General features: G+C 66.3%; 8 protein-coding genes across 16 annotated transcripts in view; 5 read left to right on the top strand and 3 right to left on the bottom strand.

The window, feature by feature from the left end:
* The first annotated feature begins 1,896 nt into the window (after positions 1–1,896).
* HIPK4 (homeodomain interacting protein kinase 4) lies at positions 1,897–4,812 on the top strand. The gene is made up of 2 exons (XM_075915567.1): positions 1,897–3,549; positions 4,409–4,812. The coding sequence occupies exons 1-2, from the start codon at positions 1,993–1,995 to the stop codon at positions 4,568–4,570; spliced, it is 1,719 nt and encodes a 572-aa protein (XP_075771682.1). The 5' UTR covers positions 1,897–1,992; the 3' UTR covers positions 4,571–4,812.
* A 6,833-nt stretch (positions 4,813–11,645) lies between these two features.
* Positions 11,646–24,576, bottom strand: PLD3 (phospholipase D family member 3). The gene is made up of 12 exons (XM_075915552.1): positions 24,462–24,576; positions 21,512–21,590; positions 20,267–20,332; positions 18,702–18,841; positions 18,311–18,494; positions 17,644–17,764; positions 16,685–16,812; positions 15,542–15,742; positions 15,219–15,358; positions 14,161–14,326; positions 13,662–13,761; positions 11,646–13,046 (listed from the first exon to the last, which is right to left on the bottom strand). Exons 2-12 carry the CDS (start codon positions 21,536–21,538, stop codon positions 12,832–12,834), a joined length of 1,488 nt encoding a protein of 495 aa, XP_075771667.1. The 5' UTR covers positions 21,539–21,590; positions 24,462–24,576; the 3' UTR covers positions 11,646–12,831.
* Positions 24,577–27,531: 2,955 nt separating this feature from the next.
* On the top strand, positions 27,532–40,565 carry CUNH19orf47 (chromosome unknown C19orf47 homolog). 4 transcript variants are annotated; one of them, XM_075915004.1, is made up of 10 exons: positions 27,532–27,670; positions 29,482–29,556; positions 30,910–30,997; positions 32,512–32,626; positions 33,575–33,656; positions 34,175–34,309; positions 35,063–35,209; positions 36,428–36,498; positions 37,197–37,583; positions 38,138–40,565. In XM_075915004.1, the coding sequence occupies exons 2-10, from the start codon at positions 29,538–29,540 to the stop codon at positions 38,153–38,155; spliced, it is 1,062 nt and encodes a 353-aa protein (XP_075771119.1). In that variant the 5' UTR covers positions 27,532–27,670; positions 29,482–29,537; the 3' UTR covers positions 38,156–40,565. The 4 variants fall into 4 exon arrangements, with proteins under 4 accessions (XP_075771119.1, XP_075771118.1, XP_075771116.1 ...); XM_075915003.1 differs by lacking the exon at positions 38,138–40,565 and having other exon boundaries at positions 27,533–27,670; positions 35,063–35,161; positions 37,197–37,937; XM_075915001.1 differs by lacking the exon at positions 38,138–40,565 and having other exon boundaries at positions 27,533–27,670; positions 37,197–37,937.
* Positions 40,566–45,006: 4,441 nt separating this feature from the next.
* AKT2 (AKT serine/threonine kinase 2) lies at positions 45,007–77,829 on the top strand. Of its 3 annotated transcripts, none has more exons than XM_075915531.1 (14): positions 45,007–45,184; positions 61,665–61,805; positions 64,678–64,806; positions 65,244–65,355; positions 65,883–66,036; positions 66,496–66,627; positions 67,480–67,545; positions 67,911–67,979; positions 68,769–68,891; positions 69,472–69,600; positions 71,366–71,580; positions 72,739–72,826; positions 73,158–73,260; positions 75,114–77,829. In XM_075915531.1, exons 2-14 carry the CDS (start codon positions 61,760–61,762, stop codon positions 75,191–75,193), a joined length of 1,446 nt encoding a protein of 481 aa, XP_075771646.1. In that variant the 5' UTR covers positions 45,007–45,184; positions 61,665–61,759; the 3' UTR covers positions 75,194–77,829. The 3 variants fall into 3 exon arrangements, with proteins under 3 accessions (XP_075771646.1, XP_075771648.1, XP_075771647.1); XM_075915533.1 differs by lacking the exon at positions 45,007–45,184 and adding an exon at positions 57,072–58,063; XM_075915532.1 differs by lacking the exon at positions 45,007–45,184 and adding an exon at positions 60,818–61,075.
* A 4,483-nt stretch (positions 77,830–82,312) lies between these two features.
* CCNP (cyclin P) lies at positions 82,313–86,457 on the top strand. Of its 4 annotated transcripts, XM_075915263.1 has the most exons (9): positions 82,313–82,464; positions 82,783–82,857; positions 83,418–83,511; positions 83,697–83,830; positions 84,135–84,233; positions 84,493–84,648; positions 85,054–85,174; positions 85,593–85,771; positions 85,855–86,430. In XM_075915263.1, exons 1-9 carry the CDS (start codon positions 82,405–82,407, stop codon positions 86,296–86,298), a joined length of 1,362 nt encoding a protein of 453 aa, XP_075771378.1. In that variant the 5' UTR covers positions 82,313–82,404; the 3' UTR covers positions 86,299–86,430. The 4 variants fall into 4 exon arrangements, with proteins under 4 accessions (XP_075771378.1, XP_075771376.1, XP_075771375.1 ...); XM_075915261.1 differs by having other exon boundaries at positions 82,325–82,857; positions 84,138–84,233; positions 85,855–86,457; XM_075915260.1 differs by having other exon boundaries at positions 82,330–82,857; positions 85,855–86,445.
* A 1,013-nt stretch (positions 86,458–87,470) lies between these two features.
* Positions 87,471–92,932, top strand: TTC9B (tetratricopeptide repeat domain 9B). The gene is made up of 3 exons (XM_075915364.1): positions 87,471–87,822; positions 88,891–89,073; positions 91,938–92,932. Exons 1-3 carry the CDS (start codon positions 87,513–87,515, stop codon positions 92,024–92,026), a joined length of 582 nt encoding a protein of 193 aa, XP_075771479.1. The 5' UTR covers positions 87,471–87,512; the 3' UTR covers positions 92,027–92,932.
* A 730-nt stretch (positions 92,933–93,662) lies between these two features.
* MAP3K10 (mitogen-activated protein kinase kinase kinase 10) lies at positions 93,663–103,482 on the bottom strand. The gene is given in 15 exon segments (XM_075915254.1): positions 93,663–95,120; positions 95,409–95,960; positions 96,280–96,392; positions 97,103–97,238; positions 97,740–97,862; positions 98,552–98,792; positions 98,952–99,127; positions 99,194–99,235; positions 99,238–99,341; positions 100,617–100,797; positions 101,832–102,047; positions 102,050–102,386; positions 102,388–102,482; positions 102,485–102,730; positions 103,358–103,482. Coding segments are annotated over 14 exon segments (2,724 nt in total). The 5' UTR covers positions 102,537–102,730; positions 103,358–103,482; the 3' UTR covers positions 93,663–94,764.
* Positions 103,483–105,996: 2,514 nt separating this feature from the next.
* The window catches only part of WDR87 (WD repeat domain 87), a 9,522-nt gene continuing 4,264 nt past the window's right edge, over positions 105,997–111,254 (bottom strand). Inside the window, exons 3-6 of the mRNA XM_075915092.1 lie at positions 110,427–111,254; positions 108,607–108,899; positions 107,659–108,425; positions 105,997–107,106 (exon numbers count right to left, since the gene is read on the bottom strand). The exon at positions 110,427–111,254 is cut by the window's right edge and continues 2,072 nt beyond it. Of these exons, the coding sequence (XP_075771207.1) occupies positions 105,997–107,106; positions 107,659–108,425; positions 108,607–108,899; positions 110,427–111,254 (2,998 nt within the window). The remainder of the gene's footprint in view (positions 107,107–107,658; positions 108,426–108,606; positions 108,900–110,426) is intronic.

Genomic DNA, 111,254 nt, shown 5'->3' with positions numbered 1-111,254 from the left:
TGGTCGCAGGGGTCTCCCCTCTGCATCCCCTTGTCTGTCTCCGGCGGGTACCGGCTGTGTCCTCCGAGCCGGGGGCACCGGAGCACTTACCGGCCGGGCTCCGGTTCTGAGCTGTTCTCTGCAAGGACAAACTCCCCACCTATGTCACATTAACCAGTAACTTTTGGGCACTGAGCGCCCCCTCTGCAGGCAGCCCCCCATTGGACCCCCAAAACTCCCCACTTCCTCACCCCCCTCCAACATCTTCCAGGGGTTCCTTCTCCTCTCTCCGCCCCAGGACCCGCAGCTCTGCTGAGACCCGCCGGGGGCCCGATTCCCTGCTGCCCGGGCTTACGGGGATGCCGAACCCTGCTGGGGGAAGCCAGCGGCCATTCCCGACCCCCCGGGCAAGGGGAACAGGGCCCCTTGGCATCCTTAACGCCACGGCAGAATTTGAGCCGGTCTCTTCAAACGAGCGCAGGGCAGCGGGCGGCCAGGTAGGGCTCCGACCCTGGGAGTTTGTGTCTGCTCTCGCTCCGCCTGAGCAAAACGAACCTGGGAACAGAGCGAGTCCTGGGGGGGGGGGCTCTTTCTTCGGCGGGGGCCAGCCCTCAGGCCGCTGGACGCCCCAGGGAGCTGTCTGGGTGGAATTGCCCACAGCCCTCCCGTCTCCGTGTGTCGGCTGCCACGTGCTGCGGGGCTGCTCGCCAGCCGCGTGTGCCCCTCCGGAGCCCTGCCCGCCCACCTCTTGCACTAGACACAGGCGGGGAATCGGGCAGGGGGCACTTCTGAAAACCTCCGCCCCCGAGGCCTGCTCCTGGCCCCGCAGGGAATAGACCCAGCTCCCCCGAGGCCCAAGGGAGCCCATCCCCGCATCCAAAATTCTCCCAGCCTCCCAGCGCGAGGAGGGCCCATCGCTGCCCGAGAGGCTGCCCCCGAGGGAGCAGGCCCTCCCGCCCCGGTGCTGCCCCTGCCCAGAGCTGCAGCACAGAGGGCTGGGCTGAGCCGCTGCCCGGCCTGCCCCTTCGGGAAGACACCGGTGCTGAAATGCTGCCCGCCGTGATGCTGACGGGGAGGAGGGGCAGCCCGACCCCAGGGGGGCCGCACACCAGCGGCTGGATGCCCCGTGGGCCTTGCGGCTCCCCGGCAAGCCAGAAAGCAGGTGCTGGGCTGAGGGGAGGCGGGGGCAGCAGGCGGACCCGTGGAGAGGTGGGGGTCCATAGGCCTGATTTAGTACCGCAGGGGCGGACCAGCGGTTCTGAGCTGCCCCATGGCAAACCCGCTGCTCCTGAAACCGTAGGTCCATCCAACCCAGTGTCCTGTCGGCCAACAGCGGCCAAAGCCGGGTGCCTTCCCGTCGCCCGTTCCCAGCCCGACAAACAGAGATAGGACACCCTCCCTGCCCCCCGGCTAACAGCTCCTGATGGACCCAAGCTCCAGGAAGGTAGCTAGCCCTTTTTTGGCCTGGGCTGATCTGTCCATCTCCATGTTGCTTGCAGCCTGGACCCAGGACACAGCTCCTGGAGAAATTGGGCTGAGAATAGCCCGATGCAGGGAGAAACGCCGCCCTCCCGATGGTCACCGCCATGGGATTTACCCGCCCCCCTGCCAGCATGGCACAAGCACAAGGGCTTTGGGGGGTTGCTGGGACGCTGGGGGCCGATTTTCCAGGGGAGTGGGGGTGACGCTGGTGTAAAACGGGAGTCATGCCCCCCCGCTCCCCACAACAGAAGCGTCTCAGCCTGGCAACTTCGGAATGCCGGGCACTGTTGCATCGCCGCCGGTTCTGCTGACGGATGGCCGGGATTCTCTCTGCTCTGAGAGCTGGCGCGTCCTTTTGCAAGGAGCCGCTCGCCCCTGCGTTTTGGCGCGCAGCCGGAAGGAGAGGGGGGCAGCGAGGCACAGAACATGGTAACGATCGAGTCGGGAGGGGAATGTTTTGATGTCATAGAGGTTTTGGGGAAGGGCACCTTTGGGGAAGTGGTGAGGAGCTGGTGGAGGAACACGGGGGAGATGGTGGCCATCAAAATCCTGAAGAACGACGCCTACCGGCGCCGGATCATTAAAAACGAGCTGAAGCTGCTGCAGACCATGCGGGACGTGGACTCGGAAGAGTCGCACATTATCCAGTTCCACCGGTTCTTCCACGACGAGGTCAAGTTCTACTTGGTCTTCGAGCTGTTGGAGCAGAACCTCTTTGACTTCCAGAAGGAGAACAACTTCTCCCCGCTGCCGGCCAAGCACATCCGGACGGTCACCACCCAGGTGCTCAAAGCCCTGGCCAAGCTGAAGGAACTGTCCATCATCCACACAGATCTCAAGCCCGAGAACATCATGCTGGTGGACCAGATGAGGTTCCCTTTCCGAGTCAAAGTGATCGACTTCGGGTCAGCCAGCATCTTCAGCGAGGTGCGCTACGTCAAGGAGCCGTACATCCAATCCCGCTTCTACCGGGCCCCGGAGATCCTGCTGGGGCTGCCGTTCTGCGAGAAGGTGGACGTGTGGTCTTTGGGCTGCATCATGGCCGAACTGCACCTCGGCTGGCCCCTTTACCCTGGCAACAACGAGTACGACCAGATCCGGTACATCTGCGAGACCCAAGGGATGCCCAAGCCCAGCCTGCTCAACGTCGCCAGGAAAGCTCACCACTTCTTCAAGAGGAGCCAGCACGACGAGCTGGTCCCCCAGTGGCAGCTGAAATCCTCCTGCGAGTACTTGGCAGAGACCCAGGTGAAGTCGGTGGAGAGGAGGAAGTACGTCCTCAAGTCCCTGGAGCAGATGGAGTCGGTGAATGTCCACAAGATGATCTACCCCGACAACGAAGCCCTGGCTGAGCATTTCGACCTGCGGAGCATGGTGGAGCTGATCAAACGGATGCTGACCTGGGATTCGCACGAGAGGATCACGCCCAGCGCCGCCCTGAAGCACCCTTTCATCTCCATGCAGATGCTGAAGCTGAGTTACGAGCTCACCCAGTACTACCGGCTCGCCCTGCGCAGCTTCCAGAAATCCGCCAAGGAGAGCACGGACAAGGAGGAGGCGGCGCATTGCAGCGCCATGGAAGAGGACCCCTTCTACCCGGGCCAGGAGTACTTCAAGGAGGAGCAGCGTCTGCCCGGCCACTCCAGCGTCCAACGGACCATCGACCAGATGGACGATCTGAGCCTCGCCGAGCCAGGCAGGGAGGCTGCCATGGACTTGACAGGAGAAGGCGTCAGGATGGGGGGGTATGACTCCTCCCCTCCCGCTGAAGCGGCCGGCCTGACACTGGGCCACATGGGTGCGCCCAAAGCCGCGTACCAGCACCCCCGGCTAAACCACCAGCAGCACTCGGAGCCGATCCGGCCCTATTACGGGAGCCGGCACAGCAGCACCAAGCAACACAAGCACCCTCACCACAGCAAGTCCGACCCCACTTTTGGGAACTTGATCCTACTGGGACAGCCCTCTCCTGGGGACCCCCTCAACTGGGGAACCGAGAGCAACGCCGACATCTCCCCTGTCGTCTCCTCCCTCCCACAGCCCGGCAGCCCGGACGATCCGAGACATCCACTTCCTCCCACCACTAAGGTACTAGGACAATTCCACTTGGGCTGGGATTTTCTTGGGGTCAGCTGAGCTAGGGTTTGCGCCAAGAGATCAAGATACTTATGGGCAAGGCAGCAGTGCCGGCAGGTCTCCGCCGGGGTCTGGACTAGAGCTGTTAAATATCGGTTAATTGAATAGTCGAGTAACCTCATGAATTCTTATTGGTTAGTCGACTATTCTAGAGTCCCCGGGGGCGGAGCCGGCAGCCAGTGCGCTCCCGCCTCACTTCTGAGAAGCCCCCTGCCAGGTGGGAGCTGGTCCACAAGGGGAGCCAGTTTAAAAACCAGCTCCCCTCGCAGACTGGCTGCCTGTCGCCCATGCTGCTGCCTCTGATACAGAGGCAGCAGCGCGAGGTGGCAGCCGCCCCTGTCCCGGGCGGGTGAACTCCTGGACCTAGCATGAGCCAGAACTAAATGCAGAGCTGCAGTGGGTAGGTCCTGGACCCGGCATGAGCCAGGACTGAGTTGGGCCGATGACCAGCCTGCTAAAAAATTGACTGACCCGTCTCCCATGCTGTGGCTACCTCTTCCCTAGCGCAGTGCTCACAGCTGCAGCATTTTAACTAGAGCAACAAGGAGGCGGAGCCCCACGGAGCCCCTTGTGTCAGTTCACTCTAAGGCAGGGGTGGGGAACCTCAAATCCGGCCCCCTGCTTGCTGGGATCCGGCCCCCAAAGCTCAGCCGCGCCCCCCCATCGGAGGAGCTAGTGCAGCGACGCCAGGGAGGGGATGCCCCAGCCAGACCAGCCCGAGCCCCGAGGGAAATCGCGCGGACGTGTCTCCGGAGGGAGGTCCGTGTGGCTCCTGCGGCCCCTGCTTACTGTGCCCTTCTGTCGCCCGCAGCTGCCCGACCCCGAGCCGCAGCTGCCCAGCACCAGCACGTGGCTGCGGGGGGATGACTGGCTGATAGAGCGGAGTGTGGAGAGAGGCCCCCTCAAGAGCACGCTCCACCACGCCCCCGCCAGACACCAGCACTACCTGCAGCACATCGCCAGCCACCATTGAGCCGGGGGCAGCCCGCGGGAGGGGCAGGCAAAGCGGAGCCCCCCCCTTTGCGGAGTCATTTGTAGCCATTGCATGATCCACCCTCCTTCCCTCGCTATCGCTGACCCGCGTCCAACCCGGACTGCCCCACGGCCGGGCCGCGGCGCCAGCCCAGGCCAGAGTCCCACCTGCCTCGGGGCGGCAGCCAGCCCGGGGCAGAGGGGCGCCGGCTCGTCGCTAGCTCAATAAAAGATTTATCGGTGGCAGACGGCTGAGCGTCTCGTGCGACGGGACGGGAACCAGGGGCCGGGCCCCCTTGTCTCACTTCTCCCCACGCCCTGCCCCAGGCGAGGCCGATGCATGAGTGAGCCCCCCCCATCCACCCCAGCCCACCCCCACGTGTGTCCTGCCCCCAGGCCAGCTTCCGCCCCGCCCCATCTCCAGGTCAGGCCAGTGTCCATCCTGCCCCACCTCCAGGCCAGCCCCACATGTGCCCTACCCCCCAGGCCAGGCTGGCCCAGGAGCTGCCCAGCCCCATTCACAGGCCAGCCCCACGTGTGCCCCATCCCCAGGCCAGGCCAGTGTCCAACCAACCCAGCCCCTAGGCCAGGCTGGGGCCAGCCCAACCTCCCCCCGCCCTGCCCCACCCCTAGGCCAGGCCAGCCCCACATGTGTCCCACCTCCAGGCCAGGCTGGCCCAGGGGCTGTCCTCCCTCCTCCCCCAAGTTGCCCCATCCTCAGGCCAGGCCAGCGTCCACGCCACCCTGCCCCCAGGCCAGGTGCCCCAGCCCTGCTGCCCTCCCCCACCAGCACCCTCCCCCAATTGCCACTCAGGCCAGGATATACCATCCTCAGCCTGGATGGGGGGGGACCTACAGGCTTTATTACTGGCCCTGACTGGAAAAGTAACGGACGTGGACGTGCCGGGGAGATATGTGATTTGTTTGGTCTCTGAGGAATAACATGGAGATTTTATTATCTCCCCTCCCCCCCCCCCCCCCCCGCAAAGAGAGAAATGGTTCCTTCCTAGGCAGAGGACGAGACATGGCGCCAAAGGGACAAACTACTGGAACGAGCCATTGCATTGGCGGGAGGGGGGGATAGGCGGAGTTGGCCGGGCCTGCTCAGCGAGTTGCCGTGATTAGTGGTTGCTGTTGTCGTATTATTTGCCCCAGCTGCTCACTCGGTCTGCACTGGGCGCTTAGGGTGATTTTTACATAAACCTGGAGGATTTCTGGGGGGCGGGGGTGGGCACCTTTCTCCCCCCATTCCCAGGGGAATGATACCTTCCCAGTGCTATTTAACTCTGTTGCTCACAGGGGGCTCCCTCAGGGCTGGGGCTCAGGGCCCTGGGGTGGTGGGGCGGTCGCTGCCTCTGGGGAAGGGACCATGTCAGGCGGGGGCCTGGGGCATCCGTGCTGTCCAGTGACATAACCACAGTGATGTCATCACAGCAGCGACGTCGTCACGGTGACACATCATGGGGGCATGCTGATGTCATCGGGCCGTGATGTAATCCCCGTGATGCATCATGGTGTGACGGCGCGTCGGTGACCCAGCACCCCCGTCTGCAGCCAGATGGGGCTCTGCCCGCCAGTAGAATGGGGGGTTTATTGCTTCTCGGAGATACCGCACGGCCCGGGTTCGAGGTCCACATCGGAGTCAGGGGCAGGCAGCCTCAGACCCCTTGGGGCAGGGGTACCCAGGCCCCCGAACCTCCCGCACTCGGCTTAGTCTGTTCTCTTCATGTTTGCCCAGCCAACCTGCCCCCTCTCTCAGCCCCCGGCCACTCCCCCCCCCCCCGTTGCTACGCCCCTTCCTTTGTTTAAACTCCTTCTCCTGGCCAGGTGACAAGTTGCTAAGCCATTGTCTAGTGCTTGTCCGCAGAGAGCACCCCCGGCTGGGCAGTGCTTACAGACACCGGCCAGTAGGGGTCACCCCCAGCCCAACATGGCCACCAGTGTCTGCAAACCAGAGTGGGCCCCGGGCCACAAGCGTGTACAGCCCCCCACTCCGTCACATCTCTACAGCACACCCCACTCCATCACACATGGCATCATGCGGATGTCACTGGGCAGTGATATCCTTACTGGGACGCATCATGGGGTCATGCTGATGTCATCAGGCAGTGATGTCATATTAGAGACATGGCACCACGCTGATGTCATCAGGCAGTGATGTCATCACTGGGAGCCCAAATAGCTCCCAGGGCTCTCGGAGGCCTTCACTTCGCTTTTAGAAGGGCGGGCCCAGAGGCCGCCGTGTTCCTGGAGCGCTGGCCCACCCTAACTGTGGTTTCTCAAATTCACGAGGCTCATTTGGGGCTCGAACTCAACAGCGTGTTGCCCCCAGCCCTCCTGCCACAAGCTCCGGCTTTCTCTCGCGGCTGCCCCGCCTGGGCGGTCGGGGACATCTCGGGCTCAGGGTGGCGAGCACGGGCCACGTTTCCTGCGTGGGCAGAGCCCTCCCTGGCATCAACAGCCACGTAACGAGCAAGGCACAGCATGGCCTGTGCCCACCAGTCTCAGTGGCAGAACCTCACGGAGACCAAGCGCCGGCTCCCTCTGCGGAGCACCTGGGTAAGTCCTTGACCTTCCAGCCTCTGCACAGTGAGGGCTGCCTCGGCGGGGAGCAAATGGCGAGGGGCCAGGTGGGTTGGACACTAGCCTGGCCTGGGAATGGGGCGGGGCAGCTGGGGGGCAGCTCCTGGGCCGGCCTGGCCTGGAAGTGGGGCAGGATGGACACTGGCCTGACCCGGGGATGGGGCTGGGCGGGGGGTGGGAGGGCTCTTTGGGGTGGTGGGCCAGCCTGGCCTGGGGGGTAGGTACATGTGGGGCCAGCCTGGCCTGGAGGTGGGGCAGGATGGACACTGGCCTGATCTGGAGATGGGCTGGGGCGGAAGCTGACCTGGGGGCAGGACACACGTGGGGTGGGCTGGGGGGGGCTCACTCATGCGTCGGCCTTGCCTGGGGCAGAGCGTGGGGAGAAGTGAGACAAGGGGGCCTGAGAGGGGTTTGCATCTGCTCACTCAGATGCACCCGACATCACCAGCTGCAGGGCAAGGAGAGAACCGGGTCTGGTGAACCTGCCAGCAAAACGACGGCAGCCAGATTTGCTGTAGGGCCCAAGTATTTCACTCCCATTTTCCAGTGCCCCCTCTGCACTGGTGCAACGTGAGTACAGACTGGTGCGAGGCAGGCGGATGCTCATTGTAACGATGGTGCGTAACAGCCGCACACTTAGGATTACGGCACTTGATCGTTTGTGCACCCAGAGTGCATGACGCTGATTTTCTAAGACACAAAAGGGTTTTTCGGGGGGGCGAGAAGGGATTCCCAACCACTGCGACTAAAGCTGGGATGCAGGTACCGACGTGTCCAAGAGCAGCGACTGTTCGCCAGTAAACTGCCCGTCAGCACGTCACAGGCAGGGCTGCGGCCGCTGCATTGGTCCAGGATATTAGGCAAAGTGGGGTGAGGTAATAGCTTTTATTGTATCAACTTCTTGGCACTGCTCCCGTCCCCCCCACTACCCCTCAGTCTCCAAGAGATACAAGGCAGGCGTGGAACGGGGAAGGTTAACCCGTAAGCCCAGGCTGATGGGGGAACCGTGTACACGGTTCCACTTCACATCCCTGATGGGAAGCGTGAAACGGGGCTGCTCTGTTGCGCAGCTCACTAGGGACAGCGCAAGGAGCGACAGGGGCCACCTTGAGAACCGGGTGTGGCTCGGTTTGAACGTGTGAATTACCGAAGGGCTTTCCGTGGAAATTCTCAGGCGCGTCGCTCCGCTCTGAGGGAATACCGTGTGTCTGAGGAGGGGATGCTGCCTTTTGAAGCCCGGCTTTGCGTGCAAAATGGAACCACCCTTTTACCTCAGTGCTCCACAGCTGGGGACTCTAGCCCCCCCGATTTGCTGCTCTCCCCCCTGCTCCCGTTTTCAGCTGTTGTGCTTAATGCTTCGCTTGTGCTGTGCGAGAGGCCTCGCTCCAGATCCCGGCCTCCCGGTGAATTGTATCCTGTCAGGGAGAGTGAATTCTCCATTGGTGAAATTCAGCCCCGGGCTGAACAAGACCTAGGCATCTTTCCAGACCCGACTTCAAACAGGGCTGCAGTGAAGTTTGGGGCTGATCCCAAACTGGGAGGGGTTGCAAGTGCTTTGAAGAGCAGGGTCAGAGTTCAAACTGATCTGGGCAAGCTGGAGAAATGGGCTGAGGCAAACAGGGTGAAGTTGAATAAGGACAAATGCAAAGTGCTCCACTTAGGGAGGAACAATCTGTTGCACACACAGAATGGGAAGTGACTATCTAGGACAGAAAGGGATCTAGGGGTTATAGTGGACCACAAGCTAAATATGAGCCAACAGCGTGACGCAGTTGCAAAAAAAGCCAACATGATTCTAGGCAGCATGAACAGGAGTGTGGTGAGCAAGACACGAGAAATCGTTCTTCCGCTCTGCTCTGTGTTGATTTAGGCCTCGGTTGGAGTCTTGTGTCCAGTTCTGGGCACCACGTTTCGGGAAAGCTGGGGAGAAATTGGAGAAGGTCCAGAGAAGAGCAACAAGAAAGATGAAAGGTCTAGAGAACGTGAACTAGAAGGGAAGACTGAAAGGATTGGGCTTGTTTAGTTTAGAATAGAGCAGACTGAGGGGGACATGATAGACATTTTCAGGTATCTAAAAGGGTGTCACAGGGAGGAGGGAGAAAAATTGTTCTTCTTGGCCTCCGAGGATAGGACAAGCAACGGGCTTAAATTGCAGCAAGGGAGGTTTAGGTTGGACACGAGGAAAAACTTCCTGTCAAGATGGTTAAACACTGGAATAAATTGCCTAGGGAGGTTGTGGAGTCTTCAGCACTGGAAACACTTAAGAGCAGGTTGGACAGACGCCTGTCAGGGATAATCTAGCTCAGTGTTTCTTAACCTTTTTAAAATGGAGGAAAACAATTTTTATGAGGAATACCTGCCCCTTTAAGGGTGGCCATTTTGAACTCTGTTGTTCTCTGTGGCACACCGGTGTACCCTGTGTGACGTAGTGGGGGTACCTGGCTGGTTTCTATGCTGCTGGCTCTGGGGGAACCCCCACTGGCTGCCGTGGGTACCACGACCCAGCAAAACAGGATGAGTCACTATGCAAACCAGTATGGCCAGACACCCCCCATGGAGAGGAACAAAGGGAGGTGGATGCTGCCCTGGCTGGGGGCAGGGCTGGAAGAGGGTTAGTGAGTTCCTGGCTGGAAGGCAGGGAAGAAGGAGCTGGGGAGGGGGGCTGGGACTCCCCTATCTCAAGGGGGCACTGAGGCCTCTTAGCCCCAGTTCCTGTAACCAGATTACATCTGTGCTGCGCTGTGCTGGAGGAACAATAAACAACCTCCATTCTACTGGCTGGTGAAGTCTGTTCATGCCATTTCGGGGTGCAGGAGATGGGAAAACCCCGACGCGTCGTCACACCCTGCAACACAGTTCAAGAAACACTGATCTAGATGGAACTGGCTCCTGCTGTGGGGGACGGGACTTGATGACTTCTCCAGGCCCCTTCCAGTTCTAGGATTCTACGGTGAAGAATCCGCCCCTACGTGCACGCTCGCTTTGTACAGCTCTCCCTGCATCGCCTACTGCACCCTGCTCCCAAAGGGGGGAAGGCGCAGAGACTGCGCGGGTACCTGCCCTCTCACAGCGACTGTGTGGAAGGGGATCCAGACAACGACACACAGGAACCTCTGGCAGCTTGTTCCACGGGTGCAAGTGAAAATGCCTGCACTGTTTAGAACAGAGGGAGAGCGTCCGGAGAAGGCCGTGTCTGGTAGCCATATTGGAAGGCCCGTGGTCTAAGGCCCTTCTATAGCCAGAGGGAAGGAGCAGCAGCCATTAGCTGAAAAGCAGGAAGTTGCATCCATCTAAAAGTGTCACACCAGGCTGCTCAGAAGCCCTCTGTCCCCAGATAAAGAGCTTGCTCTGAAGGTGTGTCTAGACTACAGGGTTTTGCCGACAAAATGATCCCTGCGTCTACACTGCCGCTGAGTTCTGTCGACACAACGGCGACAGAACTCGGCAGTTTTGTCGACGGCAGTAAACCTCATTCTATGAGGAATAACGTCTCTTGCCGACAGCGTTCTGCCGACAGAAGGCGTTATCACAGCTACACTGTCCTTTGCGTCTATGCTCTCACGTCGACAAGGCGGCTTGCTGTGTCGACAGAACTAGCTGTCGTCTAGATGCTCTTTGTCGACAGAAGCTTTGTCGATAGAAAACTTCTGTCGACAAAAGCCTGTCGTCTAGACATACTGATGGTGAAAGAAAACTTAGTTTGACAGCCAGGGGAGGCCTGTCTGTATAGGCCAACTAGGAGGTTGCCTAGGGCACCAAGTTAAATGGGGCGCCAAATATCATTGAAGGGTTTGGGGGGGGTGCTGATTGCATGGAGGGCACCAGGTGCTTGCAGCTAATCTAGGGCTGCCCCTGTTATGACAGCATCTCCCCTGGCAAGAAACTCCTTCTCGGTAGCTGGAGTTGGGAAATCCTCGTTGCTTTGTGATGGGCCTCTGTGACGTAGTGGGGGTACCTGGCTGGTTTCTACACTGCTGGCTCTGGGGTAACCCCCACTGGCTGCCGTGGGTACCACGACCCAGCAAAACAGGATGAGTCACTATGCAAACCAGTATGGCCAGACACCCCCCATGGAGAGGAACAAAGGAAGGTGGAATGCTGCCCTGGCTGGGGGGCAGGGCTGGAAGGGGGTTAGTTAGTGGCTGGCTGGCTGGGAGCATGGAGGAGACAGCCTAGGGAAAGGGGCTGGAGTTTAGGGGCCCGGTCTCCCCCATCTCAAGGGGGCCTGAGGCATCCTAGCCCAGCTCTGTGACCAGATTACATCTGTGCTGTACTGTATCCTGGAGAGGCAATAAACTTCCTCTATTCCATCGGCTGGTGCAGTCTGATTGTGCCATTTCAGGGTGCAGGAGACGGGGGACCCCCAACGCGCCGTCACAGCCTCACTTTCCTATGGCTGGCCTGAACACTGTCTGTTTTTTGATGGTTTCTATCGACTGTATAATTAACTTTGCTTGGTGTAAATCAATTGACAGGGTGAAGTATCACGGGTTAGGGAATTACGCAGCGTGTTAGGGTTGGTGAGTAAAATAATCGGTCGTGGTAGAGCTAAGCAGGACTCAAGTTTCACTCTATAAACTGGGGTCCACAAAGGAGACCAGCAAGACAGGAGGAGGAGGAAGAGACAGCAGAGGGAGGGAAGACCCGGCAGAAGAACCAGCCCCCAAGACGCAGCATACGACTCCTCTGCACGACCGGGATGGGCAGCGACTGGACGAGACCGACCTGGCCTGGCCGCCTGTGAGGTAGTGTGGGCCACCTCTGCTGTCTGTAGCACGACCCAGCAGGGCAGGGGGTGAGTCATTATGCAAAGGGGGCTCCAAACCTGTCTGACCAGCTACCCCCCAGGGGGAGAAACAAAGGAACGTGGAATGCCGTCCCTGGCTGGGGGCAGGGCTGGAGGTGAGGGGGTTAGTCTCTGTCTGGTATCATGGAGGAAGCAGCCTAAGCAACAGGCTGGGGTTTAGGAGCTAAGACCCCCCCCCCATCTCAAGGGGGGCTGAGGCATCCTAGGCCTGCCCTGGAACCAGATGACATCTGTGCTGTGCTGTATCCTGGAGAAGCAATAAACTCCCCTGTTCTACTGGCTGGTGGAGTCTGTTCGTGCCACTTTGGGGGTGCAGGAGACGGGGAAAACCCCTACGCATCGTCACACCACCAGGGGAAGTTCTTCTGCCTGGCTCAGGCTGGGGCTTTGGGTGCTTGGCACGTGCGGTCTGCTGGCCTGGGAATTGCTAACCCACAGAGAGTGAGGCCATTACTGTGGGAGGCTAGTTCAGTGGTGAAAGCTGCTGAGAGTTACGCCCTGAACCCTCGGAATTGGCTGAGGGGGATTTCCATGAACAGGGTTGCACCTTGAGCCCTAGGGACGGGGAAAAGGGGGGGCGTACGGCATGGGAGTGACAGGGATTTTGGGGCGGGTACTGCAGAGAGAAGGAAGCCGCGTCCCTGGGCTGGCTGGGCTGTTAGTGTTGGCGGACGGGGCGTCCTTGCGTGCCAGAGAGCCACCAGAACTCAAAACAAGGCTAACGCCATTGCAGATCCAACCAACCGCCAGGCGACACCGCAAGGGGCGTGCCAGGCCTGCCGCGCTTGCCGTGTCGGGGAGGCCGGGCTGCCCTGACGTGCGTCCTGGACACGCGGTGGCTCTGTGAGGCCAGCCTCTCCTCCCATCCGTCCTCAGCGGGCAGCCGCCTCGTGAGGGCGGCAGAGGGTTTCCCACTGGCCCACGGTGCGGATGTCCCTGCTGTATTTGGAGCTCCAGTCCCGTTGGAACACAGCCTGGAGCTGCGCCTGCACCGTGGCCTCGCCCTGCGGCTTGGCGTCGCTCTGGTTCACCACCAGCGCCGATCCCGCCGTTCTGACAAAATAGTCACCGGACCAGTTGGAGGTGCCTTCAGGGAGGAGAAGAAAGCTCATGGCACCTGCCGGCCCTATGGCCATTAGCAGAGACATCCCTTGGGGGGTGGGGCCCGAGACACCCCCCTTTGACTCAGGCCCCTCCTTTTCCTGCCCCTGCCTTGCCTCCCCCGCCAGCCCTTCCCCCAACCCCTTCCCCCAAGTGACACGAGCCAGGGGATTAGTAGGGGGCCTGGGACCGGCAGCGGGGGTCGCCCCCCATTCCCTCCCGGCCCCACACTCATCCAGGTGGCGGGAAGCAGAGCAGGCTGGGGCCTGGTTGCTCCATCTCCCGTCTCCGTGGTGACTGCAGGCGCCCGACACCAGCCTGCTCCCCAGCGTTTCCTCGACTTGCCGTTAGCCCACCATCTGCAGCCAGGGCGTCCTCTCCTCGGGGCCTCACGCGGCGTGGCCCCTGCCCTCCCAGCCGCCAGCATCACAGCGCCCGCCTGCTCGGGCCGGGACCGCCCCTCTGGGGTACAGACCGCCAGCGGTCCCATACAGCCGCGCACAACGGGCGGGGAGAGGGCCTGTCAGTCTTATGAGGAAGGACGGACACAGGAGGGAGGAGGGTGGCTCGGCGGCAGGCTGATCCTCCGGGCTCCACTCACCGATATAGGCCGCCTTGTCGGTGACCATGTACTTGTTGTGGTTGACTCGGGCGTAGGGGATCTTGGCTTGTGCTTCCGTGACTGGGACCGTGAAGAGTCTCTGCCGAGGGGAGGGGGGAAAACAAAGACCCCCGAGGATGAATGGCAGATGGCGTCCGTGCAAGGCAAACTTCTGCTGCCCAAGAGCCGGGCAGGGTGAGCCAGCTCAGGCCCGGGAGCCGGATCGGGCCCGCCCAGCTGATTGGCAGCGTGTGCCGACTTACAGCCGCGCTGGGGGTCCAGCTGCCCCCGCACCTTGCTCCGTCCTGCAGCCCAGCTGCTCCCAAGATTCTCCCGCCAGCTGTGCGGGGGGAGGGGATGCTGAAGTCAGGGTGCGCCCCTGCCGCTGCACCCCATAGAGGGAAACACCCAGGCAGCCGAGCGGCGCCAATCTGACGCCTGTGACTCGGATCCCTGGACTCCGGGATTCCCGACCCCCTCAGCGCGGGGTGCCACTCACCACTTCCACGGCGTAGTGCGTCTCGTTGTCGCTCATGGCCGCCAGAGACCGCAGGAAGGGAAACATGGCCGCCTTGGAGTGCGGCCAGCAGCCGACCAGCAGCCGAACGCGGACGTGCCGCTCGTAGGCAGCTTTCCGCAGATGATCGTCAACGGTTGGCCAGTACCTGGGGAAACAAACAGCGCCGGCCCCCTGCCTCGCTGAGCTCCGAGCGACCCCTCCGGTCCTTTCAAAATCACCTTTTTAATGTGCTGGCCTGAGCTTTCGGAAGGAACGTGTGGTTTTGGGGGGCCCTTTAGGGCGGCTCGGTTTGGGCCCCTGTGACGTAGTGGGGGGGCTGCCTGCTCTGTAAGCTGGGGTTCCCCTGCGCTGTGAGATGTGATTCCCACCGACTCACCCGCATGTGGATTGGCCCAGACACCTACTCCCGGCCTGAGCAGATAACAAGGGTCTTCCCAGGGGAGAGACAAAGGAAGGGAGGAGGAGACGGACACCTGGCTGGGGGCAGAGCCTGGGAGCTGGGCAGTTCCTGGCTGGGAAACATGAAGGGAACAGACTAAGCTGGGTGCTGAGGGTTGAGGGGGCGATGGACCCCCTAGCCCGAGGGGTCTGAGGCATCCGGGCCCTGACTCCTGTAACCATCATGTCTATGCTGTGCTGTATCCTGGAGAAACAATACATCCTCCCTGTTCTACTGGCTGGCGGAGTCTGTTCTGGCTGCTACGGGGGTGCAGGATCGGGGGAACCCCGACGCGCTGTCACAGCTCCCCAAAGCACAAGTCCTGCGGCCGACGGGGCCATGGGGTTTACCCAGGCTGTTCCCAGCAGCGGGCGCGGCGCGGAAGAGGCCAAGAGCTGATCAGATGCAGACGCAGGAGCCCAAGAGGAGACCAAAGTTGGGAGGAGCCTGAGGAGTGCAGGATCCCAGCCCTGCCCTGGTTACTGAATTCTGCTCCCACCCCAAGCCCGCTGCTGCCCGTGGCTTCCGTGCCCACCATGGCACACCCGGCGCGGGCTCGTCCGGAGAGCTACAGCCCAAAGCGCTGCCGGGGCTTTACCTCCGGGGGTGCGAGAACTCCATGGTGGGCAGGTAGCTCATGACGGCGATGTGCACGAACTCGCTGGCGGCGTCGATGACGCTGAGCAGAGCCTGGAGGTCCTCCGTCCGTCCCGCGGCACACAGGGCTGGCGGGGCGCTCTGGGCATGGCAGAGAGGGGAAAGCTGACGGCTGCAGGAATGTCTCTCTCCACGTGCAGCGCTGCCTGGCTGGGCAGGAGCATTGCGGGAGGCAAGGCAAAGAACCGGACCAATGAACCGTTCGGCGGGGGCCAAGCCGACTCGAAACCCAGGGGGAGGAGCGGTGGAGGGTTCCCCACTTACGGAAAGGTACACCCTGGCGTCCGTCCCGTTCAGCTGCACCTCCAGCGGCGTCTCCTTGTTGTACGGGGTGGAGTAATTGGCCGGCCAGGGCGACGGGATGGAGGCGTCCGGCACCCCGAGAACCCAATAGGCTTCAAACATCTTCCCCAAGTCCTTGGCCAAGCAGCTGCAGTTGTAGACAGCCGCACCCAGCTCCTTCACCTGCGGGCAAGCAGCAGAGAACGCAGTGCAGCTGGCCGGCCCACGAAATTCACAGCCGCGAGTTTCTTTGGCGGGAGGGTTCCAGTCTGTTAGGGGTTCCTTCTGCCCCTTCTCCCCAGCTAATCTCGCTACATAACATAAGAACTAATTTGCCTGATACTAGCGTTAGATTTCCCCATCTGTAATTGCCAGGATCACCTCGGGAGCCCTTTGTAAAGACTGGCATCACGTTAGCTATTTTCCAGTCATCGGTGCAGAAGCTGGTTTAAAGGATGGGTCACAAACCACGATTAATGGTTCTGCAATTTCACACGTGAGCTCTTTCAGAACTCTCGGGTGAATGCCGTCTGGTCCCGGGGACGTGTTACTGTCCGGTTAATCCATTTGTTCCCAAACCTCCTCTAATACCACCGCAATCTGGGACAATTCCTCAGATCTGTCACCTACAAAGAACGGCTCCGGTCCGGGAATCTCCCTCACAGCCTCAGCCGTGAAGACCGAAGCAAAGAATTCATTTAGGGTGTGCCGAGGTTCTCACGTGGGCACCACAACACCTGGGCGCCCCAAAGGGTCCGAGTCAAACCTGGCCGGGGGGGGGGGGGGGGATACACTGAAGGCCTTGCCAGGGGCCCCATGCTCTTTGCTCTGCCGATGCTTTGACTTTCCTGGGCAGCCCCCGGCATTCCCGTGCCCCCCAGGCGTGGCCATGAACAATCCTGGATGTCAGAGACCAACACCCTGGGTCTGCAGCGAGGCCCGTGCAGCTGGACTCCTGCCGTTGACTTCTGGGCTGTGGGCCGTAGCAGAACTGGGGCGTCCCGGCCGTAAGGGACACCCGCTCTGCTTTCCCTACCACCAACGCCTAACTGCACCCCCTCCCCTCCAGCCGGAAGAGCAAGCGTGCGGCGCCCGTGAGGCGAAAGCCCCCGGGAAGGGCCTTACCTGGGTGAGGGAGCGCCAGTCCATGTTGGCGCTGCCCAGATAGACGTGGGTCTCGTCCACAATCCAGAACTTGGTGTGCAGCACCCCGCGCGTCAGCCGGCGCATGTCGACCTGGCGGACAGAGGCCCCTGGGGTACGGCAAAGACGGGGGCTCGTTTACGGCCGGGATCCCGGGATCCGGCCTCCCCTCCGCGCCGAGCGGAACAGCCCCTCGGACAGCTGCACAGGCACCGAGGGGGCAGACCCGTGCGTGGTTTGTGTGCGTGTCAGTGGGGGCATTCGGGGGCTTCTGCCTGATCCCCGCCAGGGCATGGGAGGAGGGTAGGCGGGGCTGGGCAGGCAGTGAGGAACCCACAGCGCAGTCCCCCCCCCCAGCACACCTCCCCCCCACACACTGTAAGTCTGAGGGGCAGCCCTGGCCCAGGGAATAAGAGCCAGAGCCCGGAGCAGCTGATGGTATCACAGTGCCAGCAGGAGGCGTGGCCAGGGAGCCCCATGCGAGGAGGGGCAGCAGGAAGTACCGCCCACGAGACCCTCAGTGATTGGCCACGCGTCCTGATTGGCCACCTGCCCCTACTTAAAGCCAGGACACAGCCCAGGAACTTGTGTGGACAACCACATGGGCCTCGGTCTGCTCCAATGCCAGACTTTGTCTGGTCCCTTGATCTCCGGTCCCTGACTCCCGGTGCTGTGTCTGTCTGACCTGGCTCGGCCCCAGCCTTGTGATTCCTCCACGTCCTGCCCGGCAGACCTCGGCCAGCTGCAACCACTAGACCCCCGGGTCCTTACGCTGATGGAGCCACTGCGGGGTGCAGGGCAGCCAAGACTGTCTAGTGAATGCTGGGTCCCCAACCCGTCCCACCTCGTGGGGGCCTGAGACTTAGAGGGCAGATGCTCTGCTCTTGCTGAAAGTCGGGCCCCGTCCGGGGGCCCCAGGTCGGGAGGCCCTCGGGTCTCACCGCTCTCCTCCAGCGCTTGCAGGTCGTCCCAGGGCTGCTCCGCGGAAGGGCTGCTGACGGCGACTCTCACGGAGACGCCTCGCTGGGGCAGCTGCCTCAGTTCTGCCAGGATTTCTTCCCCCTGGTTTTCAAAACCAGGAAGAGGTTGAAAATGCCAATCAAGCCAGAGGACGGCCCTGCCGACTCCCCTCCTCCCCTGGTCCAGGGGGGCCCGGCTCCGGGGTACCTGTGTGTGTTCCCTGGCCCAAACGCCGTCTGTCCACACAGCCCCGGGGAGCTCAGGGACCAGGGGAAGGTTCCCGACTTGGGCTGGGGCTGCTCTGGCTAATTCTGCCTTTGCAGCTCTGGGCCCCCCCTCTGTGGGAGGGGCGAGCAGCATCTCGTTCCAGTTTGGCCCTGGTCCCGTCCCCCGGACCCTAGCCAGCAAGCCTGATCCCGCCCCAAGCGAAACCAGGAAAGAGGCTTTTGCAGACGGGCCCTCGAGCGCCGGCAAATCAATGTTCCGCCCGGCAGCGCTCCCTAACCAGCGGAACCCTCTCCCCGCCTGGCAATTAGGCGCCAATTCGGGGCTGATTTCACTGTGGTTTTCTGCCTCCGCGTTGCAATCGCATTTCCGCGGCGGCTGCAGCCGGCGGAGCCGAGCCTCCACCGGGCATTTGCGATTTACTTGGGCCGCCGTGGCTTCCTGGGTGCGGGTGTCGTTGTTCGTCAGCGTCCAGTAGAAAGACGCCATGTCCACGCGGCTCTTAGCTGCTCCGATCAGGCTCCTCCAGGCCTCAAAGGTGGACGGGTTCACCGTGCCGTTGTCTTCGTACACCATTCCCTCGGGGATGCTTTCCACTAGCACGATTCTAGCCGGGAAGACAACAGCGTCACAGCCCTGCGCCTCTCGCTGTCCATGGCAGCCGTGCAACGTGGCCGTGATGCCCATGAGCGTGAGGAGGCGTGCTGGTGCGTTGCACAAGTGTGCACGTGGGTGTGCACGCCTCTGCCTGGGGAGAAGCTGAGCAGGAGGCCTGAGAATGGTGGGGGAAGATGCCCCGCCAGCCCGGGCTCACCTGCAAGGGTCACTGCATGTATGGTCGGCGTGCTGCATGACGGGCGCCCTTTCCCAAAGGGAGCGGAGCGGACACACCATGAACAGCCCGGCCACGAGAAGGAGCATGAGGCTCGCAGCCAGCAGGGTCCGGCGGGAGCGCTGGGGCGGGGGAGACAAGGAAACAGAGAACACAGGGTTGAGACATTCTGCTAAAAACCGAAGGCACGGACTGGGCCTGATCCACCATTCCCCTTTACCTGTGCAGCCCTTTGCACTAGTGCATACTGGGTGTGAAATGCTAGTGAATCAGGGTGCATTTTGCACTGGCTTTGCACGGGTGTAAAAGCCTGCACAAGGAGGCCAGGGTTAGACCTGCAGGGCCAGATTAACTCTTCTGGAGGCCTGGGGCTATTAGATTTTGTAGGGTCCCCGAGGCTCTGGGGTGGGACCAAAAAGGAGGGGTTCTGTGTGCGGGAGGGGGCTGTGGGTTGGAGCAGGAGGGTGAGGGCTCCAGGCTGGGGCCAAGGAGCTTGTAGTGTGGGAGGGGGCTCAGGGCAGGAGGAGGAGATAGGGGTGCTGAGTCTGGGCAGGAGTTAAGGAGCAGAATGGTGCTCAGGGCTGGGGGTGGGAGTTAGGGTGTTGGGGGGCTCAGGGCTGGGGTGGGAGTTAGGGTGTTGGGGGGCTCAGGGCTGGGGTGGGAGTTAGGGTGTTGGGGGGCTCAGGGCTGGGGGTGGGAGTTAGGGTGTTGGGGGGCTCAGGGCTGGGGTGGGAGTTAGGGTGTTGGGGGGCTCAGGGCTGGGGGTGGGAGTTAGGGTGTTGGGGGGCTCAGGGCTGGGGTGGGAGTTAGGGTGTTGGGGGGCTCAGGGCTGAGGGTGGGAGTTAGGGTGTTGGGGGGCTCAGGGCTGGGGGTGGGAGTTAGGGTGTTGGGGGGCTCAGGGCTGAGGGTGGGAGTTAGGGTGTTGGGGGGCTCAGGGCTGGGGGTGGGAGTTAGGGTGTTGGGGGGCTCAGGGCTGGGGTGGGAGTTAGGGTGTTGGGGGGCTCAGGGCTGAGGGTGGGAGTTAGGGTGTTGGGATGTTCGGGGCTGGGGCGGGAGGATGAGGGCTGGGTGGGAGCTGGCTACGGGGCTGGGGCAGGGGGTCGAGGTGCGGGTGCAGGCTCTCTGACCCCAGCCCCTTGCTTCTCTGGGTGGGGCCGCGTCCGACCCAAGACCCCTGCCCACCGGCTCGCAGAGGGGCGGTGGAATCCAGGGAACGGGGGGCCTGGCCCTGGGCCCACTTACCCCGGTGTCAATCAGGAGCATGTCCCGGAAGCCACGGGGGCCCCGACTGTCAGCTGGGGGGGGGGGGGGGCTGCTCCACACCAGCTCTGGGGCCGGCCAGGAGAGCTGCTCGAGGCCACGCCGCTGGGACTGGTGGATGTGGACGTGGTGCCGGTTCAGGGACTGAGCTGCCCCCCCCCCCCCAAGAGCAGCACATCCCTCTGGGGAGCGCCCTGGGAGCCGGCAGAACCGGCCCGGCCTGACGGGGCAGGCGGGACGCAGGCGGCGGCTGACTCGGGTTTCTGGCTGCGCCGGAGACACCTTACCTGCAGGGAAAGCTGGGAGGGCTGCCCCGGCTGGGAGGGCCCCTCCTGCATGGCTGGAGCGTTGTGCTGTGAGGAGGGGACAAAGCAAGACAGTTGGGTGCTGCATCTGAGCCGGGCCAGGGCGCCCGGACCCCGCCGAGTGCCGGGGGCCAGGCCGGGTGCAGTCCCTGGGCGTGGGCGGGCCCAGACTCCAGCGTGCCTGGCTCACAGCTCCTCCCGAGCATTGCTGGACCTGGTCCTGCAGTCCTTGGGTACCAGGAGTTGTCAGAGGCTTGTATGGTGGCTGGTCCGCCCGGGGACAACAGCCGCCTGTCACAGCAGCAGCAAGAGAGCTCGCGCAGACGGCCGCTGGCGGCTGACGGCTCCCGGGTGCAAATCCGCGTCGGCTCTGCCGGAAGCAGGCCTTTCCCTCGGCTCCGGCGCCTTCCACCCGGAGCAGCCCCCGGGGTGCCAGGTGCGGAGGAACCCGCACGTTTCTGCTTCCTCGTGAGTCCCGAGAGCCGCGGTGACCACTCCAAAGGCCCCCAGACAACGCACAAACGCTCCCGTATTCCCGGCACTAATTGCAAGCCCAAGCGTGGCCCGGCCCGGCTGAAGAGAAGCGAGCGCGTTCAGGCGCTGCCTCGTAACCCTGGTGGTTTCCCCGCCACTGGGGTTTCGTGGCGCTGGGGACAGGCAGGCGGGGAGTCCCTCCCCTCGGGGCTTGGGGACGCTTCAGCTGACAGACCAGGGAGCAGTTTACCTCGCAGCCAAACACAGAGGGGCTCTGGCAAGATCTCAGCCCAGCTCCCAGCGCGGCTGTTTGGCTGGGAATTTGGGCCCTGGTCCCTGTGGGGAGGACCCAGAGGGTCGAGACCCCTGAGGCCCTGGGTAACCGGTGCCTCCCCGCAGCCTCCAGGAGCTCCGCAAGGCGCCGTGGGGAGTTGTGGCCAAAGAGCAAGAGCTCCCTCCAGCTCCCGCCCCACAAGCCATGTAAACCCGAGCTGCAAAGCGGACCCTGGCTCGCTGCTGCCGCCTCCCCTTCCCGCCTGCCTTGCTCCTAACTCTTCCCTTCATCCCTGGCCCAGGTCCCGCGCTGGCCTGGCCAGGCCACCTGGCTGGAGAATGCACCATGCACTTCCGCAAGGCCCTGGCTTACACAGGGCTGAGAGCCACCTGAATTCAGCCCACACGGCGGCTCCGACACCAGGACCCCCACTGGAGCCGGGACGATGGCACGCTCGGGTGCCGGGTTCGAGGGCGTACCTTCCTGGCGGGTCCGGAGAGCTTCATCTTCCCAGAGCCTCGTCGCCCGGCGGCCCCGGACGCAGAACGCGCCGCACACCTGGAAAGGGCCAGACAGGAGCAGGACAGGGTGTCGCTGGGGTGACACCTCGTTTCATCCGGTGGTGGTGAGATCCGACTCACTTCCTGCTAACGGGGGGGGGGGGTCTCCCTCGCCCTGTGGCTGCCACGGCGATGCTCGCTGCGCCTCCGTGGCAAACGTGAGCCGCTCACCAGTCGGGGGGGGGGAGGAGTGCACCGAGAGTGGGTGCTGCCTGGGAGCCAAAACCGCAGCGGGTTTCTTCCTGCCTTCGCCCCCCCAACGGCGCCCGGAGCTGGGCTGATGCGTGCGTGGCCAATCCGTGAGCCAGGGCAGAGCCCAGCCGGCGCGCCTGCCTCTGGGGAAAGGGGCCAGCTGCCTTCGGGCCCTGAGCTCCACGCCCCTGCTACAGATGCCGGCAACGGGTGAAACGGGGGGCCCAGGATACCCCGGGGCGCTCTCAGCAGGCACCCGGCCGTGCCTGGCCGGGGGCTCTGCTTAGCTATTCTCAGCTGCGCCACGCAGAGCCCACACCCAGACCCGGCTGCGCTGGAACAGGCCGTGGGCCCCCCAGCATGGCTAGCGGTGTCAATGGTGCTCCGGGAAGCTGGCTTGACCCCGCTGAGGCTCGGGGCCACAGTGTTGGAGCAGGGCTGCAGTTAGGAAACACATTGGCCTAAGCATCTCTCCCTCTCGTACGCAGCCGGGGGCAGCCCAGCCCCCCGAGCACCTGCCCCAGCGCCCCGATTCCACTGCCCCCCCTCGCTGCGCCGGGACTCGCAGAGTGCTGGAGTCAGCCCAGGGCGGGGCCCGGGGCCAGGCGTGCGGGCAGGATTGCACAAGGGCTCACGAGGAGGCCTGGCCGCACCAGGGGCGAGTGAGATCGTCATGTGCTTCCCTGGCTGGTGACTCGGACAGCGGGCAGGAAGTGTCACTGCGGAGGGGGGCGGCCGGCACACTCGGGGCTGTCCAGAGCTCCCTCCTTGCTCCCCGTTTCTCCCCCCTTTCCATCTGGCTCCGGTGCCCCTCTGGCATCTCCCCAGGAGGGCCAGCCCCCCAAGGCTAACCCAAAGTTCTACTTTCTCTGCCCCCTTTCACGCTACCCCTCTCTCCGGCTCCTCCGTCCCCAGCGGCTCCATTCTTCCAGGCCGCCCCCAAAATCTCCTCGCCCTGTGACGCTGCCAACCGAGTCCCTGCACCCCCGGAGGGGCCTTTGCCTCCCGAATGGCACGAGAGCCGAGCACGGATCCTGCCGCTGTGGGGCAAAACGTCCCTATGGAGCCACGGAGGGGAAACACGACCCACTCCCGACAGCCTGTCGCGTCTGCCCCCCTGCTGCGTCTGCCCCCGGCATTACGCGCCATCCCTAACGTACAGCCCCCAGCTCGCCTCACTGGTGCACAGCACTGTCCCTGTTTTACAAAGGGGGAAACTGAAGCAGGGCAAAACTGCTCTGCGGAAGGAGGCGATCCCTCCTGATATTCACATTAACGAACCTGTACAGCCGCCAGAGCCCAGGCCGACGGGCTCAGCAGAAGCAGCGACGTGGACTATATTAATGCCATCTTACTGTGGCGGGTCTCAGATCATTTCAGAGACGAGCCGGGGGAGACGATTGTTTTTAGCGGGTCAGTGTGACGGGGGAGCCTGTCTCCCACCAACAGCAGCTGGGCCCACAACTAAATTATACAGGAATCTAAGAGGCAGACTAAGACGAGCCGGCGTTCCCTGGACGCTGTGCGCTTGTGCCACTAAGGAGAGAGTCCAGCACCGCCCAACGGATTAGCAGAGCGCCCATGGGAAGGTGTTATGTGTCTATTGGTGGTGCACATTTGCACATACCTTGGTGCATGTAACAAAATTTATTCCACGCATAGATGGAAAAATTAGATCTCGGCCGGTTGGGGTTGTGTGCGCGGCCCACGGAGTATGTTGTTTACTGTGGCCCAAGCGTGGGGTTGCCAGATTCTGCTGGTTTTTGCCTGCGTAAGTTTTTCCTACTGGTATGACTCGCACGTTCAGTAAGGGCCCGGGAAGTGAGGTGGGCGCCGGTTGCTCATCACATGGCCCATGAGAGCCGGGCGCTCCCTCTGCAGCCAATCACAGCGCGGCTACGGCCCCTTCGGCCCTGCCCGCAACCTCTAGGCACATGAGCGCAGTTGGCCAAACTAGCCGAGCCCGGGAGCCCGTCTTGGTTCCCACCATCGTGTGGCCCACCCAGGGGAAGGAGGCCCCTTTGGCTGGGACCCCGCTAGCCTGACCTTCTAAGCATGAGACCCTCCCCCTCCCGGCGCGAGGACTAGACCCCCAGACTCCTGGTTACTTGCCCACCGCTCTAACTGCTAGGGAGCGCTGCCTCTCCAAAGGCCCCCACCGAAGGGCTTTTCCTAGATTGTCCAGCCCAGCTGGCTTGGACGAACGATTGGCCCTGGGCCCCGGGGCCGCTCCCTGGACCTCCGGGGCGCGATGCCCATTGACAGCAGCGAAGGAGCCGGCTGTCGGCTTCCACGTCTCCCAGGCAGGTGCTGGGGAAGCGCCAGGCTCGCCCCGCAGCCACCCACGCGCCACCCGGGCCCCGTGACTGTGGGCTGAGCTGGGGCAGGCCCCACGGCACGGGACTCGCGAGGGGCCAGCTTCTCCGGTCGGTGTTGGGGCTGCCCGGCTCGGGGCGGCCATAGCCCCTGGAAAACCTGCGGGCCCCCCGCGGCTTCCCCCCCCCGGCTGCGGGGCTGCCTGATGGGTGCAGCAGCAACCCCCCCCCCCATGGTTTCCGTGCTCGAGGGGTGCCCGCCCCCTCCTTGCACGGGGGCCAGTGACATCACACGAGGTGCACTAGTGCCCCCCCCCGGCTGCACCGCCCCAGCGCCCCCCGGCCCTGCCCGCCCCACCTACCCGCTGGGCTCCGCTCGCTCCCACGCTCCGTCCCCGCGGAGCCTGCCCCGGCCCGGCAGCGCAAACAGCCCAGGCCGGGGAGGAGACTCCGGGCAGCCTCTCCCCGCCCAGGGGCGGAGCCGGCCCCGCTCTCGGGGAGCCCCCAACCCGGGGTGCAGCAGGGCTCCGCCGCGCGCCGCTGCCCGGGGGGGGGGGGGCAGAGATGGTGGCGCCCTGACGCCCCCCCCCCCCACGCCTGCCTGAGGCTCTGGGTTTGGGGGGGTTCGCGGGGGGGGGCAGAGATGGTGGCGCCCTGACACCCCCCCCACGTCTGCCTGAGGCTCTGGGTTTGGGGGGGTTCGCGGGGGGGGGCAGAGATGGTGGCGCCCTGACGCCCCCCCACGCCTGCCTGAGGCTCTGGGTTTGGGGGGGTTCGCGGGGGGGGGGCAGAGATGGTGGCGCCCTGACACCCCCCCCACGTCTGCCTGAGGCTCTGGGTTTGGGGGGGTTCGCGGGGGGGGGCAGAGATGGTGGCGCCCTGACGCCCCCCCACGCCTGCCTGAGGCTCTGGGTTTGGGGGGGTTCGCGGGGGGGGGGGCAGAGATGGTGGCGCCCTGCCTGAGGCTCTGGGTTGGGGGGGGCAGCTCTGGCTCTGGGCAGGTGGGGGGTAGGAAGGGGCGCTGACTGGGAGTTTGGGTGCAGGAGGGGGGTGAAGGGCCAGGCTCGGGGAAGGAGCTTCGGGGACGAAGGGAGCTGGGGGGCATTGCACTTACCTAGGGCACCCCGCATAGGCAGAGGCTCTGGGGAGGCGGGTATGTGTGTGTGTGTGTTCTCCACATGCTTCCCCCCCTCTGCGTGTCTCCCGGCCCTGCCTCCCACCCCACGTTCCCCGGCTGCGCCTATGCCACATCTCCCAGGGCCTGGGGGAGCCATCCCTCCTGTCTCCATTCAGCTGCCGGGCTCCCCGGTCCCGGGGCTGTGCAGCAGCCAGCACCACCAGGGCCGGAGCGTGGTTTGGGGCCCCACCATCCCACTGTAAAGCAACGAGCCACGGGCCACTGCATCAGGTATGGGAGGCTTCGGCCAGGGCCTGGTAACTGACTGTCTGGCTCTCTCCGGGGGTGTGGGACCCTGTCACCGAGCGGTGGGGAGTCCCCGGGCCCTGCCCCGCCAGCCGCAGCCAGTGGGCAGGGAGGACAGAAGGTTTATTGGTTTCCCGGGACACGGCGCAGAACCGACTTGTCGGCACAGGAAGCAGGAGCAGCCGGTACAACCCAGCTTGGGGAGACGGGGCCCAGAGCCAGGGCCTGTGGCCCCTCCCTGCATCCTAAGCCAGCCGAGACACACACTCAGCCAAGCAGGCCCAGCCCTGCAGGCCGCTCCGCCCCTCCGTTGCTCAGACTCCTGCGCAAGGTGTCACCTGGTTGTTCCCCCCACCCAGACTCAGGGTACAGGACACCTGAGCTATTGTTGTGTACGCACCGGGCTGGGGCAGCCTCCCTTAGTGAGAGTCACATGCGAAATTCCCATCTAGGGATTGGTGCAGTGTCCAGGGAAACTGAGGCACGCACACAGGGCCACCCCAAGGCAGCAGAAGTCACATGCGACAGAACAAAGAGAACAAAGCGAATACCAGCCCCACCTCGTCACAGATCCCCTCATCCAGTTAACAGAGCCAGCGCACCCCCTTTATTAACTGTATTGCAGTCCCACCTAGGGGACTCCAGCAGGGCTTCCAGCCCCAGCCTGGCCGGCACAGGCCGCTGTCTCCCCGGAAGGAACCTGCAGCTGGTCCCGCCTGCCCTGCGCTGTTTGTCCCGTTTGAGGGGATGACTGCGGTTGCTCCATAGCACCTGCTGGCTCTTAATCACAGCCCCAAGCTGCCCGGGGTTTGGCTCCACCTTTACGTGACACTCCTGGCCTTCAGGTGCGCCCGTCCCTCGCCTTCACAGAGCCAGGCCCCCTGAGCAGAGAGGGCGAGGACTGGAAGACCTGGAAGGGTTCCCCACCCAGCCTGTGGTGTCCACAGACACTTACCCCACAGGGAACAGAGCTGGGCCAAGGTGCCCTACAACAGGAATAATTTACAGTCGTTGTCACCTCGTCTGGATTCAAGCCAGTCACCCCGGGGTGACGGGACCCTGCCTCTGAGCCAGCCCAGCTCTCCTATAGGGAGGGTTTCTCTGCCCCAAGACTTCCTTACAGACTGGCGGACAGGCCCTCCCCTGGCCTCAGTCCCCACGGCTCCATTCGGCCAGCATTGGAACAATACAGTCCCCTAATCTGCTCTGCTCCCCAGTGAATCTGCCCCCGGGCCCGGCCTTCTGAGCAGGAGTCCTCAGCTGCCTGGCTAGAGGCAGCTGGCTTGGGTCGTTGCTCCCTCTTATGGAGAGAGGCGGGACAGGGCAAGCCAAGTCTGGGACTTCAGAGGAGCCCTCCGGCACCTTAGAGACTAACACATAGATAGAAGGGATCACGAGTCTTCCGGGGGAAACCCACTTCCTCAGATGAGACGATCTTGAGCCCCCCTGCTAACCACTGGCCCCCACTCCCTTCCCAGAGCCGGGGAGAGACCCCAGGCGTCCTGGCTCCCAGCCCCTGCTCTAACCACTGGCCCCCACTGCCCTCCCAGAGCTGGAGAGAGACCCCAGGAGTCCTGGCTCCCAGCCCCTGCTCTAACCACTGGCCCCCACTGCCCTCCCAGAGCTGGAGAGAGACCCCAGGAGTCCTGGCTCCCAGCCCCTGCTCTAACCACTGGCCCCCACTGCCCTCCCAGAGCTGGAGAGAGACCCCAGGAGTCCTGGCTCCCAGCCCCTGCTCTAACCACTGGCCCCCACTGCCCTCCCATAGCTGGGGAGAGAACCCAGGAGTCTTGGCTCCCAGCCCCTGCTCTAACCACTGGCCCCCACTGCCCTCCCAGAGCCGGGGAGAGACCCCAGGAGTCTTGGCCCCCAGCCCCTGCTCTAACCACTGGCCCCCACTGCCCTCCCAGAGCCGGGGAGAGACCCCAGGAGTCTTGGCCCCCAGCCCCTGCTCTAACCACTGGCCCCCACTCCCGGGCGCAAAGCGCGCATGCGCGGGACAGGGGCGGCTGCGAGAGGCGCTGAGTCCGCCCAGCGCTCGATGGTTTCCCCGCCGCCTAGAGGGGAGCCCGCTTCCGGTTCTCGCTGGCCGGCGCTTCCGGCTGGGCCTGGCCCCGGGCCTGGAGACAAGCGGGGCGGCGCGCGGCGGTGAGTGGGGGCGGGGGGCGGCGGGGGAGGAGTTGGGGGGGCAGCGGGGGAGGGGGCGGGGGAGGAGTTGGGGGGGCAGCGGGGGAGGGGCCGGGGGGGAGTTGTGGGGGGCGGCGGGGGAGGGGGCGGGGGGGAGTTGTGGGGGGCGGCGGGGGAGGGGCGGGGGAGGAGTTGTGGGGGGCAGCGGGGGAGGGGCGGGGGAGGAGTTGTGGGGGGCAGCGGGGGAGGGGCGGGGGGGAGTTGTGGGGGGCAGCGGGGGAGGGGCGGGGGAGGAGTTGTGGGGGGCGGCGGGGGAGGAGTTGTGGGGGGCAGCGGGGGAGGGGGCGGGGGAGGAGTTGTGGGGGGCAGCGGGGGAGGGGGCGGGGGAGGAGTTGTGGGGGGCGGCGGGGGAGGAGTTGTGGGGGGCGGCGGGGGAGGAGTTGTGGGGGGCGGCGGGGGAGGAGTTGTGGGGGGCAGCGGGGGAGGGGGCGGGGGAGGAGTTGTGGGGGGCGGCGGGGGAGGGGGCGGGGGAGGAGTTGTGGGGGGCGGCGGGGGAGGGGGCGGGGGAGGAGTTGTGGGGGGCGGCGGGGGAGGGGGCGGGGGAGGAGTTGTGGGGGGCCGGCGGGGGAGGGGGCGGGGGAGGAGTTGTGGGGGGCCGGCGGGGGAGGGGGCGGGGGAGGAGTTGTGGGGGGCAGCGGGGAAGGGGCGGGGGAGGAGTTGTGGGGGGCAGCGGGGGAGGGGGCGGGGGAGGAGTTGTGGGGGGCCGGCGGGGGAGGGGGCGGGGGAGGAGTTGTGGGGGCAGCGGGGGTAGGGCTGGCGGGGAGCAGGAGCAGCAGAGGTGGGGGCACGGTGCTTGGCTGTACGGGTGACAGGCTGAGGAAGAGCTGGGGGTCAGACACTGGGACTATGGGGAGTGCTGGGGGCGGTCGGGCGGAACTAGGGCTGTGCAGGTGAGATGGCTACTGAAGATTTTCGGGGGGAGAGATTCGGGGGGGTTGCAGCGGAGCCATGGGGCCGAGACTGCGGGGTCCCGATCTCCTGCCTTCCACCAGTTGGCGCTCAGCTCTTAAACGTCCCTAGCTCAGGGGGTGTGGCCCCAGGCAGTGCCCACAGGCCCAGCAACGCTCACTGGCCAAGCTGGAATCATAGTGGCAGCAACCAGCAGGAATGGCTGAGTTGCCGTAGTCCTGCCTTGAGGGCAGAGGACTGAACTAGGTGAGGTTTCCAGGTCCCATCCAGTCCTACGATTCTAGCCCTCGGAAAGCTCTGTGAGCGGCTTCCAGTTCATTCATTCATTCAGTCCAGCCATTTTTTAACCTTCCGTTGCTTCCTGAAGGATGAAAATTCCCATCCTCGTCTCTAATAGGTAAATAGTTCCTCAGTCCCAGCCAAGCCTTGGTCTCTCCCCATCCTAGGTAGACATTCATTTGTTTCCGCAAGTACGGGATAAGACCCTGGAGAGAGAATGACAGAAGGGAAGGAACTCTTAGCAACCAGATCCTTATCACAAACATGCCCTTAAGTAACCGGATATACAGAAATGACTGGCATTGTCACCATCTCCTTGCCCTGTGCCTCTGCCCTTGTCTCTTTAAGAAGCACTGAAATATTTGTAGCCCTGGGCAAAGGACTGGAGCCTAACTTGGTCTAATCAAAAATCCTTTTGCGTCTAAGAGCCGCCATGGTAGAACCAGAGTGGGGAGGTTGTGGTTTTAACGCCTGGGCTGGGAGTGGGTAATGGGCTATTCTTGTTCCATGAACGCCGGCGCTGGAATTCTCCCTGCGTCATTTGTGAAGCTCAGTTGCCTCAATAATATGTTGCCTCATTGCAGGATTTTCACACAAGTGACAGCCCAGCCCCACTGGGGCTCTGTCTGGATTTGCCACAATGGTGTCGGTTACAATGGGTAAGTCGAAAGGGTGATATTTTGATTTTTTTTAAGGCCCTGCCTGTCCCCCTTCTTGTGTAAACTGAGACTTAGTAAGAGGATAGCCCTGGAGTAAAGGAGCTCAGAAGAGCAGATCTGATCAGTAACTTTTGTGCTATAGTCCAATATAAGAGGAATTCAGCTGCTGGGGCATGAACAGCTAGGCTGATGTGTGACAGCAGCTGCGAATGTTTGGCATGTGCTGCCAGGGATCTGTGCGCTGGACCACAGAAAAGATACTGAAGTGACACTCTGATCATGACAGACTCTTCCGAAGGCCAGGAACTCCACAGAGAAAGCTTGTGATTCTTAGGCTCCTTTCAGCACACACAGCATAACGGCCAGCTGCGATTTAGAGTCCTCTGTCACTCTGAGAAACACTAGAATAGACCGTGAAGAGCCTGTACTTCAGACCTGCATGTTGTTTCGCTCCCGTGTTACTTCAGGAAGTGTGATCCTAGACTGTATTCCATGCTTTGAGATTGAACTTGGTAGCTGATGATATTATGCTGAATTGATTTGGATTTCCCTCTCCTCGCGGTTTCCAAATGACTACGAATTTGATGGATGAGGAAGCTGCACTGATGCTTTTCAGTAACAGTCTGATGGTTTGTGGTTTGCTAAAGATTTAAACAACTACTGATCTCCTCTCCTCCCCACCCTCCCCCAAAAAACCCCACCCAACAGCTCTGTGAAAAAAGGTGCTTGATTGGTACGGATTTACCCGGCTGCTGTCTGGGCATCACTTGGCTCTCCCAAGTGGCACCAGTGACCCAAAGGTTTGTGCCTAACAGACCTGCAGCACAGCAAAGTGCAGCTGCCTTTGTTCATGACTAGGGCTCCTTTGTGTTATGCCCGGTGCAGGCGGAACAGACATGGTGTGTGCCCCGAAGAGTTCACAGTGGGTCAGTCTAGACAACAGATGGGGAGAACCAGGCAATGATTGGACCATGTTGGTCCGCGTGACCAGGGCTCGACAAACTATAGAATCTACTTGCCCGTGGCGAGTAGATTTCAGCTGCGCACCCCGTTTACCGGCGGCGCACGCATGCGCAGTGCAGGGCTGGCGAGCAGCTTTCTCCGCCGTTTGTCAAGCCCTGCACGTGACCATAATTAGTGTTTTCATGATCTCCAGGCTATATAGTGTTACGGGGATTTGTGACTTCTCTGTTTTGTGTGTGTCGGTCCCTCTCTGCCTGTGTCTCTAGCAGCGGTCACTGCTACTGCATGTATTGGGCTAGCAGGGCGATTGCTCCAGGAGCCGGCATCAGAACAGACTGTGTTAATTCATTCACATGACTTAGGAGCTGCTTTGTGTCTTGCATCTTTCAGCAACCTCGGAATGGATTCAGTTTTTTAAGGAAGCTGGGATTCCGCCAGGCCCTGCTGTCAACTATGCGGTTATGTTTGTGGATAACAGGTGAGGCTACAGAGAAACAGGCAACAGGTTTCTGTTGCTTCAAAAGAAATAGTGGACACCCCCATGCGGCGCTCGAAACGCATCAGTGTCACCAGCAGGCTTATTACTCCGTTATAATACGCTAAGGGAGCCAGGGGGTGCCCGCCTCCCTGCCTCAGTTCTCCTCTTTACAGAGAGGCTGGGGAGAAGAAATGCCTTTAAATAACTTTCAGGTGCAAATAGCCCTCTGCGTATTCAGTGTTAATTCTCTCGAGGTCCGAGTTCCTTTCTGGTTGTAGGGGACAAGTTTGCTCCTAAAAATTAGGGACGTGATCGTATAAACGTGTGAATCGGGGTGAGGAACCTTTTTTGGGTCGGGGGCCGCCCACAAGTGAGAAGCAAGAAAACAAAAACAAACCCTCGCTGATGTGGCTCCTGACTGAGATGGAGAAAGACTCTTCCCACGTTCCCCTCACACTCCAGAGCTGGGGGTGGGGGGCTAGTAGATTTTGTGTGTTCCAGCCCCATGATGAGGTAGCAGGGGGGCTGGAGCACCAGTGTGGGCTCCCCAATGCTGGGAGGGAGCTCGGAGGCCGGATTCAGGCAAGTCAGGGGATGCATCTGGCCCCCAGGATCCTCACCCCTGGTGTAAATGGTTTCATCTACCCCCCCCCCCCCCCATGCTTCTGCCTGCGAATCAGGGACAGGTGGGAGCGGGTGGGCGTGCGGAGCTGGCTTTTAAGCCGGCTCCCTGCAAGTGCTGGCTCCCTGCAGAGCTGCCTTCTCTCCCCCTCACATATAAACACGTAACCACTGAAGTGTCAACATCCCTCTTAAAGGCTCTGTTGAGTAATTAGTTCTTGGAGGACAATTAACCATTGGAACGACCTGTCAAGGGTTGTGTGGTGGATTCTTCATCACTGGCAGTTTTTAAATCAAGACGGGGTGTTTTTCTATTAGCTTTATTCGTTCAAATAGGAATTAGTGCGGGACAAGACTCAGGCCTGGGCTAGGCAGGAAGTCAGACTGGATGGTCACACTGGTCTTTGCTGGCCTTGGAATCTTGCTCCCAGCTGTTCTAGTCCCTGTCATTCTGGGCGGAGTCCCGGGCCCCTCACCCTGTGGCGCCGGTTAGGGTGGCAGCTCACGTTGCCGAGAGAAAGGGGCCAGCTCTCCTCTCCAGCCTTTCAGCACTCCTTGGTCCCCCAGAAGGGTGACGCCTGAGACTTCCGCCAGAGGGGCTGCCCCTGAGCTTCCTAGCACTTGTGCTCATGAAGATCCCATGATCTGTTCTGCAGAAGAGAGCAAGGGTAATAGCCCTGGCATCCTGGCCAAATTCCAGTCTGCTTCAGTAGTTGCACTAACGACTAATTGGATACTTGAGTCTCTTACATCTGGCAGTGGGAAGCCTGAGCCGCGTTCTGTCTCCAGCTGCTGCCCCCGTCGCAGAGCTGGGATCGGATCTTCTTGTATTTTAGTTCTCTGGCATGGGGGTTGTGCATGCGTTGAGACCCTGCCTGCTCTGTTCTGTACAGAATCCAGAAGAACATGCTGCTGGACCTGAGCAAGGAGATCATGAACGAGCTGGGCATCACGGTGGTGGGAGACATCATCGCTATCCTCAAGCATGCCAAAGTCGTTTACAGACAGGTAGTGTCTGGGAGCGGCTTGGGTTGCCCTGGCCGCCTTGGGGACGTGTGTCATTGCCAGCATCTACTAGGCTTTCCCTACGCGGGTAACCTGAGCCCGGCGCCGTGCCCTGGCACCACGGAGTGTACCCCTCTCAATCAGAGCTTCTCAGCGGCAGGGACTCCGGCCATCAGGGCGTGCCGCTGGGTTTCCCCCAGGAGTCAGGCCCCTGTTTGAAAGGCAGGGTAATGGCCTTTGGAAAGCTGTTTCAGTGGAGACTTCAATTAGGAGACTTCCACATGAGGCTGGGTGGGTTCCAGTGCAGCTGCTGGGCAAGCCGCAGGACACACAGGTGGGAAGTCTCTGGCCTGTTGTGAAGGAGGCCAGCTCTCTGGCCTTAGTAACCATGAATTTCAAAGCTGTAGCAGCCCATGAGATCCTTGCTACTGTTCTGACTTGTTCCCGTAGCACTGCCTCTTTGAAGCTCCCAGCCATCTCCAGACCCCCAGAGGCAAGCTGGCCGACTATCCTGCACCGTCCCACGGGAGCACAAGCCCCCGTTTTGTAGACTGGGTAAAGCGAGGCAGCGCCAGAAGGCCCCATGGCTGGAGTCATGTGGCAAATTACTGGCAGCATTTGGACTAGAACCCAGGAGTTGTGACTCCGCCCCCTTTCCCAACCACTAGGCGCCGCTCCCTCCCTGACGTGCTGAACTCCTGGGAGGTGATGGGGGAAAATGGAGTGTTAGAGGTTAGTTGGTTCCTTGCCAAGTCCCTGCTCGGAGAGCGGCCTGGTGTCCACGCTGCGCCGAGGGGAGGCCCAGAGCCACGCGGGTGTTGCTGGGCCTCAATGGAGCCCTCCCGATTCCTGTCCCGTTGGGACGTGGCCTTCAGGCTACCGGTGAGAGCAGCGTTGCCCTGCAGCCCCGGTGGGGATTGTCCCATTCCGTCTCGCCGTGTTCTCTCTCAGGAGATGTGCAAGGCCGCTACGGAGTCGATGTCCTCCAGCCAGCCCAGCATGCAGTCAGAGCTGCGCAGGAATGCCAGCAGCGGTAAGGACAGTCCGACTCTCCGGACACCAGGGCTCCCTTCCCAGTCTCCTCTGGGGCTCCTGCCCTTGGCCTGGCAGCCGTGTCCGTCTTCAGAGCTCAGCCCGGCTTGCTGTCTGGCTGGGGGTGACCCTCGCCTGAGGGCTGCTTTTCTGTAGCCCACGCAGGGGCCGCTGTGCACGCCCTGTTGGCTTAGTAGCTTGTCGTTTCCCAGGGCACAGGCTCCTGCAGTTCTGAATATGGCATGAGAAAATGACTTGGTTGCTTTGACGGGGGGAGGCGGTGTGTGTAACGCCCCTCGTCCAGCCCCAGGGCGAGCCCCGCGTCGGCCTCTGCGCCGCTCCCTTGTTCAGCGTGGCAGGGCTGGCGCCGCAGGGTCACTTTTTCCTTCCCCGCCTGGCCAAAGGCCCTGGGGTGTGAAGCGCTAGGGAGCAGCACAGCAGCCCTGCTCTGTGGAGTGCGCTAGGAATACGTCGCCGGTGCCTGGTTCTTCTCCATCACCGGCTCTTTTTGCCTTCCAGCTGCCACCCGTATGATTGCGAACAGCTTAAGCCGAGATTCACCACCTGCCACGCCTGTCCGAAGACCCGACACCGGTACATCCAAAATCTCCGTTACGGTGTCCAACAAAACGGCTGTGAAGAACGCAAAAGCAGGTGGGAGGGAGACACGTTAGGAACCCTTCGAAATCCAGCTTGGGCAGCCCTTGCTTGTTCAGAAAAAGAAAGCTTTGTTCTAAAGCCTTACGTAGCGTTGCTGTGAGCTGCTTACCAGCCGCTGTGCTCATGTACCCAGAGCTGGCTGCATTTCCGTGGGCCGTGAGGTGATTTCGGTCTGGTGGTGTGATCACTTAGTGCGTTTTGTGACGCCTTTTGGAGGCTGTTTGGCTGTAAGAGGCTGTGCAAACGCAAACGACTGCTCGAAACAGTTTGCGACCAGATCTCAAGATTGCCTTATGTGCATATCCTCCCGCTTCCGGGTCACCTGTTCAGATCTCGCCTAGACTAGAGAGGCTGCCCTCTAGTACAGGGGTGGATAACATGCCTCTGGAGGGCTGGATTCAGCCTGCCAAGCCACCAGATCCGGCCCACGGACCACCCTGCTGGGACCCTCAGACATGCAGCAGCTGCTGTTTTAAATGCAGGGCCGCTCTCTGTGTCTTTTCCCTCTCGAGGGAGGGAGAGGCTTCGTGTGATCTCCCCGTCTGCAGCCCAGTCCTCAGCTCCTGTTGGCCGGAAACAACCCGCCAATAGGATCTGAGAGATTGGCCTGGGGAAAGGGGGCAGCGTGAGCCTCTTCCCCCCCCTCCCGGACTAAGCTCCAGGACCTCACAGAGCCCCCCCACCCTGCAGCTCCGCCTGTGGAAGGGACCCCCGTTGGCTAGTTCGCTGACTGGTCTCTTTTCCCAGCTCTGTGCGACGCGGCGGCCGAGAGCGCGGAGGTCCCAGCGAAGCGGCGGCGAGTCACGGCCGAGATGGAAGGGAAGTACATCATCAACATGCCAAAAGGTACCACGCCGAGGACTAAGAAAATCCTGGAACAGCAGGCGGCCAAAGGTACCACTGGCGGGTTTGTAGCCCCCGGGCAGCATGTGTCTGCGTGGTCCCCGGATCCACGGCACGCTGTCGTCCCCGGATCCGGCACCAAGAGACACACCAGGGGTGGTCCTGCCTGTCACTGAACAGCTCGCGCGGGGGACAGACCCGCGCTGGCGCCGCACCATGGAGCCCCTCTGCGGGCCTGGGAGAGGAACGCGCAGTGTCCCGGCAAAGGCAAGCGTTGAGCTCGGTCTCACAAGCGGGGCTGACGACGGAAGCGAAACCATCTGTCCCACCCCGGATCTACCGGGTCGCTTCCCAGCTCTGTGCGGCTCCAGCACGGGTCTCACCAACAGGTCTTGGTCCGGTACAAGCTAGTCCCCCCTTCGCTCTCCCCATCTCCCTGCTATCCCGGGACTGCCCCTAGCACAGCAGCACTGCCTGCACCGTGACGTGGCAGCAGAGCCGCGCTGTCAAAGCAGGCGGACGAGACTTCCTTGTCCACCCCCGCTCGCTGAGCACGTGGGACTGGCAGTCCCGAGCCAGCCCTGTGATACTGGCGCACGAGGGGCCTGCGCACGTGGCCTGACCCAGCCATGCAGTGGGTGCCTGTGGGCGTGATACTGTTAGCAGTGTGGCGCCTTTCTTGGGGACTGCCTGAGCTGATGCCCCTCCCCACGTAGCTGCACGGGGGGAAGACATCTGGGTGCGGAGGTGGCAGGTGCAAATTCAGTGGTATTGGCGCAGTTACAGCGGGGCAGCTGTTAGTGCAGACAAGGCCAGAGCGTAAGTGGGACTTCCAAGGAGGTCACGCACCCTCGGGTCCTGCGTGTGGCTCGGCGCACGCCTGGCTGGTTTCTGTGAGAATCCTGCCCAGCGTGCCCCTCTGCCACGGTGTCGAGCCGCGTGCTGGACCCTGGCCGCTGCACTCCTCCTCTGAGGCGGCAGCGGCCTGCCAGGCGCGCCGGGGGCGTGCGAAAGCTTTACGGCTCCTCGCAAGCACTCGGAAGGTGGAGTGGTAGAGGCACGTCACGTATTCCCCGTCGGATGCCGGCGGGCCGTGATGCCGCGCCCGAGGAGGGCTCTGCCGCAGGGTCTGAGGGGGTGTTCGTGGAGGCGAGGGGGCCGTTTCCTGCCCCCCTCCTATGGGGTTCTCCTCATGGCTATGGAAGCCCTCCCCCAGTTTCCTCTCTCGTGGAAGCCTGAAAGCACTTCTCTGGTCTTTGCTGCGGCTAGGTGTGCCCAGGACGTCTGTGTTTGACCGGCTGGGGGCTGAGATGAAGGCAGACACGACCACCGGAAATAAGGTGAGAGCGGAGGGGGGTTCTGTGGCCGTGGGACAGGACTGGCGTGTGAGAGAGAGCTGGGGCTGCAAGCACCCAGCTTCCTGGCCACTGACAAGAAGGTCCCTGGTGGTGGAGGTGGGGAGCGGGACATTTGCCCTGATGTTGCTCTGCCTGGTCGGGGAGGGGAGGACTATCCGCCCATTCACATACAGACCTGAGACGCGCCTGGAACAGCGAGGCAGTGCTGGGCGGGGAGCGCAGAGACCTGGGGTCCGTTCCCAGCGCTCTGCTGCCCTCGGGGGGGACCGTGGGCGAGTCACGCCGCTCCACGCCTCAGCTTCCGCAGTCGGTGCTGCTCGTGCGCTGAGAGCGGACGACGGAAGGTGCCGCATAAGAGCAGGGTCGTTATGAGCTTGTTAATCCCCCAGGAAATGCAGGCCTCTCCAGCGACACGGAAGGGTATGGTACAGCCCCTGAGCCATCGTAGGAGAATAATCCCTTGTTCTCAGTGCGTCGCCAAGTGCTATGTAACTTCCCCCATTACAGCTGGGGAAACGGAGGCCCGAAGCAGCACAGGGACTTGTCCCAGGTCTCCCAGCGGGGCAGGTAGCAGAGCTGGGAACAGAAGCTGTCCCAGTCCTGTGCTCCGTCCATTAGGCCACCCTGCCCTGCCACGGACAATCTTTGGGCGGGACACTAATGCCTGTGGGTCCTCGCAGCCTACAGGGGTCTTCAGCCGCCTGGGGGATGCTCTGGAGGCCGACGAGGACAAAGGCACCGAGAGCGACGACTCCTCCTCCGTCCTGCAGTACGCCGGGGTCCTGAAGAAGCTCTCCAAGCCGTCCCACAAGGAAAGCGCCAAGCCAGGAGTAACCGTCAAAGCCAAGGCCACCAGCTCGGAGGCAAAGCCAGCCGTGACGACCATTCGGCGGCTGGGCAACAAGAGCGCCGCCCTGGCGGCGAAGGAGAAGCAGGTCAGCGTGGCACAGAGACTGGGCAAGCCCCCCCCGCCCGCCGAGGCCCAGGACAGCAGTGTCACCAGCACCAAGAGCAAAGCGGAGCCGAAGTTCAGGGTCACAATAAAGCGGACTTTGGGTAGCGCCAAGGTAAGCAGCACCAGTGAGATCCATAGCGCGCAGATGGACAATACAGGCACGGTGAGTGTCTTTAAGAGACTGGGCAAGAAGGCACACTGAGCCCGGAGAAGTGCCTGGAAGGCTTGGTTCTGTAGCTGCTAGTGGCCGGCCCCCGGGCCAGCGTTGCCACCACGCTCTTTCCCCGCACGGAACCCTGCGTGGGGGTACCCAGAGACCCATCTCCTTCAGACCCAGCGTACCGCAGTGGAGTGTGTGTGGCCTCTGCTCCTGGGACCCAGCGTGACGGCAGTGGAGTGTGTGTGGCCTCTGCTCCTGGCTCCTCCCTTACGAATAAACGCAAAGGGCGCAAGCCGTGGTGTGAAATGGGCTGGGATTGCTGTGTGGCGGGGCCTGCGACGGAGCCCCTCCCCCGGCGCGAGCCCCCTCTGTCGGAGGCCTCGGCAGAGAAGACGTGGCGAGAACGGGCGCTGGATGTCGGAGGGGCTTCCTAGCACCTTTCCCCAGCGCGATAGCTCACTGAAAGCTCTTTTCTATTCTCTTTTTCTATCGTTCTCCCTCTGCAGGGTCTTGCCTGTATCTAGGAAGCCGCGTCTCGAGCCTCCGTACCGAGAGAATACGGAGTTGGGACACTCGAGTCTGCGGGTTTCCTAGCAACCTAGAAAACCACACGGAAGGGCTCTGAGCACCACGCAGACTTTGGTTTGGGTGTTGTCCGTCCACGTGTATTAGTCTAAGAACCACAGAGATTTCTTTTCTGCCCCCCCCCCCCCCCCCCCCCCCACCACCTGCCCCCTAAAGCGTTACACTTGTATTCCAGGCATGGGTTTCCCCTAGGGTTGTGGAGTTCTGTGCAGACATTGCAGTAAGCTGCTGGTGCGTGGCGTGGCGTGGCGTGGCGTGGCGTGGCTTCCAGCAGGTCCCGGGACAGCTCCAGCGTCTGCCGGCAGCAGGCTGAGGGGCTGGATTGGTTTGGTGGGGTCCAGGACTGTTTGGCTTGTGAGGGGCGGGGAGATGTTAGGCTCTGGGGGCCAGTGGCATTGCAGCGCGGTTCTGCACACACCAGCTTTCTCGTCAGATTACCCAGAGCGGAGGAAATTGTCCTTGTCGGGAGAGGCTGGATGCAGGAGTCACCGTGCTGCCCGCCGAAGGGTCCCACCCCTCGTGCTGAGTGGCACGGAGACTCTGGAGAGAAGTAGTTTTGCCCACGTGCAGATACAAGGCAGGCGTCTGGCTTTGGTTACTCCGCCGCGCCGGCCCCAAATGAGAAAAACAATTACCGATCGGTTACATGGTTAACTGCTCCCGGGGCTGCCACGGCTCCTGGCCCCGTGTGGGGCTGGAGCGGCCTGTTAACCAGCTAACCGGTTACCCGTTCGCGGCCCTAGTCCCCAGTGAAGGGAACAGACCTCGCGTCCCTTCCTACAGGCAGGGCTTTGGTACATTGTTGGGGTGTAGAGAGACTAGACCGTTCTGGAGCTGCCTGCTGCTGCGTCCCAAGGCCGGGCCGGGCGCTGGGATCGCGACCGTGCTGTGTGGTGGCCCTGGCAGGGAAAAGCGTTTTTTAATTCGCTCTGTTCTGAGTGAACATGTATCTGTATCAAAGAGCCATCCGTGCGGCTGGTGCTGCGCTCCTGAGGGGAGCCTGTGCAGAGAGGCTGCGTCCGGAGAGCAAACTCCTGTCACCCCTCGGCGGCCTATGGCTTGTCCTGCTCCAGGGGGAGAGGGGAGTCCTGGGGCCGTCGGGCGGTGAGTTAGCTAGTTCTAACGGTTCCCCCGCACTCCAGGGGGTTACTGCTCCCAAATAGGTCCTGTGGGCTGAGAGATGGCAGAGCCCACGCTGTCTGCGCTTCACAGTGCCCAGAAGAGAGGGGCTGTTCCCCGGTTCTGTCCTTACTTAGCCACCCCCAGACTGTGCAGCCACCCTCCGCCGCCGAGCGCTGTGATACTCGTATCAAGGGCAGCGGGGCAATCTCAGCTTACCAGAGAGTGGCCTGCAGGCCAGCATCAGCCGGGAAGGCTCCATCTTGGCATAGCTGCGGATGCTGGAGACGCCTGCGGGCCGGGGCTCTGGAGTCAAGATGAGACTGGCTGCCTTTGGCTTCATCAGCTGATGGAAGTGCAGCTGTCACTAGAGCCCCCGCTGTCCTAGAGCCAGCACTGTTCCCTGCCAGGTCCTCGTGTGGTCCAAGTGCCCTCTCTTCCCTGTGCATGGGTAGGGCCGACTGCTGCTCTAACCAAGGTTTCTCCCTCCCTTTCGCTGCTGGTATTTATTAAGCCCAACCGTCGGATGGTTTCGTGTCTCTGGGGGCAGGCCCCGTCCTTGCGGAGAGGCTTGGGCACTTTTGGCTGCGGGCGTTGCTGCATCTCTTGAGCTTGGTGCCTGCAGTGGCCTTCCTGTTTGTTCTGAAGCGCTCACTTTCCGCGGGAAACGCCTGTAGGCTTCATAACTGGGTTAATCCACAAGCGCTCAGCTGTGAGCTGGAGACGAGGGATGAACAGGGGAGTCGATTGACCGATGATCCGATAAGCAACAGTGTACAGGTTAATGCTATAGCCTACACACATTTCCCTCCCCCGCCCCCGCCAGACTGGGGCTGCTGCCGCCCCACAATGCTGCCTCTGTATCAGAGGCAGCAGCACAGAGTGACAGGCAGCTGGTCCGCAAGAGGAGCTGGTTTTTAAACTGGCTCCCCTCGCGGACCAGCTCCCACCTGGCCCCCTGCGCAGAGTGGCAGGGGACTCCTCGGGGGTGGGGCCGGAGCGCACTGGTCGACTAACCGATAAGTAGACTAGTCAACTAACTGAGAAGAATTCATGAGGTGACTCGACTGTTCAGTTAACCAAAACGTAACCTCCCTCCTGGAGCCGAGGAGGAGCATCTGTGGGGGGCAGCCCGTTCCGCTCCACTGGAATTGTGTGGAACGCACTCACCGCATGGGCCATGCTTTTGAAAGGGTGTGACGTTGCTGTTGCAATAAATCATAAACAAGACCTCTTCCTCTCATCCCTCTGGGCTTGCCTAGGGCTCTGCCGCTCGTGCTTTGAAAGCAGGATTCATGGGCAGTGGGTGGCGATAGTGCTTACTCCGCACCTCCAGAGCGGCAGCAAAACAGAGCTGCTCAGTGGTGAATGTTCACCCTCTCCCCCCGCAGATAAACTGTACCAGAGTGCAGAGGGGACCTGCCCCGGGATTAGCATCGCTGGGGTAGGGCCTGCCGCCCTGCTCCCAGCTTGAGAGGTCAGACTTACTGTAGGCCCTACGCCAAACTGCACCTCCTGCGCAGGCCCTTGAAGCATGGGACTGCCTGAAGAGCGCAGTTCTGCACAGGTTTTACTGCAGCACTGCTGTGTTTGATTACTGGCGGTAGTGGGTCCCCGCCTTATTCCACGGACTATGCTCCCTGGGGCAAAACGCCCATGGTGCTGCCCACCAGCAGCGGGGTGAAACTGTTGACTTCCTCGTCCCTCCTCTGTGCCCTGGCAAAAGAAAATCCCCAGGTTTTAATTGACATTTGTCAGTCTGCTTCTGCTCTGCCACGCTCTCCAGCGGCGCAGCAAAGGTCTTATGTGCCCGGGGCCAAAGGCAAAATTTATCCCCCTCCCCCCGAGGGGGCAAATCAGTCCTACCCATTCCAACCCACCTGAGCCCGCAGCCAGTGCTGCTGGGGTCTGGACCCTGGGATCGCGGAGCTGCGGCCTTTGCTGGACAGCGAAATACAGGTCCCGGCGGAAGGTGAGACGAGGTCGGTGTCTGAACGCAGCCCGCCCTGCCAAAGGGGAAGCGGCGCCCTTGGATTCCTGTTTCCTACACACAGTGCGGGGTTGATGTAGCACATCTCAAGGGGGCACAGAAACCTGTAGGAGCACCTGAGAGCACGCCCGCAGGTCGGCGTGTGAAACCAGACCCCCCGCCCGGCCCGCGGAGGGACCAGAAACAAGAATTACGATTTCCCGGGAACCAGCCCCTACTCCGAGCTGAATTATTGAAAGCGTCTGGGATTTTATTTGACCTAAATCACCCAGGAATTTATTTTAAAACAAGCCGCTAAAAAACCTGGGAGCCCCCCATTCGCTCGAGCGCGCGGCTCTTTGGCTTTATTCGCGCCCGAATCTCATTTACGCTCCTGCGCGGATGAACAGGTTTGAAACCAGCCCCACCAGGAAACTTTCTGCCGCTGAAGGAAAATGAGAAGCAGAACAGGGGCCTTTCTGACCAAGCCCAGCCCAGCTGGTCATCCTGGTGTGCGGCAGGAGCCGACAGACGCAATTGCAGGGGTAGCAAGAGCCAGGCCACCGGCCTGCAGGGAGAGATTCCACTCCCAGACCCTGGAGCGTTCAGCTAAACTTTTGGCAGCTAAATTGGTGCCCCCCTACCATGGCCCCCGGGGGCAACAGCCCCCTCCCCACCCCTCCTCACTATGCCATTGTAGCTCCCTTCTGGGAGCTCTCACTTCTGTGGCTTCATTCTTCGCTCAGCAAGCTCTTGGCCCAAGATGCTGCCTGAGTTCTCTCCCTCTCTTTTCCTCCGCAGGGGACACTGCCTTTTCTGCCGTACATTGAATGTTGAGAAACGTAAAGGGAATCCCATTGGGAAAAATAATCCCAGCTCTACACACAGTGGCTGTGTCTAGACTGGCCAGTTTTTCCGGAAAATCAGCCGCTTTTCTGGAAAAACTTGCCAGCTGTCTACACTGGCCGCTTGAATTTCTGCAAAAGCACTTTCCTACTGTCTGAAATCAGTGCTTCTTGCGGAAATACTATGCTGCTCCCGTTCAGGCAAAAGTCCTTTTGCACAAAACTTTTGCACAAAAGGGCCAGTGTAGACAGCTCAGCTTTGTTTTCCGCAAAAAAGCCCCAATCGCGAAAATGGCGATCGGGGCTTTTTTGCGGAAAAGCACGTCTAGATTGGCACAGACGCGAAAAGTGCTTTTGCGGAAAAGTGTCCGTGCCCATCTAGACGTTCTGTTCCGAAAATGCTTTTAACGGAAAACTTTTCAGTTAAAAGCATTTCCGGAAAATCATGCCAGTCTAGACGTAGCCAGTATGGTGGAGACCAGTTTAGCTAACACCACTCGAGAGAGAGATTTTGGAGTCCTGGTGGATAGTTCTCTGGAAACATCCACGCCGTGTGCAGCAGCGGTTGAAAAAGCAAACCAAATGGTGGGAATCGTTAAAAAAGGAATAGAGAATATCTTATTGACGCTGTATCAGACCACGGGACCCCCACAGCTTGAATCCTGCATGCAGATGTGGTCACCTCATCTCAAAAAATCTATATTGGCATTTGAAGAGGTTCAGAAAAGGGCAACAAAAATGATTCGGGGTTTGGAACGGGAACCAATGAAGAGAGATTAAAAAGAGGGGGACTTTTCAGCTTAGAAAAAAAAAGACTAAGGGGGGATAGAATAAGAGGTCTATAAAATCATGATTGGAAAAAGCAAATAAGGAAAACTTATTGACTTCCCATAACATAAGAACTAGGAGTCACCAAATGAAATGAACAGGCAGCAGGTTTAAAACAAACACAAGGAAGTTTTTCTTCATGTAGTGCAGTCAACCTGTGGAACTCCTCTCCAGAGGATGTGAAGGCCAGGGTTTTAACAGGGTTCAAAAAAGAGCTAGATAAATTCATGGAGGTTTGGTCCATCAATAGCTATTAGCCAGGATGAGTAGGAAGGGTGTCCCTAGCTTCTGTTCATCAGAGGCTGGAAATGGGTTCTGTTCACTCCGCTTGGGGCACCTGGCATTGGCCACTGTGGGCAGACAGGACACTGGGCTGGATGGACCTTTGGTCTGACCTAGTCTGGCCGTTCTTATGTTCTTTCTGCAGCAGTGGTGCTAAGCAGCTATGGCTGTGAATGGTTAACTAGCAGGCAGGTTGCTGTTGCCCCCGTTATAATTGGTTAACTGGTTAAATATGTCACCCTGTTAACTAGTTAAGTAGGATTTTACATCCCTGTAAGCAAGTGCTGCATTCCCTCCCGCTCAGGCCTGCGGCTCCGGAGGGGGTGGGAGAGGAAGGCATGTATGGAAACTATACATTGCAAAGTGTGTAGGGGCGCTACCCAAGAGTTGCGATGTGTGAGGCAAAACTCTACACTGGATCCCTAGGCTGAGTGCAGGGCTCAATTCTCTTGCTCGGTATGTGCACAGCAGGGGGGTGGCAGTAGCCTCATGCTCTTGTGCCCCCACGTCCCTGAGCTAGACTGCCCAAGTGGTAACCCACGCGTGGCGAGTGTTGGCGTGGCCGCATGAGCCCTGCGGGCAGCAGGCTGGCTGCCTAGGCTCCCCCCTGCTGCGGCTGAGGCCATGAGGCTAGTGACAGGTGGGGTTCAGCTGGCATGGGGAGCAGGGCTCTGCTCCCTGCAGGATTCAGGCTAGAGGGCTGGGGGTCCAGGGCCTACCCTCCCCCAGGTCATGGGGGCCCTGGCAGCTGGATGGGGGGGCTGACCCTGCACCCCCAGGTCACGGGGGCCCTGGCAGCTGGATGGGGGGGCTGACCCTGCGCCCCCAGGTCATGGGGGCTCTGGTAGCTGGATGGGGGGGCTGACCCTGTACCCCCAGGTCACGGGGGCTCTGGCAGCTGGATGGGGGGGCTGACCCTGCACCCCCAGGTCACGGGGGCTCTGGTAGCTGGATGGGGGGGCTGACCTTACCCCCCCCGGTCACGGGGGCTCTGGTAGCTGGATGGGGGGGCTGACCCTGCCCCCCCAGGTCACGGGGGCTCTGGTAGCTGGATGGGGGGGCTGACCCTGCCCCCCCAGGTCACGGGGGCTCTGGTAGCTGGATGGGGGGGCTGACCCTACCCCCCCAGGTCACGGGGGCTCTGGTAGCTGGATGGGGGGGCTGACCCTGCCCCCCCAGGTCACGGGGGCTCTGGTAGCTGGATGGGGGGGGCTGACCTTACCCCCCCAGGTCACGGGGGCCCTGGCAGCTGGATGGGGGGGCTGACCCTGCACCCCCAGGTCACGGGGGCCTTGGCAGCTGGATGGGGGGGCTGACCCTGCGCCCCCAGGTCACGGGGGCCCTGGCAGCTGGATGGGGGGGCTGACCCTGCGCCCCCAGGTCACGGGGGCCCTGGCAGCTGGATGGGGGGGGCTGACCCTGCCCCCCCAGGGTGCTGGGTTCTCTTGGCGGGGGGAGGGGCTGTTCCCACCACTAGCCCAAGATCCCACCGAGAGCTAGGCCGAACTCCATTACACCTTATGTAAATTTATGCAAATCAGCGCCGAGGGGCGGAGCTCGCAGCGGGCCGGCCCCCCGGGGGTGGCGAGGAGCAGGCAGCGCTGCCAGCGTGCGGACGTGGTAGACTCTGGCGCCGGGCATGCGCACTGGGCCCCAGCCGGGGGCCGGCGCAGAACGCCGTCACTTACCGCCGCCTCTGGCGCGCATGCGCAGCACGCACTGTCCCGCCGTTTCTGTGCTGTGCGCCGCCCGGCCGGGCCCTGTCTCCCCCCCCTCGCTTCCGGTGTGGTGGAGGCGAGGGGGCGGGGTTTCCGGGAGCGCGGGCGGTGTGGGCCTGACGCGGCGGTGGAGCTGGGCCCCGCGGGGTGGGAGGCGGCACCGGGATGAGCAGCGGCCGCCGAGGGAGCCCGGGGCGCCCGTGACAGGTGGGGAGCCGGGACCCCCCCCGCGATGGTACCGCCTGCCCCCCCCCGCCGTGGTACCGCCCAGGCCCCCCCCACCCAGCGGTGATACCGCCCGGGCCGCCCCCCCCCCCCGGACCGCGCCGTGGTACCGCCCCCTTCCCCGCACTGTGGTACCGCCCGCCCCCTGCCCGTTCCTCCGTCCCCCCGGCTGTGGTACCGCCCGGGTCCCCCCCGGACCGCGCCGTGGTACCGCCCGCCCCCTGCCCGTTCCTGCGTCCCCCCGGCTGTGGTACCGCCCGGGTCCCCCCCGGACCGCGCCGTGGTACCGCCCGCCCCCTGCCCGCTCCTGCGTCCCTCCCGCCCGGCCCCTCTGCCCCCTCCCCTCCCGATGGTACCGCCCGGTCCCCCGCCCGCGGCCCCCTCCCCGCCTCCCCGTGGTACTGGCCGGGAGCCCCCCCCATCTCCAGGATGGAGCCGGCCCGATCTCTGGGGGCGCCGAACCCCCTAAGGGGGCGGGGGGGTCTCTGCCCTGGGGGGCTGGGTGGGGGGAGCGTTCAGGGGTGTGTCTGCCCTGGGGGGGCCGGGCGGGGGGGGTCTCTGCCCTGGGGGGCCGGGCGGGGGGGGTCTCTGCCCGGGGGGGGTGGGGGGAGCGTTCAGGGGTGTGTCTGCCCTGGGGGGGCCGGGCGGGGGGGTCTCTGCCCTGGGGGGCCGGGCGGGGGGGGGTCTCTGCCCGGGGGGGTGGGGGGAGCGTTCAGGGGTGTGTCTGCCCTGGGGGGGCCGGGCGGGGGGGGTCTCTGCCCTGGGGGGCTGGGTGGGGGGAGCGTTCAGGGGTGTGTCTGCCCTGGGGGGGCCGGGCGGGGGGGGTCTCTGCCCTGGGGGGCCGGGCGGGGGGGGTCTCTGCCCGGGGGGGGTGGGGGGAGCGTTCAGGGGTGTGTCTGCCCTGGGGGGGCCGGGCGGGGGGGTCTCTGCCCTGGGGGGCCGGGCGGGGGGGGGGTCTCTGCCCGGGGGGGTGGGGGGAGCGTTCAGGGGTGTGTCTGCCCTGGGGGGGCCGGGCGGGGGGGTCTCTGCCCTGGGGGGCCGGGCGGGGGGGGTCTCTGCCCGGGGGGGGTGGGGGGAGCGTTCAGGGGTGTGTCTGCCCTGGGGGGGCCGGGCGGGGGGGTCTCTGCCCTGGGGGGGCCGGGCGGGGGGGGGTCTCTGCCCGGGGGGGGTGGGGGGAGCGTTCAGGGGTGTGTCTGCCCTGGGGGGGCCGGGCGGGGGGGTCTCTGCCCTGGGGGGCCGGGCGGGGGGGGGTCTCTGCCCGGGGGGGTGGGGGGAGCGTTCAGGGGTGTGTCTGCCCTGGGGGGGCCGGGCGGGGGGGTCTCTGCCCTGGGGGGGCCGGGCGGGGGGGTTTCCTCCCTTCCCCCTCCGGGCTGGGGTCTCCCTGGCAGGTTCAGCGTGGGGGCTGGGGGAGGCTTTGGGGGCAGGGTCTCCGCTCTCCAGGGCACCCAGCTCTCTGCACTGGCCGCCTGCTCCCGTCCGCCAGCGCCCTCCTCCAGCGCATGCTTCTGCCGTCCTGAGCCTCACCTGGCCCCTCTTTCCCATGCCCTGCTCCGGGGGCCCTCCAGCCCCTCTGAGGCAGGGTCAGGCACCCGCCTCCCCTGATCTCCGTGGGGAGTCTGATTGGTTACACGGTGAGGAGGCCTTGGAGAAGGGCAGATCCCATGAGGAATGTGTGTTACCGGCCGTCCCTAGTGCTTTATAGCACAGCACCAGAACTCCGAACGGTGCTGTCTGCGCTCGAGGAGCATCCGTGTATAACTCGATCCTCCAAAATGCGAAGAGAACGCCTTGCTGTTTGTTGCCACAACTTCTTTGAAAGAGTCTTCTCCTTGCAGTTTTATCCACAGGACAGGATGTGCCATGTGGTAGAGATGCAAATCTTTGAAGCTAGTGTTTGGCTTCTGTTTTTCATTGCCACTTGGATATCATAAAGCCCTTAAAAATACACCCAAACTGTGCAAGTGGTAAGGCTGTATTTTTATCTCTGCACACCAGTGACAGGGCTGAAAACCACTTGCCCTTCAGTCTTGTGGTTTCTTTCTTGTCATCAGAATCCCTCGATAGCAAAGATGGTTTGTAGTCGGTATAGGAAAGCCGTGTAGTACACCATGCAATACACTAAAAATAACTAAGGACAGCGTTCGGAGCTTTGAAAACATGTTTGTTGGCTTGTTTGCAGGCAAGTTAAAATCGGTGAGTGGGCAGTTGGTGGTCGCGTTGTTCTTATTTTACCTGCGTGCTTTGGCCTCAGGTGCAGCCTTGCCTTGTGTCGCGTAGTGTCAGAAATCCCAGTGTGTTAGCCTTGAACAATATTGAAAAGCAGATTTCCACAGGCCTTAAAATACCAAGGGGGACTTAGTTATTAGTGAGCTTTTACCCTCAGCTTCCTGGAACTTGACGACTTGGATTTTCCACTCTAGAATTGTTTTAACGCTTTCACTTTTGTAGGGAGGTCAGAGCTCTGTTGTATTGGACAAACCCCACCTCACACAGCTGACGTGCTCAGACCAGATAGATGTAAGGTGTGAGTGGAGGCTGAGGCCCAGAACGGGCTGAGGTCGCAGCAGGTCAGTGGTATGTATGGGACCAGGAGCAAGGTTCTCCGAATGCCGGCCCAGCAGCACCGTAGCTCCTGTATTAACTGTAGTCATCTGCCCACTCTGAAGGCAGTGACTTCGGGAGGGGGGGTGCTTTGGGTGCTGTGACAAGCCAGGAGCCAACGACTCCTTGAGCTCGTTAACAGCACGGCTCTGGGGACAGTTCTCCAGCCTTTGGCTCGGCAGGCTGGCATTGCAAGGAGCCAGCCGGGTGCATTTGTGTGCAGGGGAGGGGTTCTCCTTTGCCAGATGCAGGGTCTGCCCAAGCCTACTCAGTTGTAAGTTACAGTTGTTTACTTAACCAGAGCTGGCCTGGGGGCAGTCACAGCTTCCTGCCGGGTAAGAGGGGTTCTCGCCTTCCGTGGAACCGGGAAAGCTGTTGAATTATGCGCAAAGGTCTCACAGTCATTTTCCTAATGCTTGTCTGCCCCACTCCTGATGCTTGGGTTGCATGGCAGCCATCAGGAAAACGGGTCTGGTCTCATAGAACAGGAGATGGAAATCAGGATTCCTGGGTCCTCTCCCCGCTCTGAGAGGGGAGCGGTGTCTAATGGTTAGAGTGGGGAGGAAGGATCTGGGAGCCAGGACTCTTGGGTTCTGTTTCTGGATCTGCCACTGCCTTGGTTTGTCCAAGGTCACACAGCTTGTCCCATCTTCATTGTACCATCAGGAGTTAATATCTCCCTCCCAAGGGGCGGTGCATTGCCTGCTTAGTGTGTGAAAAGCTCTGAGCGCCTCTGAGCAGGGTTCCCAGTAAGCTGAGTGCTTGGCGGCCACCCAGGTGGGATTCACATGCTGCCCAGCTGATTAGCAGAGCACCCACAGTTCCCACAGCCTGTGTTTCTATTGGTGGTGCACGTCAGCATGTACCTTAGTGCACAGAACAAAACGTATTCCGCACATAGAGGGAACGTTGCCTCCGACAACAGAGCTGGAGGGAGCAGTGTGCTGAGATTCTTGTTACCATGAAGTAGCACGTCACCTGGGAACCTGCCAAGAAGCCAGGATCTCCGCTCCAGCTCTGAGCCAAAGGAGGAATTGTAATGCGGGGATGTTTCTGTCTGGAGGAGATCAGGGCCAGACTCACATCACAGCATTTTTCAGAGCAGGTCCCTGTGGCTGCCTGGCAGCACTTGGGATCAGTCTGGGGCCAGGGCTGCTCAGGAGACGTGGTGAGGAGTAAGTGGAAAAATGACACCGCTTTGTTCGCAGGAACTTTGTGCAGGTCTGTGCACAGCATCTTTCCCAAATACCTGCCCTGCCCCACCCCTGCGCCTTGCTGTGTGTGGTCTGAGCTAGCTGCTTTTTGATGCTCGAGGAGCACCGTCGTTCCAGAGGAATGTAACCCACGGCTTACTTGCATGGCATGAATTGTATCTGTCGGTGGGAAACCAGGCCAGTGCTAGCGAGGTGTCTGGCTCTGCCCTGCCCTGGGCGTGATCAGGCAGAGAGCTTGTAACGAAGGTGCAGTCATGCCGGCGAATCTGAATTAACGTGTTAGCGAGTGCCCCTCGGGCAGTGGAGATGTCGTTCCGTCTGGCACTGCTAGAAGGGAGAGCTGCAGCTGGCCCGTGTTTCCCGGGCAGGTCCCGTTATCTGGTGGAAGAGGCAGGCCGCGAGCGGTCTCGGGGCGTGGTCAGGAAGAAGTGACATGGAGCGTTTGTCTAGACTCAAAACCCTGGGACGGGCCACCGGCATTTTATTTACCCATGCGTCCGCAGGTACAGCTGCTTGCAGCTTCCATTGGCTGCAGATCGTTGTTCCCGGCCAATAGGAGCTGTGGGAAGCCATGTCAACCAGGACACTGCTTCCTGCAGCTCCTATTGGCCGGGAACGGCAGTCTGCAGCCAATGGGAGCTGTGGGAAGCCATGTCAACCAGGACACTGCTTCCTGCAGTTCCTATTGGCCGGGAACGGCAGTCTGCAGCCAATGGGAGCTGTGGGAAGCGGTGTCAACCAGGACACTGCTTCCTGCAGCTCCCATTGGCCGGGACCAGCAGTCTGCAGCCAATGGGAGCTGCAAGCAGCCAGAGTACCAGTGGCCCTGCAAGGACTAACCCTGGCAAGCCCCCTCTGGCTTATTGCTTAGTGTAGATCCTTCTGTAGTGACGGGAGGGCTTCTCCCGTGCTCCTGGCAAATCCACCTCTGCAAGGCTGTAGCTAGGTCAGTGGAAGAATTCTTCCGTACCCCCAGCACGGTCGGCCAGGTTGGCTTCACTGCGTCGCTGCACAATGTGGACTTTTCATACCCCTGAGCGCCGGGCCCTGTCAGTCTTTGGGTTCTCAGCTCGTCAGTGCTAACGAGCAGGCAGGCGCTCAGGGCGGGTGCAGTGGGAAGAGGCGGTGCCCGTGAGTTGACCTGTGCTGAACACTTGTAGTGGACCGCTGCAGCTCCGAGACTAGCTGCTAGACCACTGCAGCTCTGAGACTAGCCGGGGTCGCTGGCCCCCTGGAAGTGACGCAGTGAAGGGACGTGACTTTCCTGCCATCACAGATCCACAAATCTTGCCCATTGCCAGTGCCCGCTAGCAATGTTCCATCTAATTTTTTCCACTCCTGTGAGGAATAAATTTTGTTCCGTGCACCAAGGCATGTGTGGATGTGCACCACCAGTAGCACCACAGGCTGTGGGCGCTCTGCCAATCAGCTGGGTAACACTTGACTCTCTCCTTGGCAGCCACGCAAGCGCCCAGCGTACAGGGAACACTGGTGTCTAGCCACCCTTCCAGTTGATGCTGTGACGTGTTGCCCTCCCGCATCCAGGGCCGGGGAGTCCTGGCTCCTGGCCTCATGCTTTAACTAGGCTCTGCTTCCCCTTCTAGAGTAGCGGGGAGCGATTGACATCAAAGCGCTTGGCAGAGGTGGGTCTAGGGGCCTGAGAAATTTGCTTGTGGAATTGCTGTTTGCGGAGGGCCAGCCGTGGGGCCAGAGCCAGCCCTCTGCAGAGCCCAGCTGACTCAGGCTGGGGGGCATTGGAACAGGATGAGTGACCCCTCGCAGATGTTGAGAGAGGTCTCGGGGCCGAGGGAGGCAGTGTGGGAGGAGAGGGGGCTGTCCCGACTTGGATCAGAGGGGCTGCTTGTTTGCGTTAGCCGAGTGCTCTTTCAGCCCTCTCTTCTCTGCCCCGAGTTGCTGTCTCTTGTCGGTTCCTAACGGTGGGTTGTCGGGCGTCTGTCATCTGAGCTGAGGATTCAGCCGGGTCCTCTGGTCACTTCTCTAGCAGATACCCCTTCGTTCTTAGCCTCTCCCCCTGCTGCAGAGCTCCTGCCAGACTTGGCTACTGCCTGGGAGCGAGCAGGGGCTGGGCCGGGAAAGGCGGAGCGGTGAACTACCCCGCTGCTCCGTGTGTTGGGAGGTGTCAAAAGCCACCCACGGACGTGCCGCGCTCCAGCAGAGCCGCCGCGTATTGGCCGTGTAGCGGCCTGGGATGCAGCCGGGCCACGGCGGCTCCAGGATCCAAAACGCAGCGTCCGCGTTTCGGCGTAGGTGGTCCCAGCAGTGCGCATCCTTCCTTTTCGCCAGAGCGCCTCCCAGGCACCCCCGAGGGGTGCTGAACGGGGGGGTAAATATCGGTTAATTGCATAGTCGATTCACCTCGTGAATTCTTAGCGGGGGGTCGACTGCTCTGTAGTCCCTGGGGGTGGGGCCGGCAGCCAGTGCGCTCCAGCCCCGTTCCCGAGGAGTCCCCTGTCACTCTGTGCTGCTGCCGCTGTATCAGCAGCGGGGGGCCAGGCAGGAGCTGGTCCATGAGGGGAGCCAGTTTGAAAACCAGCTCCCCTCGCGGACCGGACACAGCAGCACGGGGTGGCAGCAGCCCCTGTCCGGGGGAGGAGGGGTCTGGGTTTCCAGACCCAGTGCAAGGTGGAACTCAGCTGAGTTGCCTGCCCGCCTGGCTCCTAATACACTTCAACAGCAGAGCTGCAGCAGGCGTAGGGCCCAGACCCGGCACGAGCCAGGACAGCCCAGCAGCTGGCCAGCCTGCTAAAAACCGTCACTGGCGAGGGAGAAATGCGTGTGGTCTATAGCGTTAACCTGGAGGCTTTTGCTTATCGGTTAATCGGCTCCACTGTTCCATCCCTACTGCTGAAGCGCCTCTTCCCTCCGGCTTTGACACGAGTCCGCACCGTCCCTGCAGTCCTGGAGGCGCCTGTTTGCCTGCGGCGGGTGTGTGATGTGCGGAAGCCGCTGGGAGCTCCGGACCTTGGCTCTGCAGCCTTGTCTGCTGTCAGACGACCGTCCCACGTGGCCTTGGCACGGGGCACAAGCCCCTCTGGGAGCACTCTGAGACGCCGCTCCTGCTCGTGCGCAGGCCAGAGCGAAGCCCAGTTGCCATAAGCCAGGTTGAAGTCGGATTCAGAATCTCCACCCTGACGTTTGCGCAGCGTCGTGTCCGGCAAATGGAAACACACACCCCTCCTCCCCCGGCCTCTCTCCCGCTCTGGGCAGGCCTGGTCCCTTGATTTCTGTCCAGTGTCCCGTCCGTGGGACATCATGACTGCGTGTTTCCAAGATGCTTTTTCAGTCTTCCCATGGCCTGCAGCTTCTGGCGTCCGTGCCGCGAGGAGCGTACCCCCGTGCAGCGATTGCTTTGTCTCCGGCTTGCCGAGTCGTGATGCTAATGTTCTGATTCGTGACGGGAGGGGGGGCGTGTGCTCATCCTCTTCCCACTGGAAGCTGCTAATGATCATGCCCCAGTGTCAGAGCTTCGGTGCCAGCCACACGAGCCGTCGGTCGCGGTGCGTGAGAGGTGTCCGCACTGCTTTCCTTTCCCCAAGCCGTTAGCTGGGGCCACAGGGCATCCTGGAGTGAGTCCAGGGGTGTTTTCCCCCTCTCTCTGGTTGGTCTGTGGCTGGGGACAAGGTGGGGTTACAAAATGAAAACGTGACCGCTTTTTGTTTCAGGCTTCCAGGAAGTGCTGATTAATGGACAACCTGTGGAACTCCTTGCCTCAGGAGGTTGTGAAGGCTAGGACTAAAACGGGGTTTAAAAGAGAACTAGATACATTCATGGAGGTTAAGTCCATTAATGGCTACTAGCCAGGATGAGTAAGGAACAGTGTCCCCAGCCTCTGTTTGTCAGGCAGGATGGCAGGAGGGAGATGGCTTGATCATTCCCTGTTCTGATCACCCCCTCTGGTGACCTGGCATTGGCCACTGTCGCAGACAGGACATGGGGCTGGATGGACCTTTGGTCTGACCCCGTCTGGCCGTTCTTATGGACCAGAGGGATAACTGTAGCTTAGATTCTCCTGGCCCGTGCTGTGAGCCGGTTTTCCGTCTGCTGCTGGGGTTACTGTGACCAGTAGGCAGTACTGTTCTGCTCGGGGCAGTAGTGTGGCCCCCGCTGATTTCCCTGTGGCTCTGCGGCCCCCGACCCAAACTGAGCTAAGCCCCTAGCTCGTGGCTGTGGGCAAGCCCTTGAACGTGTGAGTTAGGAAGCGACTAGAAAGACCCTGACGTGGATGAGTTTGTGAGCTCCCCTTTTGTGTTGGGCAGGGCTGCCTGTCCTTTCTCTTGCTGTTCTTACGACAGCCTTGTCAGTCTGGGGCGGCTGAAATGAGTCCGGCCACACAACCGTCAGTGTGTCCTGTGCACCTGTCATGCCAGCCTCGTGGCGCTTGCGGAAGGGCCTTGTTCCAGGTCGCTTTAAGGCTTGGTAATCCCCCCACTGGGTACACGCCTGCCCCCGCTTTCCAGCCGGAGAAGGGGAGGCCTGGGAGCAGAGCGACTTCCCTACGTCGGCCGTGGCTCCAGAAGTAGGAGGCAGGAGTCCTCCCGCGCAGGTCGGACGAGGCCCCTGGGTCAAGTCTGGTTTGTTGTTTAGAAAGTGGCTACGGCATTAAATACACCAGCCACGGAGAGAGGAACCCTCAGGACACCTGGGTTCAGTCTGTCACTTGGCCGTGGTCTCCCCCGCCACTGAATCCTCTGTCTCGGGCAGCTGGCGGATCATGATCCTGCCCCTGCGTGGTCTGTTTGGGCTGTAGGCACTTTGGGGCAGGGACCACTTTGCTCTGTGTGAGCGCTCTGCGGGGGCGACCTGCATGCTCACGGAAGCTGCAGGGGTGTTATTTCCCCGCCAGGCGTCTTTGGGCACAGGAGAGGGGAGCAGGGCGCCTGTAAGGCGAAAACAGACGTGGCCCGCGGGGTTCTCTCTCGCGTCGGGGGCCTCGTTCTCTTGTTGATGTTTGACCAGCCTAGATACTAGACGCTGCGGAAATACAGGATGTGGTGGCATGTGGCGAGCTGAGCCGTCTCGTGCAGGCCCGTAACCTCGTTCCTTGCCCTGAGGACTGGCTGAGTAGCTGGCTGTGTCCCTGGCACGGCCCGTCCAGTGGGCGTGGATCGCCTCGCTGGGGGGGGAACCGGCACGGGTTTGCCTTTGCCAAGGGGCGTCGGTGGCAGACTAGCAAGTGGACTAGCTGATGGTTATTGGGCCTCTTGTTCCAGCGACTGCCACGCCTGAGCCACGGGGAGGGGCTGGGCCCCTCGACCCCCTTTGCCCACACTGACAGCCGTCCCCTGGTTCTGGGGGGGCCTGGCTGGTCTCTGCCCAGAGCTGTGGCGCTCCCGTTGCTTCCTACGCTTCTGCGTGGATGGAGCTCGCCCCTCGCCCTCCTCTGCCTCATCCCTCCGTGCAGCTCGCCGAGTCCCATGCTCTGCCAGCCGGCGGCCTCTGAGCCAGCCCCGTGCTGCAGCCTGGCCCGGGGGCTGGCCAGTCGGGAACCGATCCAGCGCAGAGCCCAGTGCCTCTCCCTTGGGGGAGTCTGCCTCCGAGCTGCCCCCTCCGTCTCCGTGGTCCCTCCCGCCTCAACGTTGCTGAACCAATGGCTTTGTTTCCCCTGGACCCAGCTTTCCATGGGGGTGCCGGCCAGGCAAGGCACAGACACTTGCTGTGCGTGGTCCGCTCCCATGCAGGGGGCAGCCACTGTCCACGCCCACTGGCCAGGGCACCAGAGACCTGCAGGACTGGGCGTTCCGAACAAAGGTCGACAGGACGAGACGCCTGGTCGGAAAATCAATAGGGCCAGTCCCTGCGGCATCTGCCTGCCGGCTGCCCCTGGCCTCTCCCGTGGCCGCGGTGGGCTAGCCCCTCGGCCTCATTCGTACACGTACCCGGCCAGCGCTGCCTTCCTAGCCGGCCACCGCGCGGCTGGCCGCCTTGACACGCGAGCAGGGAGGCCGGAGGGTGCTTTGCCGCCTCCCCCTTCCCCACGCTGTCCTCAGCCTCACAATCCTCACAGGCGGCTCTGCTGCACGCTCGGCTCCTGCTCTGCCTGAGGGCGCGGCCGTCAGAAACGCGGGCCCTCGAGGCCCCAGGGAAGGCACCCGATGTGCGCCGGAAGGGGTCCCGGTGTCCCCCGGGGGTTTCTCTTTGCAGGCCCCTGGGAGCCTGCCACACAGACCCTGCGGGGCCCGAGGCAGTGTCCGAAATTCCAGCCCTCGCTTGGGGATCCGCTAAGCCTCGTGCTGGCGCTGCGGCTGAGCCAGAGCCACGTGCTTGGTCAGGCCTGGGCTCCAGGCTCCTCGCAGGGGCCCTTGCAGGGCGAGGTTTGTGTTGCCTGCTGCCGATGTTGCTGCTCGTGGAACGTGATTGGCGGGGGGGTGCAGTCTGGGCCTCTGCCGATCAGGATTCTGTTCCTTGCTCTGCTGAATGACCGTGGGCACTGCGTGGCCCCGTGCCTCGGTTTCCCCTTGCAAACAGGGACGTGATCCTTTCCTCCTTTGGCCAGCTCCCTGGTTGAAAGGCTAAGGAAGAGCTCGTGGGACAGATCCAAGCAGCCCAGCCAGACTCGGCCACCTCTCTGCCTAGCATCCAGAGACGGACCTGGTGGTGGTTTTCCCTAGTGGGCAGAACCCAAGCAGGTGTTCCCGGGAAGTCGGGTCTGCCAAGCCTCAGGGTCTGGGCGCCTCACGAGGGCGCCACAGAAGCCGCGGGGCTGTTGGTCTGGCCTGCGTCACCAGTAGGGATGGAATAGTGGAGCCAGTGAGCCGGTTAACCATTAAGCAAAAGCTTCTAGGTGAATGCTGTAGACTGCACACAGTTCCCTCCCCCAGCCCTTGCCAGTACATTTTGTAGCAGGCTGGCCAGCTGGCTCAGTCCTGTCTCGCGCCGGGTCCAGAACCTACCCCGCTGCGGCTCTGCATTTAAACTGTATTAGGAGCCAGGCAGGCAGGCAGCCGGGCTCAGTTCCAGCTTGTGCCGTGTCCAGGAGCTCAGCCCCCCTTAGACGGGCTGCTGCCACCCCACACTGCTGCCTCTTTATCAGAGACGGCAGCTCAGGGCGACAGGCAGCTGGTCCGTGAGGAGAGCTGGTTTTTCAACAGGCTCCCCTCCCGGGCCAGGTCCTGCCTGGCACCCAGCATTGCTGCCTCGGGTACCGGCTCCGCCCCCGGGACTAGAGAATAGTCGACGAACCGAGGTGACTCGACTATTCCGTTCACCGACCTGTCACATCCCTAGTCACCGGCGCATGGTTTGTCATAGGCTCTTCGGGGGCGCTTGGCGGACAAATGGGAGCCTGGGCGGGGGGGTCCTGCCTGGGCTGGAATCGGGAACACCCTCAGCTTCGCTGCGTCTCGCCCACCGCTTGCTCTCCCGAATGGCGTGGGGCGCGCCAGCAGCCAGTCCCTTTGCCCGTCCTGCGGCTGCGCACCAGCGTGGGACGTGAAATCCTGGTGACTCGGTTAACTGGTTACCCAAGTATGGGGTCCTGTTCCCCATATTTGGGGACCAACCAGCTAAGTAGCAGTTCTGCAGAAAAGGACGTGGGAGTTAGTGGGTGAGAAGCTGGACATGAGTCAACAGGGGCCCTTGTAGCCAAGAAGGCTGATGGCATATTAGGTGCATTAGGAGGAGCGTTGCCAGCAGATCCAGAGACGTGATTATTCCTCTTTACTCGGCTCTGGTGAGGCCACATGTGGAGTCTTGTTTCCAGTTCTGGGCCCCCCACTACAAAAAGGACGTGGACACATTGGAGAGGGTCCAGTGGGAGGCGACCAAAATGATTCGGGGGCTGGAGCACATGACCTATGAGGAGAGGCCGGGGGATTGGGGTTTGTTCAGTCTGCAGAAGCGAAGAGTGAGGGGGGATTTGAGAGCAGCCTGCAACTCCCTGAAGGGAGGTTCCAAAGAGGCTGGAGAGAGGCTGGTCTCAGTGGTGACAGATGGCAGAACAAGGAGCGATGGGCTCAAGTTGTGGTGGGAGAGGTCCAGGTTGGATATTAGGAAAAACTCTTTCCCTAGGCGGGTGGGGAAGCGCTGGGCTGGGTTCCCTAGGGAAGTGGTGGAGTCTCCGTCCCTAGAGGTGTTTAAGTCTCGGCTCGACAAAGCCCTGGCTGGGCTGGTTGAGTTGGGTGGGTCCTGCCTAGGGCAGGGGGCTGGACTTGGTGACTCCTGAGGTCTCTTCCAGCCCTGGGGTTCTGTGGTTCGGGTGCTTACCAGCTAACCGGTCACCAGTTCCCATCCCGGCTTGCAGCCCGTTGCAAGAGGGAGGCGGGCGCGCGCCCAGCGTAAGCAGCTGCCGTGCCGAGGCAGGGCCCCGGGAGCCAGAGGGGGAGGACGCTGCCCTTTGGCACCGTTATGGAGAGGAGAGAGACCCGCTTGCGGCGCTGGCGTTGTTTGCTGGCTGGGGTTGCAGGGTTAGTTTGTGTAAACTTGTCTGCCGGGCTCCTCTTCAGCGAGACCAGTGACCGGACAGTGCTTACACAGATGGCCTTCTCCGTGCGCCAGGGCTGTCCTCAGACGTCGGTGCCCCTCTGCCGGGGGAGGGGAGCAGTGATTTTGGAGGCGGGCGGGTGCACATTAGGACCCAGCGATGCCCCCACGTTTCCAGGGCGTGGGAGTAAGGGCAGCCTTGCCAACGTGGAGCTCGCGGGGAGTCACTTGGCACGTCCGTGGCTGTGCCCGCCCAGCCTGCTCACCGCCTGCTCGCACGTGGATCTCGCGTGTCAGCAAAATGCCCTTTGGCTGTGTTGTTCTGTGAAGCCCGGGGAGAGAGCTGAGCAAACGGGCGCGCTGGGGTCTCCTACCAGCTCCTTCCTCGCCGCCTGCTGCGCACTTCCCCCGTCCCTGCGCTTCTCCTGCTCCCCGGCCCCCTTCCCTGTGCTCATGGGGCCCGGCTCAGAGCTCTGCAGATCCCTTAGAAAAGCACCAACTCTTGCTACAGCCCCCGGGATGTAACTGGCCCTGGCCCCCCCGGCCTGGCCCTGGTGGCCACGCAACACGTAGCGGGTCTCTGGCAGTCACCAGTCAGCCTTACAGGGTGAGTGGCAGCCCTGGGTGGCCTGGGCGCAGTTCTGCCAGCTGGGCGGTCGGGCTGCAGGGAGAGATGCCCCTGGGGAGCGGGTACACCGTGGCTGAGCCGGACCAGGGAGTTTCTGGCCAGCGATCTGAGCTCTTCCGCTCGCCGCCGGCGCTTTCTGCTGAGCGGCCCCTGGGCTGTGGGCTCCGTTCGGCCAACGCTTGGCGCCGCCGGTGTGCCGCTCGCCCCTTGCTTCTCCCCGCCGGGGGCCATGAGAAGGGAGGGAAGGTGCAGGCGAGTGGGAAGGCAGGAATCGTTCGGGGCAGCAGGTGTGGGCAGGTCCGTTCCCGAGTCCGCTCCGGGAAAGCTCGGTTCGGCCGCCATCGGCCGTGGCTCTTCAGAAACAGCCCGGGTTCCTTGGGTGGCGTGGCACCCTGCCACACTGGGGCCGCTGCCTTGCTGGTTCCACCGTTGTCTCGCTGCATGTCGCGGTGCACTCCCAACGTGGCGCTTCTCTGCGTCGGTTCTGAGCGCCGCTGGTGCAGGCGTGGCGAGGACGCGAAAGCGCGGGCCTCAGGCTTCCCGGCTGCGGCGGGGGCCGGTGCGGTTTGTCGGTGCTGTCCCATGTGAGTGGCCCTGCCACGCTTGGATCCCCGTTGGCTGTGGAGGAGGAAGGAGCAGGTCACAGTGATTGAGAACCCAGAGCTGGGGGGCGTGTGTGTCCCTTCCCGTGCGGCTCCTGTGGCTCAGCGTGATCGGGGCTAGGAGAGCCCGGTAACCGGGGTGAGCCGGACATCACTTCTCCGGCAGCATCCCGATTTCCCGGCCTCGCGCTGGGGAGTTGGGCCCATGCACCCGGGTAGCGGAGCTTCTGTAGCGCAAGCTCATAGAGCCAGCCCTAAGTGCTCCTCGTGCACGATCACTAGTGCGCAGCTCATAGAGCCAGCCCTAAGTGCTCCTCATGCACGATCACTAGTGTACTGCTCATAGAGCCAGCCCTAAGTGCTCCTCATGCACGATCACTAGTGCGCTGCTCATAGAGCCAGCCCTAAGTGCTCCTCGTGCACGATCACTAGTGCGCAGCTCATAGAGCCAACCCCAAGTGCTCCTCGTGCGCGATCACTAGTGCGCTGCTCATAGAGCCAACCCCGCGTGCTCCTCGTGCACGATCACTAGTGCGCTGCTCATAGAGCCAACCCCGCGTGCTCCTCGTGCACGATCACTAGTGCACTGCTCACAGAGCCAACCCCAAGTGCTCCTTGTGCACGATCACTAGTGTACTGCTCATAGAGCCAGCCCTAAGTGCTCCTCGTGCACGATCACTAGTGTACTGCTCATAGAGCCAGCCCTAAGTGCTCCTCATGCACGATCACTAGTGTACTGCTCATAGAGCCAGCCCTAAGTGCTCCTCATGCACGATCACTAGTGCGCTGCTCATAGAGCCAGCCCTAAGTGCTCCTCGTGCACGATCACTAGTGCGCAGCTCATAGAGCCAACCCCGCGTGCTCCTCGTGCGCGATCACTAGTGCGCTGCTCATAGAGCCAACCCCGCGTGCTCCTCGTGCACGATCACTAGTGCGCTGCTCATAGAGCCAACCCCGCGTGCTCCTCGTGCACGATCACTAGTGCACTGCTCACAGAGCCAACCCCAAGTGCTCCTCGTGCACGATCACTAGTGCACTGCTCATAGAGCCAACCCCAAGTGCTCCTCGTGCACGATCACTAGTGCGCAGCTCATAGAGCCAACCCCGCGTGCTCCTCGTGCGCGATCACTAGTGCGCGGCTCATAGAGCCAACCCCAAGTGCTCCTCATGCGCGATCACTCGTGCGCTGCTCATAGTGCCAACCCCGCGTGCTCCTCGTGCGCGATCACTAGTGCGCTGCTCATAGAGCCAACCCCAAGTGCTCCTCGTGCACGATCACTAGTGCGCAGCTCATAGAGCCAGCCCCAAGTGCTCCTTGTGCACGATCACTAGTGTACTGCTCATAGAGCCAGCCCTAAGTGCTCCTCGTGCACGATCACTAGTGTACTGCTCATAGAGCCAGCCCTAAGTGCTCCTCATGCACGATCACTAGTGTACTGCTCATAGAGCCAGCCCTAAGTGCTCCTCATGCACGATCACTAGTGCGCTGCTCATAGAGCCAGCCCTAAGTGCTCCTCGTGCACGATCACTAGTGCGCAGCTCATAGAGCCAACCCCGCGTGCTCCTCGTGCGCGATCACTAGTGCGCTGCTCATAGAGCCAACCCCGCGTGCTCCTCGTGCACGATCACTAGTGCGCTGCTCATAGAGCCAACCCCGCGTGCTCCTCGTGCACGATCACTAGTGCACTGCTCACAGAGCCAACCCCAAGTGCTCCTTGTGCACGATCACTAGTGCGCTGCTCACAGAGCCAACCCCAAGTGCTCCTCATGCACGATCACTAGTGCGCTGCTCATAGAGCCAACCCCAAGTGCTCCTCGTGCACGATCACTAGTGCGCTGCTCATAGAGCCAACCCCAAGTGCTCCTCATGCACGATCACTAGTGCACTGCTCATAGAGCCAACCCCAAGTGCTCCTCGTGCACGATCACTAGTGCACTGTTCACAGAGCCAACCCCAAGTGCTCCTTGTGCACGATCACTAGTGCGCTGCTCACAGAGCCAACCCCAAGTGCTCCTCATGCACGATCACTAGTGCACTGCTCATAGAGCCAACCCCAAGTGCTCCTCGTGCACGATCACTAGTGCGCTGCTCATAGAGCCAACCCCAAGTGCTCCTCGTGCACGATCACTAGTGCACTGCTCACAGCGCCAGGCTGCACTCAGCAGAGGGAGGGCTCGCCGCAGGGCGCTGCAGGCACACGTCTCAAGCGCCCTCCCTTGGGCCGCGAGTGCTCCCGGTGCCAGTGGCGGAAGGGGGCTCCCAGAGTCAGCGCTGGACTGGGACAGCCCTGAGTGTCGCCCTGGGGTGAGGGCTGCAGCCCCGCTGGTTCCAGGACAATCCCCAGACCGGCCACTCCCTCCCCGCTGCGGCCGGGGTCAGCCCTGTCAGGTGACTGGGATTAATTTTTCTCCAGCTGTTTGTTTTGGAAGGGTTGAGGGGTGGGGGGGTTCCCTGCCCGTGGCTTTGATGTGAGCATGTGCAATTAGGGCCCCTTATCTCCAAGGCTTTTTCTCATCGGCAGGGTAACACACCCGCTGCTGCGGGGAGATAAGGCGGCTGGAGGGAGGTAAACACCTGGCCGGACGGGGCAGCCGGACTGTTTGCAAACACGGCGCCCGTGCCCCGGTTCCGGAGAGGAGCTGTGGCTGTCTCCACGGCAGCGGGGGAGTGTGTTCATGGCCCCCGGCGTGGGGGCGGTTTCCTACCGATGCTGCCGCTCTGCCTTCAGCGTGAGCACTGCGTGTCGGAGGCAGAGCCGTGTGCATCTCCACGCAGGCAGCACGCCGAGGAGCCCGGCGCCGGGAGGCGAGCAGGGGGACCAGGGAGCCAGAAGCAAGGGCGCGCCCGCTTACCTGTCGGCTCGACTGGGGGTGCGCGGCGGCGGATCCGGGCTGAGGGCCGCTGGCTCTGGGGCGCGGCGTCCGGGGGAGCTGTCCTGGGCGCGCCGCGATGGCCGACGACTTCTCCTCTCCCGCAGACTCCGGCGGCGCCCGCCCTGCGTCCTGGAGCTGGCCGCGGCCCCCCGCTTTCCTGTCCTGCCCCGCAGAGCTGGTCGGCGGCTGCGGCAGCACCATGAACGAGGTGTCGGTGGTCAAAGAGGGCTGGCTGCACAAGAGAGGTAAGGGCCTGCGGGGGGCCTGGGCACCAGCGCGGGAACCGCAGGGGCGCTTGGGCGGCTGCTCCGGCGTGACGTGGCGCTGTGCGTTCCCGGGCGGGCGGCGGAGCCGGGGTCGCCGTGCACGCCCACACGCGCTGGGTTCGTCGGGGCCGGCAAGCGAGCTCTGCAAGGAGGGCAGCCGGCCGGCCGAGGGAGCTCTCCTCCCGGCTGCTGTGCCTGGGTAGCCCCTCCGGGACCTGGCGGGGCGGGAGGGCTGCTTGCGTCCCTGCTGGTGACGTGACGCGAGGCCTGAGTCGCTTGCCAGCGATGTGCTGGTCCCAGCGCTGCCTTAGCGCGGGTCTTCGCTCCAGCCCCTCTGCTCTGATCTCTAGACCCCGAGAATCCTCCCGGACCCCCCTCCTATTGGATCCCACCCCCTCCCAGAGCTGAGAGGAGGGCCCCAGACTCCTCTCCTAGCCCTGCCTGCTCTAACCACTAGACGCCACTGCTCTCCCACAGCAAAGCATAGAACCCAGGAGTCCTGGTCTGAGACTCCAGCTCTAATCTACCCCACTCCCCTCCCACAGCTGGAATAGCACCCAGGCATCCTGCCACCCCCTTACTCTAACCACTAGCCCCCACTCCCCTCCCACAGCTGGAATAGCACCCAGGTGTCCTGGCCCCCCCTTACTCTAACCACTAGCCCCCACTCCCCTCCCACAGCTGGGCTAGCACCCAGGCGTCCTGGGCCCCCCCCTTACTCTAACCACTAGCCCCCACTCCCCTCCCACAGCTGGGCTAGCACCCAGGCGTCCTGGCCCCCACTTACTCTAACCACTAGCCCCCACTTCCCTCCCACAGCTGGGCTAGCACCCAGGCGTCCTGGCCCCCCCCTTACTCTAACCACTAGCCCCCACTCTCCTCCCACAGCTGGGCTAGCACCCAGGTGTCCTGGCCCCCTCTTACTCTAACCACTAGCCCCCACTCTCCTCCCACAGCTGGAATAGCACCCAGGCGTCCTGGCCCCCCCTTACTCTAACCACTAGCCCCCAGTCCCCTCCGAGAGCTGGGCTAGCACCCAGGTGTCCTGGCCCCCCCTTACTCTAACCACTAGCGCCCACTCCCCTCCCACAGCTGGAATAGCACCCAGGTGTCCTGGCCCCCACTTACTCTAACCACTAGCCCCCACTCCCCTCCCACAGCTGGAATAGCACCCAGGTGTCCTGGCCCCCTCTTACTCTAACCACTAACCCCCACTCCCCTCCCACAGCTGGGCTAGCACCCAGGCGTCCTGGCCCCCCCCTTACTCTAACCACTAGCCCCCACTCCCCTCCCACAGCTGGAATAGCACCCAGGTGTCCTGGCCCCCTCTTACTCTAACCACTAGCCCCCACTCCCCTCCCACAGCTGGAATAGCACCCAGGTGTCCTGGCGCTCTGCTGTAAGCACTAGGCCACGCGCCTCGCCCGCCTGCAGTCATTCAGTGGCACTTGGCGCCCCGCCGGCGGTGCTGGGTGTGCGCGGAGCAGGCGGCCGGTGCCCGGCCTGAGGCCCAGGGAGTCCCAGCGAGCGGGCTGCCATGGCTGCGCTGCCACCAGGCCTGCGGCGGGCGCCCGGCTGGGGACGTTCAGGGTGTGGGCTTGGCCGTGCCCGACCCGCCAGCCTCTCCGCTCTCGAGCCTGGCGACCTGCCCCTCTCCCCAGGGCTGTGGCAGGCGCCGGGGGCAGAACCGTGCCGGCAGGGGGCTGCAGCCAGGTGGTGGCTCAGGGCAGAGGCTCCGTGCTCCCTGGGGAAGGGGCGGCTGCCTGAGGGCCATGCCTGGCGTGGCGGCCTCCCTGCAGCTGCTGGGGAATCGGGGGGCTCTGGTTTCCAGCCTCCCCTTTCCCGGCAGCGCACAGCCTGGCGGCCCGCAGCGGGGGGTGGCCAGGAGCCCTGCGTGCACGGGGAGCGCCTGGCCTGGGTCCTGGCGGCAGCCAGGCCGAGGTGGGGTCTGTTCCCGGGCCAGCACGGGCAGAGCCCCGCGTCCCGGCTCCGCGCTAGGACCCGCGGGGAGGGGCGGGTTATTTTTAGCGGGAGGGGACTGGAGGTGCAGGGGCTGCAGCAGCTGCACGGGGGGGCTATTTATAGCCGGGCTGGAGCGGAGCCTGGTTTCCCTGCGTCGCTCAGCGCTCTGCCGCGCTGACAGCCGGCTGGCGTCCTGCTGCCTCGGACTCCCTGGGGCTGGCGTCCTGCTGCCTCGGACTCCCTGGGGCTGGCGTCCTGCTGCCTCGGACTCCCTGGGGCTGGCGCCCGGGCACTTGGGGTCTGGCGCGTTTCCCCTCCGCCGCAGACAGCTGGGGACAGGCTGATTGGGGGCGGCCAGCTTCCACCTTGGGTGCCAGGACTCCTGCGTCTGCTCCCAGCTTTGCCATGCTCCCTCTTCCCCTGCCTGCGTTTGGGGGGCTTCCCTGGAAACGCCTGCCTCTGGGAATCGTGGGGGCCCCAGACGAACCCCCGAATACCAGCTTTCCAATCACACGCTGCCGTACTTCCCTCCCCCGCTTTGTCCCGAAGGCTCTGCTCTAGTGCTGCCCCGCGAGGCTAGCCCGGAACCTCTCGCTCCTCGGAGGCTCCGTCGACGCAGCTGGGTGTCCGTGGCTCCGGGTCACTAAGCGGAGCTGCGGGCCGTGGAGCTGGCCATCAGAGCCCGGAGTCTCCGGAAGGCCCCCAGTGGCAGGGTACCCATGCGCCAGATGCCTGGAACCCTTCACTGGCTCTGGGCCACGCCCAGCCGGGCAGGGCAGCAGCTTAGGGTGGCCCTTCTGGGCTGCCGCAGGCGGGGTGGGTGCCACGGTGAGGCCGGCTGCGGCGCGAGGCCCGGAATAACGCCCGGCACAATTGGGCTTCCTTCCAGGGGAGTACATCAAAACCTGGCGCCCCCGGTACTTCCTGCTGAAAAGTGACGGCTCCTTCATCGGCTACAAGGAGCGCCCCGAGACGTCCGACCACAGCCTGCCCCCTCTGAATAACTTCTCGGTCGCAGGTACGTCCGCCCGGCCCCCACGGGGCTCAGCTGTCAGGCAGCCACGCCCAGAGGCAGATCCGTCCCTAGCAGGCGCCCAGGGGGCCCAGAGCAGAGTCCAGCCTCCAGGGGCTTCCTGGCACAGTGGGCTGAGAGCCGGATGTCCCGCCGGAGTTGGGGCCCCCTCAGGCTGGGCTGCTCCGTCCCGGGCCCCAGCACACCAGAGAGCTGGCAGCGGCCGGCTGGACAGCACTGCCTGCCACACGGGGCTGATGTCAGCTGGGTTCATGGGCTGGCGAAAGCAGCTGCTGACTCGGGGAGGCCGAGAGATGGGACCAGGGGGTCGCTGGGGGGCTGGACGGGAGGCATTTCCGACGGGGCTCCTGTGGCGACCAGGGGGGCAGTGCAGGACGCCGGGGGAGGGAGGGGAGCTAGTCTCTGAATCCTGCCCCCCCCAGAATGCCAGCTGATGAAGACGGAGCGCCCCCGGCCGAACACGTTCGTCATTCGGTGCTTGCAGTGGACGACTGTCATCGAAAGAACCTTCCACGTGGACTCCCCCGAGGAACGGTAGGCGCAGCCCGGCGCGGGAGAACTTAGTCCTTTGGCTTCCCGAGCCTCCGCCCCCAGCCTGCGACTGCGGTGGGCCGCCGTTCTCCCCGTAGCCCGGGGCAAAGGGAGAAGTGTGTCGAGCACCCTACCTCCCCGGGCCGGGCTCGGGGCTCCTCCCACTCGCCGCCGCTGGCATGGAGACCCCAGGCCCTGAGAGCCGCGCAGGGAGCAGTGAAGTGGAGCCCACCCTGGTTCTCCGTGGCCATGGGCGGCCGGGCGAGGGGTGCGCTCCGTGCCCCAGAACGAAGGCCACGCCGAGGCGCAGGGCCGCAGCGGAAGCAGGTTTAGCAGCTGCTCTGACGGAGCCTGCCCGGGCAGTGCGCAGGCTTTTGGGTTGGAGACCCCGGATCTCGGTGACCCGGCCCCCTCGGTGCAGCCCGGGAGCGGGTTGGCCTTCCCGGGCCTGGTGCAGAGCTCCCTGCCGGGCCGGTGAGCAGCGCTGGGTCCCAGGGACTCCCTGCCACGGCCCCTCCTCTACCCCGCAGGGAGCACTGGATAGATGCCATCCAGACGGTGGCCAACAGCCTGAAGAGCCGGGAGCCTGAGGAAGACGCCATGGATTACAAGTGCGGCTCCCCCTCCGACAGCCCCGGCGCCGAGGAGATGGAAGTGGCCGTGAGCAAGACCCGGGCGAAAGCCGTAAGATGTCTGGCGGGGTCGGCGGGAGGAGAGGGGCTCAGCTGGACCTGAGCGCCCGGGCTGGGGCAGGCCGTGGCTGCGACGCGGGGGCTGCTGGCTTCCGTTAGCCAGGCTCTCGGTGTGCTCTGCCCCGCAGCCGGGCGCCCGGTGTCGTCACCCCCGAGCGGCCCCGGACAGGTGCACGGCGCTTCCTTCCTCTCCCCGGTCACCTGCTGCGGGGGCCCCTCTCCCGGCCCCTACAGCCTGGGAGACAGGCGGCCCCTCCCAGCGATGGGGGAGTGGGGGGGCAGGCACCCAGGGCTCAGCTGGGGGACTGGACCTGGGCTGAGGGGGGCGTTCTCTGGCTGGCTGCCCCAGCAGGGACGCGGGGGGGCGGCCTCGGTTCTGATTGGCTCGTTGGCCGGCATCCCCCCCCATGTGGCAGCGCAGTCACCTCTCCCCCGCCGTGTCTCGTCCCAGACCATGAACGACTTCGACTACCTGAAGCTCTTGGGCAAAGGCACCTTCGGGAAGGTGATCCTGGTGCGGGAAAAGGCCACGGGGCGTTACTACGCCATGAAGATCCTGCGGAAGGAAGTCATCATCGCCAAGGTGACTGGGCAGGGGTGGCCACGGGGCCCGAACCCAGGCCCACGCCAGCCCGCTGGCATGTCTCACCGGGTGACTCTGAGCAGAGGTGGCCACAGGGCCCGAACCCAGGCCCACGCCAGCCGTCGGCATGTCTCACCGGGTGACTCTGAGCAGAGGTGGCCACAGGGCCCGAACCCAGGCCCACGCCAGCCCGCTGGCGTGTCTCACCGGGTGACTCTGAGCAGAGGTGGCCACGGGGCCCGAACCCAGGCCCACGCCAGCCGTCGGCGTGTCTCACCGGGTGACTCTGAGCAGAGGTGGCCACAGGGCCCGAACTCAGGCCCACGCCAGCCGTCGGCGTGTCTCACCAGGTGACTCTGAGCAGAGGTGGCCACAGGGCCCGAACTCAGGCCCACGCCAGCCGTCGGCGTGTCTCACCGGGTGACTCTGAGCAGAGGTGGCCACGGGGCCTGAACCCAGGCCCACGCCAGCCGTCGGCGTGTCTCACCGGGTGACTCTGAGCAGAGGTGGCCACGGGGCCTGAACCCAGGCCCACGCCAGCCGTCGGCGTGTCTCACCAGGTGACTCGGGCCAGGGGCTGGCAGCTGCCTCTCTCCCGTGCTCTGAGTCGCCTCTGGGGCCGGCGCCCCAGCTCTCACCTGCGTGGCCAGGAGTTCCCTGTTCCTGTCACTGCTGCCAGGGCTGGCGCCACGGGGAGCCGTTCGGGCGCTGCACCAGCTGGCGGGACCCAAGCATGTTCTCCCGTGCGGGGCTGGCCGGTGGCGAGCCTGGCGTCGTGGGGCGTGAATGCCACCCCCCGGGTCAGGGCACCGGTCCGCTCACCCGGCTGTCTGTCTGTCTGTCTCCCTGCAGGACGAGGTGGCGCACACGGTGACCGAGAGCAGAGTGCTGCAGAACAGCCGGCATCCCTTCCTGACGGTAAATCACCCCCACTGGCCGGCCGGGACACGCCGGGGAGGCAGGGCCATGGGGTGGCACTTGGCTTCAGCCTGATGGATCCAGCAGGCTCCGGCGTCCCCTCCTTGCACAGCACTGCATGTCTCCCCCCCTCCCCTCGGCTCAGAGTCCCGCCCCTCCCTCCCCGGGCCCAGAGCGCTTGTCTCACTTGTGGGCTCACGGGCCGCCGAGCTTGGGGGCAGGCGCGAGCCAGGCCTGCTCGGTGGCCACGGGGCGCCCGGCTCGCTCCAGCCGCCAACGGGCTCAGCAGGGCGCCCGTGGGAGTCGGAGGGACGGTGCCGCCTTCCCGCCGCCAACAGCTGCCTCTTCCCCGCTCCGTGTTGCAGGCGCTGAAGTACGCCTTCCAGACCAACGACCGGCTGTGCTTCGTGATGGAGTACGCCAACGGGGGCGAGGTGGGTGAGGGTCGGCGTGCGGGCGAGGAGGGTGCTGGGGGGCAGAGGGGTCAGGCCTGACTCCGCTGTGGGAAGATGGCCCGTGTCTGTGACTAACCCTCTGTGGCAGGGCGGGATCTGCTGCAGCTCGTGCTGCATGGAGGGGCCGGCCCTGGCCTTCGACCTGCCCTAGGGCGCTGTGACTCCAGCGTGTTCCAGCCACGCCGAGGCGGGGCCGGTCCGTGGCCAGCTCGTCCGGACTCAGGTTCCCAGCCACGCCGAGGCGGGGCCGGTCCGTGGCCAGCTCGTCCGGACTCCTAGGTTCCCAGCCACGCCGAGGCGGGGCCGGTCCGTGGCCAGCTCGTCCGGACTCCTAGGTCCCTGGCCACGCCGAGGCGGGGCCGGTCCGTGGCCAGCGCGTCCGGACTCCTAGGTTCCCAGCCATGCCGAGGCGGGGCCAGTCCGTGGCCAGCTCGTCCGGACTCCTAGGTCCCGTGGCCAGCTTGTCCGGACTCCTAGGTCCCGTGGCCAGCTCGTCCGGACTCCTGGGTCCCTGTCTAGGAACGTCATTCCCCCAGCTGCCTGGGGGGAGGGGGATGCTCCCTCCGTGGGGCGGCGGGGCTGACCAGTCTGTCCTAGCCGGCGCGCTGCGCTGCCGCCGCCAGCTGTCTGTCACGAACTGGCCTGGACAGCCCGTTACGGTGCCGGGCTCGGGGGGAGACACAAGTGCCTGCGAGGGGCTCTTCATGAGCAGCCCGTGGGCCCCCTTTGGCCGCTTGCCGTGCTCAGCCGCCCCCTCCCGGTCCCCAGCTGTTCTTCCACCTTTCCCGGGAGCGAGTGTTCACGGAGGAGCGGGCCCGGTTCTACGGTGCCGAGATCGTGTCCGCGCTGGAGTACCTGCACTCCAGGGACGTGGTCTACAGGGACATCAAGGTAACGCCCGGCCGCCAGCCTTGCCCCCCGGGGGGTGGTCGCTTGCCTCAGCCGTGGGCAGCAGCAAGCACCTGGCTGGATCCGTCCCTGCGGGGGACCAGGCCCTGGGAGGCTCCGCTCTAGCGAGAGGCCCTGGCGTGTCCGGCGCGCCTCTCGGGCTGCTAGCGGAGGAGGTGGGGCGATGCCCCTCAATCTCAGAGCCTCTGGCATCGGCCCCTCCTCCCCGTTTCTCCAGGAGGCCTCAGCTCCCGCTGGACCCGGAGCAGTGGGCTAGCCCCAGAGGGCTCCGGTTCCCAGCGCGCCGTGGCAAGTGCTCGAGTCCCGTGGCAGGCGTTAAAATCTTCCTCCTCTAGCAGGCCACGTTCTGGGCCGCTGCGCTTCGCTCCCCTCTGTCCACGAGGGGTGGCAGCTTCGGGCCGGGGTTCTGGGCTGCTCCTGGGAACAGCCCGGCCGCCGCCTCCTCTCTGGGGGGTCGCTAGGCTGGTGGGTGGCGTCTTTCCGCTTCCCCGGCCACGCTGGGCTGGCAAACCCCCCCCCCCCCCCCCCCGGCGTCCGCGGTCACCTCCTCTCTGCCTCGCAGCTTGAGAACCTGATGCTGGATAAAGACGGCCACATCAAGATCACGGACTTCGGGCTCTGTAAGGAGGGCATCACAGACGGCGCCACCATGAAAACCTTCTGTGGGACGCCGGAATACCTGGCCCCGGAGGTACCAAGCCCCCACTCTTAGGTGTATTACGGTAGCCTGGCCCCACCCAGATCAGGGACCCTTGTGTGGGCAGAGGCCATCCCTGCCCAAAGTGGGGGGGAGGGCGAGGGGACCCGGCTCGCTCTCTTGGCCAGTGACGGGCCTGGCAGCAGAACCCAGTGCCTGGCCTGTGCCCTGCCTGCAGGGCTGAGCCCGGGGACTGAGCCCCGGCTGGGCGCAGTGTCCTGGGGGGTGTCAGAGCCCGGGGAAATGGCCGATAATCCTGCCCCCTCGCCCTGGCTCCCAGACCATCCCGTCCGCTGGGCAGCGGGCTCCCGGTGAGGAAACCCCTCTTCCTAGTGTGCTCACAGCAGGGCGACGGGGGAGGCAGGGCCAGGACTCCAAGGGTCTGTCTCAGCTCTGGGAGGGAAATGGGGGCTAGGGGTTAGAGCGGGGGGAGGTCTGGGAGCCAGTACTCCCAGCTCTGGGGAGAAGAAGGGCTAGTGGTTAGAGCAGGGGGCGGGGGTGTGTCCCGGCTCAGGGGGGAAGAAGGGCTAGTGGTTAGAGCAGGGGGCGGAGGGGAAGAAGGGCTAGTGGTTAGAGCAGGGGGCGGGGGGGGTGTCCCGGCTCGGGGGGGAAGAAGGGCTAGTGGTTAGAGCAGGGGGCGGGGGGGGTGTCCCGGCTCGGGGGGGAAGAAGGGCTAGTGGTTAGAGCAGGGGGCGGGGGGGTGTCCCGGCTCGGGGGGGAAGAAGGGCTAGTGGTTAGAGCAGGGGGCGGGGGTGTGTCCCGGCTCGGGGGGGAAGAAGGGCTAGTGGTTAGAGCAGGGGGCGGGGGGGGTGTCCCGGCTCGGGGGGGAAGAAGGGCTAGTGGTTAGAGCAGGGGGCGGGGGGGTGTCCCGGGTCGGGGGGGAAGAAGGGCTAGTGGTTAGAGCAGGGGGCGGGGGGGGTGTCCCGGCTCGGGGGGGAAGAAGGGCTAGTGGTTAGAGCAGGGGGCGGGGGGGTGTCCCGGCTCGGGGGGGGGAAGAAGGGCTAGTGGTTAGAGCAGGGGGCGGGGGGGTGTCCCGGCTCGGGGGGGGAAGAAGGGCTAGTGGTTAGAGCAGGGGGCGGGGGGGGTGTCCCGGCTCGGGGGGGAAGAAGGGCTAGTGGTTAGAGCAGGGGGCGGGGGGGTGTCCCGGCTCGGGGGGGGGAAGAAGGGCTAGTGGTTAGAGCAGGGGGCGGGGGGGTGTCCCGGCTCGGGGGGGGAAGAAGGGCTAGTGGTTAGAGCAGGGGGCGGGGGGGTGTCCCGGCTCGGGGGGGGGAAGAAGGGCTAGTGGTTAGAGCAGGGGGCGGGGGGGTGTCCCGGCTCGGGGGGGGAAGAAGGGCTAGTGGTTAGAGCAGGGGGCGGGGGGGGTGTCCCGGCTCGGGGGGGGGAAGAAGGGCTAGTGGTTAGAGCAGGGGGCGGGGGGGTGTCCCGGCTCGGGGGGGGAAGAAGGGCTAGTGGTTAGAGCAGGGGGCGGGGGGGGTGTCCCGGCTCGGGGGGGAAGAAGGGCTAGTGGTTAGAGCAGGGGGCGGGGGGGTGTCCCGGCTCGGGGGGGGGGAAGAAGGGCTAGTGGTTAGAGCAGGGGGCGGGGGGGTGTCCCGGCTCGGGGGGGGGGAAGAAGGGCTAGTGGTTAGAGCAGGGGGGCGGGGGGGTGTCCCGGCTCGGGGGGGGAAGAAGGGCTAGTGGTTAGAGCAGGGGGCGGGGGTGTGTCCCGGCTCGGGGGGAAGCGGGCCCCTGGCTCACGCGGCCTCCCCCTCCCCCTGCACAGGTGCTGGAGGACAATGACTACGGGCGGGCCGTGGACTGGTGGGGGCTGGGCGTCGTCATGTACGAGATGATGTGCGGCCGCCTCCCCTTCTACAACCAGGACCACGAGCGCCTCTTCGAGCTGATCCTCATGGAGGAGATCCGCTTCCCCCGCACCCTCAGCCCCGAGGCCAAGTCCCTGCTGGCCGGGCTGCTCAAGAAGGACCCCAAGCAGAGGTGAGGGGGTGCTGGGCACATGCCCCCGGGGCCTCTGCTGCCATCCTCCATCCGGGGGGCTGCTGTCCCATGGCAGGTGCCATAGTCACTGTGCTCTATGGAGAGGCGGTCAGAGCATGGGCAGCGGCAGGGGGTCCTGTGGCGGGTGCCATGGTCGCTGTGCTAGGTGGGCAGGGCAGGGCGTGGGCAGCGCCTGGGGGGTCCCGTGGCTGCTGTGCTCCGTGGGCAGTGCCGGGGGGTCCCGTGGCAGGTGCCGTGGTCGCTGTGCTCCCTGGGGAGGTGTCAGGGTAGGGGGTGGGCAGTTCCACGGGGTCCCGTGGCGGGTGCTGTGCTCCGTGGGCAGTGCCGGGGGGTCCCGTGGCAGGTGCCGTGGTCGCTGTGCTCCCTGGGGAGGTGTCAGGGTAGGGCGTGGGCAGTTCCAGGGGGTCCCGTGGCGGGTGCTGTGCTCCGTGGGCAGGGCGTGGGCAGTGCCGGGGGGTCCCGTGGCAGGTGTCGTGGTCGCTGTGCTCCCTGGGGAGGTGTCAGGGTAGGGGGTGGGCAGTTCCACGGGGTCCCGTGGCGGGTGCTGTGCTCCGTGGGCAGGGCGTGGGCAGTGCCGGGGGGTCCCGTGGCAGGTGCCGTGGTCGCTGTGCTCCCTGGGGAGGTGTCAGGGTAGGGCGTGGGCAGTTCCAGGGGGTCCCGTGGCGGGTGCTGTGCTCCGTGGGCAGGGCGTGGGCAGTGCCGGGGGGTCCCGTGGCAGGTGTCGTGGTCGCTGTGCTCCCTGGGGAGGTGTCAGGGTAGGGGGTGGGCAGTTCCACGGGGTCCCGTGGCGGGTGCTGTGCTCCGTGGGCAGGGCGTGGGCAGTGCCGGGGGGTCCCGTGGCAGGTGCCGTGGTCACTGTGCTCCCTGGGGAGGTGTCAGGGTAGGGCGTGGGCAGTGCCAGGGGGTCCCGTGGCGGGTGCTGTGCTCCGTGGGCAGGGCGTGGGCAGTGCCGGGGGGTCCCGTGGCAGGTGCCGTGGTCGCTGTGCTCCCTGGGGAGGTGTCAGGGTAGGGCGTGGGCAGTGCCAGGGGGTCCCGTGGCGGGTGCTGTGCTCCGTGGGGAGGTGGTGCTTCTGGTCTGAGTTGGCAGCAGCCTTGGGCACCTTGAACCCAGGCGTGACGGTGCCTCCGTGTCCCCAGGCTAGGCGGCGGGCCCAGCGACGCCCGGGAGGTGATGGAGCACCGCTTCTTCACTGCCATCAACTGGCAAGACGTGGTGCAGAAGAAGGTAAGGGGGGAAGCGGCGGAGGGGCTGGGCTTTCTCTTGCCCCGAGCCCCCCTCCGAACTGCCCGCTGCCACGGAGCGCCCGCCCTGCCCGGCCCAGGCCCGAGCTCTGTCCCCCAGGCGCTCGGCTCCCTCCCGCTCAGAGCTCAGGGAGCGGCTCGCAGCGCAGCCGCCACGGCTGGAGTGGAGCCCCCGGGCTGTGCGGCCCGCGTGGCACGGGGACGGGTCGAGGCCTGGGCCAGCAGCGGGGGGTGTCCCGGGGCAGGCGCAGCCCCAGCCCCGCGTGGGAGCCGGCCGGCGGCCCCCATCACCAACCGCCGCCTCTCGCCCGCAGCTCGTCCCGCCCTTTAAGCCCCAGGTGACGTCGGAGATCGACACCCGGTACTTCGACGACGAGTTCACGGCGCAGTCCATCACCATCACGCCGCCCGACCGATGTGAGCAGGGCCGCCGGGGGGCTGCCCCAGGGCGCAGGGGAAGCCGGGCTGGGCTCGAGGCCTGGCACAGGGATTTGCCCCACCCGGCGCCGGCTCGCTGGGCTGTAGGGCGCCCGGGTGACCGATGGGGGTGCTGCGGCAGCTTCCTGCCTGGCCTGGCGCCCCCTCCCCCGTACCCACCAACCAATGAGCACCGCCCCGCGTGCCACACAGGCAGCCACAGTCCCCTCCCCTGCCCCCCACGTGCCCTCCTGCGTGACCCCCCCCGTGGGCGTGGCTCCTTGGGGCGGCCGGTTCTCTCTGCGTCAAACTCCCGCCCCCGCTCTCCGGATCCCGTATCTCATTGGCCGGGAGCGTCCTGTCAGCCAGCCTGACCTGGAGCATTAGCCGCGCCCCATTGGCCCGGGCACTAGGCAAGTCCCACTCGCTGGCGGGAAATTCACCGAGCCGGGAAGCCCAAACCAGCCACAAGCAAACAGCAGGGCCTCTCATTGGCCACATCGGCCGCCTGTCATCCGCAAGCACTGCCCCCCCAGCTCCCGTTGGCCCAGTTTGTGTGGGGCTGGACCTGCTGCAGGCCCCTTCCAGGGTGCAGTGCGGTGCCCTGGGCCCCTCCAGGCAGGAAGCTGCCGCCCCACCCTGCCCCACCACTGACTGGGAGCTACCGGAGGTCAGCCTGGGCCCCAGCCGTCCCCTGTCCCGGCCCTGAGCCCCCAAACCTGACCCGGAAACCCCTCCTGCCCCCCAAGCCCCCACCGCAGAGCCTGCACCCCCATGCCTACATACTGAACCCCTCTGCCCAGCCTGCCCCCCAAGCCCTCACCCCCCACCGCAGAGCCTGTACCCCCATGCCTACATACTGAACCCCTCTGCCCAGCCTGCCCTCCAAGCCCTCACCCCCCACCGCAGAGCCTGTACCCCCATGCCTACATACTGAACCCCTCTGCCCAGCCTGCCCCCCAAGCCCTCACCCCCCACCGCAGAGCCTGTACCCCCATGCCTACATACTGAACCCCTCTGCCCAGCCTGCCCCCCAAGCCCTCACCCCGCCCACCGCAGAGCCTGCACCCCCATGCCTATATACTGAACCCCTCTGCCCAGCCTGCCCCCCAAGCCCTCACCCCGCCCACCGCAGAGCCTGCACCCCCATGCCTACATACTGAACCCCTCTGCCCAGCCTGCCCCCCAAGCCCTCACCCCCCACCGCAGAGCCTGCACCCCCATGCCTACATACTGAACCCCTCTGCCCAGCCTGCCCCGCAAGCCCTCACCCCCCCACCGCAGAGCCTGCACCCCTATGCCTACATACTGAACCCCTCTGCCCAGCCTGCCCCCCAAGCCCTCACCCCCCCACCGCAGAGCCTGCACCCCCATGCCTACATACTGAACCCCTCTGCCCAGCCTGCCCCCCAAGCCCTCACCCCGCCCACCGCAGAGCCTGCACCCCCATGCCTACATACTGAACCCCTCTGCCCAGCCTGCCCCCCAAGCCCTCACCCCGTCCACCGCAGAGCCTGCACCCCATGCCTACATACTGAACCCCTCTGCTCTAGTCCCAACCTGCAGCCCCATGCCTCAGCCCAGGACCTGAACCCTCTGCCTCCCCGCCCACCCCAGAGCCTGCCCCCCTATGCCTACATACTGAACCCCTCCACCCACTCCAGCCTGCCCCCCAAGCCCATCCCAGAGCCTGTACCCCGCTCTCAAGCCACAGCCCTGCCTGGTCAGTGATGTCCTTCAGCTGGGGGGCGAGAAGACGAGTTTGCACCCTGCTGGCCTGGCACTGCCCCGGGAGCGGGGTCAGGAGCCCGGGGGGCTGGCGGCCCCTAACCCGCTGCTCTCTCTGGCTGCAGACGACAGCATGGACTCCCTGGAGGCCGACCAGAGGACGCACTTCCCACAGTTCTCCTACTCCGCCAGCATCCGGGAATAGGGCGCGGCAGGCAGAGACTTGGGCCCCGCGGCGGCCGGGAGAACTCGGCGGTGGTTCCTTGGATTTCCCTGCAGCAGTCTGGTCGCACGTTAGCCTGGCCGGGGAGGGGAGCAGCCCCAGCTGTTTGGAACTCGGCCCGGGGGCGGCAGGCGCCCGGCGCCCAGCCAGGGCCGCGTGGAAAGGGACACAGGCTGGGAGCCGCACCGGGCCCGGGCACAGGGCTGCTCCTCTTTCCAGACTCCCGGACGTGCTTGCAGCTGAGACCCCCGCGCCGTCCGCAGCTGTCGTCCGAGGGCCCCGTGCCGGCCGGGCCAGGGGAGAGGCTGTGGAGAGGCACCCGGTGGGATCGGAACAGACTCACACGGAGTAACGGCCGCCGGGCCGCGGGGCTCTGTGCGGAACGCCGCCGGGCCGCGGGGCTCTGTGCGGAACGCCGCGGGGCTCTGTGCGGAACGCCGCGGGGCTCTGTGCGGAACGCCGCCGGGCCGCGGGGCTCTGTGCGGAACGCCGCCGGGCTCTGTGCGGAACGCCGCCGGGCTGCGGGGCTCTGTGCGGAACGCCGCCGGGCTGCGGGGCTCTGTGCGGAACGCCGCGGGGCCGCGGGGCTCTGTGCGGAACGCCGCGGGGCCGCAGGGCTCTGTGCGGAATGCCGCTGGGCCGCAGGCAGGGGCCGCTGTTCGCTTTCTCGTTACGCGGCTCCCGGGCAGCGGGGACGCTGGCTTGCCGGCCGCAGGGCGCGTCCCCCCTTCTGCCCGTTACATCTTCGCAGCCCTTCCTCAAAGCCGAGCAGGCTCCAGACAGAGCCGGGAGGGACGGTCTGGGAGGCACCCGGGGCCCAGAACTGCCCGGCCACTCGCACTAAGAAGCCGGCTGGTTTCCCGGGGGGCTGACGGGGCAGGAAGGGCGGGGGCTGGGCCTGTCGGTCAGTCGGAGGAAGCTGCCCCCAGCCCTGCGGACGCCGCACACGCTTGGAAAAGCAATAATGGTTTTTTCTTCAAAGCTGCCTTAACGCCAGGAGCCGGCCGGCTCGGTGCTGCGCTCAGCGCGTCCCCCGGCGCGCCTGGCCAGCTCGTGTGCACAGGCTGCCTGGCCTGAGCCTCTGGCATACGGGGGCAGCGCCTTCACCTGACCTGTGCCACCCGCCCGTCACGTCTGCCCGCGGGAGCCGCTCGCTGGCTTTCCCTGGGGGTGCTCGGCTCGTGGCCCCGGGTCCTGGCGCGCTGGGTCCTCCGTGGTGGCCCCGGGCCAGGCTGGCTGAGGGCAGCTGCTGAGCCATGCAGTCGGCGGGTTCCTTGCAGGCCCTGGCCCCGGGGAGCTAGACGCCGGACCCAGCACCGCCACCCTCCACCGAGCCTGCCCTGCGGCGCCAAGTCAGGCAAACGCGCCGCCGCAGGAGCCTTCCTGCTGCCTTGAGCCGGGTCGGGGCCTTGCCCTCGGCTCCCGCTGCTCTGCTCTGCCACGGCTGAACGTGGGGGGGCTCAGACAGCACCTGGCCGCCCCCCCCAGGTGCCCACAAGAGACCGGCCCGGAGGGCGACGCCTGCGGGCACAGGCGGGCAGGGCCGAGTCCCCCTGCCCCTTGGGGGTGTGGGGTCTCACTCAGCATGTGCTGCCGGCCTCTGCCTGGTGCCCCCCCTGCCCCTTGGGGGTGTGGGGTCTCACTCAGCATGTGCTGCCAGCCTCTCTGCCTGGTGCCCTCCCTGCCCCTTGGGGGTGTGGGGTCTCACTCAGCATGTGCTGCCAGCCTCTCTGCCTGGTGCCCCCCTGCCCCTTGGGGGTGTGGGGTCTCACTCAGCATGTGCTGCCAGCCTCTCTGCCTGGTGCCCTCCCTGCCCCTGCCAGCCAGAAGTGTCTCCCCTGCAGGGGGGCTGCTTCTGCCAGCGGGGCTTGGGGAGGGTGGGGTAGGTGTCCCCCCCCCCCCCTGCTCCAGCCCAGCTCTCCGCGCTTCCTGCTCTTCGCCGGCAGCTCCGGGCCCCACGTTCGCCCCGCGCCAGCTCCGCTGGGCCGTGCTGGGCTCACGGGGGCCGTGGCATTTCACGCATGGCCCTGGCAAAGCTTTAACTTAAACGCCTGCCGGTGGCTGCCCCCAGGCCCTTTGCTCTCCTGGGCCCTACAGCCTTAACGCCCTTTGGCCTTTTGCCTGCCCGGCGCCCCTGGGGTTTCTCAGGGCTTCGCCCCGTCTCCCCCGGCGCTGCTGCCTGCAGGGGCCTGCTGGGCCTCGGTTCCCCACTGGAGCGCTTTGGGGGTGCACGGACCCCCGGCTTCCTCCCACATGCTGGCCCCCTGGGGGGAGCTGGCCCCGTGCTCTGCCTCGCCGCCACGCGCTAGCTGGCCTGGAGAGCTCAGCGTCTCGCCCGCCTGCCCCCCAGCGCTCTCGGGGCAGGGGCGGGAGCAAAGGCTTTTCTCCGGGCCACGGCTCAGGCTCCTTGGCTGCCTGCCGCGGCTGGGCGGGCTCCCCGAGCTGGTGGCCTTTCCCGGAGCGGGCTGCCGCCACCTCGTGTGAACACTTTGTAAAATACGTTGGGAATATTCTCGCTTCCTTGGCGTACCGGGCGGGGCGGGCCTGGGCGAGTGTCCGGCCCCGCTCGCCTGCGCCCGCCGGTTTGTACGGTACAAGCAATAAAACGTTTTTTGGAACCGGGGGCTCCCGCCCGTTTGCCCGTCCCAGCCCCCAGCCCCGGCCGCTGCTTCCCAGGCAGGTGCTAGAGCCGGGCAGCGAGCGGGTGCAAAGTGGTCCCGGGCCCATCTCAGCAGCTCCAGAACCCTGCAGGCAGGGCCAGGTGATGCAGCTGCTGCCCGCCCCGGGTTCAGGCTCAACCCCAGAGCACAGGGCTCCGGTTCCTTGGGGAGCCCCCTGCCTGGCCTGGGCCAGAGAGAGGGAGCCCCGGGGGGAGCTGGCTTTGGGTGCAAGAACAAATCTCAAAGCTACAGACGGGGGAGGCCCCATTGGCAAGGCCTCCTGCTGCCCCAGTCCCCTCCTCACACCTCTCCCTGGCACTGGGGGGGGCAAGGGGGCAACTGGAGATCAGGACCCCGTCCTGCCCGGACACAGCACAGCACCCCCCAGCCCCCCACACTCCCCCAACCTGTACGAAGGGAGGAGCCATTTCCCCAGCAGGCAGGGGAGAGCCGAGACTGGCCCTGCCTCCTCCCAGCCCCTTGGTTCCACCGTCCCCTTCCGCCTGCTCTGAGCACAGGGGGCTGCAGCGGGGCCGTGGGGCCCGTGCTCTGGGCCTCCCTTCAGGCCCCGGCCCAGCAGTAGAGAGTTAGGAGCCGAGGGGGCTTTCTCCCCCACGTGGAAAGTGCGTGTTGGCTTGTGACCCCCTGCCTGCTGCAGGACTGGCCAGGGGACTAGGGGCCGTGCCCCACAGCCTGTTCCTGGGGGGGGGCAGGTTTGCAAGGGGGGCTGGATCAAGGCTGGGTCTGAAGGGGAAGGGCGTGTCACAGGGCCCTGGTCTGCATGGCAGTAACCAGGGACTTAGCCACACGACGAGCTCAACGCCGCTCGGCCAGCCTGGGCTGCGGCAGCAGCACAATAGCAGCTCCCTGGGCCAGGCTGGTCTCAGTGCCCCCCCCCAGCAGGCACCAGCCACCCGGGCTCAATTCCTGTGGTGGATGGTGCCCAAGCCCCTCCCAGGGCCCCAGCACCGGCTGCACCAAGCAGGATCACACGAGAGAGTGAACAAAACTGCACTATGCACACGGCGTCAGCCCCCCGAGTGTCCACCTGAGACCAGGGCCCGTGGGGCCGGGCGCCTAGACACACAGTGACCGAGATCAGGGCCCGTCGGGCCGGGTGCCACCCAGACACACAGTGACCGAGATCAGGGCCCCGTCGGGCCGGGCGCTGCCCAGACACACAGTGACCGAGATCAGGGCCCGTCGGGCCGGGCGCCCAGACACACAGTGACCGAGATCAGGGCCCCGTCGGGCCGGGCGCTGCCCAGACACACAGTGACCGAGATCAGGGCCCCGTCGGGCCGGGCGCCGCCCAGACACACAGTGACCGAGATCAGGGCCCGTCGGGCCGGGCGCCCAGACACACAGTGACCGAGATCAGGGCCCCGTCGGGCCGGGCGCCGCCCAGACACACAGTGACCGAGATCAGGGCCCGTCGGGCCGGGCGCCGCCCAGACACACAGTGACCGAGATCAGGGCCCGTGGGGCCGGGCGCCGCCCAGACACACAGTGACCGAGATCAGGGCCCATCGGGCCGGGCGCCGCCCAGACACACAGTGACCGAGATCAGGGCCCGTCGGGCCGGGCGCCGCCCAGACACACAGTGACCGAGATCAGGGCCCGTGGGGCCGGGCGCCGCCCAGACACACAGTGACCGAGATCAGGGCCCGTCGGGCCGGGCGCCCAGACACACAGTGACCGAGATCAGGGCCCCGTCGGGCCGGGCGCCGCCCAGACACACAGTGACCGAGATCAGGGCCCCGTCGGGCCGGGCGCCGCCCAGACACACAGTGACCGAGATCAGGGCCCGTCGGGCCGGGCGCCGCCCAGACACACAGCGACCGAGATCAGGGGCCCGTCAGGCCGGTGACCGAGATCGGGGCCCGTCGGGCCGGACGCCGCCCAGACACACAGTGACCGAGATCAGGGCCCCGTCGGGCCGGGCGCCGCCCAGACACACAGTGACCGAGATCAGGGCCCGTCGGGCCGGGCGCCGCCCAGACACACAGTGACCGAGATCAGGGCCCGTGGGGCCGGGCGCCGCCCAGACACACAGTGACCGAGATCAGGGCCCATCGGGCCGGGCGCCGCCCAGACACACAGTGACCGAGATCAGGGCCCGTCGGGCCGGGCGCCGCCCAGACACACAGTGACCGAGATCAGGGCCCGTGGGGCCGGGCGCCGCCCAGACACACAGTGACCGAGATCAGGGCCCGTGGGGCCGGGCGCCCAGACACACAGTGACCGAGATCAGGGCCCGTCGGGCCGGGCGCCGCCCAGACACACAGTGACCGAGATCAGGGGCCCGTCAGGCCGGTGACCGAGATCGGGGCCCGTCGGGCCGGACGACGCCCAGACACACAGTGACCGAGATCAGGGCCCCGTCGGGCCGGGCGCCGCCCAGACACACAGTGACCGAGATCAGGGCCCGTCGGGCCGGGCGCCGCCCAGACACACAGTGACCGAGATCGGGGCCCATCGGGCCGGGCGCCGCCCAGACACACAGCGACCGAGATCAGGCCCCGTCGGGCCGGGCGCCGCCCAGACACACAGTGACCGAGATCAGGGCCCGTCGGGCCGGGCGCCCAGACACACAGTGACCGAGATCAGGGCCCGTCGGGCCGGGCGCCGCCCAGACACACAGTGACCGAGATCAGGGCCCGTCGGGCCGGGCGCCGCCCAGACACACAGTGACCGAGATCAGGGCCCGTCGGGCCGGGCGCCCAGACACACAGTGACCGAGATCAGGGCCCGTCGGGCCGGGCGCCGCCCAGACACACAGTGACCGAGATCAGGGCCCGTCGGGCCGGGCGCCCAGACACACAGTGACCGAGATCAGGGCCCGTCGGGCCGGGCGCCCAGACACACAGCGACCGAGATCAGGGCCCGTCGGGCCGGGTGCTGCCCAGACACACAGCGACCGAGATCAGGGCCCCGTCGGGCCGGGCGCCGCCCAGACACACAGCGACCGAGATCAGGGCCCGTCGGGCTGGGCGCCCAGACACACAGTGACCGAGATCAGGGCCCCGTCGGGCCAGGCGCCGCCCAGACACACAGTGACCGAGATCGGGGCCCGTCGGGCCGGGCGCCGCCCAGACACACAGTGACCGAGATCAGGGCCCGTCGGGCCGGGCGCTGCCCAGACACACAGTGACCGAGATCGGGGCCCGTCGGGCCGGGCGCTGCCCAGACACACAGTGACCGAGATCGGGGCCCGTCGGGCCGGGCGCCCAGACACACAGTGACCGAGATCAGGGCCCGTCGGGCCGGGCGCCGACCAGACACACAGTGACCGAGATCAGGCGCCGCCCAGACACACAGTGACCGAGATCAGGGCCCCGTCGGGCCGGGCGCCGCCCAGACACACAGTGACCGAGATCAGGGCCCGTGGGGCCGGGCGCCCAGACACACAGTGACCGAGATCAGGGCCCCGTCGGGCCGGGCGCCCAGACACACAGTGACCGAGATCAGGCCCCGTCGGGCCGGGCGCCGCCCAGACACACAGTGACCGAGATCAGGGCCCGTCGGGCCGGGCGCCGCCCAGACACACAGTGACCGAGATCAGGCCCCGTCGGGCCAGGCGCCGCTCAGACTCCAGAGCGAGTGAAAGTCACTGTTCCTAAGAGCTTGGTCAAAAGAGACAAAGGGAGGATCACTATCCCCATGTTCCAGCTGGAAAAGCTGAGGCCCAGGGGTGGCAGGAACAGGCCCAAGGGCACCTAGGGAGTTTGTGGCAGAGCCCAGCTTCCACGAGTGTCAGCCCATCCCCTTCCCCGCAGGCTCCAGGCCCCTGCTAGGCCCTGCTGCTCCAGCCAGTCCAGGCAGGCTCCATGCCGGCTGCGGCTGGGAGGGACGTTGCCTCCCGGGGAGGGGGATGAGCCACCGTGGACACAGCGAACCTTCTCCCAAATACGTCTCTCAGGGACTGTTCTACCAGTGCTGGGGCCGCCCCCAACTCCTGCCCTGCTGCCCCTCCCCCCACTCCTGCCGGTGCCCCCCACTCCTGCCCTGCAGCCCCTCCCCCCACTCCTGCCGGTGCCCCCCACTCCTGCCCTGCAGCCCCTCCCCCCACTCCTGCCGGTGCCCCCCACTCCTGCCCTGCAGCCCCTCCCCCCACTCCTGCCGGTGCCCCCCACTCCTGCCCTGCAGCCCCTCCCCCCCACTCCTGCCAGTGCCCCCCACTCCTGCCCTGCTGCCCCTCCCCCCCAGTCCTGCCAGTGCCCCCCACTCCTGCCCTGCAGCCCCTCCCCCCCACTCCTGCCAGTGCCCCCCACTCCTGCCCTGCTGCCCCTCCCCCCCAGTCCTGCCAGTGCCCTCCACCCATCCTCTTCCATCAGCCACTGGGGGCTGGGCTCTGATGGGCCCCAGGTCCCGCCCTGCTCTGGGCCCGAGCCAATGGCAGGCGCTCACCTGGGCGGCGATGCACCAATAGTGCCCGGCCCCACCTGGCCCCAGTGAAGCACTAACTAGCAGGCCAGGCCGCAGCTCCCAGCTGGTGCCTTTGCCCCCTTCCCCCACCGTGCCTGGGGCAGGATGATGTGGGCCCTAGGCCAGCCCCCCAAGTACCATGAGCTGCGAGCCTGGGAGCAACCGGTACTGGGCCAGGGCTCCCTGGGGCCCGGGACTGGCTCCCCTGTAGCCTGGGGGGAGGCTGGGGGGCTGAGGCTGGGCCCCAAGTTGCTCCCCCAGGGGCCCCTGCAGCGAGTCAGGCTTTGCCAGGGTGGGGGTACCCGTGAGAAGCTTCCCCCCCACCCCCCCAGTAGGCTGGGTCTGGAAGCCAGGGGCCCTGGGCCGGCCTTTCCCAGGGGTGCCGGTGCCTGGGGGGCCTCAGGGCCCAGGGGGGCAGCGAGCTCCAGGCCCCCTTGCACTCCCTGGCGGGTGCTCACCCCTCACGTCCGGGGCTCTCGCCAGCTGCAGGCGGAGGAGAAACGGGAGCCGCTGAAAAGCCAGAACAAGGGCCTTGCTGGGGACAAGGGGGCCCGCAAGGTGAGTCCGGACTGGGGGGTGGGTACCCGGCACCCATAGCCCTGGGGCCCACTGCCGCTGGCATGGCCGGAGGGGCTCCGAGGTGACCGCACAGCGCTCGGCTCTGCCCTGGGCCCGCCCCAGTGCGGCTCTGTGCCTCAGTTTCCCTCCTCCCATGGGAGGAGCCTTCCTCTGCCTGTGCTGCCAGGGAGCCCCATGGGGCTGGGTGGGGTCGCTGTGAGGGTGGCTCTCTTGGGGGGGAGGGGTCGATGCTACTAGGTAGGCATCGTCCAAGTTCGGGTGGGGGCGGGCCGGGTCACAGCAGCTTGGAGGGGTCACCCCCTGTTGGGCTAGCCCAGCCTTGGGCGGCAGCAGGGACGGGGCGTGGAGTTCAGTTGCCGGAGGGGGGTAGGGTTCCAGACCCAGTGCTCTAAGTCAGCTGGCTCCCCCCGGGGCAGCTGGGCATGGGGGTATTCTCAGCTCCCTTGGGTGCGGCCAGCCCCAAGGGGCCCCACGGCTGCGCTCTGGGGACAGTGGGGGGCCCGGGGCCCGCTCCCCACCCCTGCTCCTCTCTCCTGCAGAAGAAGCCGCAGGGGAACCGGGCCCGAGAGGCAGCGCCTGAGAGAGCGCCTGCCGTTTGCCCCAGGATCCCTGCCAGCCCCGGCGTGCAGAGAGGTAAGGGCCCTGGCGGAGGGGCTGTGCCATGCGGGGGACCGTCCGGTGCCAGCAGCACCCTCGTCCTCCGGGTCCCCGAGCCCGCATGCGCCCACCTCTGGGGTGGGGGACGGGGCCGCGCAGTGGAACGAGGGGCGGAGCCCGGCACGGGGCAGCGTGGCTGGTGACGCCCTTTCTCCCTGCAGGCGGGGAGCCCGGCGGGGGCCAGGCGCTGCTCTGCGTGCCCGAGGCGCTGGCGGAGGAGCTGGGGCAGGCGCTGGTCAGCATGGACATGGCGCTGGAGCAGGAGTACGCCTGGGACATCTTCACCAGCATGCTGGTGCGTGCGGGAGGGCGGGGGGCCGGGGGGCCGGGGTTAAAGGTCACTGGTGGCTCCCCAGCTGCCCCATAGCTGATATTCTGGGGGGAGCAGCTTTTCGGGCAGGGTGGGCAGTTTGGACAGGTCAAGGCCAGCCGCCCCTCCCCCCGTCATGATGGGAAAGGGGCCCCAGAGGCCTAGCTAACTCCAGCCTGGTTGGGGGGCAGTGGGGGCTAGTGGTCAGAGCAGGGGCAGGCGGGAGCCAGGACTCCTGGGTGCCGTCCCCCGTTCCGTGGCGCGTCCCACGTTTCGCTCCCGTCCCCAGCAGAAGCAATCGGGCCACGTCTTCCGGAGCTGGCAGATGCCGCGCGCCGTGACGGCCGAGATGCGGGCGCTCGTCGTCGACTGGCTCGTGCAGGTGCATGTAGGTAGCGGGGACGCCCCCCAGCCGGGCGCACCCCCCCCCAGAACCTCCCGCTGGGAAGGGTGACGCGGGGGTTGGGTTGGGCGAGGGGCATCCTAGCACTCCTGGGTTCCACGCCGTGGCGTGCCTCAGTTTCCCCTGTATAAAAGGGGCACTAATTCCCCCTCCCTGCCAGGGTGCTGGGAGAGCACTTGGTGCCCCGCACCTGCCACACTGTCCCTGTGCCCCGTGACGGTGCCCTGGGACCCTCCCCTCCCAGGAGTACCTGAGCCTGGCGGACGACACGCTCTACCTGGCCGTCTACCTGATGAACGCCTACATGAAGGTGGCGAGGGTGAGGGTCCCGGCCCTGCAGCTGCTGAGCGTCACCTGCCTCTTCGTGGCCTGCAAAGTGGAGGAGTGCACCTTCCCCGAGGTAAGGCCGGGCGCTCGGACGCCTGGGTTCTGGCCCAGCTCTGGGAGGGGAGTGGGGGCTAGTGGGTAGAGCGGGGGGGGGGAGGGCTGGATGCCTGGGTTCCGGCCCAGCTCTGGGAGGGGGGTGGGGGCTAGTGGGTAGGGCGGGAGGGTGGGAGGGCTGGATGCCTGGGTTCCGGCCCAGCTCTGGGAGGGGAGTGGGGGCTAGTGGGTAGAGTGGGAGGGGGGACTGGGTTCTTCGGTCTCTGAGAGGGAAGTGGGGGCTAGTGGTTAGTGGGAGGCCGGGGGGCCTGGACTCCACTGTGTCTGGGAGGGGCCGGGGGGAGGGGTCGCGGGGGGCAGGCGGTGAGAGCCGTGGGCCCTTGCAGCCGGCCGAGCTGTGCTTCATGACCGAGGACTCGTTCAGCCGCCGGGAGCTGCTGCGCATGGAGCGCAAGGTGCTGTCCCGCCTCGACTTCCAGCTGCACTACACCAACCCCGTGCACCTGCTGCAGCTGCTGGCAGCCCTGGGCCGCTGCCCCCCAGAGGTGAGCGCTGTGGGATGGGAGGGGCTGGGCTCTGTCCCAGCTGGGGGAGGGGAGTGAGGGCTAGTGGTTAGAGCGGGGGGGGGGGAGGGCTGGGATTCCTGGGCTCTGTCCCAGCTGGGGGAGGGGAGTGAGGGCTAGTGGTTAGAGCGGGGGGGGGGAGGGCTGGGATTCCTGGGCTCTGTCCCAGCTGGGGGAGGGGAGTGAGGGCTAGTGGTTAGAGCGGGGGGGGGGGGAGGGCTGGGATTCCTGGGCTCTGTCCCAGCTGGGGGAGGGGAGTGAGGGCTAGTGGTTAGAGCGGGGGGGGGGAGGGCTGGGATTCCTGGGCTCTGTCCCAGCTGGGGGAGGGGAGTGGGGATGGGCACTGGGTTTCCAGGTGGGGGGCGGGCTATGGACCAGTCTGACCCATGTGCCCCCCCAGGTCCATCACCTGGCCATGTACTTCATGGAGCTGTCCCTGATGGAGGTGGACTGTGTGGCATTCGAGCCGGCCCAGCTAGCCGCGGCCGCCCTGTGCCTGGCCCAGCGGGTGCTGCAGGAGGCGGGCGCCGGGGGCTCGGGCGCCGGGCCGGAGGGCTCCATGCCGCTCTGCTTGTACAGGTGGGTGCGGGGGGAGCCGGCGGCGGGCGGGGGTGCCTCCTAGCCTGGCGCCCGCTGACGCCCTCCCCCCGCTCTCGTTGCAGCGAAGCGGCGCTGGGGGCCGTGCACCACTCCATGGCCCGGGCCGTGCTCCGGGCTGGCGCCTCCAGCCTCCGGGCCACCTTCCTGAAATACTCGCGCCCCCAGAAGCTGGGCACCAGTGCCAGCCCGGCCATCGCCCACTCCAGCTACCTTGCCCGCTGCCGCAGCCAGGCGCCCTGAGTCGCCCCGGGACCGGCCCCCGCTTGGCCGGGGGGCTCGGCTCTGTCCCCGCGGGGCGTCCCGGCTACACTGCTGGGAGGAGGGCGGGGATGGTGTCTCAGCCTCTCGGTTACAGAAACTCAGCTCCCTCCGTGCCCCTCGGCCTGGCTGGCGGGTGCTGGGCGGGTGGTGGCTGTGATGGGGGGGGCAGCGGGCCCCGCACTGGCTCCCAACCTCCCCCCGCCCTCCCCCGCCCCGGCCTTAAAAAAAAGAAAAAAAGAAGCTGATGTGATGAGCAATTGGCCGTCTGCGTTTGTCCAATAAAGTGTCTTTTAACCCCCAATGCGGCTGCTCGTGGGGTGTGGCCCCAGGGCGGGCAGGTGTCTGGCCACTTCCGCAAGGGGGGGCCTACCCCCACGACAGGGCACAGGACAAAATCGATTCTGCATGTGGGGCAGAGACCAAGCTGGGGGTGGGGACAGGGCTGGGCTGTCGGGCTGTGGGTCAGGAGTGAGGGGCATGAGCAGGGCTGGGAGAGGGAATCTGGGGGGGACTCATGCATGGGGGGAGCCCAGGGTTGGGCTGGCAGGGGATGTGGGGTATGAATGAGGGGCCCCTGCAGAGCTGGGGGAGGGAATCTGGGGGGGAGTCAGGCTGTGGGGCGGGCGTGGGGGGCACCGGCAGGGCTGGAGGAGGGAATCTGGGGGGGGACTCAGGCTGTGGGGCGGGCGTGGGGAGCACCGGCAGGGCTGGAGGAGGGAATGTGGGGGGGGAGTCAGGCTGTGGGGCGGGCGTGGGGAGCACCGGCAGGGCTGGAGGAGGGAAGCGGGGGGGGGGAGTCAGGCTGTGGGGCGGGCGTGGGGGGCACCGGCAGGGCTGGAGGAGGGAATGTGGGGGGGGAGTCAGGCTGTGGGGCGGGCGTGGGGAGCACCGGCAGGGCTGGAGGAGGGAATCGGGGGGGGACTTAGGCTGTGGGGCGGGCGTGGGGAGCACCGGCAGGGCTGGAGGAGGGAATCGGGGGGGGAGTCAGGCTGTGGGGCGGGCGTGGGGGGCACCGGCAGATAAGGGCAGCCAGGGCTGTGTGCACAGGCTCCGTCCCCACCCCAGGCGGTCTGGGGGAGCTGCCGCTGTGACTCCTGCAGGCACCCTGGGAAGCACTGCCCACTGGGGGAGGGTTTGGCGGGGGGGGGGGGGGGCAGACTAATCCCCGGCTCGTGCCCCCTCCCAGCCAAAAGCGACTCCTGGCTTCCGAGCACGGAGACATCTCAGGTCAGGGCTGCTGTGCTGCGGCGAGATATTCCCACAATGCATCTGGGGCAGCTTTCCCGGTGCTGTTGCTGCAGAACCAGCCGGCGCGTCGTCCTCCCTTCTCCCTCCGCCCCCGCCTGAGCGGCAGCCCGCGAGCCTCCCCGCCCCCCCCCCCCGGATGCACAGCGCTCTCGTGCCGCGGAGACAGGCGTCCCCCCCCGCCGGGCATGGCGCGCTGCCGCTGAGCCGGGCCATGGAGGAGCAGTGCCCGAGCCAGCTGTGCCAGGGTCGCCCGGCGGGCGGCGGGCGGCACCGGGCCCTGCCCGCGGAGGGCGAGCTGGAGGCCAAGATCCAGGCAGCCGTGGCCTTCAAGGCGGAAGGGAACCGCTGCTACAAGGAGAAGAAATTCCGGGAGGCCATCGGGAAGTTCCACCGGGCCCTGCTGCAGCTGAAGGGGGTGCAGGGCAGGGCCGGGGCCGCCGGCCTGGAGCAGGGCCCGCTGACGGAGGAGCAGGCCCGGCTGGTGGAGAGCACCGAACTGGAGTGCTACGACAGCCTGACGGGTAGGTGCCGGGCGTGGGGGGCTGGGCTGTGGACTCGCCACACGTGGGCGGGGGGCTCCCCCCCTCCGTCCCGGGTCCCTCTGGAGTCACTCCCCCGTGTCCGGGCCGGTTTGGACCCGGCTGTCACCCCTCCCGGGCAAGGCAGGGTCACTCCGTGGGGCTGGGACCCTCCGGGGCTGCCAGGCGTGCCCTGAGCCGTTTTCACTGGTGCACGGTGCAGAGCACAAGGGCTTTGCTCGTACGTTGCACCAGAGAACCCCTGTGGGAGGAGTTCTTGGCTTCTCGTGGCTCCCCTCTGGCCCCCCGGCATTGCACTGCCAGGCCGTGCAATCCCCATGCACAGGCAAAGGAACCCCAGGCTGCAGCGGGGCCCCGGCCCCAGGGAGAGCCGGGGCCCCGTGGTGTGCAGCTCCTGACACCCCAGCCATGGGCACCCGCCTGTTGCTAAGTCAGGCTCAGCCAGGGAGCGCGGCTGCTTCTGTGTGGGGGCACTGCCTCCCCGGCCCCCCACCGGCGGCCACTCGCTCAGTGCTGCCACCAGCAGCCACGTGGGATAGGCCCTAGTGCCCCCCGTGCGCCTCTTGTGAGCAGTCCTGGGGTGACCCCACGTGGCGGGAGACGGGCTGCCTGGGGAGAAGCTCTTCGGTTTTGAAACTGCTTGAAATATATTTGGTTGAAAAAAAGACACCGGCAGGGCTGGGGGGCAGGAGTGAGGGGCTCTGGCAGGGCTGGGGAGGAGGGGCTACGGGGCGGGAGTGGGGGGCTCTGGCAGGGCTGTGGGGCGGGAGTGGGGGCAGGGCCCTGGCTCTGGTCCGTGCCGGCTGCTGCAATGGCAGCTGAGCTGCGCCGCTAGAGGGATGTTTCTGCCCAGCCCTGCACCCGTCGCTTGAACTCTGCTCTCCGGGGCTCCTGGCGTCTGAGCCAAGGGAGCCCAAATCCCCTGGGCCCAGGCCTCCCCCCATCCCAGCCAGGATCCCCCCAGCCGTGGGCAGCGGCCGGAGCCAGGCGCGCGGGGCTGGGGGCAGGGGGGCCGCTCGGAGCCATGGGCTGACCCCGGCTGCCCCCCAGCCTGCCTGCTGCAGTCGGAGCTGGTGAACTACGAGCGGGTGCGGGGTTACTGCCTCAAGGTGCTGGAGAAGCAGCGCAGCCACTTCAAGGCCACGTACCGGGCCGGCATCGCCTCCTACCACCTGGGCGACTACGACCGCGCCCTGCTCTACCTGCGCGAGGCCAAGAACCGGGAGCCCGCAGGTGAGAGGGCCCGGAGCCCCCCCCCCCCGCGGCCCATGTCTTGCTTTGGCGCTAAGGGGCGCTGTGGGGCAGGGTGCCAGTGGGGGCTCAGCAGGGGGTGCTGTGGGGCAGGGGGCGATCTCCCCTGGCAGGGCTGGCTCCAGGGGGTGCCGTGGGGTAAGGGGTGGCAGGGCTAGCCCCGGGGGGGTGCTGTGGGGCAGGGGGAGCCGTGGGGTAGGGGGTGGGGCAGGGAGTATCAGGGCTGGCCTAGGGGTGCTGTGGAGCAGGGAGTATCAGGGTTGGCCCTGGAGGCACCCGGGCGGGTGGCAGAGCTGGCCCCGGGGGGTGCTGTGGGGCGGGGGTTGGCTGGGCTGTGGGGCGGGGGGTGGCAGGGCTGGCCCCGGGGGGCGCTGTGGGGCAGGGGTTGGCTGGGCTGTGGGGCGGGGGGGTGGCAGGGCTGGCCCCGGGGGGCGCTGTGGGGCAGGGGTTGGCTGGGCTGTGGGGCGGGGGGGTGGCAGGGCCGGCCCCGGGGGGGCGCTGTGGGGCAGGGGTTGGCTGGGCTGTGGGGCGGGGGGTAGCAGGGCTGGCCCCGGGGGGCGCTGTGGGGCAGGGGTTGGCTGGGCTGTGGGGCGGGGGGGTGGCAGGGCTGGCCCCGGGGGGCGCTGTGGGGCAGGGGTTGGCTGGGCTGTGGGGCGGGGGGTAGCAGGGCTGGCTCCGGGGGGCGCTGTGGGGCAGGGGTTGGCTGGGCTGTGGGGCGGGGGGTGGCAGGGCTGGCCCCGGGGGGCGCTGTGGGGCAGGGGTTGGCTGGGCTGTGGGGCGGGGGGCGGCAGGGCTGGCCCCGAGGGGGCGCTGTGGGGCAGGGGTTGGCTGAGCTGTGGGGCGGGGGGTGGCAGGGCTGGCCCCGGGGGGCGCTGTGGGGCAGGGGTTGGCTGGGCTGTGGGGCGGGGGGCGGCAGGGCTGGCCCCGAGGGGGCGCTGTGGGGCAGGGGTTGGCTGAGCTGTGGGGCGGGGGGTGGCAGGGCTGGCTCCGGGGGGCGCTGTGGGGCAGGGGTTGGCTGGGCTGTGGGGCGGGGGGTGGCAGGGCTGGCCCCGGGGGGCGCTGTGGGGCAGGGGTTGGCTGGGCTGTGGGGCGGGGGGTGGCAGGGCTGGCACCGGGGGGCGCTGTGGGGCAGGGGTTGGCTCGGGGGTGGCAGGCTGGCCGGGGGGCCGGCCGGCCGGTGGGGGGCGCTGTGGGGCAGGGGTTGGCTGGGCTGTGGGGCGGGGGGTAGCAGGGCTGGCCCCGGGGGGCGCTGTGGGGCAGGGGTTGGCTGGGCTGTGGGGCGGGGGGTGGCAGGGCTGGCCCCGGGGGGCGCTGTGGGGCAGGGGTTGGCTGGGCTGTGGGGCGGGGGGTAGCAGGGCTGGCTCCGGGGGGCGCTGTGGGGCAGGGGTTGGCTGGGCTGTGGGGCGGGGGGGTGGCAGGGCTGGCCCCGGGGGGGCGCTGTGGGGCAGGGGTTGGCTGGGCTGTGGGGCGGGGGGTAGGCAGGGCTGGCCCCGAGGGGGCGCTGTGGGGCAGGGGTTGGCTGAGCTGTGGGGCGGGGGGTGGCAGGGCTGGCCCCGGGGGGCGCTGTGGGGCAGGGGTTGGCTGGGCTGTGGGGCAGGGGGTAGCAGGGCTGGCTCCGGGGGGCGCTGTGGGGCAGGGGTTGGCTGGGCTGTGGGGCGGGGGGTGGCAGGGCTGGCCCCGGGGGGCGCTGTGGGGCAGGGGTTGGCTGGGCTGTGGGGCAGGGGGTAGCAGGGCTGGCTCCGGGGGGCGCTGTGGGGCAGGGGTTGGCTGGGCTGTGGGGCGGGGGGTGGCAGGGCTGGCCCCGGGGGGGCGCTGTGGGGCAGGGTTTGGCTGGGCTGTGGGGCAGGGGGTAGCAGGGCTGGCTCCGGGGGGCGCTGTGGGGCAGGGGTTGGCTGGGCTGTGGGGCGGGGGGTGGCAGGGCTGGCCCCGGGGGGCGCTGTGGGGCAGGGGTTGGCTGGGCTGTGGGGCAGGGGGTAGCAGGGCTGGCTCCGGGGGGCGCTGTGGGGCAGGGGTTGGCTGGGCTGTGGGGCGGGGGGTGGCAGGGCTGGCCCCGGGGGGCGCTGTGGGGCAGGGGTTGGCTGGGCTGTGGGGCGGGGGGTGGCAGGGCTGGCCCCGGGGGGCGCTGTGGGGCAGGGGTTGGCTGGGCTGTGGGGCGGGGGGTGGCAGGGCTGGCTCCGGGGGGCGCTGTGGGGCAGGGGTTGGCTGGGCTGTGGGGCAGGGGGTAGCAGGGCTGGCTCCGGGGGGCGCTGTGGGGCAGGGGTTGGCTGGGCTGTGGGGCGGGGGGTGGCAGGGCTGGCCCCGGGGGGCGCTGTGGGGCAGGGTTGGCTGGGCTGTGGGGCAGGGGGTAGCAGGGCTGGCTCCGGGGGGCGCTGTGGGGCAGGGGTTGGCTGGGCTGTGGGGCGGGGGGTGGCAGGGCTGGCCCCGGGGGGGCGCTGTGGGGCAGGGTTTGGCTGGGCTGTGGGGCAGGGGGTAGCAGGGCTGGCTCCGGGGGGCGCTGTGGGGCAGGGGTTGGCTGGGCTGTGGGGCGGGGGGTGGCAGGGCTGGCCCCGGGGGGCGCTGTGGGGCAGGGGTTGGCTGGGCTGTGGGGCGGGGGGTGGCAGGGCTGGCCCCGGGGGGGCGCTGTGGGGCAGGGGTTGGCTGGGCTGTGGGGCGGGGGGTGGCAGGGCTGGCCCCGGGGGGCGCTGTGGGGCAGGGGTTGGCTGGGCTGTGGGGCGGGGGGTGGCAGGGCTGGCCCCGGGGGGCGCTGTGGGGCAGGGGTTGGCTGGGCTGTGGGGCGGGGGGTAGCAGGGCTGGCCCCGGGGGGCGCTGTGGGGCAGGAGTTGATGTGAATTTCCCCCTCCCCCCAGACACCAACGTGCTGCGGTACATCCAGCTGACGCAGCTGAAGATCCTGCGCGGCGGCCGCCGGGACAGCGCCAAGGAGCTGATTGCGTAGGGGGCTGCCCCCCACCCGCCGCCGTGGCCCCTGGAGCCGGGCCCAGCCCCCGGGCCCCACTGCAGCACTGGGGGGCCATTCCCTCCCCCAGCAGGGGCTGAGCACCCCACACGCACAATGCCCCCCCCATGGGGCAGGGGCCCCGTCCCCAACCTCCCAGCCTCAGTCCCTCCCCCCCAAGGCAGCATGAGGGGTCCTGCCCCAGATGCTCGAGGCTCCCCCCCAGTTCAGGTGTGGGAGCCAGTGGCCCCCCCCCCCGTGTCAGGTTTCCTGGGGCAGGGGCAGGGGAGCCCCCACTACACAAGGACCCGCCTGGCTGGTGCCCGTCCCTGCTCTGCAGTGACATGGGGGGGGGACCCCCTTGCCCTTGGTGTTTGTGGATTCACGAGGGCGGCTGGGACCCGGGGGGGGGTCTGTGGGACCAGTACCCCCCCCCCCCCGCCACTGTAACCTCCATGGAGCCTGCGCCGTGGCACCCTACTGGGCACTGGGGGGCTTGCAAGGAGCCCCCTGTCCCTGCCACGGGGGCAGGACCCACCACAGCAGCTGTGCCCCCTGCTGAGGCCGGTACCCCCCAACTCACTCCCCGTCCCAGGCATGGGGCTCCTTCCGCCGCCCCACGAATCCCCCCCCGTGGAAGAGTCTGACCCCCCCAGGGAGCAGGGGGTCCTGGGGGAGGGGAGAGGGGCTGGGCCCTGGGTGGGGGGGCACCGGGCGTCTGTCCCCCCCTGGCCGGCACCAGCTTCCGGGGCAGCAATTTCGTGGCCAAGTGTTTTTTAAGTTTTGCCCCCTCCCCGTGCGCTATAAAAACCACCTTGATTTGCTCCTGGCCCCCCCTTTATTTCTGTGGCCGGGGGGGGGGGTAGCCCAAGGGCCTGTTGGAAAAGCCCCCAGGCCACGGCTGCAGCCGGGGGGGGGGGGGCTGGGGAAGATGCCACTGCGCGCCCCCCCCCTCCTGGGCACAGTCCCACTGGAGATACTGGGCCTACCCCAGGGACGGGGGGGTCCCCAAAGGGGAGCAGGGAGAGACTGGGGGGGGGGGGAGCTACTTTGCCACCAGCCAATCAGCAGCAATGCTGCCTTCATGCTCCATGGTAACCATAGCAACACAGCCCAGCTGGCATCTCAGGTTCCCCCCACACAGGGGAAGGGAGTGGGGGCTAGTGGTTAGAGCAGGGGGGCAGCCAGGACTCCTGGGTTCTGGCCCTGGTGGGGGGGACTAGTGGTTAGAGCAGGGGGGCAGCCAGGACTCCTGGGTTCTGGCCCTGGTGGGGGGGACTAGTGGTTAGAGCAGGGGGGCAGCCAGGACTCCTGGGTTTTGGCCCTGGTGGGGGGGACTAGTGGTTAGAGCAGGGGGGCAGCCAGGACTCCTGGGTTCTGGCCCTGCTGGAGGGGACTAGTGGTTAGAGCAGGGGGGCAGCCAGGACTCCTGGGTTCTGGCCCTGCTGGAGGGGACTAGTGGTTAGAGCAGGGGGCAGCCAGGACTCCTGGGTTCTGGCCCTGGTGGGGGGGGACTAGTGGTTAGAGCAGGGGGCAGCCAGGACTCCTGGGTTCTGGCCCTGGTGGGGGGGGACTAGTGGTTCGAGCAGGGGGCAGCCAGGACTCCTGGGTTCTGGCCCTGGTGGGGGGGGACTAGTGGTTAGAGCAGGGGGCAGCCAGGACTCCTGGGTTCTGGCCCTGGAAGGGGAGTGGGGACTAGTGGTTGGGGGGAGGAGGAGCCAGGACACTTGGGCAGGGGCGATTGCAAGGGCCTTGCCTGCCCCCTTGTGGCCAGGGGCAGTACTGCAGTGGGCGCGCGGGGTGTAGGGGTAGGAAGCAGGGAATGGTGGGGCAGGGGAGAGACGGATTTGGGGTGATGCCCTCAAGGCGCCACCCACGTTGCTGCCCTGCTGGGGCCCACTGGCGCGAGGCTTTGGGCCCCCAGCTGGGCCCACCCCAGCACTTGTGGGACGGGGCGTTAGGCAGGATCGGGGCTGGGCACCGCGCACTGGCCCTGGTGCTCTACGGCCCGGCCCCGCTGCAGGGACGCAGGCAAACTGCAGCAGTACCCTGTCCCCGGGACGCCAGCGGGCAGCTGGACCCCACCCAGCCTAGGGGGCCAGACTGCTGCTCCTGGGTTCCCTGCCCCGCTCAGGGAGGGGGCTGTGGACCAGCGGGGAAAGAAGAGGGGGAGGAGCCTGCGAGCAAGCAGGGGCCCTGGACGGGCAGAGCCCCACCCCAGAGGTGGCTGCAGTTGACAGCTCAGCTGAACGCACAACCTGCCCTGAGCATTGGGTGGAGGCAGGACCCAGGAGTCCGGGCCGAGCCCCGTGGTACTGACTGCGCCGTGCGAATGAACAAAACGGGCCACCCCCGGCCGGCTCTCAAGGCGTCTTTGTTTTTTGTTCCCTTTTCTCTCTTTTTTTTTTTTTTTAAACAAACATCACATAGAATTTAAATAGGGGTAGGGGGCCTTGACCCTCCCATCAATAAATACACATGCTCCTCTCCCCCCACAATCCCCCTCCCAACCCGGCTCCTCGTGGGCTGCAGCTCCTTCTTTGAGGCCGGTTGGTGGGTGCGGTGGGATCTCAGCCGGCTGAGGGTGAGGACGGCTTGGGGCGGATGGCGAAGCAGGCACACAGGAAAGAGACTGGTCCAGCCCAGAGCCCCCGCCCCCTGTAGGCCTGGTGCCTTACGCTGGCTGCTGGGGGGGGGGTACATTCACAGGCGGTGCCGCAGGCGCGCGCCGTCCAAGCTCACAGCGGGGTGCCCCCCCCGCAGAGTGGCACAGTGCTGTCTTTGTTCTGCCCCTCCATGTCCATGTCCAGCAGCGTCTGGCGGGCGCTGGAGGGGCCCGGCCCCTCCTCCTCGCCTCTGCCCGGCGCCCCCTGAGGTTCGCCCCCCCGGCCCGGGGACCAGCGGTGAGTCCTGCCGAAGGAGACCAGTTTCCAGGGGTCGATGCGGGGCCGGGCGGGCGAGGGGCGAGGCCGGGGCGCGAACTCCAGGGTCTTGGGGCGCTCTAGGTCCTTCTCCGGGGCCTTGCGCCGCAAAGGAGGGGGGAAGAGCATGGGTGCGTCCAGCCGCTGGGTGAGGTCCAGGGGCTCGTGAGCGCCTGTTGGGGGGGCAAACCAGCTTTGACAACATGGCTCACTGCAGCCCAATAACCCCCAGCCCCGAATCCTGGGCCCCTCCCTCCACTCCAGAGCCCCAACTTCTCCCATGGCTCCCCGCCCACAGGGCCCCAGACACCTGCCCCTCAAGCAGGACGCCTGGGTTCCCCCAGCTCTGGGAGGGAGTGGGGCCTAGTGGGGGGGGACCTGTGAAGTGGAGGCCGCGGCAGGCCTGGGGAAATGGGGGGGCTCAGTGGGGGTGGGCGGCACCGTGTCCCCGGCCCCCTCACCTGTGCTGGGCAGCCCGTGGCGCAGGGCTCCGTCCGAGGGCGTGCGGCGGTGCCCCCGGCTCACGGCCTGGCTGGCCGTCACGTGGGTCGGCGTCAGCGACTGGCGGGGGTCCTTCTTGAAGCTCTCGGCCCGGAGGTCCACCAGGGGGTTGTGGGTGGGGGTGGCGCGGGGGGGCGAGGCGCGGCGGCCGGGGGGCTCGGGGCCGGCCGGCTCCTCGTCCGAGGGCAGCAGGGACTTGGTGGAGTTGCAGTCGGAGAGGGAGGAGAGCGAGAGCAGCGTGACGGAGCTGGGGGGCCCCGCGTCCTGCCGGCAGCGGCCCCCCCAGAGGAGCGGCCCCCCCACTTGCTCCAGCAGCTGGCTGCCCAGGGCCACGGAGGCCAGGAGGGAGGCGCAGCTCAGCAGAGCCAGCTCGCTGCGCTTGGGGGGCCCGGCGCACCGCAGGCCCGGGGGCGGCTCCTCCAGCGGCCAGGGGGCTGTGTCCTCCCCCCCCGGCAGGGGGAGGGGATGGTAGGGGGACTGGGGGGTGCCGTCCTCCGCCTCCGCGAACTCCTCTGGGGAGAGAGACAAACGGATGGGGGTCAGCGCTGGGGGCACAGAGCCTGGCTCCCCCCCGCCACCCCCGGCCCCACAGCTTCACCCCTCCTTTCTTCTCGGGACGGACAGGGTCAGCGCCGGCCTGCCAGCCCCTCCCCGGGGGTCCCCCCGGCTGCACCCCCCAGCTCCCTGCTTCTGAACCCCAGAGGGGGCAGGCAGGTCCTCAGGGTGCTGGGCTGGGGGGGCTAAGACGGACCCTGGCCCCTCTGCTGGAGGCACCGAGCCCCCCACCCCGCGGCCCCCTCCACCTCAGAGCCAGGGCCCTGCCCCACGCACCCATCTCTGTCAGGCTGGCGAAGGCCGCGGCGATGGGCCCGTGTTTCGGGGACTTGCCCAGGTTGGGGGCGCTGGACGACCACTGCTTGCTGCCCTCCCCCAGGGCCATCGGCCTGCGGCAGGGAGAGACGTGAGACGGCGACCGCTGATTGCCCCCGGCGGCCCCCCCCATTAACCGCCCCCCCGCCCTGCCGGTCCCCCCCCTCATTAACCGCCCCCCCCGCCCTGCCGGCCCCCCTCCCTCACTACCCGCCCCCCCGCCCCCTCCCTCATTAACCGCCCCCCCGGCCCTGCCGGCCCCCCCCACTAACCGCCCCCCCGGCCCTGCCGGCCCCCCTCCCTCACTAACCGCCCCCCCGGCCCTGCCGGCCCCCCTCCCTCACTACCTGCCCCCCCCGGCCCTGCCACTCCCCCTCCCTCAGTACTCTCCCCCCCGCCCTGCCGGCCCCCCTCCCTCACGATCCCCCTGCCGGCCCCCCTCCCTCACTGCCCCCCCCCGCCCTGCCGGCCCCCCTCCCTCACTACCTGCCCCCCCCGGCCCTGCCAGCCCCCCTTCCTCACTGCCCCCCCCCGGCCCTGCTGGCCCCCTCCTTCATGACCTGGTCCTGCCAGCCCCCCTCCCTCCGGACCTGCAGCCCCTGCTGGCCCTGTCAGCGCCCCCCCAAGCCCTCCTCCCTCACAACCTGCCCCCCCCCCCCGGCCCTACCAATGCCCCTCCCTCCTGCCAGGGCCTGTGGACTTGCAGCTAAGAGCACTGGGCCCAGAACCCACCCCCCAGCCCTGATCCCCCCGGGGCCCCAGCGGGCCCTGCCCCGCCCCGTACCGCTCGTCCCCGCCGAGCCGCTCCTCCTGCAGCGTGGAGCTGGGCCCCCAGGTGCGCCCCTTCTTGTTCCCCGCCAGCTCGTTCTTCCTCAGCCCCGCGCTGCGGCCCCACGTCTGGCTGCTGCCCACGGGCGTGACTGCACCGGGGGGAGAGGGGGTTAGCGGGACCCACGTCTCCTGCAGTGCAGGCCGGGGGGGGGGGGCCTGGGGTCGGACACTTGGGCGGCTGCTCCAGAGAGATTCAGTCGTCGCCTCGCAATTGGCAGCGTGTGGTGCACTTCTGCCAATGCTCGGTGCATGCAACAACGTGTATTCCACACAAGGAAGGAACCAATTCGAGAGCACATTGCTCAGAGCCCCGACTAGCAGCTATGGCTGGGGGTTCCGGGGGGCATCTCCCCAGGGTCGCGGCCGAGCGGGGGGAGCATCTATTCATAATGCCAGTTCTTGGGTTGGCCTGGTTCCTGTACCGGGGACAGCGCCAGAACCCCTCCCCCAGCCTCGGGGCACCCGGGCCAGCAGGGACCAGCCCCACAGCCTGCCTCTGGGGCCTGCGACCTGGTGGGCAGCAGGGACCCGGCAGAGGAGGAGCAATCCCGGCCGAGCTGGGAGGCAGGCGGGGGGGCTGGGGTACTCACGGCGAATGGCTCGCAGGCGGGGGATGATGATGGGGCTCGCGGGGGGGCTGGTGCCGTTGGCTCCTGGACCTTTCCGCTTGTCCAGGGTGGGCGATGCCTGCACTGTGATCTTGTGTTCGAAGCCTGGGGGGGAGAGGAGAGTCAGCCCCAGCCCCCCAGAGCCTCAGACGCCCTGGTGCGCCTCCCCCCCCCCAGCAGTTACAGCCTCAGGTGCCCTGCACCGTTGCAGACACCCCCAGCAGGTTGGGGCCCCCGCGGTGGCCGACTGACACAGCAGCTGTGACCCAGTCGGGGGGGTCGGGGTTATGGGGCGCACGGGTCAGGACGGCGGTGGGGCCGGGAGTTGCTGGCACCTGGGACTGAGACGCTGGGCAGAACAAAGGTGCTTCTGCTCCCTATGCGGCCAGGTGGGACCAGGCTCTGACAGCCCCCGGCCCTCCCCAGCCAGACATGCACTGTGATGGGGCTGGCCTGACACTGGCCTCTAAGGGGTTAACGGAGCCTTGGGGAGGCAGTGCAGAGGACAGCCAATTAGAGAGGGGCTGACAGGGGCAGCCAATCAGGGCCGGGCTGGCAGGCCCATATAAGGAGCGCTGCCGGGGTAGAGGAGGGTCAGTTACTTTCTGGAGCTGGAGGAGGAAGCACTGGGCCCCTGAGAGGCGCTGGCCAGTGCCAGGGGGTCTGATGGGACCGCTCCAGGCGAACACCCCTGGTGTGGAGAGTTGCTGAATTAGAGCCCCAGGTGCGATGTGAGGAGAGGCGGGCGGGGGGCAGGCTGGCAGGGGAGGGGCGCCAGCATGGCGGGGGGGTACCTGAGGGCAGGCTGATGCGATTCCCATCGCGCAGTTTGAGGCGGCTGCGTTTGAAATGCCCCTTCCGGCCCTTGACCCGGGGCCGCTCCTGGTGCAGCTGGTCCATGATGAGGTGCAGCTCGCGCTGCACGATGTCGATCTCGCGGGCAGCCAGCTCCTGCTCCCGCCGCCGCAGCTCCTCCTCCTGCGTCTTCTGCTCCTGCGCCGCCCGCAGCAGCTCCTCCTCCCGGCTCCGCAGCTCCTGGGGGCACAGCTGTGGTGGGGGCGGGGCTCCCGGGCGTGGGGGCGGGGCTCCCGGGCGTGGGGGCGGGGCCTCACATGGGGCAGTCCCCCGGCAGTGATGGGGCTGGGGAACCACGGAGGCTGGGGGGGGGGGGCTGCCTTTGGGGGCCCCGCTGACCTTCTCCTTGGTGCGCAGGTCGCTGAACATGGCCTGGATCTCCAGCCGCCAGTCGTCCTGCAGCGAGTGGAAGGAGTCGAGGGCCATGGAGAACATGGCCGAGCGCTCGATGGCCTCCAGGCGGCTCAGGATGCTGCGGAAGGGCGGGCGGGCGTGGGGGTCCGGGTGCCAGCACTCTGCGGGGGAGAGAGCGTCAAGGGCGGCCGGGGGGCCCGGAGCCCCGCCCACGGCCAGGCACTCACCTGTCAGCAGGCGGGCGAAGGGCTCGGGGCAGGTGGACGGACGGGCAGCGTCAGCTTGTTCATGGCGACGCCGTAGGCCACGGCCAGCGCGTCGATCTCCCGGTAGGGCACCTCGCCCGTCAGCAGCTCCCACAGCAGCACCCCGAAGCTGCAGCGCAGGTACAGGCCGGGCTGGGGTGCAGAGCCTGGAACCGTGTCTCTTCCCCAGTCTCCCTGCCCCCCGGCCGCCCCTGTGTTCCCCCCCCAGTCTCCCTGCCCCCCGGCCGCCCCTGTGTTCCCCCCCCAGTCTCCCTGCCCCCTGGCCGCCCCTGTGTTCCCGCCCCAGTCTCCCTGCCCCCCCCCCGGCCGCCCCTGTGTTCCCGCCCCAGTCTCCCTGCCCCCCCCCCCGGCCGCCCCTGTGTTCCCGCCCCAGTCTCCCCGCTCCCGGCCGCCCCTGTGTTCCCGCCCCAGTCTCCCCGCTCCCCCGGCCGCCCCTGTGTTCCCGCCCCAGTCTCCCCGCTCCCCGGCCGCCCCTGTGTTCCCGCCCCAGTCTCCCCGCTCCCCGGCCACCCCTGTGTTCCCGCCCCAGTCTCCCTGCCCCCCGGCCGCCCCTGTGTTCCCGCCCCAGTCTCCCCTGCCCCCCGGCCGCCCTGTGTTCCCCGCCCCAGTCTCCCTGCCCCCCCGCCGCCCCTGTGTTCCCCCCCAGTCTCCCCGCTCCCTGCTCCCCAGCCACCTCCGTGTTCCCCCCCAGTCTCCGTGTTCCCCCCCAGTCTCTCTGCTCCCCGGCCGCCCCTGTGTTCCCCCCCCAGTCTCCCCGCTCCCTGCTCCCCAGCCACCTCCGTGTTCCCCCCCAGTCTCCGTGTTCCCCCCCCGTCTCCCTGCCCCCCCGGCCGCCCCTGTGTTCCCGCCCCAGTCTCCCCGCTCCCCGGCCGCCCCTGTGTTCCCGCCCCAGTCTCCCCGCTCCCTGCCCCCCAGCCACCTCTGTGTTCCCCCCCCAGTCTCCCCACTCCCTGCTCCCCGGCCGCCCCTGTGTTCCCCCCAGTCTCCCCGCTCCCCGGCCGCCCCTGTGTTCCCCCCAGTCTCCCCGCTCCCTGCCCCCCAGCCACCTCCGTGTTCCCCCCCAGTCTCCCTGCTCCCCGGCCACCCCTGTGTTCCCCCCCAGTCTCCCCGCTCCCTGCCCCCCAGCCACCTCTGTGTTCCCCCCCAGTCTCTCTGCTCCCTGCCTCCTGGCCACCCCTGTGTTCCCCCTAGCCTCAGCCCCCCCCATCCTCCGGCCACCTCCTTGGGTTCCCCCCCGCCCCTGGACACCCCCATGTTCTTCCCCCTGCCTTCCCGCTCCCTCCCCCCAGCCACCTCCCTCATGTTTCCCCCCCCACAGGTGATACCTCAGTCCCCCGGCTGCTCCCTCCCTGTCCCCTGGGTTCCCGCCCCATGGCCCTGGCACCTCCAGACGTCGCTGCTCTTGGAGAAGAGCGAGAGCCGGATGACCTCTGGTGCCATCCAGGCGTAGGTGCCGGCCGCGCTCATCTTGGTCGTCCGGTGCCACTCGCGAGCCAGCCCGAAGTCCGTGATCTTCAGCGTGCAGCCGTCCAGCGCCCCCTCCTCCAGCTTCTCCAGGATCAGGACTGGGCAGGGGGGGAGCGGGCACGAGAAGGTGGTCGAGGGGAGAAGGCCCGGCCATGCCAGCAGCTGCCCCGCCCCCCACACATCTGCCCTGCTGCCCCACCCCCAGACTCCCCCACAACAGTGGCTGCCCTGCCCGCCCCCCCCCCCCACAAGCGGGCGCCCCGTCCCCACACACATGCCCTGCCCCTACATCAGTGGGTGCCCTGCCCCTATACACCCTCCCCGCCCTCACACCAGTGGCTACCCCACCCCACAGCGGGTGTCCCACAGCGGGTACCCCCAGGCCCCGCCCCCACACTCCCCCCCCAACAGCAGCTGCCCCAACCCCAGCAGCTGCCCTGCCCCTACATTCCTACACCAGCAGTGCCCTGCCCCCCACACCTACCCCATCCTGGCAGCTGCCCTGCTTCCCCCACACCTGGTGCACCCCCACCCATGCCCATTGGCTGCCCACCCCCCAGCAGCTGCAGACAGGAAGCAGATACCGCGGATTGGCAGGGCTCTACAATGGCTCAACCTCTGCTCAGGGGATGCTGCTCAGTACCGGCTCGGCCCAATGGCCGGAGTGTGGGCTGGCTGGGCCCCACAGCCCCAGTCGGGGTGCTGGGAAGGACGGGGACCCCAGGGCCCCCAACCCGCCTCTCCCCATGGAGGGTGCAGGCAGGGGGGTGGGACGCCTCTGAGGCTGGGGCCCTGTTCCTTGGCAGACACCCGAGTCCCAGGACTGGGCGCCATGGGGAGAGGGCCAGATGCGCCCCACAGGGCCCGTGGTGAGGGGCACAGCCCTGGACTGGCTGGCTCCAGGGGGTGCTGGCTCCCATCTGGCCCCAAGGCAGGGCCTGGCTGGCTCATGGGCAGGAAATTGGGCTACAAGGCCGGTCCCTTCTCGGATGCCAGTCCCATGCTGGCCCGTCCTTCCTGCCAGCAGCTGTGCAGTGTGAGCTGGCCAGGGCTCAGTCTGCCCCCCAGGACCTGCCCGTGCCCAGGGAGCCTGTCCTCAGGGGCTGTGCGCCCGCCCGCACTGGCCACTCACTGTTGATGGATTTCAGGTCGCGGTGAATGATGGGCACCACGGCTTCCTCGTGCAAGTAGTGCATGCCCCGGGCGATCTGCACGGCCCAGTTCACCAGCACGTGCGGCGGCACTTGCGACCCGGCCAGGGCCCGGCTGAGCGGCCCACCCCGGGCGTACTCCATCACCAGGCACAGGTTGGGGGGCTGCAGGCAAACGGCCTTGAGGGCGATGATGTTGGGTGGCGCAGCATGCAGAACAGCCGGCCCTCCTGCCGCACGCTCTCCACCGTGGTGGCCACGTCCTCGTCGGGGTCCTGGCGCGCCGCCTTCACGGCCACCTCCTCCCCGCGCCACAGCCCCTTGTAGACCTTCCCGAAGCCCCCCCACCCCGATCAGCTCCTCCAGCTGCAGCTCGGGAAGGAGATCTCCAGGGGCAGTGCGGGGGGGCTGCCGGGGGGGCCGCTGGCCACGTAGTCGCAGGGGAAGATGCCCACCTTATCCTGGAGCTTTCCCGTCCACCAGCCCTCGTCCCCCGAGACGGTGGAGTCCTGGGAGAGCACCTCCACCAGGTCGCCCCCGCCGCAGCGTCAGCTCCTCCTCCGCCGCCGCCTCGTAGTCGAAGACGGCCGTCCAGAAGGGGTTGGCCGGGCGGTTCCAGCCCCGGCCGCCGGCTGCGGCCCGTCCCCAGCCTCCTCGCCCGGCAGCGCATTGTGCCCGGCCTCCATCCTGGGCCCGGCGGGGGGACAGCCAGCCTAGAGCGCTGGGTGCCCCTGGGACATGCCGCTCCACGCCGGGACAGCCGGCTGCCTCCGCGGGCACAGGGCCTGGCCCCCGCCGGCCACGGCAACATCCAGAGCGCCCGGCGCGTCGCCCCTCGGCCGCACGAGCTCCGCAGATGGGTGGCACTTCAGACTAACCCCTGCACCACAAGGGCACCGCTCAGAGCTGGGCCTTCCCTGGCCAGATCCTGCCCTCCCGCCCCGGAGCCCGGTCTCCCGAGCGCGCTTCGCCCCTTTGACGCCGGGGCCGGCACGTCAGGCTCCATGCCGCTGGGGCCGGCTGCGGGGTGAGCGGCGGGCGCGCCGAGGGAAGGAGGCAGAAACGGTGGGGGGGGCTGCCACGCGCCTGCCCTGGCCCCCAGCTCCAAAGGGCCACGTCGGGGCCACCGGGGTGCTGGAGCTGCCACCTGGCTGGGGCATTTCCTGCCCTGGCGGCTGGCAAGGGCTCTGTGCTCCCCTGGCCTCGCCAGGCACGGCAGGAAGGGGCATCCCCGCTTTGCCCAGCCCTGCCCCCCGTGCACCCCGCTGCAGGCAGAGCAGGGAGCTCCCCGGGGCTTGGGGGAAGGGGGTTGAATGGGACCCAGCCCGGCTCCATCCCCTGCCCGCACCCCCACCAATGCAGGAGCTGCCATCGCCTCTCTCCGGGCCCGCCTGCGCTGCGGGGGGGACCCCCATGCACCTTCCTCTGCAGCGCGGGGGGGTCCCCCTCCCCTCCTGCGGGCTCTGCAGCTGCACCCCCCCTCCGCGCCCATTGCAGCACCACTCACCCAGCCGGAGCTCGGGGGTCCCGGCCGGGGGAGGCAGCCCCCCCTCCCCGCGCGCGCCGGCCGGGCTCGTTCTAATGGTGTCTACGGGCTCGGCCGGGCTGTCAGCTGGTCTCGGGGTGTCCAGGGACCGGGCGCGCGGCCCCGGTGCAGGCTGGGACTTGTAGTTCCCAGGGCTCAGGCCGGGCGCCGGCGGTTGTCCCCAGGCAGAGGCGGGGCTGGGAGCCCCCGTGCAGCGAGTGGCTGGGCCAGGCGGGTTCCACCCCAGAGGTGGCTGCATCTTGGTGCCGGGGGACCCCCCCTCCCCGCACCGTTTCTGCCTGGCTGTTACACAGCACCCGGGTTCCACCCCAGAGGTGGCTGCATCTCAGGGCAGGGCAAGTATTCCCTGGGTGAACAGCTGCTGGCTGCCAACCCAGAGGCAGCTGCATTTCTGCCCTAGGTCAGTGCTGCCTGCGGGGTGCCACCGAGCAGCCGCTGAACAGCTGGCAAGCTCCACCCCAGAGGTGGCTGCATTGCCGAGGAGTGTGGCGTCTTGTTTAACCTGCAAAGTTTATTCCTTATTCTAGTTCGGCAGCACCTAGAGCGAGGCCCCCCCGTGGTGCTGGGCATGAGCCTGTCTCTGCCCCAAACAGCTCAGTGCTTCAGGGTCCTGTGTGCTAGACAGACACGGGCCCAGGGCAGCCTGGCCTGGCGTCGTAGCAGCAGCGAGGCTGAGCAACGTGGCAATGGCAGGGTTATTGTTCCCAGTGCTGTGGCATTCCCGTGGCCCGGCGTTCTGCCCCGTGTGTTCCCAGCCCACGTGCGACAGCGAGGCACGCTCTTGCCACCGCTGCCTACTCGTCCCTCGGCTCCCCTGCAGTCCCACCGGCTCTCCCACGGTGCTCCGGGATGCGTAATCCCCGGGGGAAGGCACCCAGCACCCCTCTCGTACCGAGCCTACCGAGCCAGATGGGCAAGGGAAGCCGAAGGCGGCAGAGGGGGAGTCCTGGGGCCTGCCCTGAGCGGGCATGCCTCTCCAGGAGCTGACCTTGGCAGGCGTGGGAGGCTGGTGGGGCAGACAGGAACCCAGGAGACTGGGGCTGTGGTCCCAGCTCTGCCACGGCCTCCTTGCAGGGCCGGACACCCACAAGTCTCACGTGTGTTACAGACACATCCCACGGCCCTGCCCGAGAGCGGGGCCCAGGCGCAGCCCAGACACGGGGGTGGAACCCAGGCGTCCTGCATGCCCGGCCTGGGCCCCTCCGCAGCCCTCGCTGGCCAGGGGCTGCCTTGCAGGGCTGCTCCTCCCAACCCCCTCGGCTGTTCCCCTTTCAGCCACAGCCCATGGCAAACCAGCCCCCTGGGGCAGGTAGCTGGTGCTGCCCTGGTTCCTAGCACCCAGCAATGGGGGGTGGCTGTTCCCAGCTGGGGGCGGGGGGGGGAACCCAAGGGCAGCACCAGCAGGCTCTGGGGATGGAGGGGTGGGGGCACCTGGGAGGCCCAGCAGCACAGAAAGGGGGGGGCTGGGCGGCACAGAAGGGGGGGGCAGAGAAGGAATCCGCTTCCTGCCTGTGGGCCCAGGCAGCCTTGCTCCAGCTGCCAAAAGGGCTGGGAGAACAGCTGCGGGGAGCTCGGGGGGAGCCCTGGGGGGGGATGGCTGGGGGGAACCCGGGAGGGATGGGTGTGGAGAGCCCTGGGAGAGACATGCTGCTGGAACCCTGGGGGGGCGGCTGTGGGGAACTCGGGGGGTGGGGTGGCCGTGGGGAGCCCTAGGGGGTGACCGTGGGGAATTCAGGGGGTGGGGTGGCCGTGGGGAGCCCTGGGGGGTGGTCGTGCGGAACTCGGGGGGTGGGGTGGCTGTGGGGAGCCCTGGGGGGTGGCCGCAGGGAATTCGGGGGGTGGGGTGGCCGTGGGGAGCCCTGGGGGGTGGTCGTGCGGAACTCGGGGGGTGGGGTGGCCGTGGGGAGCCCTGGGGGGTGGTCGTGGGGAACTCGGGGGGTGGGGTGGCCGTGGGGAGCCCTGGGGGGTGGTCGTGCGGAACTCGGGGGGTGGGGTGGCCGTGGGGAGCCCTGGGGGGTGGTCGTGCGGAACTCAGGGGGTGGGGTGGCCGTGGGGAGCCCTGGGGGGTGGCCATGGGAATTCGGGGGGTGGGGTGGCCGTGCTGAGTCGTGCCCGTGGCTGATGCAGGACCCAGACACCACCAGCCCAGAGCCAGTGATCCAGCCTCAATATTCAAAGCAGGATCCGGGGCGAGAACCCTTCTGTCTCCTCCTCCTTCCACAGGCTTCATTCCCCATCCCCCTGCATCCAGCCACGGCTCCTGCCCCCTCTCCGGGCAGCACCAGCCTCCTGCCCTGGGGGGCCTTGATGACCCACCGGCGCTCGCCTGGCCTCAATGGATCTACCGTGAGTCAAACAGCAGCAGCAGGGTCCCAGGATGCGGCTCGGCTTTATTACAGACTCCGCGCTGAACACGGGACGGGCGGCTGGAGCCGGCCCGGGGGCAGGGACTGGGCCCCCCTGCGGTGCCACACCGGGCCAGGACGGGGCTGGGGCGCGGCGCTGGGAAGACGGCGCATTCGCTCGGAGTGCAGCCAGAAGGGCCCTGCCATGGGACAGCAGCATACGCAGCCCTGCCTCTCCGCAGGGGCGGCCCCCCCTCATCCCACCCCCAGGTGCAGCTTGGGGGGCCGGCCCTGCCTGCCCCGGCCGGCCGCCCTCCAGGACAGCGCCAAGGCCCCGTACTGGGCCGCCCCCAGCGGCTGCAGCGTGTGCACGTTGTGCTGGTAGCTCAGGGGCACCACGCCGCAGAAGGCCGGCGGCTCGGCCAGCTTGCGGGGGCCCCGAGGCAGGATCTGGCAGAGGATCCGCTGGCCCAGGGTGGCCGGGGCCTGGCCGGGGGTCTCCCGCGCGGGCTGGGGTGGGCCGGGGGGGGGCTGGCTGGCGCGCCGGGCGGCCGCCCCCAGCTGCTGGATGAGGGCGCAGCTGAGCGGCTGCTGGAGGCCGTAGAACCGGGCCAGGCGGTGGAACTGCTCCCACCAGGCCGGGGAGTTGGAGCCGTGGCGCTGCTGGAGGTCGACCAGCACCTGGTAGAGCGCCAGGAGCTTCTCCTCGCCCGGCAGCCAGGCTGCTCCCTTCTTGGCGCCGGCGGGCGGCAGCCAGCCTGGCGGGTACCAGTCGACCTTCTCCTGCGGGCCGGCTGCTGGCCCGGCCTCCTGCTGCGGGTCCGGCCCCCCGGCCTGGGGGAGCTGCTCTTGCCGGGCCCGGCGGGCAGGCCGCCACTGTGCCTTGGGCCCGACCTCCTCGTCCTCCCCGGGTGCAGCCGGCTCCAGGCTGGGCCGCCCTGGCCCGGCCCCCTCCTCCCACCAGGCCCACTCCCGCGCCATGTTCTCGGCGCTGGCCTGCAGCCGGGCCTGGGCGGAGGCCAGCAGCTCCCTGGCCGGGCTGGGCTCGCTCGGCTCCGCGCCGGGGGCCGCCTCGGGCGGGCGGCTGGCCAGGAGGGCGCAGAGCGACGCTGCCCGGCCCAGGCTGGGGTCCTCCTCGGCCAGCACCTGGGCCGCCATGGCCAGCGTGGCCTGCAGAGCCACCCTCTGCGCCACCGAGGGGCCCTGCCCCAGGGCCTGGAGCTGGCCCAGCAGCTCCGAGAGGTCAGCCCTCTGCAGCTTGGCCGGGTCGGCCAGGATCTCCAGCAGGGGCCGGATCTGCTGCCAGACCTGCCCCTCCACGCCCCCAGCGGCCGCCCCAGGGCTGCCCCTGGCCTGCTCTTCCTCCTGCAACTCAGGGGCCCTGGACTCCCTGCCACCCAGGACCTGCTCTGGCCCCTGCTCCTGGCCCCCTTCAGCTGGGGCCCCCTGCTCCTGGCCCCCCTCAGCTGGGGCCCCCTGCTCCTGGCCCTCTTCAGCTGGGGCCCCCTGCTCCTGGCCCCCCTCAGCTGGGGCCCCCTGCTCCTGGCCCTCTTCAGCTGGGGCCCCCTGCTCCTGGCCCCCTTCGGCTGGGGCCCCCTGCTCCTGGCCCCCTTCAGCTGGGGCCCCCTGCTCCTGGCCCCCTTCAGCTGGGGCCCCCTGCTCCTGGCCCCCTTCAGCTGGGGCCCCCTGCTCCTGGCCCCCTTCAGCTGGGGCCCCCTGCTCCTGGCCCCCTTCGGCTAGGGCCCCCTGCTCCTGGCCCCCTTCGGCTAGGGCCCCCTGCTCCTGGCCCCCTTCAGCTGGGGCCCCCTGCTCCTGGCCCCCTTCGGCTGGGGCCCCCTGTTCCTGGCCCCCTGCAGCTGGGGCCCCCTGCTCCTGGCCCCCTTCAGCTGGGGCCCCCTGCTCCTGGCCCCTTGCGACTGGGGCCCCCTGCTCCTGGCCCTCTTCAGCTGGGGCCCCCTGCTCCTGGCCCTCTTCAGCTGGGGCCCCCTGCTCCTGGCCCCCTGCAGCTGGGGCCCCCTGCTCCTGGCCCCCTGCAGCTGGGGCCCCCTGCTCCTGGCCCCCTGCGTCCCAGACCCGCTCGGCCAGCCTTGCCACCACGGCCTTGGCTGCAGAGTATCCCTTGGGCAGGTCCCTGAGGACGGCGCTGCTGGAGGCGCCGAGGCCCGAGGGGCTGGCCCGGCGGCCCAGGGCCAGGCGGGTGGAGGCCAGCACCTCCTCCAGGGCGCTGCGGTTTTCGGCCGAGGGGGCGACGCGCAGGCTGAGCAGCTGGCAGAGGTCGTCGCGCCAAGCGGCGCCCTGGGCCCCGTACTGCTGCCCGGGGTCGATGAGGAAGGGGTCGGAGGGCGCCGGGCCCACGGCCTGGGCCGAGGGCTGGCGGGGCTGCATGGACGGGGCCTCGTCTTCCCACCGCCCCTGCAGCATCTGCCTCTTCAGCATCTCGTGGTAGGACCTGGTGCCCGTGTCCCGGCGCGGGCCCCCGAGCTGCTGCCCCACCCTGAGCTGCTTGACCTTGGGCAAGACGCCGCTCGGGGTGGCCGACGGGCCCTGCGGGGTCTCCGGCTCGGAGCAGGGGCCCGGCCCCTCGCCGCTCGGCACCACGACAGGAACCGGGGAGGCCAGCGCCTCGGCCTGGATCCTGGGCAGCTTGTCCTGTGTGTGGCTCTTCTTCCTGGTGCCTGGGGCGCCTGGGCGGGGCAGACGTGAGGTCAGGCTGGCAGTGTCGGGGGTGCCCCGAGACTCAGTCCCGCCCCAGATGACAGAGCCCCCCCCGTACTGCCTTCCCCCTCGGGCTGGGGGGGTCCCTTTGTCCCCCCAGGGACTCCAGGGCGAGAGAGGGGAAGGAGCCCCGACTCCCCAGGTACGTACCAGCTCTCCTGGCCAGCTTGGTCTTCACAAAGACCTGCAGCCGCTTGGCCTGGGGCCGGGTCTCCGCGCTGCTCTCCTCCTCCTTTAGCAGCTCAGCCCCCTCGGGCCAGGCTGGGCTGGGCCCCTGGCTGCCGGCCCCGGGCTCCAGCTGCTCCTCCACCAGGTGCAGGGCTTCCGTCAGCCTGCTCTCCACTTGCCCCAGGAGGGTCTCCAGCTCTGTCCTGCTGAGTGGGGCCGGTGCCCACCCCGGGGCCTCTGCCTCCGGCACGACCATCCCGGCCAGCGTGCCGGGCCTAGGGCAGGGGACAGAGACACCGCGCTGGGGGTGCGGCACGGCCAGCGCAGCAGCTTCACGGTAAAGCACGCTCCGGCCACGTCCTCGAGAGAATAGCCACGGTAAAGCACGCCCAGGCCACGTCCCCGAGAGAATAGCCGCGGTAAAGCACGCTCCGGCCACGTCCTCGAGAGAATAGCCACGGTAAAGCACGCTCCGGCCACGTCCTCAAGAGAATAGCCGCGGTAAAGCACGCCCCGGCCACGTCCCTGAGAGAATAGCCACGGTAAAGCACACTCCGGCCACGTCCCTGAGAGAATAGCCACGGTAAAGCACGCTCCGGCCACGTCCTCGAGAGAATAGCCACGGTAAAGCGCGCCCCGGCCACGTCCCTGAGAGAATAGCCACGGTAAAGCACGCTCCGGCCACGTCCCTGAGAGAATAGCCACGGTAAAGCACGCCCCGGCCACGTCCTCGAGAGAATAGCCGCGGTAAAGCACGCCCCGGCCACGTCCTCGAGAGAATAGCCGCGGTAAAGCACGCCCAGGCCATGTCCCCGAGAGAATAGCCGCGGTAAAGCACGCTCCGGCCACGTCCTCGAGAGAATAGCCACGGTAAAGCACGCCCCGGCCACGTCCTCAAGAGAATAGCCGCGGTAAAGCACGCCCCGGCCACGTCCCTGAGAGAATAGCCACGGTAAAGCACGCCCCGGCCACGTCCCTGAGAGAATAGCCACGGTAAAGCACGCCCCGGCCACGTCCCTGAGAGAATAGCCACGGTAAAGCATGCTCCGGCCACGTCCTCGAGAGAATAGCCGCGGTAAAGCACGCCCCGGCCACGTCCTCGAGAGAATAGCCGCGGTAAAGCACGCCCCGGCCACGTCCCTGAGAGAATAGCCACGGTAAAGCACGCCCCGGCCACGTCCCCGAGAGAATAGCCGCGGTAAAGCACGCCCCGGCCACGTCCCTGAGAGAATAGCCGCGGTAAAGCACGCCCCGGCCACGTCCTCGAGAGAATAGCCGCGGTAAAGCACGCCCCGGCCACGTCCCTGAGAGAATAGCCACGGTAAAGCACGCCCCGGCCACGTCCCTGAGAGAATAGCCACGGTAAAGCACGCCCAGGCCACGTCCCCGAGAGAATAGCCACGGTAAAGCATGCCCCGGCCACGTCCCCGAGAGAATAGCCACGGTAAAGCACGCTCCGGCCATGTCCTCGAGAGAATAGCCATGGTAAAGCACGCCCCGGCCATGTCCCCGAGAGAATAGCCACGGTAAAGCACGCCCCGGCCACGTCCCTGAGAGAATAGCCGCGGTAAAGCACGCCCCGGCCACGTCCCTGAGAGAATAGCCACGGTAAAGCATGCCCCGGCCACGTCCCCAGTCCACCTCCTATGTTGGGGATCCACTTCCCACGTTAGAGGCGGGGATCAAGGCCCCTACTGCCAGCCCCCCAGCATGTGGGCAGGCTGCTCTGCAGGGGGACTGTGGCTGAGAACCGGGGCACAGAGCAGGAAGGGCTGGATGGGGGAGAGGGGGGACACACTCACGGCTGCTCCTTGACGGCCGTGGCCTGCCTCTGGATGGCCTTCCTGAGGCCGCACTTGTCGGTGATGCCGGCGATGGAGGCCATCAGCAAGCGGGCCTGGTCCCGCACCTGCCTGTCCTGGTCCAGCAGGGCCTGGGCTAGCAGCACCACGTCCCTGTGGCCCAGCAGCTCAGTCTCGGCCAGCGTCTGCCAGGCCAGCAGCCGCACCTGGGCGCTGGCGCTGGCGGTGCCTTGGTGCAGGCGGGCGGCAGCCTCGGCCCGCAGCTGAGCCGGCAACACGTAGGCCTGGCAGATCCGCACCAGGGCGGCGGTGCACAGGCTGTAGCCGGCGAGCTGTGCCGCATCGGCCTGGCCCAGGACGGCCCGCGTGACGCTCTCCAGCGTCACCACGTTGGGCTTGTGCCGCAGCCAGTCCTGGGCCACGATCTCGGCCAGCAGGTCCCAGGGCAGCTCCGGCTCCCCCAGGGACGTGGGCTGGTCCTGTGGTTTCCTCATGGCCTTCCCCTTCCTCTCCTGCTCCCACCACCGGGCCGGCGCTGGCACCCGGACTGGCTTCCGCAGCGGCAGCCTCCGGCGTGCGGTCGTCTCCAGGGCACACGGGAGGTGCGGAGACGTCCCCAGCGGCCAGAGCTGTGCCCGGATCACGGAGTTGGGGACGTAGCCGTCGGGCGCAATGAGCCACGTTCCCCCCGACAGGAAATGCTTCTTGAGCAGCGGCGCCGACTCCATGGATGCCGGAGCCACCTCGCCGCCCGGAGGCTCCGCTGGACAGGGCTGGGGCCTCTTGGATGGTGTCCGAGTGGTCCTGGAATGCCAAGCGAGCTCCGGC

The sequence above is a fragment of the Pelodiscus sinensis genome, unplaced genomic scaffold, assembly GCF_049634645.1.
Source record: "Pelodiscus sinensis isolate JC-2024 unplaced genomic scaffold, ASM4963464v1 ctg34, whole genome shotgun sequence".
NCBI classification, from domain to species: domain Eukaryota; kingdom Metazoa; phylum Chordata; order Testudines; family Trionychidae; genus Pelodiscus; species Pelodiscus sinensis.
The sequence above is the reverse complement of the archived record's forward strand: the minus strand, read 5'-3'. Positions and strand labels throughout refer to the sequence as shown.

Coding starts and splice junctions, on each gene's coding strand:
- CCNP (XM_075915260.1), top strand. CDS start 82,405: ATGATGTGGGCCCTAGGCCAGCCCCCCAAGTACCATGAGCTGCGAGCC. Junction 83,512..83,696: donor CAGCCCCGGCGTGCAGAGAG/GTAAGGGCCCTG, acceptor TTCTCCCTGCAG/GCGGGGAGCCCGGCGGGGGC. Junction 84,234..84,492: donor ACTGGCTCGTGCAGGTGCAT/GTAGGTAGCGGG, acceptor CTCCCCTCCCAG/GAGTACCTGAGCCTGGCGGA.
- HIPK4 (XM_075915567.1), top strand. CDS start 1,993: ATGGTGGCCATCAAAATCCTGAAGAACGACGCCTACCGGCGCCGGATC. Junction 3,550..4,408: donor CACTTCCTCCCACCACTAAG/GTACTAGGACAA, acceptor TGTCGCCCGCAG/CTGCCCGACCCCGAGCCGCA.
- CUNH19orf47 (XM_075915001.1), top strand. Junction 30,998..32,511: donor GTTATGTTTGTGGATAACAG/GTGAGGCTACAG, acceptor TGTTCTGTACAG/AATCCAGAAGAACATGCTGC. Junction 34,310..35,062: donor TGTGAAGAACGCAAAAGCAG/GTGGGAGGGAGA, acceptor CTCTTTTCCCAG/CTCTGTGCGACGCGGCGGCC.
- AKT2 (XM_075915531.1), top strand. CDS start 61,760: ATGAACGAGGTGTCGGTGGTCAAAGAGGGCTGGCTGCACAAGAGAG. Junction 65,356..65,882: donor GTGGACTCCCCCGAGGAACG/GTAGGCGCAGCC, acceptor TCTACCCCGCAG/GGAGCACTGGATAGATGCCA. Junction 71,581..72,738: donor AAGAAGGACCCCAAGCAGAG/GTGAGGGGGTGC, acceptor CCGTGTCCCCAG/GCTAGGCGGCGGGCCCAGCG.
- TTC9B (XM_075915364.1), top strand. CDS start 87,513: ATGGAGGAGCAGTGCCCGAGCCAGCTGTGCCAGGGTCGCCCGGCGGGC. Junction 87,823..88,890: donor GTGCTACGACAGCCTGACGG/GTAGGTGCCGGG, acceptor GCTGCCCCCCAG/CCTGCCTGCTGCAGTCGGAG. Junction 89,074..91,937: donor CAAGAACCGGGAGCCCGCAG/GTGAGAGGGCCC, acceptor CCCTCCCCCCAG/ACACCAACGTGCTGCGGTAC.
- PLD3 (XM_075915552.1), bottom strand. CDS start 21,538: ATGAAGCTCTCCGGACCCGCCAGGAAG. Junction 18,842..20,266: donor CCTCCCAGCTTTCCCTGCAG/GTAAGGTGTCTC, acceptor CCCCCGCCCCAG/CGCTCCCGCCGGACCCTGCT. Junction 13,762..14,160: donor CGCACTACGCCGTGGAAGTG/GTGAGTGGCACC, acceptor TCCCCTCGGCAG/AGACTCTTCACGGTCCCAGT.